Source organism: Lonchura striata, chromosome 30 (assembly GCF_046129695.1).
Source record: "Lonchura striata isolate bLonStr1 chromosome 30, bLonStr1.mat, whole genome shotgun sequence".
NCBI lineage: Eukaryota > Metazoa > Chordata > Aves > Passeriformes > Estrildidae > Lonchura > Lonchura striata.
Genome location: NC_134632.1, coordinates 2,115,963 through 2,245,874, shown reverse-complemented (window position 1 = coordinate 2,245,874; position 129,912 = coordinate 2,115,963). Strand labels below are relative to the sequence as shown.

At 50.9% G+C, this 129,912-nt stretch overlaps 8 protein-coding genes and 1 long non-coding RNA gene across 13 annotated transcripts; 5 read left to right on the top strand and 4 right to left on the bottom strand.

Moving 5' to 3' along the window:
* Positions 1–5,238: 5,238 nt before the first annotated feature.
* IL10 (interleukin 10) lies at positions 5,239–9,476 on the bottom strand. The gene is made up of 5 exons (XM_021535346.1): positions 9,324–9,476; positions 7,656–7,718; positions 6,597–6,749; positions 6,015–6,080; positions 5,239–5,331 (listed from the first exon to the last, which is right to left on the bottom strand). The coding sequence occupies exons 1-5, from the start codon at positions 9,474–9,476 to the stop codon at positions 5,239–5,241; spliced, it is 528 nt and encodes a 175-aa protein (XP_021391021.1).
* Positions 9,477–23,964: 14,488 nt separating this feature from the next.
* LOC110473088 (interleukin-20) lies at positions 23,965–25,485 on the top strand. The gene is made up of 5 exons (XM_077789018.1): positions 23,965–24,123; positions 24,214–24,279; positions 24,689–24,841; positions 25,224–25,298; positions 25,408–25,485. Exons 1-5 carry the CDS (start codon positions 23,965–23,967, stop codon positions 25,483–25,485), a joined length of 531 nt encoding a protein of 176 aa, XP_077645144.1.
* A 4,383-nt stretch (positions 25,486–29,868) lies between these two features.
* Positions 29,869–43,754, bottom strand: LOC110473056 (polymeric immunoglobulin receptor). The gene is made up of 11 exons (XM_021535307.3): positions 43,623–43,754; positions 40,000–40,095; positions 38,326–38,655; positions 36,620–36,934; positions 35,703–36,023; positions 35,054–35,365; positions 33,023–33,143; positions 32,409–32,527; positions 31,462–31,581; positions 31,273–31,331; positions 29,869–30,444 (listed from the first exon to the last, which is right to left on the bottom strand). The coding sequence occupies exons 2-11, from the start codon at positions 40,079–40,081 to the stop codon at positions 30,319–30,321; spliced, it is 1,905 nt and encodes a 634-aa protein (XP_021390982.1). The 5' UTR covers positions 40,082–40,095; positions 43,623–43,754; the 3' UTR covers positions 29,869–30,318.
* Positions 43,755–68,555: 24,801 nt separating this feature from the next.
* C30H1orf116 (chromosome 30 C1orf116 homolog) lies at positions 68,556–77,330 on the bottom strand. The gene is made up of 4 exons (XM_021535331.2): positions 76,977–77,330; positions 73,538–73,667; positions 71,332–71,494; positions 68,556–70,440 (listed from the first exon to the last, which is right to left on the bottom strand). Exons 2-4 carry the CDS (start codon positions 73,622–73,624, stop codon positions 69,305–69,307), a joined length of 1,386 nt encoding a protein of 461 aa, XP_021391006.1. The 5' UTR covers positions 73,625–73,667; positions 76,977–77,330; the 3' UTR covers positions 68,556–69,304.
* A 3,072-nt stretch (positions 77,331–80,402) lies between these two features.
* YOD1 (YOD1 deubiquitinase) lies at positions 80,403–84,764 on the bottom strand. Its single transcript, XM_021535306.3, has 2 exons — positions 84,557–84,764; positions 80,403–84,009 (listed from the first exon to the last, which is right to left on the bottom strand). The coding sequence occupies exons 1-2, from the start codon at positions 84,762–84,764 to the stop codon at positions 83,303–83,305; spliced, it is 915 nt and encodes a 304-aa protein (XP_021390981.1). The 3' UTR covers positions 80,403–83,302.
* A 702-nt stretch (positions 84,765–85,466) lies between these two features.
* Positions 85,467–102,522, top strand: PFKFB2 (6-phosphofructo-2-kinase/fructose-2,6-biphosphatase 2). 5 transcript variants are annotated; one of them, XM_021535304.3, is made up of 16 exons: positions 85,467–85,538; positions 86,123–86,248; positions 86,335–86,431; positions 86,779–86,845; positions 86,985–87,059; positions 87,193–87,249; positions 87,684–87,808; positions 88,265–88,472; positions 92,647–92,793; positions 93,388–93,492; positions 94,143–94,272; positions 95,550–95,612; positions 96,134–96,207; positions 97,461–97,679; positions 98,227–98,290; positions 99,364–102,522. In XM_021535304.3, exons 1-15 carry the CDS (start codon positions 85,475–85,477, stop codon positions 98,251–98,253), a joined length of 1,584 nt encoding a protein of 527 aa, XP_021390979.1. In that variant the 5' UTR covers positions 85,467–85,474; the 3' UTR covers positions 98,254–98,290; positions 99,364–102,522. The 5 variants fall into 5 exon arrangements, 2 of the variants coding, with proteins under 2 accessions (XP_021390979.1, XP_021390980.1); XR_013341266.1 differs by having other exon boundaries at positions 97,461–98,290; XR_013341267.1 differs by lacking the exon at positions 85,467–85,538 and adding an exon at positions 85,773–85,997 and having other exon boundaries at positions 97,461–98,290.
* A 650-nt stretch (positions 102,523–103,172) lies between these two features.
* Positions 103,173–115,956, top strand: LOC110473053 (complement component receptor 1-like protein). Its single transcript, XM_021535302.2, has 14 exons — positions 103,173–103,412; positions 104,127–104,272; positions 106,184–106,375; positions 107,035–107,134; positions 107,646–107,731; positions 108,112–108,324; positions 108,779–108,961; positions 110,113–110,301; positions 111,381–111,581; positions 112,671–112,853; positions 113,279–113,467; positions 114,520–114,699; positions 114,825–114,994; positions 115,134–115,956. Exons 2-14 carry the CDS (start codon positions 104,185–104,187, stop codon positions 115,287–115,289), a joined length of 2,130 nt encoding a protein of 709 aa, XP_021390977.2. The 5' UTR covers positions 103,173–103,412; positions 104,127–104,184; the 3' UTR covers positions 115,290–115,956.
* A 7,040-nt stretch (positions 115,957–122,996) lies between these two features.
* On the top strand, positions 122,997–123,849 carry LOC116184502 (uncharacterized). The gene is made up of 2 exons (XR_004149260.2): positions 122,997–123,085; positions 123,403–123,849. It is a non-coding gene; the product is annotated as an uncharacterized LOC116184502 (long non-coding RNA).
* Positions 123,850–125,774: 1,925 nt separating this feature from the next.
* OLFML3 (olfactomedin like 3) lies at positions 125,775–129,048 on the top strand. Its single transcript, XM_021535330.2, has 3 exons — positions 125,775–125,918; positions 127,346–127,631; positions 128,060–129,048. Exons 1-3 carry the CDS (start codon positions 125,811–125,813, stop codon positions 128,845–128,847), a joined length of 1,182 nt encoding a protein of 393 aa, XP_021391005.2. The 5' UTR covers positions 125,775–125,810; the 3' UTR covers positions 128,848–129,048.
* The last annotated feature ends 864 nt before the right edge of the window (positions 129,049–129,912 follow it).

The following is a 129,912-nucleotide window of genomic DNA, read 5'->3' as shown; positions in this document are numbered from 1 at the left end:
GGTGTGGCAGGCTGGATCCCTTTCCCCCCCGGGATGCTCCTGCTGGGATGAACCCCCACTGCTGCTGGGGGAGCCCGGGGGTTTCGGTGATGGGGAACTGGGGGTGCAGCCCCTGGGCAGCTCTGGGTGCAGTCCTGGGGCTGCTCAGCTCCAGCTGCTCCTCTCCATGGCCCTGGAGCTGCTGGGGGGCTGCAGAGCCCTGCACTGGGATCCTGGCCCCGAGGGCTGCTGGCCCTGGGGTGGAGGTTATGCTGGTCCTGGAGGTGATGCTGGTCCTGGAGGTGATGCTGTCCTGGAGGTGATGCTGGTCCTGGAGGTGATGCGGTCCTGGAGGTGATGTTGGCCCTTGGGGTGATGCTATCCTGGAGGTGATGCTGTCCTGGAGGTGATGCTATCCTGGGGGTGATGCTGGCCCTGGGGGTGATGCTGGCCCTGGGGGTGATGCTGTCCTGGAGGTGATGCTGTCCTGGAGGTGATGCTGTCCTGGGGGTGATGCTGTCCTGGAGGTGATGCTGTCCTGGAGGTGATGCTGGTCCTGGAGGTGATGCTGTCCTGGAGGTGATGCTGTCCTGGAGGTGATGCTGGTCCTGGGGGTGATGCTATCCTGGAGGTGATGCTATCCTGGGGGTGATGCTGGCCCTGGAGGTGATGCTGTCCTGGAGGTGATGCTGTCCTGGAGGTGATGCTATCCTGGAGGTGATGCTGTCCTGGGGGTGATGCTGTCCTGGGGGTGATGCTGGCCCTGGGGGTGATGCTGGCCCTGGGGGTGATGCTGTCCTGGAGGTGATGCTGTCCTGGAGATGATGCTGACCCTGGAGGTGATGCTGTCCTGGAGGTGATGCTGTCCTGGAGGTGATGCTGTCCTGGAGGTGATGCTGTCCTGGAGGTGATGCTGTCCTGGAGATGATGCTGACCCTGGAGGTGATGCTGTCCTGGAGGTGATGCTGTCCTGGAGATGATGCTGACCCTGGAGGTGATGCTGTCCTGGAGGTGATGCTGTCCTGGAGGTGATGCTGGCCCTGGGGGTGATGCTGTCCTGGAGGTGATGCTGTCCTGGAGGTAATGCTGGCCCTGGGGGTGATGCTGTCCTGGAGGTGATGCTGGTCCTGGAGGTGATGCTGTCCTGGAGGTGATGCTGTCCTGGAGGTGAGCATCACTGCAGCTGTGGCATCTTCAGCAATCCCCAACTCTGGTGATTACTCAGCCTCTCACCGCCTGAGCGAAGGATTTGCCAGCTCTGCAAAGTCAGGGCTGTGTCCTCTGTGATCTCGTGCCCAGCTGGGGTTCTCAGCCCTGTTTTTGTTGCTCCCCCTGGCCTCTTTCACGGCAAAAGCCCCAATTTCAGTCATGTGCTGCTGAAATCTAGGACACAGAGAGGCAGGAGCTGCGTGGGCCTGAGTGGTGCAGCCAGTTTGAGTTAAATAACAAGTGTTAACTGCAACCAAAACAAAATGAGGAAAGTTCTGAAAGCTTCTGCATCAAATGAAGTTACAGCAGAGTTGTTTTAATCTTACCCCTTTTGTGCTTAAGGTCCCTCCTATCACCTCAAGGCTTGTCCCTGGTCTTTGTGGCACCCTGGGAGGCTGAAGGGTCACGGAGGAGGTGTGCTCATCTTCCTCGTGACAAGAGACAGATTTTTTTCCTGCCCCAAGAAAGAGGCCGGTGAGGTTTGGTTCCTCTGTCCCAGCACATGACAGGAGGTGTCTGTCTGTCTGTCTGTCTGTCCTACTGTGCTCAGGAGACACTTCCACCCTGGTGTTCAGCTGGGATTTGCCCTCCTCATGTTGGCCAACAGCAGATGATGAAGAAAGTTTGTAAAGAGAGAAAAACAAAAGCGCAGAAGAGTCAGCCCCAGGTGGAGATGCAGAATTTGGGCTGGGGGGAAGCTCAGCCCTGGGGCAGAGCAGGAGCAGCCGAGGTCTGGAGGAGATTTTGGTTCTCAGGACTGGGGCTGCTGAGCAGGCAGCGCTCTCAGGGGGAGGATACCCAGCAAGGAAACCCAACTTCTGTGGGATAACAAAACCAGAAACCACCACCTTTGATCTCGGCCACGGCTTCGTGCTCTTACTGTAACACCCAGACTGCCACTGAGATTGGCAGGAACTACCTCAGCACCGGGAGCTGAGCCCTGCCAGGGCTCGCAGCAGCTTCTGGGGAGGCAGGAGGAGCAAAGGCTGGGGGTTTGAGCAGAGTGAAAATTCAACAGGGTAGGAATCTATTTAGATTTAGGTGAAATGTGCTCCTTTGGGTTTGCTAAATGTGCTGTTTAGTCTGGTGACTGCAGCCCCAGCAAAACTACCCCAGCTAAGAAAAATGAATGCAAATTTTCACACTAAAATATAAGAGATAAGAAAGACTCCTCAGACATTAAAACAGACAGAGCAGAGTAGCCCCAGAGTTCTTTCTTATTTTCTGACAAAAACCGAGTACAAGTGTAACTAGCTGTAAGTGCAATGTAAAATCAACAGAATGAATATGCATTAACCTATTGTGAAATTCGATGCATAAGGAAATTAGTAAGGGTAATAAAAAAGGATCAGGTGTTCTCAGAGGTACACATGCCCATTAAAAGGCAATAAGTCCCTATATGGGTCCACAGTGCTGTGAATAAACACACCCATGCCCTACAAACCTTTATTAGAATTGTAGAGTTTAATTTTTCATCCACGTTTTGGGTTGTGGTGGGTTTTTTCCCCCAAATATTGATATTTTGAGTTTAGTTGATGCTGGGACCTGAGGGACCTGCAGAGGTGCTGCCCACACCCAGCAGGGACACTGGGTGATGCTGGTGCTGGGATTTTGGCTGGAATTGGGTCACCTGGATAACTTGTGATGGTGCCCTGGGTCTGCCAGCTCTCCAGGCTGCCCTTTGGGCTGCTCTCCCTGATATTTTTAAGCAGTGCATCCTGGCCCTGCTGTGGGCAGAGCTCCAGCAATGAGAAAATGCTGCTGGAGCACACGGTGTGCACGGTTCGTGCCTCTGCTCCTTCCTTGCTCTGAGGGATCAACGCCAGGTGCTCCGTGAGAAATTTGCTTTTTGTCAGAATCTGAAGTATTGATGATTCTGAGATTGTAAAAGTCTCTGTCTGTCAGCCCCACTGCCAAAGCAGAAGCCATAATTGGTCTGTGCTGGTTTCCAGGTTGTTTATTCTGTTTATCTCTCACATGTTCTGCTGCCCTGCCCAGCTCTGCCCTCAGTGGGATGTGACAAACATTAAATACCAGAAACTCCCTGGGCTGCATTTACAAGAACGTGCCAATATCTGTCACCTACGTTGGACAGTGTGTCCCCAGCCTGAACCAACAGAAAAATGCCAACACCACAGTGAGACATGGAGGGCATGAAGGAGGAGAAAAAGGACAAGGCACACCCAATTTCCTCCATCTTGTCCCCTTTGGACCCCTCATCTAGAATCCTAAAATTTTACTTTTGCACCCGTGCCACACTTAATTATGGCTTATATCAAACACTCAGAGCTGGTAATTGATCCTGTAAGATTGAAAACTCTTTTCCATGGACAGAGATCACAGCCAGTGTCTCTGGGGGCTCTGTCCAGGGGTTTCCTGACCCCTCCAGGGTCCCAGGGCAGCCAGGGGGAAGCTCTGGATTCTGACAATTTTTAAACGTGATGACCTCAGGTTTTTTCACTTCCCTGGTCGTTAACACAGCGAGGTGTCCCTGGGGGTCCCTCCCAGCTGGCTCGGTGCCCGCTGGGCTCTCTCCCAGCCCGGGGACTCCGGGCACAGCATCCCCGGCTGGAGCTGATTTACAGCCCTGCTGCCAGCCCGCGAGAACACGACAGAGGCTGCATTCATTAGGGACTCTTTATTAGCAAAAATAAAGGATTTTTTGTCATATCATTTCAGATAAATAAGTGAAAGTTCACCCAGTGACAGAAGCTGTGCTGATGTTGTCCTTGCCTCCAGGGCTGTCCTTGTTTCTCCCACAGCATCGAAGGTGTTTGGAGGGGAAAACAAGCTCAGAATTGGCTCAGTGGGAGATTAATGTGCTTTGTAAGAGGCTTAATTTAAGTTTTACAGTCTTTGGCTGCCCTTGAGCCCGAGCTTTCAGCAGGAGGAGCGACCCATGGAGCAGCATTCCTGCCCTGCTCTGGAATATCCAATTCCCGTGTGGGCAGGCTGCCAGCAGGAATCCCCTGCTGCCACCAGAAATGTCCACAAAGAATAAATCCGGCATAAATAACATTTCCTCAGCTGGGACTTGCACAGCAAACACCAAACCGGCAGTGTTTCATCAGCTGGGGGCCCTTAAACTTCTAAATATTAGAAGTAAAAGCCTCTCTTGGGGTTGTGGCATTTTCCTCTGGCTCGGGGTCCACCGGGGTGAGGAGGAAGCTGAGCCCTAAAATCAGCCACTTTTGGAGGCTTTTTGAAGCTGCTCCCACTGCTCGTGGGGATTAAAAATCCAATCCCACCCTTGGCAGTGCTGGGAGCAGCCCCACGGATTTGAATGCAAATTACCCGAGCCACCTTAAAATGGTGGTTAATTAAACATCCTCTAACTTCTAAAAGAAAACGAACAGCAGTAAAACAGTGAGTAAAACCCAACCAGAGACTGGAAAATAGTAAGGTTGACTTTGGAAAGTGCAGGGTGGCCGACCCTGCAGCTCTGGAAGGCAGATACTGAGCGATATTTAAGCCAAGTTCTATTAGAACCAAACATTTTGTTCCTATTATTCATTTTTAAAATTTAATCTACAGGCTGAAGTCTAAAGGGGAGTCAGCCAAGCTGTTACTGTGGTTTTTTCTCCTCCTAGATATAAAACCACCTGATTGCATAAATAAATTTAGATATGAGGAGAGGGTCATTTGCCTAAAATTAAATTTTGTTGAGCTCAGAGCTGGCCTTGCTCCTAAATCACTTGGGATAAACTCAGATTATTGTCTGCCCTCAAGAAAAACACTGCTTTGGACGTTTTGAAGCTATGAATAAAATAGCACTGTGATAAACAATATTAAAATATTAAACAATAAATAGTAATTTACAAGCTCATCACTCCTTCCTTCAAAACATATTGTAAACATCAACACTGAGGTATTAGAAATAATAAATAATAAATTCATCTCTTAAAAAAATCAGCTCTTAAATACAATATTAAGCTGGAAGTTATTGTAACTCTTAACCTGAACCTTGAGATAATGTAATTTGAGCTCTTGCAGCCCAGAGTGATTTTTAACAGAGGATTTGGTGTGGAAAATGCAGACTCAGGGCTGCTCTCAGTTCTTTCTCCTCATTGTTAAATATTTTTCGATGTAGTTGATGAAGATGTCAAACTCTCCCATGGCCTTGTAGATTCCGTTCTTGTCCATCTGCAGGGGAAAGCCAGGTGTGTTTAGTGGCTGTCACATCACTGAATGTGATGCACAGTGCCTGCACAAATCCTCCTCCCATGGACACCTCCAGCTCCTCTGCCCAATCCCCTGGAAATTCCAGAATTCCCACCTTCAACCATCCCTCTCTGGATTCCTCAGCCCAACCCCCTGGGAATTCCAGAATTCCCACCTTCAACCATCCCTCTCTGGATTCCTCAGCCCAATGCCCTGGGAATTCCAGATTTCCCACCTTCAATCATCTCTCTCTGGATTCCTCTGTTCAATCCCTTGGGAATTCCAGAATTCCCACCTTCAATCATCTCTCTCTGGATTCCTCTGCCCAATCCCCTGGGAATTCCGGAATTCCCACCTTCAACCATCCCTCTCTGGATTCCTCAGCCCAATCCCCTGGGAATTCCAGAATTCCCACCTTCAATCATCCCTCTCTGGATTCCTCAGCCCAATCCCCTGGGAATTCCAGAATTCCCACCTTCAACCATCCCTCTCTGGATTCCTCAGCCCAATGCCCTGGGAATTCCAGAATTCCCACCCTTCAATCATCCCTCTCTGTCTTTCTCTGCTGCAAGAATTTGTGTGATTAAGGACATTTTTGTGCTCTGCTGTCCCCTCTGAGCTCCCTGCCCTGCCCAGGTTCCTCCCTGCCCAGCCCTGGTCCTTACCCTGCTGAAGGTCTCCTTGATGTGCTCCATGCTCCTGCTCCTCTCCTCACAGGTGAAGAATCTGTGCTGCAAAGGGACACCAGCACGGCCTCAGCCCCGGGGTCCTCCCCAGGGCTCTGGTGGTGGCTGTCCCCTCCTCCTGTCCCTTGTCACTGCTGCTCCCCACCTTCCCCGTGTGCCCGCAGCAATTCCAGCTGGTTTGCAGAAGGGACCAGAGCTCCCAGCCTGTCCCCAGCCCTGTGTCCCTGCTGCCAGTCCCTGGGGACAGCAGCTCCCTGTGTGGGACAGGGTTTGTCCCCCTGGCCCCACTGATGGGCTCATGGCCACTCCAGGTGTGATTTCAGCAGCTCCAGCATCCAGGTAAGGGACAGATCTCCTCCTGCTCGCCCTTTGTCTGTCCAGCCAGGGCTAGCTGCACCGAGCACTCCTGCACCTCCATCCCTGAGCTGCTGCCAGCACTAACCCCACCCCGGATCCCCGCACCCCAAACCCTGCCTGCCAGGACCCCGCTCCTCCACCCCATCCCACCGCCGGGCCTGCCCTGCTCCGGGGCAGCGTCCCCGTGCTGGGAGCGCCACTCACACAGCGCCTCATCATGGCTCTCAGGCTCAGCAGGAGGTTGCCCAGGTCGCCCATGCTGTGCTGGTGCTCAGTGCTGGTCCTGATGGCGCTGGGCAGCACCTTCTCCATGTAGAACCCCATCATCTCCGACACCGACTGGCAGCCGATCCTGCCCTGGGGGACAGGAGGGGGAGGTGGTGGGGAAGATGAAACAAGAAAGCCTCATATAAATATGATTGCCTGGCAAAAGATTTAGGAAATACAGAGATTGAGGTGGTAAGAAGTTTTGAGATACCAAACCTTAGTTACTGAACAAGTAGAAAACAATAGTACAGCCAGGATGAAGACAATCCCCCCTTCTGGTTGGACAATGCCCTTACCTACAGATATGCCCAAAGGTTAAATGGAATGTTCAATCTCAGCCCCAAAATGTATGGTTCATCCCACATTTGTAACCTCCCCTGAAGCATCAGGAGTCTCTGACCCCACTGGCCCAAGTATCAGTGACCCCATTGGCCTAAATCTTGTTCCAGCCCACCTTGAACCCCCTGATAAGGGGTCCCTGAGGAGCCAGATGCTCTCCTGGAATTTCTGTTCTCTTGGAACTTCCCCCCTCTCCTGGAGCATCCTCTTGGGATCCTCTCTTATCTCCCTCTACCCCTTGCCTCTCCCTTCCCCCACGCCCTAGGGTCTGCCACGGGTCTCATCTGGTGACCCCAAGCAGAGCCTTCCACCTTCTCTAATAATCCATAAATTCTAAGAGCAGCCTTCTGAGATCTCTCATCTCCATCCATCCAAACCATCCCAGAGTCCAGCGTCCCCGCAGGAAAGCCTGCTTGGGGATGGCCACCAGCACGGGGGTGGGACTGGCCAGACCACAGCTGGGCTGGGAGCCACGCTGGCCACGGGGCAACCTCGTGCCAGCCCCGCCACAGCCACACGTGTCCCTGCAGGGTGGCACGGGCAGCCTGGCGTGACAGCAGCACACGCCCCCGTTTCCAGCCGGCTTCCCCCTTCTTATGAAACGCCTGCCCAAGGATGGGGAAGGAGGAGGAGCTCGCAAGAGAATGAGATTTTTACCTTGATTTCCTCCAGGAGGTCAGAGCTGAGCAGCTGGATGCTGAGGTCGTCATCTTTGGATTGCTGGGGGAGGATGGAATTGAAAAATGAGCTTTTGCAGGCACGCAGTCAAGTCTCCCCATTTGCCCTGACAAGTGATCCTTCCCTTTTTGCATTTAGGGTCTCCCTGCAGCAGAGGCAGAGGGCACCCGCTGCACGTGTGAGCAGAGCACGGTGCCACCAGGCAGAGGGGTCACTGCTCCTCAGCCTGGCAGCACAAGGACTGTTCGGTCAGGCCAGCAAGAAAACGAAATCACAGCCTTTGGTGCCATCGAATTTGTCAATGTGAAACTGCTGGGGCTGAGCTGGAGCCGCTCTCTCTGCTCAGCTGCACTGGTGCCTCTGAGGGTGCCTCTGCACACAGCAAAGCTCCCCAGAGAGGTGCCAGAGCCCTGGCAGCCCCTGGGAGCCAGCCCGGGGTCTGCCAGGGCAGGAGGGCTCAGTCCCCCTGCTCTGGTCACCCCTGGGAGCCAGCCCGGGGTCTGCCAGGGCAGGAGAGCTCAGTCCCCCCAGCTCTGGTCACCCCTGGGAGCCAGCCCGGGGTCTGCCAGGGCAGGAGGGCTCAGTCCCCCAGCTCTGGTCACCCCTGGGAGCCAGCCCAGCCTCTGCCAGGGCAGGAGAGCTCAATCCCTCTGCTCTGGTCACCCCTGGGAGCCAGCCCAGCCTCTGCCAGGGCAGAAGAGCTCAGTCCCCCTGCTCTGGTCACCCCTGGGAGCCAGCCCGGGGTCTGCCAGGGCAGGAGAGCTCAATCCCCAGCTCTGGTCACCCCTGGGAGCCTCCTGTTGATGGGGAGAAGGGGTTTGTTCTCCTGGTGCCTCTGTGCCTCCGGCTGCAGTGGGGTGGGCTGACACCACCCAAAGCATTAAAGCCTTAAAAGCTGTCCTGAGAGGTTAAAAATATTCCTCCCCAGCATTATCTGGGAGATTCACAGCCAGCTGAACATCTAAAATCTTGCCTGTGTTTGTTTGATGACAAACACCAGCCATGAGATTTCTCAAGCTAAAGCTTGAGATTTGATCTGGAGAATTATATTGTTTTATTGCTAAAACACATTGCTATGGACTAAAACAGCAACGGGACTGTGACCAAGCACCTCTGTCAGCCACAGCAGATGCTCTGAGGGCATCGTGTGCTGTGTGCTCAGCAGCCCTGAAGCTCCCGAGATGCAGAGCAGGGACCTTGCATGGGCACCAGTGCAGGTGTTGTGCTCCTCCCCTGATAAAACACCTTGTGCAGGTTTTGTGGCTCTTTCAAAGAAAAAAAAAATCTGCAGCAAAAGATTTCCCTTTTCACCTGGCACCGACTTCAGCAGGGTTGGACCTGGTTGCCCAAAGAAAAAAATGATTTCCTTCCTATTAATTCAGTGATTAACTTGGTTTGCAATATTTTGGGGGAAGCTTGACTAGAGAGGTTTGCAGAGGTTCCTTATGAAACCTCGAGTTCATTGTTAATGAAAAAACTAGGAAGAAAAGCCTGGCAGATTTCCTCTCGGCGAGCAACGAAACCGAGCTGCCCTTAATGCAACGCAGCCAAATCATTTCTGCTGGGAGGAAACTCTTCCCCCTCCTCCAGATCCCGGAGCCTCGCCAGAAAGGTAAAAAACCAGAAAGGCAAAATGACCATACTTACAAAATAATCCTTAATTTCCTCAAACTTGAGCCGCAGCTCTTTGAGCTTGGCGGGCAGGAGCTCGGGGAAGTGCAGGCAGGAGGGCTGGGCACGGGCGGGCGCGATGCCCAGCAGCAGCAGCAGGATGGGCACGGCTGTGCCCGTGGTCCTCATGCCTGGGCAGGGCTGCTCCCCTCTGCTGCAGCTCTGGGCTGGATCCCACCGGAGGCCGCCAGGCAGATCTGCAGCTTTCACCTTGATGGAGCCCCTAATTTATACATCACTCCATTTCCTCTCCCCATTTCCTGACGAGCAATATTGGGGTTTTAAGTCAGTATTAAGCCCAAATGTCACTTGGGTTTCCCGTCAACTTGGGTTTCCTGTCCTCTCCTCACACCCCATCAATTTTTTTGTGCTTAGACTCTGCATTTTTTTTTTTTTTTTTTTTTTTACATTGCTTGTTTCTTGTAAATTTAGCTGTGGCTGAGGAGGAAAGCTGCAGAGACACACAAAGAAGCCAAGGTCCTGCATGATGTTAATTTACTCTCACAGTTCCATTTTTTATTTTTGGATCAGTGTTGTATTGTTAGGGGGAAAAAAAAGGTGTTGCTACTTTTAAATCTCAGTATCAAACCTGCAGAGAGCATCACTCAGCAGAATTCCTTTTCATGAACTGTACAAATTCTGTCTCTTCCTTTGGCATTCTAATCTGCAAATACACATCATCACCTGAAATCTTCATTTTTAATTCATTGGGTTTTTTTTTTTTTTTTTTTGTTTTGTTTTTTTTCAGTTAGCACACATGTCAGCTGAAGCCAATGTGAATTTTCACTGCTCAGCAAGCTCAGTTTGTGCTCCCAGATATCAGCTGGATGCCAAGTGGATCCCAGGGGAGGATCCCAGCCCTGCTCTGGTCCCTTGTGGATCCTCCAGGGCACGATCAGGATTTGTGCCACTGCTTTGATGCCTGGTGTTAAAGTGCATGAGCGGGTCATAAAAATTCATTTCCCAGGCTTTTAAATCTTTTTTTGTTTCCTAGAAATGGACAGCAGCCCCATCCAAGCAGCAGAATGTCCTGTCTTAGCTGGGACTTATTGTCCCAGCTGTGATAAAATTGTCCCTTCAGAGCCACAGACAATTCCTGTGACGTGTCCCCATTTTCCGTTTCCCTCTCTTTTCTCCTCTCTTTCTGTATCTATTTTAGCCCACGCCCCCTGCTTCCTTGGGATAAAGATTTCACTTATTTATTCAGGAATTTGGTATCCAAGAAAGTGAGAGCGAAGATAAATTTGGCTTTTCTGAAATCAGGGGATTTTCTTTGAAATCCCTCATGTTATTTCACAAGAGCTCATTCTTCCCAGTAGGAAAGCATTCCTCCATTAGGGAACAAATCCCTTAAATTCTCATCTCCTTCATCACACTGATCTTTGAAGTTGAAATTGTGAACCTCTGAGAGGGGCATTTATTGCTGGAAAAATGCAAAGTATTGTTTGTTCCTGCATACTGTGAGTTCTTCCAGTTTATTTTAGGAGCAGGACAGAGGAATGGTTGGCATGCACGTGTGTAAGAGCAAAGGGAGGAAACATCAGCCACTGGAGAGTCTGAGGCAGGGGAAGTGTGGGATTTTGTGATTTGTTTTCCTTTTTTCTGTTGGGGTTGCCTCTTGCAGAGGTGATGGGGAAGCTGCTCCTGGGGAATCATTGCAGGGACATCAGTGCAGCTGACTCATGGCCTGGGTCATGTTTTTGGTGACCCATTTTTGTTCCTCTGCTATAAATCAGCCATGGGGATTTTCTCCTTGACTGTCAGCAGAATCCATCTGAAAGGAGAAGGGCTGAAAGCTTGGACAAAATTAGTCTTCATCTCAGTTCCCACAGGCAAAAATCCCACCTTTCCCTAGGATCCCACACATATTTTTGCTTCTTTTGCATTAATTTGAACCTGCCAGGGATCAATAAATCTTCAGTGCCAAGACCTGGATGGCTGCTGAGGCTTCACCAGGGCATGGAAGCTGATGTGCGAGGTTGGTTTATGTGCTCCTGGATCCCCAAATCCTGGAGCTAATCCCAATCCCTTTGGGAAGGATGCAGCCCCAGGCTCTGCCCTGCAGTGGAAGGGCTGCTCAGCCTCAGCTGTGGGTTTAGGAGCTGGTGTTTTTATGGGGTACGTGGCAGAGGGGTTTTGAACAGAGAGAAGAGAAGAGAAGAGAAGAGAAGAGAAGAGAAGAGAAGAGAAGAGAAGAGAAGAGAAGAGAAGAGAAGAGAAGAGAAGAGAAGAGAAGAGAAGAGAAGAGAAGAGAAGAGAAGAGAAGAGAAGAGAAGAGAAGAGAAGAGAAGAGAAGAGAATCACCAAGTTGGAAGAAACCTTTAAAATAATTGAGTCCAACCCAGCCCCAACACCTCAACTCAACCCTGGCACCCAGAGCCACATCCAGTTTTTTTAAACACACCCAGGGATGGGGACTCCACCACCCCTCGGGGCAGACCATTCCAGAACTTTATCACTCTTTCTGTAAAAAACTTTCCCCTAACATCCAGCCTAGGCAGCAACAGGAGATGGAGCAGCCCCACGGCGTTGGGAGCCTCCTCCCATCCTGCCCAGCAGCTGAGCGCTCGTTTCCAAACTTCTCTGGTTTCGAGCCACCCTGGCTCTCCATGAAGTCACAGCTGACATGCTGAGCGCGCTCTGGCTCTGGTTCAATTCCCTCCAGCCCGCTGTGGAAGCCTGGGCTGTGTTTTGGGGCTGGCAGCAGCGTCAGGCAGCCGTGCCCGTTCCGCAGAGGAAACTCTGGCGTGCGCAGGGCGATTCTGTGCTGTGTTTACCTGCGTTTCCTCTGGCCCGTCAGAGATCTTGACGGTGCAGTTTCGCTGTGACTCAGCCCTGCTGAGCGCTGTGGAAAGGCGGTGGCTGCACTACTACAGCAAGATTCATGAATGAAGAAAACACCTTTTCCTAAAGAGTGTCCGGGGGCCGTGGGTGTAGCGCTGAACCTTTAGGAAACAGCTTTTGTCTTTGCCAAGAAGATCGCTCCAGGAAGGAGAGCGTGTTCCTCAAAAGCCATTTGTGTGCTTTCAGAAGCCATCCGTGTGCTTTTACCCCACCTCCCCCAAACTTCTGACAGTGGCAGGTCCCCAAGAAACAGCGGGGCAGCAAATGCTGCCCTAAATTCTGCGCTGAAACGGAGGCCCGTGGGCAAACGCGTTCTCCCAAAATGTGACAAGAGAAAAGGCTGGTCCTGGACGTGGTCTGGGCAGGGTTTGGGGTCGGATGTCCTCAGAGTCCACCACTGGAGCAGGGTGGCTCCTCCTCACTCTGATAATTGAAAGGCCTTTTCTTATCTTGGCAAGGTTTGATGAGAAAAAGTTTTACCTTTTTTTGCCCTCTTGGTCTCTGCATTGCTTTTAGAGAGAGGGACATTGTGTGGCACCATCCCTGCAGGGCTTTCACTGTCCCTGGAGGGGCTTCACCATCCCTGGAAGGGTTTCACCATCCCTAGAGGCATCCAAGGAATGCCTGGACGTGGCATTCACTGCTCTGGTCTGGTGACAAGGCAGGGGTCAGTCACAGGTTGGACTCAACGATCTCAGAGCCTCAGTGATGTGTGATTCTGTGATTTTCTGCACTATCTATTCTAGACATAACTTGGAGTATCCCCTCCATTTCAAGGCGGTCACAGTGGTGTTGTTCTTTCTTTCCTTTGCAGAAATTCCTCATTTCTCATCCCTGCAGCTCTGGAAGATCTGCTGCTGGTGACGCTGGTGGGGGAAGCAGGGACAGGGTGGCCTTTCCTTCACCCCGTGCTCGAAGCGATGGCACTGCTCTCTCAGCAGCCCAGTGCTGATGACTAACAGTTCCTGGTGAAGCACCAAGTGCTCTGCTTTGTGTTTTTTTCAATATTTTTTTTCCTGCCGGCAAGGCGTGACGTTGGATATGTCAAATGTGGAAACCTGGTCAGAACTCGTGACTCACGTCGACATCAAAAGGTAAATCCCAAATTGCTCTTTGGAAATTTAACCAATGTCACTGGTTTATCTTGTCCAGAAATGGGTTATTAATCATGAATTGGTGTCACTGGACTTTGACGTGACTTCTAAAGTGACACAGAGCGACCGTTACATAAGAAGTTCTTAGAAGGTCCAGAACATCCATGTGATTTCAATTAAGCTGGAACTCTCTGGAATTGCCACATGAAGGAGTCAAGGGATGGAGACTTTCTCCCCTCTGCAGATGCAGTTTTGGTGATAAACTTAACTGAGAAATATTTGCACTTTTTAATCGCACACATAAACCTCCCAATATTTGCAATTCTGTTGCAGCCTAAGGCAGAGATTGAATAATATCCAAATTTAATATCCCCCCTGGAACTCCAGGGTGCCCTCTGCCAACCTGGAAGAGCGAGTTGTGCTTTATTCCCTCTTTTCCATGGGTTTTGCCACTTTGAGCCCTTCTCTGAGGTGTGTGAGGAGTCGTGGGTGAGGTCAGCGATGCTGCCATCATCCTCCTGGGGCTTTTCCCACTCCACAAAGAAAACAGAGGTGTTGTTCTGGTTTTTTATCTTTTATTTCTCCTGAAATCAGCTGCTGACAGGAATTTCATGATGCTCACAGCACTTAGAGAAACCAACAGGATGTTGGCACTGGAGTCTGAGGAGTGGGGACTGTGTGCTCCAAGTGAGTTTCTTTGCAGATAACTAAAAAGTGTAAAAGTATGCAAAAAAAACCCAAACCTTGAATATATAATCCATTGGCCCAAATATCCCTTGCACTGCCTTTTTTTGGTTTTTTTGATCCTTCCACAGAAGCAATTTTGAGCAACTCCTGCCCTGAGCAGCTCATTGCACAAGTGCTGCTTTGAGGAGTTTCTTTTTTCTAGTTCTGGTATTACTTGGGTGGGGGCGAGGGGAGGAACGTGTGGATCTTCTGGAGAATATTGACTTTGTCATGATTTAGCACCAAAACTCTGACCAATAACACGAGCCCAGCCTATTTATAGTGCTGAGGGGTCATAAGACAGAAACTCCTTATCACGGTTTGAGAAATCAGACCAGCCCAAGCCGCTGCTCGGAAGCTCCAGGGTGAATTTCAGAGCCAGCTTCACTCCCTTTCCACAGCAGCACCAGGCCCTGTGCCAGCACTGCCCTGGCAACCCCCACCGTGGGGTTTTGGGGTGGTTTTTGTGTGGTGAACACGGAGAGGGTTTGGAAATCCTGGGGTTTCTCTGTCACCCCACGAAGTGCAGATCAGCTCCGGCCGGGGTCGGATGGTGGCTCATCCTCGGAGCTCGAGGGATGCTGCAGCATCCCCAGAGCTGCCAGGGGATTTTCCACGTGCTCCCACAGTGTCTTTCTGCTCCAAAAGCGTTGCTGTGGTTTTTTGATTAAAGAATGATCCACCAGATGAGCTTTTCGGGGGTTTCAGAGACTTTTAAAAGTGTTCAAATTCCCCTTCTGCTTTCTCTTTTTTTTTTTTTTATACAGAGGGAACAGGTGATCCAATCTCCTTCTCCTGACAGACATCTTAATATGGAGACCCAAAGAAAATCATGGAATCCTTGAGTGCTGCGAGTTGGAAAGGGCTGTGAAGATCATTTATTTCATGGGGGCAGAAGCTGAGTTATAAAAGAAGTAGAGTTCAATTGAAATCCTGCTGCTCCCCATGGGAGCTCTGGTGTCAGCTCCACTCCTCAGAGCTTCTCTCCTCGAGCTCCTTGAATTTCCCTGGGATTTATCTTTCTGGGGAAGCCTGAGGAAGATTTACTTCATGAACAGCATCAGGGATTTATGCCTCTGTTTGGTTACTGCTCTCCCTGTGGCTTTTGAGGACTGTAACTAGGAAGTGGAAGATGAAGTTGAATGGTGGAAAATCCCCCACACTGTTTAAAAATAAGAAGACCAAAAAAAAAAAAAAAAAAAAAGAAGAAAGAACAAGATCTAAAGCAAAGTTCCTCTGCTGTCGGGAAAGGAGGGAACTTCATCCCCACTGCTGTGTCCAGCAGTGTCTGCTGAAAATACAAAGTCAAATGAAGAGCCAAAATCCCTGCAGTGCCCCTGATTTATATTGATGGCTAAAAGGGGTTTTGCAGGGAGGAAATGCTCTGGATTTTCCAGAGCTTTCAGTGTTCTCCAAGGTCAGGGGACAGAAGGCCAAGCTGGTCTCCCCATGTGTGCCAGGATCAGGCAGAGCTACCCAGCGGAATTGCAGAAGCTTCTGGAAAAATCAACCTTGCACCAGAACATGATTTTCCAGGAATTTACACCTAGAGGCAAACAAACAGCGCCAAATGTTTCTGTTTTTTGGGGTTTTTTTATCAAATTGGGCAGGAATTGGTGGAGCCCAGTGGCTGTGACGTGCCAGCCTTCCCTGCTTGTCCAGTGACTGTGCCCTGGGGCCAGAGCTGGAGCAGAACTCCCCAGGCTCACGTGCATCCATCCCGAAACCAGCCTTGTCTCCTCGGGGTTGTGAAATGGAGAGGAGCAATATTAACACAAAACCGAAACCCGGCGCCGCGACCGGTTGCGTACAGAGCCAACAGCGAATTTACTGAAACACAGCTTTCAGTTTTGGTGAAAGCTGAACCTGGCTGGCTATTGGACTGATTCATTTGCTCCCTGGATTGTTCAAAAACGGAGCTGATAGCAGCCAGCTCTCAGTTTCTCCTTTATTAGGTGTCATTTATTGCCTGCACTGTCAGCACATTTCACCCGCGGGGCAAACCCAGGGGCTGTGTGGGACTGTCCGATCCATTGGCTGCTCCACGCTGCCAAACCTGGTTTTCCATCAAAATTCATTTTTGGGAATATGCTTTAGGGGTGGTTATGGGGGTGCTGATTGTTGGACTAGGTGATCTGGAAAGCCTCCCCCAGCCTGGGTGATTCCACATTTCTGTGAAGTGACCTGTGTGACTTCTGCTGTCACAGCAGCTTTTCGTTCTCCAGGAATAAGGATGGGAGGAATAGGAGAGCTGGGTTGGGGCAATAGGAGAGCTGGTGATGGGTTTGGGGAACAGGAGAGCTGGTGGTGGCTTTGGGAATCCCAGCAGACCCTGGCCCAGAGCCCAGTGCTGGTCCCAGTGGTGTTGGTGCTGCTGGTGGCACCGCTCTTGGAATGTGATGGATGATTCCCTCCCCATTTTTGGGCAACTCCTGAGCTGTTGCAGTTTTGGGATGAGAATTTCCCAAGGGTAATTCGATTCTCCAGTTGGTCCCTGAACTGGGCAGGGGTGAGCTGGGCTCCCATGGGCTGGTCCTTGGCAGCACAGGGAGAATGAACAGCCTGGCTTTGGGCACAGGGGCCCTTTGGGTCCACTGACATCGACACAGAGGTGGCAGCTGAAACCCAAAAAAAGCTTTTTGAGCTGAATTATTTTACCCTAAAAGCCTGAATTATGCATTTCCCTGTGGGGAAGATGCCATTTATGATAACCAAAATATGAGCTCACGTTTTGCCAGAGCAGGGGAAACAATTATCTAACCTTCCACACCCCGCACCCTGGTGACTAAATCAGTTTTCTGCAGAACAGCTGTTGATGCTCGAGATCCTCCACCACGCTTTTCCTCTTCCTCAAAGGTGAATCTTAGAAGAGGAGGGGAAAAATAAAAGAACATTTCCTTTGATTTTTAATTTTTTTTTCAATTTCTTTCCACTTTCAGGGTGAAATCCTCCCTCAGCAGCAGCAGTGCCCTTGGTGAGTCACTGGGTGAGTGTCACATCTATGCTGGGCAGGAGGTGGCACAGGTGGTGGCATTGCTGGGACGTGTCCCTGACCTGGCCAAGGATGACAGGGGGAGCCCAGGGTCACCCCCAGCACTGGGGTGATGTGGGGGACGTGGCACTGTCCCCTTCCTGCTGCACCTGGGGACACCCTGGGCTGGGCTGTTGGTGTCTGATGATGGCAGGAAGAGCCCCAGAGGGACAACCATGGGTGATGCCCTCAATCAGGAGGAATCAGACATTGTCTTGGGGTGAGGGGAATTATCCTGGATGAGGGACATTGTCCTGGGATGAGGGACATTGTTTTGGGATGAGGGACATTGTCCTGGGTGAGGGATATTGTTTTGGGATGAGGGACATTGTTTTGGGGTGAGGGACATTGTCCCAGATGAGGGATATTGTCCTGGATGAGGGATATTGTCCTGGATGAGGGACATTGTTTTTGGGTGAGGGACTTTGTTTTGGGGTGAGGGACACTGCCCCGGATGAGGGACATAGTTTTGGGATGAGGGACTTTGTTTTGGGGTGAGGGACATTGTCCTGGGTGAGGGATATTGTTTTGGGGTGAGGGACATTGTCTTGGATGAGGGATTTTGTTTTGGGATGAGGGACATTGTTTTTGGGTGAGGGACATAGTTTTGGGGTAGGGGACACTGTCCTGGATGAGGGACATTGTTTTTGGGTGAGGGACATTGTTTTGGGGTGGGGGACACTGTCCCAGGCTCTCCAAAGGTCCCCGAGCCCCCAGAGCTGGGACAGGAGCTGCTCTGCCCACCCTAGAGCTGCTGAGAGCCCTGGGCAGTGAGAAGCTCTCGGGAAGAGCCCTGGAAAGCAGCTGAGCCTTGGCTCTGGATGTCTCCCGGAGCTCGGCTGAATAAATCCGCATTTCCCTCGGCCATGCTCCGCCTGTTGCTCCCTACGGGCAGCACCAGCGTTTGATTTTCAGAATTATTCAAGGGGCTGAGGCTCAAAACGTGACTGAGGAGAGGGAACACGATGTACCTCTCCGGCAGAACCTCCTCACTGAGTGTTTTCTGACTCATTTGTCGAGTTTATCGAGAAAAACAATTTTTTTTGGTACTCCTGTCAGCAGCACTGCAGAGCTGGGGCTGGGCGAGGGCAGGGCTGGAGATGGCCCTGGCCAAGCTTTCTGCCCATAACGAGTTGCACTAATTATGAGAGAGAAGAGCAGTCTGATGGTCAGGGCTGGCAGAGGGTGTTTCTATGACAGAGAGTGCCAAGCTCATGGAAAAGGTGACATCAGGGGTGGCACCTGTAGGTGCTGCTGTCCGTGCCTGGTTCAGGAGGACAGTGCCAGATTAGCACCCCTTCAAACCAGGGTTTGGCTTTGGACTGGAGGGATTTCTTGGCAATTAAATATTGATTTTTAAGGAGCTGAGAATTGTGTTTCACCTTTTCATTGACACCCAGCTATGCAGAGGGCAGGGCTGGCTCACAAATTGCATCACTTCAGGTGTCAATGAAATCACTCCAGTGCAGAAAAACCGTTGGACAAACAGCTCACCAAAAAAAACCCCCAAAAACATGTAGAAACATTTTCTTCAGCTGCTGAAAACAGAATTTGACAGGGGTTTTTGTGAGCTACAGCATTATCAGGGCACGTGTAACACCCTACAGTAATTTTTATTTCATGTGGCTGAGTGGGTTTTTGCAGCTCTTTTCCTGAAGGAGACCGGGTATTCCTGAGCCCAGATGTTGTTGCTGGATGCTGTTATTAAGGCTTAATTCTTCCTGATGAAAACTTCTAGGAGCATTTCTCTCACTCACGGTCTCTGGCTCTGGGGACCTGAGAAAAACCATTATCAGGCTCATATCTGAAATGATGGTTTACCTAAAGCTGCTGTGAAATAGGGGCGATGACAAAGAATGTCAAACCAAAGCTGGGCTGTTGAGTATTATCAGAACTTCTTAGAGCACAAGAAGTGCCTTGAAAGGCGCTATTGAAACTGCCTTATCACCCCCAGACACTTTACTGGAAACCTGATGTGAAACGTGAGCTGGGACCAGCCCTTGAGAGCGGATCAGAGCAGCTGGATGACAACTTCTTGAAGGTTTCTTTTTTTAGGATTAAATGAATGATTTGAAATGAATTCTCGGGGTTAATTAAGCTGAGGGCAGGCTCAGCAGCGCAGTAACTCCAGGCAGCACCACAGGGGATGGAGCAGGGCTGAGTTTCCCAACGCAGCCAGCCGGGGCTGAGTCAGTGCCCTGTCCCCTCCGAGTGTCTGGTCCCTGTCACGCTCCAGGGCTCTCCCGAACCGTGTCCCGTGTTAGTCACAGCCCCAGGCCCCGAGTCTGCCGCAGCCCGGTGCTTTCTGTCGCCCTGGAGATGTTTTGTCACCGCAGCAGTGACGGTGACAGCGGGGCCGGGCGGGGCTGAGCATCGTCCCCGCGGCGCTGCGGGGACACAGCGAGCTCCAAAAGCTCCTTCCTCCCAGGGTTATTCTCCATTTAAACTGGGGATATCCCCAGCTCCAAAGGCTCCTTCCTCCCAGGGTTATTCTCCATTTAAACTGGGGATATCCCGAGCTCCAAAGGCTCCTTCCTCCCAGGGTTATTCTCCATTTAAACTGGGGATATCCCCAGCTCCAAAGGCTCCTTCCTCCCAGGGTTATTCTCCATTTAAACTGGGGATATCCCGAGCTCCAAAGGCTCCTTCCTCCCAGGGTTATTCTCCATTTAAACTGGGGATATCCCGAGCTCCAAAGGCTCCTTCCTCCCAGGGTTATTCTCCATTTAAACTGGGGATATCCCGAGCTCCAAAGGCTCCTTCCTCCCAGGGTTATTCTCCATTTAAACTGGGGATATCCCCAGCTCCAAAGGCTCCTTCCTCCCAGGGTTATTCTCCATTTAAACTGGGGATATCCCCAGCTCCAAAGGCTCCTTCCTCCCAGGGTTATTCTCCATTTAAACTGGGGATATCCCCAGCTCCAAAGGCTCCTTCCTCCCAGGGTTATTCTCCATCTTCTCTGGGGATATCCCGAGCTCCAAAAGCTCCTTCCTCACAGGGTTATTCTCCACCTTCTCTGGGGATATCCCGAGCTCCAAAGGCTCCTTCCTCTCAGGGTTATTCTCCACCTTCTCTGGGGATATCCCCAGCTCCAAAGGCTCCTTCCTCTCAGGGTTATTCTCCATTTAAACTGGGGATATCCCGAGCTCCAAAGGCTCCTTCCTCCCAGGGTTATTCTCCATTTAAACTGGGGATATCCCGAGCTCCAAAGGCTCCTTCCTCCCAGGGTTATTCTCCATTTAAACTGGGGATATCCCGAGCTCCAAAGGCTCCTTCCTCCCAGGGTTATTCTCCATCTTCTCTGGGGATATCCCGAGCTCCAAAAGCTCCTTCCTCCCAGGGTTATTCTCCATCTTCTCTGGGGATATCCCCAGCTCCAAAGGCTCCTTCCTCCCAGCGTTTTTCTCCAGCTGCCCCGGGGGTATCCCGAGCTCCAAAGGCTCCTTCCTCCCAGGGTTATTCTCCAATTTCTCTGGGGATATTCTGTCCCTGGTCCTGGCTCAGCCCCTTCTGTGCCTGTGCGATGCGGGATGTGCCGCTTGCCACTTTGCATAGATGATTTCTCAGCCGAGTTAATGACACCCAGGGCTGAGTTTTAATTCCTGAGCACCAGGGCAGCTGGCTCACAACCCTCTCTGCTGCCTTTGCTTGTTAGTTGGGCCATCACTAGCCTTGGAGTGCCCTGTCACAACGTGCCTGCCATAAAACCCGAGGCAGGAGCTGTCCCAGTTAGCTGGAAGAGTTCCTGGGGAGAGGAGCAACTTCCCTGCCCCATTCCCAGCGTTGCAGTGCCCCAAAGGTTTAACTGTGCCCCGAGTGCCTGCGGGAATCACTTCCCATTTTACTGAGCTCATCTGCAGCGTCACAGGGCTGAGTTTCAGAAATCCCTGTTCCTTCTTTCCCTCTTCCTTCCCAGAGCAAAAGAGGGATGATTTGCTGTTTTATTGAGGGTGTTCTCATGCTGCTAGAGCTGGCAGGTTGATGAAAGCCTGGGGAGAGCCACGCTGGGAGAATTTGCTTCCATCTGGGTTTAGTCCAATGTGTGCTGATGGCTTCAAACTGCCAGAGGGCAGGGATGGATGGGATTTTGGGAAGGAATTCTTCCCTGTGAGAGTGGGCAGGCCCTGGCACAGGGTGCCCAGAGCAGCTGTGGCTGCCCCTGGATCCCCTGGAAGTGTCCAAGGCCAGGTTGGACAGGGCTTGGAGCAGCCTGGGACAGTGGGAGGTGTCCCTGCCATGGGACATGAGATGGTCTGTGAGGTCCCTCCCAACCTAAAACATTCTGGGAACCCTGCTGGTTCCACCCCCTCTGCCCTGAAATGAGAAGCCTTTGGACATCCCCCACGTCCAGCACTTGGGGTGCTCCATCACCACCATTTCACACCCAGTAAAACCCCAAAACGAAAATCTCTCCGGGTTGTTCCCCACCCCGATGGGGTTTTCCTCCTCCTTGCTCTTGTGCTGAGGGTCCTGCTGTTTCTTTTGCTTTGCAGAAGGTTAGTGACAGGATAGACAGGCTGAGGGACACATCCAGAGACCTGCAGAAGGCCCTGGACCCCGGTAATCCAACATTTCCCTCCTGCTCCTGTATCATCCCAGCATCTCTCCTCCACCTCCCCCACAGCCACGTCTCCTCCTTGCCTTCTGGCACTTGGCTGACCCATCCTGGGCGTCAGTTCAGTTACCAAAAGGAAAAAAAAAAACCGAAAGAAATCCTTTCAAGTCATCTGCCATTTACATAATGAAGTAAGAACTCACTGTCTCTTCCTCTGTTTCCTCACCCTGCTGGGTGTGCACCGGGCTCCCGGGAATTCTGCCGCTTCCTCTGCTTCCAGCAAAACTTTTGCTGCAATTCCAGGCAGCAGCTGCAGGGATCTGGGGGAGGATTCACAGCCCAGACCCCTCCAACACCTCAGCCAGGGCAAATCCAACCTGCTGCAGCCTGGGTCCTGCCCTCTGGCTGATTCCAGCAAGGTGAGGGAGGCACGCTGGGCTCAGCTGGGGCACTTCCAGCAACCCTGTGTGCAAGAGCCTGACTAGCCTGGGCAGAAAATCCATTTGCCTAGTGACAGATCTCTGCTCAAGACCGAGCTTGGTTATCAATAAATTAATTAGTCACCCAGCAGATACGTGCAGGACAGCCCTGGCCCACAGGCACGAGGTACACCTGCATTGCAACAGGGACACGCTGGGGCTGCTGCTCCAGAGCATCCACCCCTCCTCTGGCATTAGAGGGGTGACTTTGTCCTCCAAGTCCAGCTGGCCATTCCCCCTGGTCCCACAAACTCCAGGGAGTTCATTTAGCTGCACATTTTTGTTTGCAGGCTGAATGAAGCTGTCTCCAAAGGGGCTGCAGGAACATCCAAACCAACCTTGGAGCCAACAGCACAGGGGTTTGCACCAGCACTGCCACATCCGTGTGACAGCGTGCCCCAGCTGACAATCCCTGCTGCCCTGGGGACAGCCTGGCCTGCAGTGCTGGGAGGAGAACATCTCTGCTCCTTGGCTGCAGCAGCTTTGCTCAGCAGGGAAAGCTCGTGGTGTGGTGAGGAGGTCACGGACGTCACCGAGCCACTGGGCTGGGGGCTTGGGAAGGAGTCAGTGGAATTTCTGTCCTTCTGCAGGGTGACAGGTTTGGGCTGATCACCTGAATCCCCTCTGACCCTGGAAATCACTTCTTCTGCCAGCAGGATGGGACCTGTGTCCTCCAAAACCCCTGACCTCGTGTTTCTGTGCGTCTCCAACACCACAGACACAGGATGGAGAAGAGTCCAGGAACTGAGGACATTTGGAACAGCATTCCCTGAACCTGGTAGGAGGATTCCTTGAATTTGGGACCAGAATTCCCTGAAAGTGGCAGAGGAAGGCCACTTTTGCCAGAACAATGATGGAGAAAACCCTGGACTTGAGTTTCACCACTTCCAGCAGGTCCATTGCCAGAAGTCCTGGAGTTCTGGGACCACCGGGGTGATGCCACTGAGCTTCCCACATCCCAACACCTCTGCGAGGAGCTGGGAATGACCCCTCTCCAGCAGGGGATTGCCAGCATTGCTCCATGTTGGGGCGTTTTGGGGATGTGACCGCAAGGACGGTCCCTAATTTTGGGAGTTCACATCCCTCTTCCCAAAAGAAAACCCACGCCCTGATGCCAGAGTTCCCGCCTCCGTAGGTGAGGGAAACACCTGTGGGAGAGAGAGCTGGTCCCTTGCATGAACTCATTAATTCAGCAAATTACAGAGGGAAATATGTGCTGGGAAAAGCAAGAAAAATCCCAAAAGTTAATCCAAGAGGTATTTCCTCCTGGTACCGGGATAAAAACGCCTCCTTCGGTGCTCTCCAGGCCAGATGTTGGTGAGAGAGGTGAGCCCACACCAAAGAGCAAGGTAAGATACTGAATTTATCCCTTTGCTCTGTGTCCTTTTGGGTTTTCCCTTCTATTCCTATATCTGAAATATTTTTTTTTCATTAGTAACCTTAATTTTCAGTGCTTACAAAACTTGTGTTTGGCTTATGCTATTCCAGAAGGAAGCTGGTTTCTTTTGGGATAAGGCTTTGGGATCTGTTACTTTCAGTTACCTCCTGTTGCTTCTGTGTCATTAGACTTAAAAAATTAATTTCACTGTATTTATTTTCTTGATAACATATTTTCAGAAGAACTCTGTTTATTTAGATGCTTTTTTAACTGATTTTTTTTATTTTTCCATTTCTTTTTGATCTCTTCAGTTAAATATTTGATTTTTTTTCTCTTGCTCATGGGGAGCAAAAAGAAGTGGGTAATAGATAGTAATGAGTATGGGGTTTTTAATACAGGTGTACAAGTTTTAAATAAAATATGTGTATTTTAATATGGATCACAGTTGTGTTAATTAGGAAAATAAGGAGGAATATTCTCTTGCTTGGGCAGCTCTCCCAGGCAGCTGACATGAGAGGATCCCCCCTGTTCCTCTGCCTCTTCTCTGTGTCCTGCTGGATGAATTTGATGCCCACATCTGGGGACAAAATCTTCCACTTTGGAGCCTGCAGGGTTTCCATCAGCATGACAGAGATCAGGGCTGGCTTCACAGCAATTAAAGCCAACATTGTGAGTATTTGCCAGGCTCTGGGGGGCTGGGGAGCCCCTGGAGCCCCTCGGGAGCCTGCAGCTCCATGCCCATCTCCGTCCTCTCCGCAGCAATCCAGAGACCCCATCCGGACCCTGAGCATCCTGTCCCACCCTCACTCCCTCCACAAGGTCAAGGTAGGTAGGTGGCCCTGGCTGGGGAGCCCTCCTTGGATCCAAAAGCAGGTGAATGTGACCTTTAGAAGTGCAATCTATCATAAATCAGTAATTTTCAGCTCTCTCACACCCCAAAGCCCTGGGCAGGAGCCACTGTCTGGCTCTCAGCCTCTGATACCCAGCTGCAAAATCAGCTGGTTTTATTTTGTGAGACTTGCTGAGGATGGATCTCCTGGAAAACCAGCCTAAAATGATTTCCCATCTATTTTATCAGCTTCAATCAAGCACCACTGAAGAAGCTTTCTCTGAGTCAAACTGTCCTGCTGTGCTCAGCTACCACCAGTTTCCTGTCAGAGATGCTTTATCCCAGAGAGTAACTGCAGGTTGCACACTTTGGAAGAACTTGTAGTCATTAAATTAATTTTCTAAGTCTTCAGACAGATGCTGCATCACTTATCAGCTCTTCACCTTCTACGTGGACAAGGTTTTCAAGCACTGCAGGACCGAGGACTCGTTTGTGAACAGGAAAATCAGCAGCATTGCCAACTCCTTCCTCAGCACGAGGAGGAAGCTCGGGCAGTGTGTAAGTGCTGGCTTCTGCTCCAGTGTGCATCTCTTAATATTTCATCTATAAACCAACCTGGGAGGTTTATAAAGCTGCAAAGTCTCTATTTCCATAAGTGGTTTTTAATGAGAATACGAAGCAGAGTGGTGTGAAGAGTGTTCTGTCCACTGAGAGATTTTTATAATTGCCCACTCACCAGCAAACTCTCCTGTTGGTCCTAAGGCCCAAAATTTATCCTGTCCTTGTGTCTGTCAAGGGAGCTAAAGCCTGATTTAGGGACCTGCAGCCTTTCCCACAGTTCCATGGTGTCTCAGTCTATGATACCCAGCAAAATCAGAAATTGAAATCTTATTTTTAAAAATGAACTACCCAGACTAATGAATTAATCTTGTTTTTCCAGCGTGAGCAGAATAATTGCCTGTGTGGGGAGGAATCCACGGAGAAATTCAAGCAAATACTTGCAAACTACGAAGGGGTGAGTTGGTGACTGAGCCTGCTAATTAGCACAGATATTTAAATTCTCTTTATGTTGCCTTGTACTGATGGTGTCTGCTTACAGCTCATTCCTTTCTATATAATTTCAGCTGAATGTCACATCTGCAGCCATGAAATCCCTGGGGGAGCTGGACATCCTCCTGGACTGGATGGAGAAATCTCGTTAGCGGGCGGCGTTAATTACCCACGGGCCGGTGCTGAGGAGCTGCAGGGGCTTTGCAGGGATGAGAGGGACAAAAAAAAATCACTGTATCAGTGCAGCTCCCCAGCAGTTCCAGCTGCATTCAGGCAAGCATGGAGAGCTTTGCCAGCCAGGGACATCAGCAGAGTCTTCATTAAGACAGAAATAACGAGTTTGATGAAATCAGCATCGCCCTCGCTGCTACCAAAGGATGCTCCCAGGGAAAGCCCACAAGGGTTTCTCCTGCTGGCACACATAAGCTGTGATCATGGCATAAAATGATTGTCTAAATTACAGATATTTTGTTTAGGGAATGTGGGGAATAAGCTGAGAGCTGGCTGGGAGGACTCTGGTGCATAAACCTGGGCTCGGTCTCAGGGCTGTGCCACTGATGGATCTGGCTGAAATGAGAAGTACAGTGTGGGAAATGCTTCCAAGAACAGGTCCTAGCAGGTATGACAGGCCTCAGAAATCTGTGTTTCCTTTTGAGATGATATTTTCTGCCTTATCAGTAAAAATGTTTCTGTGCAAGATATGTGGTTGCTGAATAGAAAAAGGTTCTTGAGTGTATTGAGCAATTTACTGACACTCAGTAGTGAGTTTTGTGGAAATTGGTTGTGATGACCATAAATAAACCCAACTTGAAACTGTGCTGAGTCTGTTTGTCAAAATTCTGAGGAATTATATGATTCTTGTTGGTGAAACTTTCTGAATTCTCTGTGGTGTCCTCTTACAGCAGATGCTGTCACTCCAGCATGCCAGGGCTGATGCATCCTCCTGGGCACGCCAGAACCACCAAACTCAGACCTCAGTGCTGCTAAATCCCCTCAGTTTGTCCCCCAAACTGTGCATTATTTATAGCTCTGGTCTGTTCTCTCCCATTTTGGGTGTTGCTGGTACCCACTGAGTGCCCTAAATCCCAGCTGGGAGACAGCACCAGCATTTCCCTGTGGCACAGGTGCCAGCCTGAGGTGACATTTGGTGACTCACTTTCAAAGGAAAGGTCTATGACTGCTCACTGTCCTCCCTCAGATATTTGCTGATGCCAAAGGAAAGCTTCTCAGGGCTTTGATTCTGTTAATTCACTTTCCCACGGGTTTCATTTGTCCCGGTGTCAGGGCACGGACAGGTGAGCACATCTCACCATGCTCTGGCAGTGCTCAGGAGAGCTGACGGGTCAGCTCCATCACTCTTTCAGGAATGACAGGTCTGGGCCATTCCACGATTCTCTGTTGAAGAACAACCCCTGAGAATGATTCTGGGATGCAGTGAGGTGCCACAGCTCGTCCCTGGCCACAGAAAATCAGCTGGCACCTGCTGAAGGAGCAGGAGCTGCTTGGTGAGTTCCTCATGGATCTGGATGACAGCTCGAGGGTTTTGTCCCACACCTTCAGCTCACGTCACAATCATCACAGCTCATCCCATGCATCGAGCTCACCCTGTGTGCTGCACCCCTCAGCCCATGCCTGCCTCAGTGCTTTCACCTAAACCAGGCACTTTACACTTCTGTCCCACTGCAGGGCACGGCAGCAGCCCAGGGCCACCACCCACCTAGGATGGGTAAATATCAGATACACAGGGCTCTACTCTTTGCTTCTAACAATTTTCCTCCCCACAAAACCATTTCAATTCCAAAATACTCCACCAAAGCTGAGACTAAACCCCTTGCTGTTGGTGTCAGCCTCTCCTGCTCCTTACTGGCTTCATGTTTATTAAGGTAAGTTCCCTCAGGATCGAGATCTCTGAACTTGATCAGCTTTTCACCTGAAAGGTGCCAGATGTTGCCTAAACTAAATGATGCTACACATTGCAATAGGAACAATTAATTAAGTGGCAGCAGTGGGAAGGAGAGGGGGCACAGCAGGCAGCTGAGGGCTGCAGGATGCTCAGCCCACCCCGTCTCCAGCCCCTGCTCCTCTGCCCTGCCGCAGTCCAGCTCATCCCGGCTGCTCCCCGGAGCTGGGGAAAGGACGCCGTGGGGCAGGCTGAGGAGGAAGAGCATTGACAAAGGGAGAGCGAAAGGGGTTTTCTTCTCTCAGAAATTTCCAAACCCAAGCGTTCTCCTCCCGCTGCTGCCCGCCGGGGATGCTTCCCGGGCTCAGCCTTTCCTGCTGCACCTGAGTCAGGCATTGCCTCCCTTCCAGCGGCTCCGGGCGGGCACGGACCTGTCCCGGGCCCAGCACGGACCTGTCCCGGGCCCAGCATGGACCTGTCCCTATCCCAGCATGGACCTGTCCCGGGCCCAGCACGGACCTGTCCCGGTCCCAGCATGGACCTGTCCCGGTCCCAGCACAGACCTGTCCCGGTCCCAGCATGGACACATCCTGGTCCCAGCACAGACCTGTCCCGGGCCCAGCACGGACCTGTCCCGGTCCCAGCACGGACCTGTCCCGGGCCCAGCACGGACCTGTCCCGGGCCCAGCACGGACCTGTCCCGGGCCCAGCATGGACCTGTCCCTATCCCAGCACGGACCTGTCCCGGTCCCAGCACGGACACATCCCAGTCCCAGCATGGACACATCCCGGTCCCAGCACGGACCTGTCCCGGGCCCAGCACGGACCTGTCCCGGGCCCAGCACGGACACATCCCAGTCCCAGCACGGACACATCCTGGTCCCAGCACGGACCTGTCCCGGTCCCAGCACGGACCTGTCCCGGTCCCAGCACGGACACATCCCAGTCCCAGCATGGACCTGTCCCTATCCCAGCACGGACCTGTCCCGGTCCCAGCACGGACACATCCTGGTCCCAGCACGGACCTGTCCCGGTCCCAGCACGGACCTGTCCCAGTCCCAGCACGGACACATCCCGGTCCCAGCATGGACACATCCCGGTCCCAGCACAGACCTGTCCCAGTCCCAGCATGGACCTGTCCCGGTCCCAGCACGGACCTGTCCCAGTCCCAGCACGGACACATCCCGGTCCCAGCATGGACCTGTCCCGGTCCCAGCACAGACCTGTCCCGGTCCCAGCATGGACACATCCCGGTCCCAGCACGGACACATCCCGGTCCCAGCATGGACCTGTCCCGGTCCCAGCACAGACCTGTCCCGGTCCCAGCATGGACACATCCCGGTCCCAGCACGGACACATCCCGGTCCCAGCACGGACACATCCCAATCCCCTCTGGACCTGCTTCTGCCTCCTCCACACACCTGTCCCAGCACCTTCCACGAACCTGTCCTGTCCCCTCACAGACCTGTCCCAGCCCCTCATGGACCTGTCCCATCCCTTCACGGACCTGTCCCAGCCCCTCATGGACCTGTCCCGGCCCCTCACAGACCCATCCCGGCCCCTCCATTCCTGTCCTGGCCCCTCCAGACCTGTCCCAGCCACTTTCACAGACCTGTCCCGATCCCATAACGGACCTGTCCCAGTCCTTTCACAGACCAGTCCCAGCCCCTCATGGACCTGTCCTTGTCCCTTCACGGACCTGTCCTGGCTCCTCCGGACCTGTCCCAACCCCTCCGGACCTGTCCCGGTCACTTTCACAGACCTGTCCCGGCCCCTTCATTCCTGTGTCGGCCCCTTTCACGGACCTGTCCCAGTCCTTTCACGGAGCTGTCCCAGTCCTTTCACGGACCTGTCCCAGCCCCTCATGGACCTGTCCTTGTCCCTTCACGGACCTGTCCTGGCTCCTCTCACGGACCTGTCCCGACCCCTCCGGACCTGTCCCAGCCACTTTCACAGACCTGTCCCGATCCCATAACGGACCTGTCCCAGTCCTTTCACAGACCAGTCCCAGCCCCTCATGGACCTGTCCCAGCCTCTTTCACGGACCTGTCCTGGCTCCTTTCATGGACCTGTCCTGGCCTCTCATGGACCTGTCCCAGCCACTTTCACAGACTTGTCCTGAACCCTTCATTTCTGTCCCAACCCCTTCATTCCTGTCCCAGCCCCTTACAGACCTGTCCCAATCCCATAACGGACGTGTCCCGACCCCTCTGGACCTGTTCCAGCCCCTCCGGACCTGACCCGAGACCCAAACCCCTTCCCATGGTGCAGCTGAGGGGATGCAGCCCCGGGGATGTGGCAGGTGAGCCCTCCCTCCCTTTGAGCACTGGCAGGAAGGTGCAAGGTGGATGTGAGAGCTGGTGAGGAGCAGGGAGATGCTGCCCTGCTCATCCCAGCACTGAAAGTCCACAAGTTAGGAACAATTTGTGTTTCATCCTCAGGGAAATTCTGGAATGTACAATTCAGGAATAATTTGTGTTCATCCTCAGTGAAATTCAGTCAGCCAGATAACCCAGCCTGCCATTGTCAGCTCTTCCTGCACGCTTTATCTGTAGCATATTCAACTTTTCCCACCCTTCCTGCACCTCTCTGGGTGGGCTCTCCTGTGATAACCCACAAATCCTGAGTTCCCCAGTCTGCTGAAAGCCACTGGATTCTTTATTGCTTGTGCACACAAACACTCCAGACGTGTCTGGCCTGCAGGTGTTGCCCTCAGGTCGGGGAAGCTTAGAGGAAACAAAAGCATCAGACGCTGTTCTAAAGAGTTTTCCAGCTGCCTTTAAAAGAAAATGGGATTTTTTTTCTCCACAATGCTCTTTCTGGCCTCTGAGAGCCCAGCGTAGGAACTAGGGCTGCTGATCAGGTGAGCCACGTGAGTTCCTGCTGTTTCCCAGCACAACCTCCTCACTCAGACCTGCACCTCCAACCCCCTTTGGCATGGAACCACTCCTCCTAAATCACCACTCGAAGCTGAATTTAAGCAAAAAAACAGGTGAAGCTATAGCAAATTGTGGGAGCAATGAGCAGTGTGTGCTGACACTGTGATCCTCAAGGTAGGGCCAGTCCCAGGCGCTGCCACCTCCCCTCAGTCCCGGTGCTGGGGTGGGGACAGGTCCAGGACAGCGCTGTCCCCTCTGGAGATGCCCTGGGCGATGCTGCTGGAGGTGACCAGGAAGGAGGAGTAGGCGAGGTCAGCGTCCTCCTTGGAGCTCTGGGAAGGACAGGAGGACACAGTCAGGGGATGGGCAGCAGGGGAAAGGCAGCACTTTGTGCATATCCCAGGATAAAACAGGGACACTGCAGGGGTGGGACAATCCAGCGGCTCACACTGGTGCTGATGTGAGCATCAGCCTGGGGAGACCCCAAAAGCTTTTAGGTTTGGGATTCCTTGGCAAGCCTGTCCCTGGGTGCTGGCATCCACCTCCCCTGTCCTAAAGCTGCTGGGCTTTACTGGTGTCCTGACAGTTTCCTTGATTGCTCCAGTTCAGCTCCTGGCACTTACAGCACCCACGCCTCTCCTGTTGGTAGGGACTTAGAAAAGCACAGGCTCGAATCTGGCACTGCAGCTACTGCCAAATGGACCTCTGCACCATGATCTTACCCAAGGGCAGGGGAGGGGAGGCAGAAAAAATTAAGGAAAGGCAGAGGTTGCAGCAAATCTCAGCCCTTGCAATGACAGAGCCCTCTGTGCCCCCTGAAATACTGAGAAGTGGGATATGGTGGTTTCCAGCCATCTGCTTATCCCAATGATTCATATTTCTGGTAACAAACCCAATCTTCCTGATGCTGCCTGGGGCTGCCTTGGTTTATTTCTTGAAGCAAAGTGGCTGCTGTTAATGTCTCTGCTAGAACAGGGAGTGAGGACAGTGGTGAGACCCCCCTACTCACGGGGGCTGGTCTGCAGCGGGGGCTGGATCTGGTAAAATGGAGAGCCCCTGTTATAAATAAAGCCCCTGGGAGGAGAGAGCCCCTTCGGGGCAGAGTGCAGGGCTGTGGCCACATCTCCCAGGTCAGTGGCCTCTCTCCTGCCTCCTCTTACCCTTTTTGCCTTCATCGTGTCGGCAGCACTTTCCGGAGTGTCCGTGGTGGTGATGAACTCTGAAAGCAGAGAAAGGAAGGTGCTGGGGAGGGGGCAGTGGCTGGCAGGTGTTTCTGTGGCTTTTGTGGGGTATTTCAGCAAAGAAGGGCTGCCCCCGAGCCTGGGGCTGGGCTGGGGTCAGCCACTCACCGTCCCCTCCCATGGGGGTCTCCTGGCTCTCCTTCACACAGTTGCTGGCACTGAAGTCCCTCACGCTCTCAAAGTCTGACATGCTGATGTTCGTCCTGTAGCTCCCCACGGACACCAGGTCTGGTGAGAGGGAGAAGGAAAATCCCTCAGGCCTCGCTCAGAGTGGGTGAGAGCACATTACAACCCAAACCCTCTGTGCCAGCTGATGCTGTGGCACAATGGGCAAAGCCCACGGAGAGCTGGGCTCTGTCCCAGCCTGGATACCCTGGGAGATGGAACTCTCTGGGTGGGTCAGTGTGAGGAGCAGGGGGTTGGAGCTCTGTGGATTGATCACAGGAGGAGCAGGGGGTTGGAGCTCTCTGGGTGGGTCAGTGTGAGGAGCAGGGGGTTGGAACTCTCTGGATGGGTCACAGAAGGAGCAGGGGGTTGGAACTCTCTGGGTGGATCACAGGAGGAGCAGGGGGTTGGAGCTCTGTGTGTGGGTCAGTGTGAGGAGCAGAGGGTTGGAGCTCTGTGTGTGGGTCACAGAAGGAGCAGGGGGTTGGAGATCTCTGGGTGGGTCACAGGAGGAGCAGGGGGTTGGAGATCTCTGGGTGGGTCAGTGTGAGGAGCAGGGGGTTGGAGATCTCTGGATGGGTCACAGGAGGAGCAGGGGGTTGGAGATCTCTGGATGGGTCAGTGTGAGGAGCAGGGGGTTGGAGATCTCTGGATGGGTCACAGGAGGAGCAGGGGGTTGGAGATCTCTGGATGGGTCAGTGTGAGGAGCAGAGGGTTAGAGCTCTGTGGGTCACAGGAGGAGCAGGGGATTGGAGGTCTCTGGATGGGTCACAGGAGGAACAAAGACCTTCCTGCCCATCCTGGTGTGGTACCAGGAGAGCAGCTCAGCCCAGCACCTTTAACTCAGTGCTGCTGCTGTTCCTTGAGAGCCCAGAGAGGCAGGGACTCACCAGATCTCTTCATCTGTCTGTACTTGACAATGGCAAAAGCTGTCACGACAATCAGGATCAGGCCAGCAAGAGGGCCCAGCACTAAGGCCAGAGTGTTGGAGCCATGGCTTTCATCAGAGCTGGAACACAGGCAGAAAGATCTCACTGAGAATGATGCACATGAAAATCCAGCAGGCTAAATTTGGGTAGGATGGTAATTCTGAGTGAGCATGATGCAATTCAATCAATTAACTGGATTCCAACACACAGAATAGAACAAAACCCAAATAAAACTATAGGCTTGAGGTTGGACTGAAACAGCTACATCAGCAGCTGGGTTATAAATATGTGAAGGAAAATTTTCTGATATTAACAAAAGTGCTTTCAAACAGTTATTTTGTACCTGGAATTTCTAATAATTTCCTTCTGATACTATTTTATTGAATTGGAGATTGGCTGTGACTCATCTTGCCCTTTGCTGTCACTTTTTATCTTCTCTGACATTTAGAGCAAAGTTCTTTGGGGACAAGACTTTTTTTGTGTGTTGCTAAACAACACACACACGGTGTACAAACACAACGAGCTCATATAAACCCCACAAAAATTGGAAAAGGCAGGGGATGGAGAGAACCAACCTTTCTGGGGCAGCTCCTTTTCGCACCTCAGTGTCGCTGCGGGCTCCTCCTGGAGGAGCAGCTCCGGGGTCATGGCTGGAATCAACATCCAGGAACTCTGGGCTGAGCTTGGCATCTTCCCCTGTGGGAAGTGGACACAAAAACTGCTGGGATGTGTGTGCTGGACATGGAGCTGCTGTGGGTTTTGGTTTTCCACGAGAGGCTCTTCCAAAGGGGGGGTTGGAGGCCTGAAATGCTCTCACATCAGATAATTCACTGCGAAAATCTCAAGTAGGATCTCTCTGCCTGTGAACTTCTGAAAAAGTCTTGCATTTCTAAGGTCTGTCTCTAATATTTCCAGATCAAATCTTGCCTCTTTGCTTTGCTTTTTTATTCCTGGCTCTTTGCCCACCAGAAGCAATGAAACGTTTGACCCTGTTTTCACTTTGGCCATCACCCACACTAAGCCCCTTGCTGTTGGTGTCAGCCTCTCCTGTTCCTTACTGGCTTCATTTTATTAAGATAAGAAGTTCCCTCAGGATCAAGATCTCTGAACTTGATTAGTTCTTCACCTGAAAGGTGCCAGATGTTGCCTAAACTAAAGAAATGTATTCTGAAATGAATAAAATATAAAAAATTATTCTAATAGTATAGATTATATTATTATAAAATAATAATAACTATTATTAGTGAATGATAATATAATAATGCTTATGCATAATTAATTACATAATTATAATTATATATTATTTTATTAAAATTAATTATATAATAATTATACATTAAATATTATGTGTTATATATTATGTGTTATGTATATTATATATTATATATTATATATTATATATTATATATTATATATTATATATTATATATTATATATTATATATTATATTGTATATTGTATATTGTATATTGTATATTGTATATATTATATTGTATATATTATATCGTATATAGTATATAATATATAGTATATAGTATATAGTATATAGTATATGGTATATAGTATATGGTATATAGTATATAGTATAGATTATAGATTATAGATTATAGATTATAGATTATAGACTATAGAGTATATATTAGTTATAGATTCTAGAGTATAAATTATATATTAATTATATATATTATATTATATTATATTATATTATATTATATTATATTATATTATATTATATTATATTATATATAGAATATATAATATTATATAATATATAATAATATTCTAAGCATTATATTATATAATGTATAATAATATTCTAAGCATTATTAATTATTAAAAATAAAAATAAAATATTATAAAATAAAATATTACATTGTAACAGGAAAAATTCATCAGCACAGGGTTAGAGGCAAAACTGCCGTGGAAAGCAGTGAGTTTAGACTGAAAGGGGTTTTTTATGGCTGGGAAGTCCAAAGGGAGTGAAGGAGAACGCTGCAGGCAAAGTGCAAGCCAGGGCGGCGCGGCAGCCCGTGGCGGTGGGAGCCCTGCAGCGGGGCGAGAGCCGCCGTGGAGCCCGCCCGGCCTCACCTGCGCCCACCCGCAGCTCCACGGCCTCACCTGAGCCCACCCGCAGCTCCATGGCCTCACCTGCGCCCACCCGCAGCTCCGCCCGGCCTCACCTGCGCCCACCCGCAGCTCCACGGCCTCACCTGAGCCCACCCCCAGCTCCGCCCGGCCTCACCTGCGCCCACCCGCAGCTCCGCCCGGCCTCACCTGCGCCCACCCGCAGCTCCACGGCTTCACCTGCGCCCACCCGCAGCTCCAGGGCTTCACCTGCGCCCACCCGCAGCTCCCCGGCCTCACCTGCGCCCACCCGCAGCTCCCCGGCCTCACCTGCGCCCACCCGCAGCTCCAGGGCTTCACCTGCGCCCACCCGCAGCTCCATGGCCTCACCTGAGCCCACCCGCAGCTCCTCGGCCTCACCTGCGCCCACCCTCAGCTCCACGGCCTCACCTGCGCCCACCCGCAGCTCTACGGCCTCACCTGCGCCCACCCGCAGCTCCACGGCCTCACCTGTGCCCACCCGCAGCTCCACCCGGCCTCACCTGCACCCACCCGCAGCTCCACGGCCATGGTTTCCCCGAAGACCCCGCTGCGCTTCAGCCCGCACCAGTACCAGCCTCCGTCCTGCTCCGCCAGCGGGCCCAGGCTCAGCACCAGCGTCCTGCCGGACGGGTTGCATCCGTCCCCCGGCTCCGGCAGCCCCTGCTGCGCCGGCAGCGTGGCACAGCCGCTGTCCTTCCACCTGCACCAGTACTTCTCGTAGGACGAGTACGTGCAGGGGTAGCAGCAGGTTAAATTCACCCACGAGCCCACTCGTGCCTCCACTTGCTTCTTTCCCGTCAGCGCAGGTTGTCCTGCAAGGGCAAACGGGGCGTCAGGGCTGCTGGGAGAGGTGGCAGGGGTGGCAGTCAGCACCTCACACGGAGCTTGGAGGGAAAGTGCTCCTTGAGTTGTTAAATTAAAATTAAAGGTGCTGTTTATGGTTCTTTTCTTGCGAGGCTTAAGAAATACTTCATGAGAAATTTTTGTGAGCGCATTCCCACAAAAGAGAAACTTTCTGGCTCAGTTTTAAAGCTGCTGGGGTGAGTTCAGGCTCGGAGCTCACATCTCTTCCCCAAAAGCCAGATCGCTCACTTGGGCTGGTTCTGTGCCTCCTGAGCAGGCAGAGAACTGCCAGCGCACGGCTCTTACCTGCTACAACCCTCAGTTCTGCTGATGATTGCTGCTCGCTCAGCTCATTTGACATGCACCAGTAAAAGCCCTCGTCCTTGTACTGCAGCTGGTTCAGGATGATGGTGACAGTTTTGTTTTCGGGGTTCTCGAACGCGGCCACTCTTCCTTTATACTTTTGTGCCACAAAGCCAGTGTTGTCTATGATCCTGTCACATATCCTGCCATGCCGCTTGCACCAGAACCTCGTGGAATTAATTAGAGGCTCATAGGGACACTCGAAGGTTGCTGAACTTCCATTTTTTGCAGTTATGTTGGTCTTCAAGTGAGGGAAGGTTTTGTCTGTTGGTAAGAATGAAATGAGCAGTTATAAGAATCTCACTTGTGTCCATGAGGCTCCCTCCCAAGAAAATCAACGTTATCAGATCAAACAAAGCTGCTACGCCTAAAGGAAGGCCAGGCAAAACTCAGGGTTGCAAACATCAGGAGATTGTCCTGGCACTGGTGGGAATTCATCCTAAAGGGTCAGTCAGGCCTTGCTTTTTTCCCAAATTTGCTGAGTGCTGTTGGCTTTTTGCACAGATATTCCAAAGCTTTTTTCCCTTTGCTAGAGGGACCATCTACGTCTGTCAGTTTGAGATTTAAGGAGCTGGGGGCTTGAAGAGACAGATTGATTCTCTCAGACTGGGGGAGTGGAATTTGTCTCTGTGATTTCTGGGCTGGGGAACAGAGCTATCCACTTCTGGGAAGGTGAAGTCTGGATACAAGCTTTATTCGGTGATGGTTTAGTACATTACAGGTGGTTAAATGAATAAAAAGAAGTCTGTAGATGAGAAAATAGGATAATAGCAAAGAGAAATTCAAATCCTTGCTAAATGAAGTGACAGTGCTGGTGATGCTTCTGAAAAGCAGGAGAGAGGAAGGGGAAAACAGCTCACCTTCATAGATGAACACCTCCAGTTCCTTGCTTGTTTTGTCCTTCCCGTATTCACCAGCCCCGCAGTAGTACACGCCTGCATCTTCCCAGTCCATCTGAGTCATGGTGACACGGAACGAGCCTGGAGGCTCCTCAAAAGTCAGCTGAATGCTGCCCAACTCCTGATAGCTGTTAATAATGTTCCGACAGCCTTCCTTCTCCTTCTTGCACAGGTATTTCTTCATCTCGACAGTGTCCTCCCCAAAGGAGCAGGTCACGGTCCAGGTGCTGCGGAGCTTCACGTAGAAGAGCTCAGGTGTCTCAGGGACAGGTGGGGCTGTGCACAGAGACAGTCAGGGGCTGAAATGAGCCCTCCCTGAAAGCACCTGCAGCTCTCTCTCTTCATAAATAATATATCCACTAGTGCATACAGCTAAAATTTTTGTGTGTGCATGGGTTTAAAGCAAATACGGCAACATATTAAATACAAATTAAATTGATGCCCACTGTACTTGTAACACAGCCAAATTCTTAATATTTTATAGTGCATATTCCATTAAATAAATAACAACTAAATTTATCTATGCTACAACATGTGTATACACACACATTTTATGATGCCTGTTAATAACATTTTAAAGCCTCTTCACACATCAAAAGACAGGTTGTTTATTTCTCTGTTAGAACAATCCAAGGATTTAACTCTTCCTATCTGTCTGGGGTGACAGACGCTTTCAAGGAAGCTTAACTTCAATAAAAATAATAGTTTCCCATTTTAAAATCAATACTAATATACCATAAATCCCCCGATGAACTCTGGCTTCCTTACATGCTCTCACATTTTGTGAGAGGGGCACAGCACTACTCTAGATATCAGAATATAATAATATGGCAATATATATAGATATATATTTAAATGGTAAAACACACCAGACAGGCCAGCGGTGTGTCGGAACTCAAAATGTCTCTCAGACATTTTTAGAGGTTCCAGGCCTTGGTCAGAAGCATTTTAGACCCTGACAGGCAGCTGCAAACAGCTGTGATTTTGAGTTTGAGCCATGGAATGAGTTACCAACTTTGGAGGTGGAACAAGCAGTCACAAAAGGTTAGATAGTATAGTAAAAGTAGTTACAAAACAGAGGGAAAATTTTTTTAGTATTGTACAGGGGGGTTTTAACACCTGTACAGGGCGGTTTTTACTTTGTACATGGGGGTCAGAAGTTCTAAGATGGAGGAAAGTGGGCTGATCCTGTCCTTCCTCTTTCTTCTTCCTTGCCTCCATGTTCTTGGTGATGTTGGCACTCACAGATTGGTTTAGAGTAGAAAAGCACTTTGTAATATGGGTAGTAGGTATTGGGGGAAAACTATAAACATGTTATACATAATATATCATATAAAAGATAGCAGCAGCCCTGGGTGGGGGAGAGAAGAAGAAGACACCAGAGAGGATGTCAGGGTGTGTGTGTGCCTCTGCCCAGGCCGCTGACCAAGCAGCCGCAGCCCGAGAAGAAAATCTTTTAGATAACTCACAATAAACTGCCTTGAGACAGAACAGCAAGAGCCTGTGCAGTTTTTCTTTGGAAGCACGGGTTAGAGGAGAAATTTCACCACCACATGGGACCCCAGAGCAAGGCTGGGGTTCTCACAGTGGTGGAGCTTTGTTTAAGAGGGAGGGGGGGGGAAACGCGAAGAAAATGATAATTTAGGGAGTCCCAAGGCTGTAATTACCTTCAACAACACTGAGGGTGACCCCGTAGGAGAGCCCTCTGCCATTGATCCCCACGCCACACTGGTAGGCGCCGGCATCCCCCAGCTCCAGCGCCGAGATGTTGATCTGGAAGTGCTCTGCCTGCGGGTGGTCGGTGAGGGAGACCCTGCCCTGGTAGCCAGGAGCCACGTACTGGCTGGACACCACGGTGGGGCAGCCGGAGCCCGCCTGCCTGCACCAGTACTTCCTGTCGTGTCTGTTCACCGGCGTGGGCGGGTAGAAGCATTTCACGGTCACCGAGCCGCCCAGCACGCCGTAGACCTGCCGGGGGCCGAACACGGGGCTGGAGACTGCGGGGAGAACAGGCTGGGCTCAGTGCCCACATGAAAGCACGACGCGAGCCACTGCTACTTGCAAGGTAAAGAAGAAGAAGGTTTATTCTCTGACTCCAACTTTTATACTTTTCCAAAGGTGACAGTGGACTGGAGAGTGAATGGGCCACCTCTCCAAAGACACTGGACGAACTACTAGTACATCAAGTTTCTCCACCCCTATGAAGGAATGCAAAACAATATGTTGTTTATAGAAAATTGTGTGAGTGTGGGACTCAGATTCAGTCAAAGAAAGAAACTGAGAGTTTCTAGCCAGGCAGAAGCCTGGGAAAGAGCTGTAGAAGAATGTAAATAATTCTTTCTCTCTCTTGTTTTTCACATTGTTTATAGTTAAATTCTATCACCGTGCATCAAGCACCCTGCACCAATGCTGTGGGTTGTTTTCACTTCAGGACCAATGAATTTGGTCCTCACGAAGCTCTGTATAAAAGAGCAGTGTATTTTGAATAAATCTGAGTTTCACTCTCAGCAACCTTCTGATCTGGGTCTCTTCATTCCTGTCCTGCCTTGACAGCGACATCTGAGAAAGTTTTCTAAAAGAATGTAAACTCAGAAAGCTTTAGAAAATCTTAAGAATCAGGGCGACAGTGCCCTGTGTGCCCCTCAGCTGCCCACGAGGTCCTGTGGCAGCGAGGGGCACCTGTGAGATAAAGGTGCTCCCCGTGATGCCTTCAGAGTTTAGCTTTTCTATTTTTCAGATCCTGTACGGCCCTCCTGTAGAACTCTGAGCTCCGCATGGAGTGTTAGAAGCTCTCTTCACATTGTGGTCAGATAAAACAATCCCTCTGGGCCTGCAGCTCAAGGACACCCTCTGCCTCAGGCCCCAAAAAGTATCAACAAAAGTGAATTTTGGGGGAGCAAACTGGGGGTATCTGCCTTCATTACCTGAAGCTGGAATTGCAGAATTAACCCCTGATGTGCAAATGGACCAAACTTATTTCAGTCTGAGAAACTCCTGACCATTGTCCATTTTGGGTGTAGCCTCATGGGAGGCTTTGTCTCCCCTCAATGTACCTGAAGGCCCTTCATTAAATACATCCACTTTTATATTTTTAACTTTTTTGTCTGGCCTCTATTGCGAGAAACTCGTGGCCATTGTCCATTTTGGGTGTAGCCTCGTGGGAGGCTTCATCCGCCCTTAATGTACCTGAAGGCCCTTCATTAAATACATCCACTTTTATCTTTTTAACTTTATCTTTTTATCTTTTTAAACCTGTTGCAGACCAGACCCAGACCCTCCTCCTCCCTCCCCTCTGGTCCTTGGCCACCCCAAAACCTGTGCCCCAGGAATTTGACACTCACTGGCCGCCTTGGGGGGGTGTCTGCCTCTTGCAGATTCAGCTGGGACCAAGGCGAGCAGGAGAACAAACGCCAGCAAAGTCATTTTTCTTGCATTCCCTGGAAAAGACGTGGGAGACCTTGAATAATCACATTTGCAAAATGTTAATCACCTAATAATCTTAGTGCTTGGAGGATATGAGGGCTGTGGCTATGTGAAGTTTAGAAAAATATGGTTTTTAATTTCTCCTGTCGAGGAATTGAATGGGAAAGAGGGAGTTGGTGTCTCTGTTCTTGCCTGTGCTGCTGCCCAGGAACAGGAAGGACTGCCCGTGGATCCCAGCACCCCAATATTCCCTGTGTCACAGAATTCCTGACTGGAGCCTGTATTTACTGACTCTCTTTGTTTCCCTGGTACACACAAAAGAGAAAAAGGATGCTATTTTCCCTTCTACTTTCTAGTTCTTTCCTCAGCTGCCAAGGAATTGAGTGAGCTGTAGGGATTTACCTCAGCTCTGCTCCTCCAAAAATCAGATTTTATATGCATTTCCTGAACACACCTCTTGATCCACTTGCCTGTTCCAAGCTCATAGAAGACACTCACAGGAGCTGATGAGGGGTGCCAAGGAAAACCCTTATAAACAATCAAGGAATTTGATTTCAGGGCATCAAGTGACAAAGTTTTATTAAGGGTAATTCCCGGCAGAAGAAAAAACTTTTATTTCCCTGTTAAGATGAAAGGTGCTCTGTTGTGCCTCTTCCTTGTGTTGTGATTTCTCCATGCTCAATGGCCACTTGTCCATGGCTAATAATTAACTCACTGAGCATGAAAAATTCCCTTTCAAACACATCCCAGAAGTAGCCAGCAAGGCAAACATAACAAATTCTGCAGAAAGCAAACAACATGGCACAAAGAGGGCCTTGATGTTTGCCCCTGGCTGACAGCAGCTCCTCTGCCTGATGGTCACCTCACTGCCCTCCAGCCTGTGGTGCAAGCAGGACCCAGCTCAGCCTTGCCCATTTTGGCAAAGCTGAAATAATCTTTTATTCTGATTTCTTAAAAAAGTTCAGCTGGTTTTGGGGTACAGCCCACGTTGTTCTGTCAGGTCTGGAAGGGTTACCAAGATCTCTGCCCACCCAAACCAGCAGCTCCTGTGCTCTTGCATCACCAACACCGACAGCTCTGAGTTATCTCCAGCCCTGTTTTCTCAGATGCTGTTAAAATGTAAATGGAAAAATTACAACATAATGACCTTTCCTCTTGCTTTCCAACTCAGAACAGATAATTTTGTTGTTGTTGTTGTTGTTGTCTTTACGTGGTTCTGAGAATCAATAACACTTTCTCTTTTGATTTGGTGCTGGGCTCTAAACCTCACTGCAGCTCCACCCGGTGACAAGGACATTGTGGTGCTGTGTGTAAAGCCCTGGGGAGGGCAGACCCCCCCCTCAGCCAGTCCCTCTTTAGAGATGTGTTTTTAGTGGTTTTACCCTTAAAACTTGCTGATGGTCATTTCCAGGACGCTTCTGTGGACCTGGGCTGGGACCATCACCTTCCTCTCCAGTACGATTTTATGCCTACATTTTAGCATTTTCCAGGTTTCCAGCAGCAGTGCTCTCTGGCCAGGCTGGCTCTCCCAAATCTCATCCACTACAAGACTTTCCCCATGTTTCTGTTGTGCTTTTGGGATCCTGTCAGTCCTAAGGAGAATTATCTTCAGATCTATGATAATTTGGAAGAGTCCAGGGCCTGACCCCCAGGCTGTGCAAACCTGAGCCTGCAGCTGCTTTGTCTGGCTATGGAACACCAGCGTTCAATTCCCAAATTCTGCTGAATTCCTGCTGCAGGGATTGCCAGGGATCAGCCCAGTCCAGCCCATTAGATATTAACTACTGCTCCTGACAGTGACCAGTGTCAAGGCCGTGCCATGGGATGGGCAAAACACGAAGGTTTAATTGTGACATTTGTCACTCCAGCCTGGGATCCCTTCTGGCTTTTTGTGCAATGTTTGCTGCTATTCTTGAGAGATAATAACATAGATGTAATATATTGCATATATTCTATATATATTTTTATATATTGGTAATATTTTCCCCCTTAAATCCTTTTGACCCATTGGGAAACTGTGGAGATGCAAATTGTTGTAGAGAGAGTTGTGCTGTGAGGAGGTGCTGGAGGCTTCTGTGCCCAGAAAAAGGGCACAGCAACAAATTTCATCCTGGGTTATTCACATCTTCAGCTGCCCATCAATGTCACTGCTGATCTTGCCTTGCCATGGGTTTTATTTGCTGCAGTGGGATGGGGAAAAGCCACCAATCCACCCCATTTCCATGGGGTTAAGAATGAGTAATCAACTTCCAGATATAAGATCGAGCTGACCCAAACACGTGCAGAAAACAAACTTTTCCAGTTCCAAGCAGATGTCTCCTTCACAATATTGAGAGAATAAATAAGAGGAGCTCGTTTGGTGATCCAGTGAGCAGAAACACTTAGGTAGAACTTGCTGAAGATTATCAGGATTTACCAAGAAATCAACAGCTTTTAGGAATGCTTGGGACTCTCTGGACTAAGAATGTTTGTGTCAGTTAAACATATGAGCAAGATATTTCAGAAAAGAAATAAGATAGAATCAGCAGGCAGCTCTCTTGGCAGTGACTGAGATCCCAGCTGAGGTTGTGCTGCTCCATTTTATGTTCATTTCAGATGTTGGATCCATTCTACACTAACCTGAGACCTGATTTTATGTTCCTTTCAGATCCTCCATGCACCCACCTGCTGCTTTTCAGATCAGACCTTCACGGTTCATTTGTTTCTTGGGCTGGAAAGTGAAACCAACTTCAGAACTAGTACATTATTTTAGTTTCATTCTCCTCTGCCTGCAAGGGGCAGGAACTTGCCATGGCCCAGGAGCACATGTTCACCTCAGTCTGGAGGGATGGATGGTGCCACTGAGGATTCATTAATAATTGCAATTAGGTGCTGTTTATTTGTACTTCAGAAATGTATTAAATCTATAGGAATGTTCCCTCTGCGGAGTAGGAATTCAGGTGTGTAGGACCCACACCTTCACAGGTCTGAGTGGGACAGGGCTCTGCCAGGCTCCTCTAATTGCAGTTTTAGGACACCACATTCATTGAAGCTTCAGGTTCTATTTATCCTCCTGCAACTGTACAAACTTCTCAGGGAGCTTTTAAAGCAGCTCTTTTAGGACACAACTGCAGCAATTCTCTTCTAAAATTTCAAAATCTGCCTGTTGAGGTTCAAAAGCCAGTAACAACCTCAGGCTGAGTGCAAAATTTAGATTGCTACAGTAATAATTGCTAACTTTTATTTCGTATGTTAAAACTTAATGCAAATATTGTAACAATAATTAATGTTGGGTATTTTTTTTTCAGAAATTAAATATTAAAAATCTGCTGCAGAGAAGAAACCATAACTGCCTCAAGCCTGTTCTCATGGTTCTTTCAGAAGAAATCAGCCTCCCACCAGTAAGCTCTGAACATGAAATGGCTCCAAATCGCTGCTTCCCTCCCATGTGAAGAAGGCTCCTCAAAAGTGGCTCAAGACTCATGTTCTTCTCCTTCCCCATCCCAGCACGGCCCTACAAAAGGTTGTGCATTCCCAAAGATGCCAGAGCAGCTTTACTTACACTCCAGGCTCCTCCTGGCACTTCTCTCTTTCCCTCTCAGGTCAGCCCAGGAGGTGCTGTGAGTGTCCTGTGTCCCCGTGGGGCTGTGGCAGTGCCAGCCTGCTTTAAATACTCCCTGCACCTTCAGCCCTGCGTGTCCACCTGTTGTGCCTTAAAGGAACAACATCCAGCAGCGCTGCCAGGCGAGCTCTGCCCACTCGGGGCTGGGAGCCAAAGCCCGGCCAAAGCTCAGCCCAAGCCCAGCCACTGTCCAGCCAAAGCCCAGCAAATGCCTGGCCAATGCCCAGCCCAAGCCCAGCCCAAGCCCAGCCAAAGATCAGCCACTGTCCAGCCACTGACCAACTATTGCCCGGCCAATGTCCAACCCATGCCCCGGCCCAAGCCCAGCCACTGCCCAGCCCAAGCCTAGTCACTGCCCAGCCCAACCCCAGCCCAAGCCCAGCCCAAGATCAGCCACTGTCCAGCCACTGACCAACCATTGCCCGGCCAATGCCCAACCCATGCCCAGCCCAAGCCCAGCCACTGCCCAGCCCAAGCCCAGTCACTGCCCAGCCACTGACCAACCATTGCCGGGCTAATGCCCAACCGAAGCCCAGACAAAGCCCAACCAGTGCCCAGCCCATGCCCAGACAATGCCTGGCCAAAGCCTGGTCAATGCCTGGCCAATGCCCAGCCACTGACCAACCATTGCCCGGCCAATGCCCAACCCATGTCCAGCCAAAGCCCAGCCACTGCCCAGCCAAAGCCCAGCCCAAGCCCAGCCAAAGCCCAGCCCAAGCCCAGCCACTGTCCAGCCAAAGCCCAGCAAATACCTGGCCAATGCCCAGCCCAAGCTCATCCAATGACCAGCCCAAGCTCAGCCCAAGCCCAGCCCAAGCCCAGCCCAAGCCCAGCCACTGTCCAGCCACTGACCAACCATTGCCCGTCCAATGCCCAGCCCAAGTCCAGCCAAAGCCCAGCCCAACCCATCCACTGCCCAGCCCAAGCCCAGCCAAAGCCCAGCCCAACCCATCCACTGCCCAGCCCAAGCCCAGCCAAAGCCCAGCCCAAGTCCAGCCAAAGCCCAGTCCAGCCCAGCCCATGCCCAGCCCAAGCCCAGCCAAAGCCCCGCCCAAGTCCAGCCCATGCCCAGCCACTGACCAATTACTGCCCAGCCAATGCCTGACCACTGCCCAGTCCAGCTCTGCTGGCCCTCCAGGGTGTCCCCTCCTGATCACAGCCACCCCAAGGCTGGGAGACTCCCAGGAAAGGTCCAGGGCTCCTCCTCCTCCTCTGGGAAGGAGCTTGGTGGCTCCATGGGGTCAAGTCCATGGAGAGTCTTTTGGGTACCTCTGTGCCAGCTTTTGCCTGGACAGGACCCGAGCAGCCAGGGCAGCTGTGATTCCTTGCTTTGCCTCATTTTAATGATGCAAAAGCAGGAATTCCTTCTGACTGGGAGCTTTTCTCATCCACTCAGTGAAAACTGATGTGTTTGAACAGTATGGCAGCTCCTGCAGAGCCTGGGAGCAGCAAGAGCCTGACCCAGAGTTGGGATCTTCAACAGATTTGTCAGATCCTAAAGCCAGCTTTGGAAGTACCTTTCGTTTAGGTGAGGGTGTTGAGCTCCATTTTTAATATGAATGAGCAGCTTTTGGGGTGAGAAAGGAGTTCTTGGGGTGATGAAGGTGCTCTTGTAGAGAGGAAGGAGCTCTTGAGGTGATGAAGAAGCTCTTGGGGTGAGGAAGGAGCTCTTGGGGTGAGGAAGGAGCTTTTGAGGAGATGAAGGAGCTCTTGGGGTGAGAAAGGATCTCTTGGAGTAAGGAATGAGCTTTTAGGGTGATGAAGGAGCTTTTGGGGTGAGGAAGGAGCTTTTGGGGTGATAAGGAGTTCTTGGGGTGAGGAAGGAGCTCTTGGGGTGATGAAGGAACTCTTGGGGTGATGAAGGAGCTCTTGGGGTGATGAAGGAGATTTTGGGGTGATGAAGGAGCAAGATCTTGGCTGTTGCTGTGCTTGGTGGGGATCTTGGCCACCTCTCCTCAACGGAAACAAACCCTGATCCTCTCCAAGCTTCCCGTCAGTGCTGCTGCTTCCCTGGGCATCCCAAACATTCCCCAGGTAGTGCTGGCAGGACTTTCTTTGCCTGGTGGCCACCAGCTGTCCTTGCTCTCCTGGAGCTCCCACTCTCCCAGGCCCGGATTCCTCGGGATCAGCTGCCCTGCTGGATCCTGCAGAGGCACGGAAATGTGTTTTTAGGACCTTGCAGAGGAAGGTGGGATGGCCATGGGCAGAGGAAAACCTGGCAGAAATCTGGGAACCTTTACGTGCTGGAGGATCTCAAGGAGAAAAAATTAATCCAAGGTGAATGAAGAGGTTTTTTTTAACCAAACCTCTCTTTTCACCCTCAAGGTTTCCAGTAAAACCAACCCCTTGCCTCATGCAAATATATTTGAGATGCATTTCCTTGCTTTAGCACACGAGGAAGCATTTCCCTGCCAAGTCACAGGTTCCAAAGCATTTTGGCATCTCCAGAAAACAAACAACCTTCGGATTGCTTTTATTTGGGGAGTGCAGATTGCAGCATGAGCCCCGATCTGAGCGTGAGACCAACGCTGCTGCTCGGGGCTGGGCTGTGCTTGGGCTCGATTTCAGCTGGTTCTGAAGCTGTGGACATCCCTGCAGGAGAGGTGAAGGAAAAATAGCACTTTGGGAATGTGGTGTCTGAGAAACTGAAACGAGATGTGCTTTATGTGTTGGGAAATGACTCCATGTATCAGGATTTTTAAAAAAAAAAACACAGAAAATCCTTATTTTTTGAGCAGCCTGATCCTTTTCAATTCTGTGATTCTCTGATATGAGCAACCCTGAAGACACAAAGGCCCTTCCTTCCCCAGCTTTACCTTTCCCTCAGAGAAACAACCCACAAATAGCTGCTTTCAGGGGTGTTATTTTATTCTCTCTTCTGCAAAACACGGAGCAATTTGGGCAGTGTGGGGGTTCAGCTCTCAGTAAAGGGGATTTGGGTTCTGTGGAGTGCAATGGGAGGTGGTGGGGACTTGGCTTTCCACACAGAAAATTCCCATCTCAGGTACCCAGAGGCTTTCACAGAAGGTTCGGGCTCAACTCTGCAACTTAGGCAACTTAAAAAGTAATTTTTCCCCATAGGCTATCTGTAAAATAATGAAACAGAAGAGAAGCTGTGATCTGGCATTGCCTCTCTATGGTATTTGTAGAAGTAATTTCATAAGTATTTCTGGATTTATTCCAAACTTGGTTTTTAAAGGGATATTTTAAGGAGTTTTGAGAACAGAAAGGTGGAAAAACCCAGGTCAGAGGGGACTTCTGGAGTCAACCTCCTGCTCGGTTTAGAGCCTTTACCCCAGCCCAGACATCTGAGAAGAAAAGGCACAAATAATTTCAGGGTTTCATTCTCTCTTTTAAGAGTTTTTCACAGAATGTTGATAGTTTAGTTGATTTTCAAGGTTTTAGGGGAGGTGTAATTTTTCTTTCTATTTTTTATATTTAGGACCAGAAGACCCGCGTTGGCTTGGAGTGCACTGGAGTGAGAACATGAAATTACCAAATTTCTGAGCCACTATTCCACTAATTTTTTTTCAGTGGAGTCCTTCTCACTGGTACAAATTCCTACAGATTAGATAGCCTTTAAAATACTTGCTCAGATGATTTTTACAGGAGCTTTTCTCTAAAAAGCATCATCAATCTGAGTCTTACATAGAAGCTGGTCATCCTGATATTTCCAAGGATAGCAGAGATTGTCCTGCACAACTGAACAAAAGAGAATGACATGGTTTCAACACAGTGAACAATAATTACTTTTGTGTAATGCTGAGAAAGGCGATAAGAAATCAGAATTTACTGAAAGAGGCAGGAAGTGAGATAACAGCTTTACTGCTTGCAATCAAACATTATGATAGACCCTATAATAAATATATAAACTTGATGTAGGATTTAATCCAAGTCTTATGAAATCCATGGCTTAAGGTTTCTTGGTAAGGAGTAAAGGCAGGAGTTTGGCAGCAGAATGTGATTTTTGGGCTGTGGGCTGTAATTCCTGGACTGCAAACCTGGTGCCTCTCCTGTGGAGGTGTTTTCCTCGCTAAGTCACAAATTCCCTGCTTAAAATGGGAGTTTATTCTCTTTTATCAAGGGAAACAACACTTGCAGTGCCAGTTTCAGCAAGCACACACCTACATTTGCCAGAGCCCATCCTGAATTCCTCCTCCTCTCCTGGGCTCAGGTTCTCCTCCATCCTCTCCTCCTTTCCAGGGCTCAGCCCAACACGGATCAAAGTTGGCTCCAGGCTCCCCGTGGTGCTTCTTTCTCCTCCTTGAAAACAAAACACACGGATGCACTGCAGGGAACACCCCCACTAGCACCTCTTGAAGTATTCCAGCATGTCAGACACCAAATTAGGCCATTATTTCACAGTTTCCTTCCCTCACCGCTGTCATCACTGAAGGTTTTCTGTCCCTAAATTTATTTCTATGGATATAACATGGTCTGGATTAAGGTAGATGCACGTATCTTTGCAAATCAGGTCTTAGACGGGATTTTTTTGGGCCTCTCCTTGTCAGCTTTGCACGGAATGAGCTGGATTTGGCCCCAGAAGCTGCCCAGAGTGAAGCCATTCACACCACGCAGGTCCCTCCCTCCAGGATTTTCTATCACCCACGGAGCCAACAAATCCTCTATACACAAAAAACCCAGCCTTGCTTTCAGCAAGGATTTGCTTTCAGCAGGGCTCCAGGATTTCCATTTCCTTCATCTGCTTTGCGCTTGAGCACGTTTAGAAAAAAACCAAACAAGTTCTCAAGGACTTTGCTTGCAGGTCCAGCCACGTTCTGGGGCTGCAGAACGGACACGTGTCTAGGAGATGGAAATATTCCACGGGTCAGACTCCAGCCCTTGGAAATCACAAGCAAAGCCCTTGCAAAACAACCACTGCAGCCCCAAAAGGTGTTGCCTGGCCAATTTACCTGTCTGCTTTTGAAGCTTGATTTTGGCCAGGGTGAGGATGGTGATGGTGATGCAGATCAGTAAAAGCAGAGCTGGTAACACAACTGGGAGCAGCTGTGGTTCACCTGAGGAGCTGGGAAGATGAAGCACCAGGATTAAATGAGGTTTGGAGTCACCTTTGTGGTTCATGTGGTGGTTGTTTTCACACTGAGGAGTACCAAGGAGCTGTAAACTCTGACTGAATCAAAGCAAAGTCAACAGAGTCAAGGAGAGTTGCAATCATTTGATCTGGAGTTTGGCTTATGAGGAAGTGATTTCTACAGCTGCTGTGTGGGGTTTGTGGGGCCAGCTGAATTAGCCCCTCCAAAGGGAAAATGAGCTGTTTACACAACACAAATCCACAAGCACAATGCCAATTCACAAGCAATACATCCTTTTGGTGAGTTGCTACAACCCTCACATTTTTGGAAGGTGTCTTCCCTCTTTCTGCTGGGATGCTTGGGGGAAGCTTGGGGAGGATGAGGGGGATGAGAATCCGAGGTGCCCAGCTCGGTACTGAACTGGATTTGTGGACTTTGTGCCCAGCTGGGTTCTGGCTGACCCTGCAATTCCTAGTGCACCTGATCCCTCCCAGGGATCTCTGCAATTCCTGGTGCACCTGATCCCTCCCAGGGATCCCTGCAATTCCTGGTGCACCTGATCCCTCCCAGGGATCCCTGCAATTCCTGGTGCACCTCATCCCTCTAGCAGGGCTGGCTGGTGGCCACACCTGGGAGAGAAGTTGGAGCTGCTCACAGGAGGGAAACCCACTGGGAAGCTGCTCGCACTGGGGTGAGACACAGGAACTGGGGTGGAGAGTGACCAGGGAATAATTCCTGGCCAAAACCCTCCCAGCCTTTGGATGAGCTGTGCCCAGAGCTCACTCCTGGTTGAACAGCGAGCTCCCAGCAGTGTCCATGAGCTTGGGAGGGCTGCCCTGGGCTGTGCAGCAGCCACACGTTCACCAGGGCTGTTGCTCAAACCTCAGCAACGTTCCCCAAGGTCCTGGCAGTGTCCTGAGCATAGGGAATAGGGCAGGAGCACGGCTGTTGACTCTGGCAGCTGCTCCACAGGAGCAGCCAGCAGCAGGAGGGTCAGAGCCAAGCTCCAAGAACGCACAGACATGAGGTGATCTCACCACCTTCTCTGCCTCCTCGTGTCTCCTGGAGGTGTTTGCAGCTCTGCACAACTTCCACCGGGCCCTGGGAATGGGGCAGACAGGCTGTGAAACAGCAGGGACGTGGCTGTGGACTCACCTCTCCTGAAAAGTGTCACCTGGGGAGGCCACAGAGGTGCCAGGGGTGGCAGTGAGCAGCAGGGAGCTGGTGCCCTTGGGAGCAGTGCCCATCTTGGTGTCCTTGGGGACAGTGCCCATGGTGGTGCCATGGGTGACAGTGTCCATGGTGGTGTCCTTGGTGACAGTGCCTGTTGTGCTGTCCTTGGTGACAGTGCCCATCCTGCTGTCCTTGGGGACAGTGCCCATGGTGGTGCCATAGGTGACAGTGCCCATGGTGGCATCCTTGGGGACAGTGCCCATCTTGGTGTCCTTGGGGACAGTGCCCATGGTGGCATCCCTGGGGACAGTGCCCATCTTGGTGTCCTTGGGGACAGTGCCCATGGTGGTGCCATAGGTGACAGCGCCCATGGTGGCATCCTTGGGGACAGTGCCCATCTTGGTGTCCTTGGGGACAGTGCCCATGGTGGTGCCATAGGTGACAGCGCCCATGGTGGCATCCTTGGGGACAGTGCCCATCTTGGTGTCCTTGGGGACAGTGCCCATGGTGGTGTCATAGGTGACAGTGCCCATGGTGGTGTCATAGGTGACAGTGCCCATGGTGGCATCCTTGGGGACAGTGCCCATCACGTGTGCCATGCTGCTGTGCCTGGCTGTGCCGTGGGCAGCAGGACGTGGCGCCGTGGCTCTCCCAGGAGTGGGTGCTCCTGGGTCCCGTGAGGAGCAGGTTTCTGCAGAGAACATTAACTTGAGGCTTTAGTACCCAGCCTTTGGCAAGGGCAAGATGTTTGTTAGATTTACCACAGATTTACACATTTCACCTGGCATCTCGTGTGAAAAAACACCAGTCAGGCATTCCTGCTCTCCCAGGAGAGCTGTAAAAGCACTAATGAAAACCTGGCAGACATTCCTGTTTTAACCCCACTTGCTCTGCCTTTGCCAGAGGAGCAGTTCCATGGATCTGTCTATTTACACTCTGCAATTTTTCAAACTGCAAGATAACCTTCAGCTTCTCTTCAGAGCCAAACGCCTCCCTGTGCTGCACTTGGCAGGACCAGGATGTCACATCCTGGGGGGTTGCATCATAATTAATCAATAATATCACCTAAACCTATCACATTTCTTTGGAAAGCTCAGCTCTCTCACCCCTGAAAGCCTTCACCATCACCCCAGCTGCTTGCTAATAATGAAAGGAAAATGCAGAACAGTTTGGGCAAGATGAATTCCATTTCCCATCTGCATGGCAGTTGTCTTCTGTTAATTGGGCAGTTTTCCTTATCTCTTCTACAGCCAATCCTCTCTCGGAGGAGACATCTGCTGATAAGGGCTATTGAATATAAGACCTGGAACATCCCACTGGGAGATGCTCTGCCCAGAGGGAGGAGCCAAGCATTCCTACCTGGATATAATCTGGGCTTTGGGACACCACACAGCTTTTCCTGCACTGCATTTCCCAGAGGAACAGCTGCCCCTTCCACTGCAGGGCACCCTTTTCTACAGGAACTGCACCCTGTTCTACAGGAACTGCACCCTGTTCTCCAGGAACGGCACCTTTTGTACAGGAACTACACCTTTTCCTACAGGAACTGCACCTTTTCTACAGGAACTACACCTTTTTCTCCAGGAACTGCACCTTTTGTACAGGAACTACACCCTTTCCTACAGGAATTACACCTTTTGTACAGGAACTACACCTTTTCCTACAGGAACTGCACCTTTTCTACAGGAACTACACCTTTTTCTCCAGGAACTGCACCTTTTGTACAGGAACTACACCCTTTCCTACAGGAATTACACCTTTTGTACAGGAACTGCACCTTTTCCTACAGGAACTACACCCTTTTGTACAGGAACTACACCCTTTCCTACAGGAGCTACACCCTTTTGTACAGGAACTGCACCCTGTTCTACAGGAACTGCACCTTTTCTACAGGAACTATACCTTTTGCACAGGAACTACACCCTTCTAGAGGAACTACACCCTTTTGTACAAGAATATACCCTTTTCTCCAGGAATTACACTCTTTCCTACAGGAACTACACTTTTTTTTCCACAGGAACTACACCCTTTTGTACAGGAACGACACAATTTTCAACAGGAACCACACTCTTTTCAACAGGAACTACACCCTTTCTACAGGCTCTACACCCTTTTCTGCAGGATCTACACCCTTTTTTACAGGAACTAGACCCTTTCCTACAGGATCACTGCTCCAACAGAACCACACCTGCTGCTCCATGAGGACTGCAGCCATAATTCCCAATGGGACTGCAGCCCAACAGGGTGTCAGGTTGTGTTCTGACTCTGCCAGGGTTGTTTTGGTTCACTGCATTGTTTATTTTATCTCTTTATTTCCTCCCCTAATAAAGAACTGTTATTCCTGCTCCCATATTTTTGCTGGAGAGCTCCCCTTAATTTCAAATTTATAACAATTCAGAGGGAGGGGGGTCTAATTTTTTGGTTTGTTTGTTTTTTTTTTCCATTTCAGGGGAGGCTCCCGCCTTCCTTAGCAGACACCTGTCGGTTCAAACCAAGACCCCACCACCTACCCTTGTGGATGAGCAGCTTCAGGGAGGCCGTGAGCTCCGTGTGCCCGCTGCTGGCCCCACACCAGTACCAGCCTGCATCCTCCTCCCTCAGCTGCCCCAGCACCACCGTGGAGCTGCCGAGCCCGGGCTGGCTGCTGGACATCCGTGCCCGCCCTCGGTGAGACTCCAGCACGAAGCCCTTGTCGTCCAGCAGCACCAGGCAGCTCCCGCTCCTCCACCTGCACAGGTATTTCCTCTCGTAGGTCCCCTTGGGGTCGTGGTGGCACTGGAAGGACAGCGAGCCCCCGACTGTGCTGCTGAGGAGTTTGGGTCTCCTGGGAATTGCGGAGGCTGTGGGAGAGAGCACAGAGTAATTTTTATAAATTTATATATATATATTTATATTTCATGCCCTTCACCGAGCACTGAGCCCCCCCATGCCCTGTCCTACCTGTGGCCACGTGCAGAACCACCTCCTGTGGGTTCTCCTGACCCCTCAATCCTTGTGTCCCACACAGATACAGCCCCGAATCTTCCTCCTTTAAGTCATTTATCAGGACTTTGAAAGCTCCGGAGCTCTCCGGAGGGGTGATCACGATCCGTCCTTGGTAACTCCTGCCCACAAAACCATCAGAGCTGGCGATGAGAGCGCAGCTGCTTCTGCCCACTTTGCACCAGAACCTCTTCTGGTCGCTCTGGGTGTTCCCAGAGGGGCACAGGACTGTGACAGAGCCGTGGAGATCCCCTCGGATGAGCTGGGCTGGCCTCGGCACTGTGGCATCTGTAGGGAGAGAGCAGGACAGGGACTGTCAGCACACAGAGCCCCCCAAAACCTGCCCCATCCTTTTGGCTCTACAAGTTATCTCAGGCCGTGCTCCTCAGCTCTGCTCTAGGGTAAGAAATATTAATGTTTTTAGCTTAAAATATCTCAAAAATATCCACACATATAGTTCACACTCTGCAACTCCATCAGTTATTTCCTTTACTTCACTCACTCATTTCCCCTGTGCCCTTCCCCAGAACCTCCAAAACCTGTGTTTCCAACAGGCAGGAGAAGGAGAATCCTTTCTGTGAAAAATGCCAATCACTTGGTTTTTAAAATTTTAAAAAGTTTAATAGTAATAAAATGGTTATAAAAATAGTAATACAATTAGAGTAATAAAAAATTTAGAGTTAGGACAATTACAAGACAATAAAAAGTAAAGAATTATGGACGTCCGGATGCTCTTGGGCACTTAAGCCATGACCAGCATGCCTTGTGAACAAAAGAATCACCCTTAAAACAATACACTGTTGAATATTCATATATCCTTCATGGTTATGCATACATTCTATTCTAAACAAGAAACTCTGTTGTATGTCAACTGTTTCCTTTAATCCCCACGGCGTCTTTGAGCAAGGCCTGAAGAAATTAGTTTCTTCTGATAAGAAAACCATAAATTCCTCTTATCTGGAAGATTTAGGTGTTCTGTGAGGTTACCTCGAAAGGAGTATCTAATTCCTTAAAAAAAAACCAAAAAAACACATACATAGTTTCTATTTTAACTACTAAAGCTTCATTTTAACTACATGAATGTAGTAAAATATACTACATTAATGTAGTACATTTTAATAGTTGTGCTGTATTAACATTTTAATACATTTACCATACTATTAAAACGTTGCTTTACTACACTATTAAAATGTTAATACAGTACAACTAATCAATATAACATAATACTATCTGCATAGAGCCATATAATATGCATTTTTCACACTTTCACATTTCTGAACAGCTGATTTGGCGAAACCTGCGTGCTTTTACACCCCAAAATTATAAATATCTGGCTAACAGGAAAAAAAGCTGAGGCACCTGATCCCAAAACCTCTCCCAGGAGCCAAGACAAAATCCTGTCACTACAGGACACGTGAAAACATGACACAAAGGTGAAAAAAAGAGAGTTTATTGTCTGGCTCCAGCATTTATACTTTTCCAAAGGTGACAGCGGATTGGAGGGTGAACGTGCCACCTCTCCAGTGACACTGGACAACCTACCAGTACATCAAATTTCTCCACCTCTATGGAGGAATGCAAAACAATAGATTGCTTACAGAAAGTTGTGTGAGAAAGTTCTCCACAAGGATGTCAACTCAGAAGGCTTCAGAAAATCTTCACAATTTGGACAACAAAACCCTACCTGCCAGAACAGTCAGGTTGAGGCTGGCGTAGGGCCCTTTGTTGGTGCTGCCGATGCCGCACCTGTAGGCGCCCGCGTCGCTGCTCCTCAGCGCTGTCATTGTCACCGTGAAGGTGCCGTTCTTGGGGACATCCCCCAGGGCCACCCTGCCCCGGTACTCGCTGGCGGTGAAGCTGCTGGAGATGATGGTGTAGCAGAGCCCGTCCGCTGCGAGTTTGCACCAATATTTCCTCCCGTGGCTGTTGGCCGGCGTGGTGGGGTAGAAGCACTGGTGGGTGATGGAGCCTCCGAGGTTTCCTGCCACGAAGCTGGAGCTGTGCAGGTGGCTGGCAGCGGGCGCTGAGGGATGGGCACAGAAGGGTTTGGTCAGTGCCAGCCTGCCAGCAGAACCCAGCAGGGCTCCTTCGGGGCACCAGGGCACCCAGGGCTCAGAAATCTGCTTTGGGTGGGGTGTTTCCTCTCCCTCAGTGCCCCTGGTGCCACAGAAAATCTACCTGGGATGTGGTGTTTCCAACACCCTTAAACATCTACTACCACCCCCTGTCATCTCCATTTAAAAAAAAAAAAAAAAATTAAAATTTTTATTCCCTGCACAGATTATTGCTGCCCTTTTCCATATCTGACCTGAGGGCCCCTGGTGTCACAGAAAATCTGTTTTGGATGTGGTTTTTCCAATACCCTTAAACATCTACCACTCCAAATAATCTCCATTTTAATTTTTTTTTTTAAATTTTTAAAAAAATTTATTCCCTGCCATTCATCTTTGCACTGATTCTTGCTGCCCTTTTCCAGATCTGACCTGAGAGCCCCTGGTGCCACAGAAAATCTACTTTGGATGTGGTGTTTCCAACACCCTTAAACATCTCCTACCACCCCCAATCACCTCCATTTTTAAATTTTTGTTTAATTTTTTAAAATTTTTATTCCCTGCCATTCATCTTTGCGCTGATCGTTGCTGGCCTTTTCCAGATCTGACCTGAGGGCCCCTGGTGCCACAGAAAATCTACTTTGGATGTGGTGTTTCCAACACGCTTAAACATCTCCTACCACCCCCAATCACCTCCATTTTTAAATTTTTGTTTAATTTTTTTAAATTTTTATTCCCTGCCATTCATCTTTGCGCTGATTGTTGCTGCCCCTTTCCAGATCTGACCTGAGTGCCCCTGATGCCACAGAAAATCGATTTTGGATGCAGTGTTTTCCCCACTCGAGTGCCCCTGGTGCCACAGAGCCACTGGCACAGATTGGGGGGACCCCTGAATGCCCCTTACAGGACCCCCCAGCCTGGAGTTCAAGGTCAAGGGCAGAAATCAATGGAAAATCCCTTTGGCATTTGCAAATTCTGCCTGACCTGGCAGCATCCTTCTCCCTGGGGATGCTGCTGGGGCTCTGCTCCCAGATCCCCCAGACCGTGCTGGAGCTGTTGGGGTCCCACTCTGCGGGAGGAGATGTTGGGGTCCCACACTGCAGATGGAGTTGTTGGGGTCCCACACTGAAGGTGGAAATGTTGGGGTCCCACACTGCAGCTGGAAATGTTGGGGGAGTCCCACACTGCAGCTGGAGGTTTTGGGGTCCCACACTGCACTTGGAGGTGTTGGGGGGTCCCACACTGCAGCTGGAGATGTTGGGGTCCCACACTGCAGCTGGAGGTTTTGGGGGTCCCACACTAAACCTGGAGCTGTTGGGGTGGTCCCACACTGGAGGTGGAAATGTTGGGGGTCCCACACTGCAGCTGGAGGTTTTGGGGTCCCACACTGCAGCTGGAGGTTTTGGGGGTCCCACACTGCAGGTGGAAATGTTGGGGTCCCACACTGCAGCTGGAGGTTTTGGGGTCCCACACTGGAGCTGGAGGTGTTGAGGTCCCACACTGCAGCTGGAGATGTTGGGGTCCCACACTGCAGCTGGAGGTTTTGGGGGTCCCACACTAAACCTGGAGCTGTTGGGGTGGTCCCACACTGGAGGTGGAAATGTTGGGGGTCCCACACTGCAGCTGGAGGTTTTGGGGGTCCCACACTGCAGGTGGAAATGTTGGGGTCCCACACTGCAGCTGGAGGTTTTGGGGTCCCACACTGCAGGTGGAAATGTTGGTGTCCCACACTGCAGCTGGAGGTTTTGGGGTCCCACACTGCAGGTGGAAATGTTGGGGTCCCACACTGCAGGTGGAAATGTTGGGGTCCCATACTGAAGGTCGAAATGTTTGGGTCCCACACTGCAGCTGGAGCTGTTGGGGGAGTCCCACACTGCAGCTGGAGCTGTTGGGGGAGTCCCACACTGCAGCTGGAGGTTTTGGGGTCCCACACTGGAGCTGGAGGTGTTGAGGTCCCACACTGCAGCTGGAGGTTTTGGGGTCCCACACTGCAGCTGGAGGTGTTGGGGGTCCAGGGGAGGGTTCCGCCGTGTCCCCAGTTCCAGCTCTCTGCTCCTCGCAGGGGCCGGGGCTCACCTGGCAGCAGAGCTGCTGAAGGGAGCAGCGGGAGCAGCAGCAGCAGCAGCAGCATGTCCGGCCCTCCCTTCTCTCGGCGATCCTCGCAATTCCCACGCCGGGGAGCGGATTTTGCTGATTTCTGTGTTGAAGCAAAAGAGAGAACTTGTGGCAGCCGCTGGAACGCTCCGCTGGCCGCTCGGGGCAGGGCGATCCTCCCTGCCGGCCCCAGGTTCTGACCTGTCCTGGGCCCAGAAAAGGGAATTTTAAAAGGATGAAAAGGTGCTGCTGGTGCTCTGCAGATCCCACTCCTGCCCCGGAGCCGGTGCTGTGGGGTCGGGGCTGCTGAAGGCAGCGCTGGCAATGAGGGGTCAGCGACAGCCGAAAGGTGTGAGGGACCTGCTGTGGCATCAGACATCCCCTTCTCCTTCTCCTTCTCCTTCTCCTTCTCCTTCTCCTTCTCCTTCTTTCTCCTTCTCCTTCTCCTTCTTTCTTTTCCCCTTTCTCTTCTCTCTCTCCCTTCTCCCTTTTTCCTTCCCCTTCTCCCTTTTCCCCTTTCCCTTCTCCCTTTCCCCTTCTCTTTTCTTCCTTCTCCCTTTCCCTTCTCTTCTCTTTTTTTCATCTCAATAAACTACAGGAGAAGCTGCAGATCTCAGGGGTGCCAACACCCTTAAACATCTGCCACCCTCCAATCATCTTTATTTTATTTTTATTTTTAGTTTTAGTTTTAGTTTAAATTTATTTTTATTTTTTAGTTTATTTTTATTTTTATTTTTATTTCCCAGGAGTCTATAGTGCAAGGGAGACTTCTCTCTCCCCCAGTAAACTCAATATTAATTATATTAAAGGATAAATACTTAATTAAGGGTCCAAATGCGTCTCACTGTAGTTTGTTAGAGTTAGATGGTGAGAGGAGGAATGTTTTTAAAGGTTTTCATTTTAAATTTTGTATATATTTTTTCTTTATTTATTCTTTTATAATACTAAAGTAGTAATAATATAATAAAGTTTTTCCCATGTTATTAAGCTTAGCCTGCTTTGCTCTATTCTTAATCACATTTCACAACATTCAATTAACAGATTACATTTTCATAAAGGCTCTGTCATTGTGCCAGTGTCAAACCATAACACTCTGTGACCAATTATTTGAAGTCCACATTGTGGGCTTTTCTGTCTAATTATAAAATATTATTCAAACTTACAAAGAAGGAGGAAGAAGGTGAAGAAGAAGGTAAAGAAGAATAACTTGCTTCTGCCTTAAAATTTTTATCTTGTAATATTTTAAAACTCTAAATTTGACGTTTTCTACTTTGTGATATTACACACTTCTAATTAACTGCACACTTATCATCTCAGTGCTGTTAATCAATTTTGGAAGTTTGTTCTGTGGTCTCAGGTCGATGCAATGTTCTCTTGGGAGTTAGAGTGTGTTAGTACAGAAAGTTTAAAATTCGTAGGGGCTGCAGCTGGCCCAGGACCCCTCTGGGCACTTCCCCCAGTTTGGGCTGGTTAGGGGCACTGGGCAGAACTCCAGTGTCCCAAATTTTTACTGGTTTTGGGGCAGATCGTGTCCCCAGTTTGGGCTGGTTTGGGGTAGAGGGCACAGCTCCAGTATCCCAAATTTTTACTGGTTTTGGGGCAGATCGTGTCCCCAGTTTGGGCTGGTTTGGGGTAGAGGGCACAGCTCCAGTATCCCAAATTTTTACTGGGTTTGGGCAGTGGGCACAGCTCGAGTCTTCCCAGTTTGGGCCTGTTAGGGGCACTGGGCAGAACTCCAGTGTCCCAAATTTTTACTGGTTTTGGGCTGTGGGCACAGCTCCAGTATCCCAAATTTTTACTGGTTTTGGGCAGAGGGCACAGCTCCAGTATCCCAAATTTTTACTGGTTTTGGGCAGAGGGCACAGCTCCAGTATCCCCAATTTTTACTGGTTTTGGGCAGAGGGCACAGCTCCAGTATCCCAAATTTTTACTGGTTTTGGGCAGAGGGCACAGCTCCAGTGTCCCAAATTTTTACTGGTTTTGGGCTGTGGGCACAGCTCCAGTTCCCCCAGTTTGGGCTGGTTTTGGGGAAGATCCAGTGTCCCCAGTTTGGGCTGGTTTGGGGCAGTGGGCACAGCTCCAATGTCCCAAATTTTTACTGGTTTTGGGCAGTGGGCACAGCTCCAATGTCCCAAATTTTTACTGGTTTTGGGCAGAGGGCACAGCTCCAGTTCCCCCAGTTTGGGCTGGTTTTGGGGAAGATCCAGTGTCCCCAGTTTGGGCTGGTTTGGGGCAGTGGGCACAGCTCCAATGTCCCAAATTTTTACTGGTTTTGGGCAGTGGGCACAGCTCCACTATCCCAAATTTTTACTGGTTTTGGGCAGAGGGCACAGCTCCAGTCCCCCCAGCTCTGTTCACTCAGGGCAGAACCTCAGCAGTTCCCTCACTGCAGCCAACAGAGACAGAATGGTTAAAAATGAGGATTTTCACTCAAAGTCACAATTCCCACCTGACTGGAGGACTTGGAGCAATGAGCAGCCAACAAAAATGCCCTGTAAAGAGCTGAATAGTTGGTTTTGTTTTTTTTTTTTTTTTCATCAAAAAAATTGGTAATAACATCATTTCTATGCTTATTTAATCTTTCCTGATGTCCAGCAGTGCAAGCCCTCTTTTCCTTATTTCTGCTCTGCAGGACAGAACTCTCAGCTCCATTTTAATCTCATTTAATGTTGGTTTTTAGGCAAGGAGTTGTTTTTTAATGCTGACCCACAAATAGGCATTCAATAAAAAACAGAAAGAGACAGAAAGGGACAGAGAAATCCCAGGATTAAGCCCTGTATGTTTGGGCTTTTTTCTGTCTTTATTTCAGTCTTATTTTGTGAAAATGTTTTAGGATCCCTTTTTGGCACCTGATTAAACCATTATCCTGCCACCATCCAGAACTGGGGTAAATTTTACCTCATCCATATCATTTTTTTTCGTTGTTCTTGGCCAAAAAGGGCAGTAATTCAATTTATATCTTTAAAAGGAAAAATAAAAAATAAGGGCACAGTAGGGAGAAAAATCATCATAAGTCACTACCTTTATTTTTATAGAAATAATTATGTTGAATTTCAGAACTGTTCCATCATGTAGGTGAAATCTCACTCCTATAATCACTCTAACAACAGCACTGTTCTCAAAAAGCAGCATTTTAAAGGCAAATTGAGACTCACATACCTTCGATTGTGATGCTTCTGCTGCTGGAAATTTGCTCTTCCTCCACCTCCAGCTCGGATTTTGTTTAATAAAGTTGTTTTTGCAGCCTGCAGCTCAGTTAATCTTTGCTTTTCTCTCGATGTCTAATTCTTTTTTTCATGTATTGATGTGTAGAACTTAAAATGGGTGCACTAAAAATCTTCTGAGGTCTTGATGTGCATTGCTGAGCAAAGTGGATATGGTCAAAATGCTCAGAGGTGTAGCAGAGATGTCATCAAAAAGACCCCAAAATGGTATTTTTTAGCTATCTAGGGATGTGATGACCTCATGGAAGGGGGAAAAAAAGGGGTGAAGAGACCAAGAGCAGAAATTGCAGAGTTTGAGAGGAATTCCCCTGCTCTACAGACAAAATGCTTTAATATAAAACACGTAGCGTGCCATGAGGTGGTGTTTGCTGTGAGCCACTTCAGGCAGAACTTCACATCAAGAACTTTGTGAAAGGTTCCTCAGACACCTGTGCTTTGCCTGGCCCTTCGCTGAGCTCATGTCTGCGTTTTGATCCTCTTTTGGGGTCAAAAAGATGATTTCTGCTTCCATTCTGGCCCTGAAATGTGAACATGGTGGGTTCAGACCACGGGGTGTGAAGGCCCGAAGAACAAACAGGGTCTGAAGAGCAGACTCGGGGCAGTTTGTTCCACAAAACTAATTCCTCTTTTGCACAAACCAGAGAATTTAGAGGATTTTGGAAGTGCTGATAGCTCCAAAGCTATCAGAAATTTCAGCTGCTGCCGGGGACTTGGGGCTGCTTTGCCTTCCCATAAAAATGATGGATGAAAATCCCACCTGTGGCACCTCGGAGAGGCCCTGGGCTGGCTCCAGCCCCCTGAGTGTCCCCAGGATCTGCAGGACAACATTCCCTGGGTGAGCAGTGCCAAGGCTTCAGAGGGAAATTTAGGGAATTCTTTCCTTCTCACTCCTGTGGGGTCCAGGGCCTCGATCTCCCGCTCTGGGGTCAGCCAGGGTGTGAGCAGCAGATTGGTTTGGGTGTAAAACAATCCCTGAGGCACTTTGGAATTTCCCTGGCTGGGGATAAATCTCCTGGGAGCAGATTTGTGCCGTTCATGGTGAGATGATTCATCCTGGATTGCAGTAATTGTTGTGTTTTGTACCAAACCCGTGCCATAAATCCCCCAGTGTTGGCTGGGCTCCAGCACAACTGAGGGCATTTGTTGCCCTGAGAGCAGCAAAGTACCAGGATTGGTTTGGTGTGAGCAATAAAATGGGATACAAGTGCTGGTGGGAACCCCCTGGGAATACTCAGGGTTATTTCAGAGAATCATTAAAAAATGGAATTACAGGAGCTCCTCCTGGGCAGTACCACTGCCTTGCACCTTCCACTGCGAGAGTTACATTTAATTAAAGTTTCAAATGTTTAAAAGTTATATTTAATTTTAAACTTAATTTTAAGTTTAGAGTTAAATGTAATGCAGTTAATTAAAGGAGAGTTAAATTCTCCTGGGCTGTGCTTGTAAAGGAAACTCCTGTTCCTTCCTCAAAGGTGCTGGAGGGGGAATCTCCTCCCTGGGAGCAGCACCAGGACAGGCAGAGGCTCCATCCCTGTGCAGATGTGCAGTTTGCTGCCAGCACCTCAGCCCAGCCTGGCTGTGCTCAGAGCTGTAATTAATTAATGAGAACAACCCCCGGCTCCCCCTCAGTGCCAAGGTGAATGATTGAACTCCTGCTCGGAGCCAGCCACTGATGGTTCTGCTGCACACAAAGCCTCTGCAAGGAGCAACACTGCCCCGGTGTGGGAACGCAGAGCATCCCCCGGCTGCCCTGGACCCTGGAGGGGTCAGAACCCCCCTGGACAGAGCCCCCAGAGACACTGGCTGTGATCTCTGCCCATGGAAAAGAGTTTTCAATCTTACAGGATCAATTACCAGCTCTGAGGGTTTGATATAAGCAATAATTAAGTGTGGCACGGGTGCAAAAGTAAAATTTTAGGATTCTAGATGAGGGGTCCAAAGGGGACAAGCTGGAGGAAATTGGGTGTGCCTTGTCCTTTTTCTCCTTCTTCATGCCCTCCATGTCTCACTGTGGTGTTGGCATTTATCTGTTGGTTCAGGCTGGGGACACACTGTCCAACGTAGGTGACAGATATTGGCACATTATTGTAAATGCAGCCCAGGGAGTTTCTGGTATTTAATGTTTGTCACATCCCACTGAGGGCAGAGCCCCACACGCTGCCCTGCAGGACAGAGCTGGGCAGGGCAGCAGAACATGTGAGAGATCAACAGAATAAACAACCTGGAAACCAGCACAGACCAATGATGGCTTCTGCTTTGGCAGCGGGGCTGACAGACAGTGACTTTCTGCATTTTGGAATAATCAATATCTCAGATTCTGACAGCCCTGTCTGTCTCTTCCTGGACTTCCAAATCCAAGGGTGTTTGGAAGAAAGGAGCTGAGATCTCAGGGAGGTGGAGACCCTCACCCTGCCCTGCAGGGGGATCCCAAACCCACTGGGATTTAAGAGCAGGAGCACCAGGTCTAGCTCTGGTTTAAGATATTATCAGGTAAATTGGCATCATTGGCTGTAACAAATGAAAAAGGTCTTTTTTCATCAAAATGAGCATTGAAGGAGATAAGAATTTGAACTGAGTAGAGAATTTCAAGATGTGGGAAAAGAAGGAGGGGCGGGAGAGGGGGCCCGGGTAAACAGCATGGATTCTGTTTAAGAATTGTGCGGGTGCAACTAACATAGAAAACTGTGTAACTAACTATATGCAAGTTAACTTTTAGGCCAAGGAGAATCTGCAAAGAAGATAAAAAGCCTTCATTCCTATAACCACCAAGGGCAGAGAGAAAAAAAAAAAAGAAGATCCCATAACAACCAATTGCGTCGGCACAGAGTGCATCGAGAGAAAATAAAAAAAAAGGGACTATAAAAAAAAGGTCAAAGGGGAAGGTGCCCCGTGGCAGAGCAGAGGCTCCCCAGCCACCCAGCGCTGTTCTTTTGCTTAATACCGCTTGCTTAATAAATTCTTGTTAATTGATTTATCTATATTTAGCCTCCCCAGCTGAATTTGTCCATAACCCTGGCAAATGGAGGAAATCAAAACCCAAAGCGATGAAGCCTGGTGGCTTTAACTCAGCAGCAAAAGGCTGCAAGGCCCCTGCTGGGGCTCCTCTTTTTGCAGCTTGTTGGTTCCTGGGGCCAAGCACAGCACGGGTGGGAGCTGCAGTGATGAGCTTCGGCCTTTTTTCATCTGCAGTTCCATTAGAAACAAAGAACAGGGGCAAAAAAAGTAAAAAATGATAATGTAGAGAAGCATGGTGGGCTTGGAGAGGGCCCTTGTCTCCTTGTGAGCAGGGAAAGGGCAGAGCCTCAGCTCCAAGCCCTGCTGGAACGGGGTTAAAAAGCCTCAGGCATCTCCAGCATCTCCCACAGAGCTGCACTGAGCCCAGCTCCATCCTGGAGTGACCTGGAGTGAGTCCAGCTCCATCCTGAACTGAGCTCAGCTCCATCCTGCACTGAGCCCAGCTCCATCCCAGAGTGAGCCCAGCTCCATCCTGCACTGAGCCCAGCTCCATCCTGGAATGAGCCCAGCTCCATCCTGGAGCCCAGGTTTGAGGTTTCCCAGCTGGGTTCAGCAGCATCCAATCCTCCTTCCCCACTCTCAGCCCCAAGGCTCCCCTGACACCAACCCAGAGGCACAGGAGGTGTTATTAACACAAATTATTTCTCTTTTCTGCTGTGGCCTGGTGCAGCTGCAGCTCCCTGACACTGCCAGAATGCCAGCAGCCACTGCTCCTGAATTTGATGTTTGTAATGAAAGATGTGCACAGGGATGTTTTTAATTGAGACAGGAGGTCTTGACGGGCTCATGTAGACATGGAAATGACAGGTTTGAGCCAGGGTGGGACTGATGGTTAGGAATTAGATGAATATTCTGTGCAAAATGCAAAGCTGGGGGTTTTCTTTGTTGTTTTTAACATTGTTAGAACACAAACTCAGTCTGGATAATCTGCATGAAGACACTGAGGGTACATTTACCAACCCTTCTGAGACTTGTTGCTTCTGCAAGGCTGTGATCTCTCTTCGTGGCTGTTCTGTGTCTGGGCTCTGCTGGGTTTTTGCCTTCCAGGCACAAATCAAGTTAAATATGCCCAGAATTAGATTCACAGCATCACAGAATGGTTTGTGTTGGAAGGGACATTAAAGCTCCTCTCATTCCAGCCCCTGCCAGGGTATCAAGCCTGATTTTGATTTCAGGAGTGCCCAGACAAGAACCCAAGAGCTCTGCTGGGCTCGGCCTGAACCTGGGGGTGGATTTTGTTTGTCTTGCTCCCACCCAGCCTTGGAGCAAGCTGGGATAGTGAAAGGGGGATGAAACTGGAGGAGCTTTAAGGTCCCTTCCAACCCAAACCATTCCCATGATGAGGACAAAGCAAGATTCTTTGTTCCTTACAGGCAATTTAATTTCCAAACGAATGCAGCCTTTCTTTAGAGAGAGGGGCTGACCCGTGGAGGCAACTGCACGGAACAATTTACTGATGTTAATTAACTGCTTGCAGCACTAAGCTGCATCAATCCTTCCCATCCCTGACCTTGCAGCAGCAGCACCTTTCCAGGACAGTCTGTGAATACCAAGCAGGCATGGAGAGAAGGGCAGGGCATCCTCCCCAAGAGCTGCAGCACAGGAAAGGTGTGCACAGGATGCTGACCCTCAGGAGGAATCCAAGGAATGCAACAGGGAAAGAAGCTTTTTGAGCAATTCCTCAAATGGTCCCGGGGCTGGGCAGCAAAGCTGAGCAGCAGGAGCAGAGAACTCTGCAGCAGCAGGAGCAGAGGGGCAGCAGGAGCAGAGGGGCAGCAGGAGGCACCTGCAGGTGCTCCAGCTGGGGCTGAGGTGGCCTCGCTCCCTGCAGGAGCAGGGATATGTATGAGTAGGGCAGGAGTAGGAGCAGGGCAGGAGCAGGACTAAGAGTAGGAGTAGGAGCAGGACAGGAGTAGGGCAGGAGCAGGAATAGGAGCAGGGACGGGAGCAGGAGTAGGAGTAGGGCAGGAGCAGGGCAGGAGCAGGGCAGGAGCAGGGCAGGAGTAGGGCAGGAGTAGGAGTAGGAGCAGCAGCAGGAGCAGGAGTAGGAGTAGGAGTGGGAGTAGGAGCAGGGCAGGAGTAGGAGCAGGAGTAGAGCAAAAGTAGGAGCAGGGCAGGAGCAGGAGTAGGAGCAGGAGCAGGAGCAGGAGCAGGGCAGGAGTAGGAGCAGGAGTAAAATCCCTCTGCCAGGAGCAGGAGCCAGAGCAAGAGAAGGAGCAGGAGCAGGATCTCTCTCCCAGGAGCAGGATCAGGAGCAGGATCAGGATCTCTCTCAGGAGCAGATCCCTCTCTCAGGAGCAGATCCCGCTCTCAGGAGCAGATCCCTCTCTCAGGAGCAGGAACAGGAGCAGGATCAGGATCTCTCTCAGGAGCAGATCCCTCTCTCAGGAGCAGGAACAGGAGCAGGATCAGGATCTCTCTCAGGAGCAGATCTCTCTGCCAGCAGCAGGGCTCAGCTCTGGGTGGCACCAGGGCCTGCTCTTGCATAAGGCCCCAGCCCTGGGGCATAAACAGCTCCGTTTCTAAGGGCTACAAACAGATCCAGCAGGTAAAATTCCATATTCCCCTGGCAGGATGAAACAGCAATGCCTGCCCGTGGTGAGTGATGCTCTGGGCTGGCAGATGCTTTCCTGGCAGCTCCAGGAAAGGCACAGAAATGTGGGTTTCATTCCCAGAGGAATGACCCTGCTGCTCTCTGGCTGTTGTTTTAATTTGTTCTCTTTTGTACCCATTTCATACCAGCTCCTGTTTGTGAGCATCACCACGTCACAGATTGATAAGGATCTTTGGGAGTGAGATTTCTCCTTGGAAATCTGAACAAAACTCAGCTTTCATGACACCAGCACACAATGGTTCTGACTAAAGCCAAGGATTGGAAGAGAAGCCTTTTGTTTCCAAAACAATCTGGTTTTAAGAAATGTCTAGGTTCTGTTTCAGGGCAGAAATGCTTTGAGAGAGTCCTTAATGCTCTCCTCCTTTCTCATGAGATGAACAAGGTGAGATTTCCCTTGGCACTTGCACCATGCAGGTGCTGAGCAGTCAGAGCAGTGAAGAGCTGGGATCAGCCCTGGCTGGGACAGAGCAGCCAGAGGAGAGGAGCACAGGGATGAACACGCAGCTTTAACCCAGGCAGGAGCTTGGCTGACCCTTTTATCTCCCCTGTTGGAACTCAAAATGTCCCTCAGACATTTTTGGATGTTCCAGGCCCAGGTCAGAAGCATTTGAGACCCTGGCACAGCTGGAAACAGCTGTGATTTTGGGTTTGAGCCATGGAATCATTTACCAACCTTGCAGGAAGAACAAGGAGTCACAAAAGTTTAGATATTAGAGTAGAAGTAGTCACAAAGTAGAGGGAAGAATTTTTGAGTGCTGTACAGGGGGGATTTGGTTTTGTACATGGGGGTCAGAAGTTTAAGATTGAGGGATCTGGGCCTGCCCTGTCCTCCCTCTTTCTTTTTCCTTACTGTGAGAGCCCTGGGCTTGGTCTGGGGTCTTGTGTGCTGGAAAAGTCTCTCCTCCAGCCCGAGCTTCCCAAGAAAGGCTCAGCAGTCTCTGTTGTTAAGTCTCAAGGCAGTTTATTGCAAGTTATCTAAAAGATTTTCTCCTTGGGCTGCTGTGGTTTGCTCACAGCTCAGGCAGAGGCACACACACACCCTGACATCCTCTCTGACCCCGACTGCTTCTTCTCTCCCACCCAGGGCTGCTGCTGTCTTTTATATGGTACATTACGAGTTACATGGTTACAGTTTTTCCCAATGACTATTACCTATATTAAATGGTGCTTTTCTACTCTAAACCAATCTGTGAGTGCCAACATCACCAAGAACATGGAGGCAAGGAAGAAGAAGGAGGAAGAACAGGATCAGCCCACTTTCCTCCATCTTAGAACTTCTGACCCCCATGTACAAAGTAAAAACTCCCCTGGACAGGTGCTAAAACCCCCCTGTACATTACTAAAAAAATTTTCCCCTCTGTTTTGTAACTACTTTTACTATACTATCTAACCCTTTGTGACTGCTTGTTCCACCTCCAAAGTTGGTAACTCATTCCATGGCTCAAACCCAAAATCACAGCTGTTTGCAGCTGCCTGCCAGGGTCTAAAATGCTTCTGACCTGGGCCTGGAACCTCTAAAAATGTCTGAGAGACATTTTCCGTTCCAACACTTTACCTCCATGTTCTTGGTGATGTTGGCACTCACAGATTGGTTTAGAGTAGAAAAGCACCATTTAATATAGGTAATAGGCATTGGGAAAAACTGTAACCATGTAACACGTAATGTACCATATAAAAGATAGAAAATCACCATTTAATATAGGTAATAGGCATTGGGGAAAACTGTAACCATGTAACACGTAATGTACCATATAAAAGATAGAAAATCACCATTTAATACAGGTAATAGGCATTGGGGTAAAACTGTAACCATGTAACACGTAATGTACCATATAAAAGATAGAAAATCACCATTTAATACAGGTAATAGGCATTGGGGTAAAACTGTAACCATGTAACACGTAATGTACCATATAAAAGATAGAAAATCACCATTTAATATAGGTAATAGGCATTGGGGAAAACTGTAACCATGTCACACGTAATGTACCATATAAAAGACAGCAGCAGCCCTGGGTGGGAGAGAAGAAGCAGTCGGGGTCAGAGAGGATGTCAGGGTGTGTGTGTGCCTCTGCCTGAGCTGTGAGCAAACCACAGCAGCCCAAGGAGAAAATCTTTTAGAAAACTTGCAATAAACTGCCTTGAGAGCCAACAACAGAGACTGCTGAGCCTTTCTTGGGAAGCTCGGGTTGGATGAGAAATTTTTCCACCACATGAAACCACCCCTGACCTAGGCTGGTCTGGCACTCCCCCTCCTCTCCTCATGGTGCTCTTGCTGCCTTTAAAGTCAAACATTTGCAGGTGGAAGTCCCCAGGCTGAGCAGTGGGGCTGGGTGGAACCTCTGCTGCTGCCTGGCTGCCCAGCAAACACAGGAGCACCAGGAATTCCATATTCCCTCTTTGTGCCTGCAGGGAGAACCAGGAATTACAGAACCACAGAACACTTTGAGTTGGAAGTGACCTTAAAGCTCTCCTTGTTCCTCCCCTTGTCACAGGCAGGGCCACCTTCCACCATCCCAGGTTACTTCATGGGAGACTTTGCCTGTGCTGATCAAATATTCCATTTTCTAGGTGGGACAGACCTGGCCTAGCTCATCCTTTCTCTCAGAACTCTTTGTTTTAAACCCCCCTATTTAGGGGTATTTATTATTTACCCATCTGCCATGTAAATCTGTACCACACGGCACTTTCTGATCACACACAGGTTTATTAGGGACACCAACCACCTCTGTTCCCCAAGGTGAGCAGCAAGGTGTTGGCATCATTAGCTGGGCCTGAGAGGTGCCAGGATGAGCTGGAGCTGTCCCAGCCTTGCATCTGCCCCATTTTTGGGCAGCACTGACACCAGCACAGCCTCTGGCCTCCTCAGCTGTCAGTTCCTGCAGTTCAAGCCTCTCCCAGGTGCTCTTCCAGGTCAGGGCTGGGTGGGGAGCAGAATGTGGCAGGGGAGGCACTGGGATGTCTGTGCAGCCCTCCAGCCCACCCAGCAGGCAGTGGTGGCTTTGTTGAGGCACTTCCACGTGGCAGATGAGTGTTCAAGCCTCAGAGACTGTGATAAAATTAACAAAAAAAAACAAACCCAAAAAAGTCCTAAAGGAGCAGCAAAGTCCAGCAGTTCTTCCCAGAGACACTTTATCCACAGGCAACCCCTTTGAAAACAAGCCAAACCCCTAATTCCATGGCTTCCCTGTTTTGATGAATCCCCAGATGCATGAAAGCCCTTGCAGGAGAGCACACCCCGTCCGTGCTGAGAGATGCTTTGTATAAATAGCTCATGTACATCTGCTACACAAAATATTCTGTCCACGCGGCGTTCCTCCGTTTGCTGAGGAGCTCCCAGGGCAGGAGCTGGCAGCAGCTGCTCGTGCCCAAGGCCCCAGGCAGTGCTGGCCGCTGGGTTTGGGGTGAAAACCCCCTTTTCCAGCAGCCCCAGGAGCTATTCCTTCAGCAGCCCCAACTTCTTGAGCGCCTCGCGCCGGTTCTCGTCGGCCGCGCCCTTCGGGGAGATCTTCACGCTCACGGCGGAGCGCGGTGGCCTGGGGAAGCTGGGCAGAGGGTGGGACCTCCTCTTGCTGCTCTTGTCCTTCTCCTCCTGCTCCTTCAGGCCACCAAAGTCCTTCCCTGCCCCGAGGGAGGCGGGCCGGGGGCGGCTGCGGAGGAAGCTGGGGGCCAGGCGCTCGATGAAGGACATCTTGCCCAGGGAGCTGCTGCTGCTCCGGGTGTTCTGCTCCTTGGCGCTGCCCATGGAGCTGCCCAGCCCCACCCCGGAGCGCTCCAGGGTGTTGGATTTGAAGGTGATCTGCCGGATCCCTGTCACGGAGCCCTCCCCGGGCTGCCCAGCGCTGGGGAGCGGCGGCTCCCTGGCGTGGGGATGGAGGTGGGCGCTGGGCTCCCTCCTGTCCTGGGGCAGTCCCAGCTTCTCCAGGGCTTCCCGCCGGGCTTTCTCCTTCTCCTTGGGGTCGAGGTGGCCTGAATTCCCCTTTTCAGCAGTGCTGTCGCTGGCAGGGCTGGGGTGGGAGGTGGCTGAGGCTGGAGGTGCTGCTTTTGCCTTCTGGTTGTGCTCCAGCACGGGGCTGTTCCTGCTGGTCTTCAGGATGATGTTTGGGGGCAATTTCCGCGGTTTGGGGGCGGTTGGAGGCCCACGCTTGGCATCGGGCTCCTGAGGGGCCTCTTCCAGTGTGGATTTCTCCGGGTGGCCCCATGCAGTCCGAATCTTGGTCTCTTTGGCCTCCTCCCCCTTGGCATCTGAGCTGCGCGACCACTCCAGGTCATCCTGGAAGGGGTCTGGAGGTTGGATAATCACGGATTTGGTGTGGCTTCCTGCGCTGGCTTGGTCCAGCCGTCCCTCCTTGGGCACCTCCTGGGCAGGTTGTCCTGCTGGCACGGTGTGGACACCTCCTTGGCTGCCAGAAGCTCCGTTTGCTGCAGGGATGTTCCTCGGAAGGCTGGAACAACCTGGGCCTGGAGCAGCCGCTGGGGCCGAGCTGGACAGGGCAGAGATGCTTCCACCACTCCTCTGTTCAGCCCCACGCTGCTGATCTCTGCTTGGAGGGGGAGTCCTGTTCCCCAAAGCTGGGAAGAGAGGGGTTAAAGTCATGCTCTGGCCATAGAACACTGCTCAGAATCACAGAATCCCAGAATAATGAGGTTAGAAGAGACCTCTAAGATCATCAAATCCAACCTATGCCCTGACACCTCAACTAGACTACAGCACCAAGTGCCACGTCTATTTTTTTTTAAACACATCCAGAGATGGTGATTCCACCACCTCCCTGGGAAGACAATTCCAGTACTTTATTATTCTTTTGGTGAATATTTTTTTCCTAATATCCAACCTAAACCTTCCCTGATGTAGCTGAGGCTGTGTCCTCCTGTTCTGTCAGTGCTGCCTGGTGGGAGAGACCGACCCCACCTGTCTGCAGCCTCCCTTCAGGAGCTGTGGAGAGCAATGAGGTCACCTCTGAGCCTCCTCTTCTCCAGGCTAAACAACCCCAGATCCTCCAAACGTTCCTCACAGGGTTTGTGTGCCCCTCTCCAGCCTCGCTGCCTCCTCTGGACGTGCTCAAGCATCTCAACGTCCTTCCCAAACTGAGGAGCCAGAGCTGGACACAGCACTGAGGTGCTCCCCCCTTCTGGGCCAGCACAGAACTCCCCCAGCCCCTCTGATCCATCCCTGCTGGGAAATGGGATCCTTTGGGCCTGGAAAAAAACTCGTTAATCCCTATTAATCCTCATTACTGACACTAAGCACGAGCCACGCAAGGTATTCAGATATTGTGGAATTTTGAGGCCATTGAGTTGTGGTATCAGAAAATTCTGTAAAATATTCATGCCAAGATAGGACATGGATTGTGCATATCTGTACTTGAGAACATGGCCTGTATGGAACTATTTTGGGAAAGAAATCAATAGATTTTTATATTTGATGTTAAAATCTTCTCTGCAGAAGGGTTTCCAGCTCACCCCGGGGCACAGGGCCTTTCCTGGCCTTGGAGGGCTCCCCGTAGTCGGTGTCATCCGTGGACACCCCACTGTCCCCCTCTGCATCCAGGGAGCCAATGGTCTCCTCTAGGAACATCAAACACTCTTTCTCTTCCACAGATAAATAGTCATAGCTGTTGTCACTCTGGAAAAGAGAAGATAAAGATAAAACAAGTTACATACTACATATATATTCTTATATGTAAATATATTTTATATATATATAAAAATCTAATATATATATATAAATATATATGTTGTATATATAAATATATATGTAATATATAATATATAAATATGCACATATATGTATATATATTAGATATGTATATATTAGATATGTATATATAGATAAATATATGCATATATTTTAATATAAAATATATCTTTAAAATACATGAAAAAATATGTCGTATATATAAAAATATAGATGTAGTATATCTTATATAAAAATTATAAATATATCTATTTACTAATTATATAAAAATATATTTATATATAAATATAGAAATATATAAACATATACATATATACATATATACATATATGAATAATATAAAAATATATATGAGAGGTTTACCTTATACTGCATATATATAATATATACATCGATAAATATATACGTAGTATATATACAGCATATATAAATATGTATAAATATATATGTATATATTTATAATAAATATATATATAAATATATAAGAAAGAGAGGTTTACTTTATACTATATATATGAGAGGTTTACATTATACTACACATATCTATAACTTTATATATATTTTAATGCATATTATTGTAATATTTTATATATTTATATTTAATGTCCAGGTAGTTTAGAGAGCCTGTGACGGCTGCTTGGCCAATGGCTGTTCAATAATGAGCATTTACAGCTTCAGAAAACTAGACCATCTCCTCTAAAAATAAGAAAAATATATATACTTAGAGCCTTTTCTCTATTACCCTGCTCTGTGGGTCAGCAGGTGGATTATTCTGAACTTGGGACCTTGGCCTCTAACTTTCAGTTCTTTAAACTGAAATGTGAGAGCTGGGTAACAAATCTGCAGGTACAGACACCTGCACTGCTCAGCAATGCTGAATCTTAGAAAACTCCACAAACACTGAGGTTCCTGTGCAGGTGATGAACTCTCCTTGTTCTCCATTCCTGAGCCAGAGTTGTTTAATTTTTGTTGTATTTTGAGCAGCAGGAGGTGTGTTATTGCAATATCAGATATCAAGGTGATTCCTGCAATCTGTCATGAAAAAAATGAAGCTCAGGACAGGATGGAATGTGCATCAGATCAACAAGCACGGGGCAGGAATTATCCCAGGTGGAGTTGTTTTGCAGAGACACCTTATCCAAATCTTTTACTGTGCAGTATCACAACCTGTTCTTCCATCCCCATTAAACTCCGAGGGTTTGGTTCTGGTTTGCAAGACATTAACTGGAAAAGCTGCCAGGACTGAGCTGCTCTCACACATATCAATTATGCTCCGAGTCAGGCAGGATGTAATTAGCCCATCAATCTTGGGATCGGTGTCAGGAGACAAACAACTTTAATGGACAGATAGTGAAAAATTACACATCTACACCCATGGTCCAAACTCATCCCTGCCTTAACTGGGGAGTTCATCTGGTGCCGGGCAGGAGGAGCTCAGCTCGCTGTCTCCTCCAGGTGTTGTCACCCTGCTTGGAGCCAGTGGGACCCAGTCACCCAACTGGTCTGACCCCTGCAGGCCTGGGAGCACAGGAGCCTCTGCGGGGGGAGGGTCCTCTCTCCAGGGATCCTCTTTCCAGGGACAGGACCCCCTCTCCATGGATCTCCTCTCCTTGTATCCTCTCTCCAGGGACAGGATCCCCTCTCCATGATCCCCTTTCCAGGGACAGGATGCCCTCTCCATGATCCTTTCTCCAAGGACAGGATCCACTCTCCATGGATCTCCTCTCCAGGGATCTGTCCTAGCCCAGAGCAGCCCCTGCAGCCCCAAGGGCTCCCCACACACGTGGCAGGACGGGAAGGCTGGGAGTACTCTGGGGCAGGAATTCAGGAATTCACCTGCTCCTGCTGCTGTCTCAGGGCCTCCAGCTGCCTCCAAAGCAGGGCCAGAGAGCAGATTTGGGCTGACACCTGCCCAAAATCCTTCTCCAGCTCAGAGGGGCGAGCTGGGCTGGGCACCCCGGGGTTACTCACCCGCTGCGAGTGGTTGGAGGCCGTGCTGACCATGCTGTCACAGCTGCCAGAGTTGCAGCCAGCCATCCCCAGCTCCTTCCTAGGCATAGCACGGGCTGCCCTGGAGGTGGGCACAGCAGGAATATCCTGGCTGGAGCAGGAGAGAGGAGAAGCATTAAGCTGTGAGGATCCCACTGGGGTGACTCAAGCACGCTGGGAGGGAGGACAGGCAGGCTCTGAAGCTGCTGGATGAAGGAGTTGTGCTCCACATTCAGCTGCTGTCTCCAGGAGAAGGCATAGCTGGGCTTTTAGAAATAATTCTTGAAGTTTTCCTCAAAATAATTGGGAATGGGGTGTGGCAAGGACATTTCTCTCCTTCTCAGGATTTTTTATAGAGGTACACAGAGAGAAATGAAAGAGAAAACAATTTCTATTTCTGCTCCTTGTTTTTCCCATGTGGAATGTGTTCGGAGAATTGTTTCCCTGGGGAGATTGCTTGGTTGGATTCTGGTAAGGATTGTTTGAGCCTGGTGGCCAATCCAATCCAATCCAATCCAATCCAATCCAATCCAATCCAATCCAATCCAATCCAACCCAATCCAATCCAACCCAATCCAATCCATCCAATCCAATCCAATCCAATCCAATCCAATCCAATCCAATCCAATCCAACCCAATCCAATCCAACCCAATCCAATCCATCCAATCCAATCCAATCCAATCCAATCCAATCCAACCCAATCCACCTGGGGCTGGGCTCTCAGAGAAGGTCACGAGTTGTGTTAGAGATAGGGTCAGAGAAAGTAGTATGTAGTTTTAATATCCTCCTTTTGTACAGCATATTGATGTATTTTAGCATAGTTATAATAAAGAAATCATTCAGCCTTCTGAATTGAGTCAGACATCAGCATTTCTGCCCATTGGCTTCGCCTGCATTTCCAATAATGGGGTAATCTCTGCACAGCCAGCTCGTGCTGGTGGCTCCCTGCTCACCTCAGAGGGGTGGATGAGCACAAGGAAAGCTGCAAGCCCGGCTCAGAAACCCCAGCCCCGACTCATGGCACCTCTTTCCTCTGCCACACCCCGTGCCAGCCCTGCAGCTTGAAACTTGTGAACGTGCTGGCCCAAAGTGCTGCTGGTTACTCACATCCTTGCTCTGTCAGGAGCTTCCTCCTGGCAAGGAGCTGCCTGTGCCACCCTTCCCGGGGAGGTGTCCCCAAGGAGGTGCCCCCAGGGAGGTGCCCCCAGGCCTTTGGGGCACGCCTGGGTGTGTTTGGGCACAGCCTGTGGGGAGCAGGGCAGGCTGGGGCTGTGCCCAGGGGGGTTCAAGCAGCACCCCAATGTCCCCTCTGCTCACAGCAGTGATGCAGCCCAGACCTCCCATCGCCAGTGGGACCCCAGTGTGGCGGCAGCTGCCCGACAAGCAGCCTGGATTTGGGTTTCCCCCACTGCCAGGTGGCAGAGGGGACAGTTGTCCCTGCCCAGAGCTCTGCTGAGCACCCACAGAAGGTGGCATTACTGATGGATGCAAAGCAGCGAGCTTCCAAAATTCCTGGCACCACCAACTAAGTCTCCTCCACGTGCACCACCCTGTTCTTGGGAAGGGAACTGGGCTGTGGGGGCGAGAGGGAGCAGCACAACAAACACCAACAGCCCCTGCAAGACACACGCGAGAGGATTTGCTCCTCGAGAGACAGAGGAGCCCTTTGTGCTGTAACCTGCAGGCAGGAACACACTGCTGCTTTTTTTTTTTTTTTTTCCTTGTAGCAGGATCAGGGAATTAGATCCAGCGATAAGTGAGCAGAACTGGCTGCTTGTTCAGAGCGTTAGACCCTGAAAGAATTCCTTTGTAATTGGAATACGCCGCAAAAATCAGATTGCAACACCCACGCCCTGACAGGTCTAATCCCTCCACGCAGGAGGAGTTTAATACTTCAGTTTCAGCTTTGCATTATTTACTACTTAAGTGACGTTGAAGTAAGTGGTGGCTTTGGAACAGCAGTTCCCTGGATTCTTTGAATTCAGATCTCTCCACAGACAGGGATTTGAGCTGTCAGAGCAGAGCTGAGCTTGGGGGACTTCAGGCCTCTGCAGGGTTTTGCTGTGCACTGGAGCATCCACAGTGTGAAATTTAGATTTCTATCAAAATTCGGATATAGATTTCTAGATTTACACCAACTCCTCAGTAACAGGAGGCTTGGCCATGGTTGTTGTGCTGCTCCTGGCTGCCTCCCTCCCAAATTTCAGACAGCAGAACCCTCCTGGAGAAGTGAAAGCCTTGCTGGAACTTGAGTGTGCGGCTGGTTGGGGCCAGCAGGGAAGCATTTTCTCCATGAGGATCCCCCCCACCACCAGTCCACTAAAGAAATCACTTTCTATCATTGAAACAGCATTTGCAGGGACCTCAAGCAGCTGCCAAAGTTTTGGCACCCACTGAGCCCCAGCTCATGGGAGGCAAAGTCCAGCCCGAGCCTGCGGGCTGCAGAGGATCTGCACCGAAACAAGAAGTTCCTTTTCCTGCCCATTAGTTCTCCGATGTGATACAGCTCCAGCACACTCATCCAGCTCGGAAAAGGGGAAAAATCAGTGTTGAAACCCCCAGTTTTAATGACTCAGAAGGATTTTAGTTCCTTCTTTGAGGTGAGTAACAGCCACAAACTAAAAACGCAACTGAGCATTTGGTTTAAAAGACACGGTACTCCAAAAGCTGTTTTATAGCTGGGATTCAGTGGTGCAGCTCTCTTCCCCAACTAAAAACATATCTGGAAGAAGGTCTTTTTCACCCAAATCCAAAGGCCAGGTCCCTCAGCTCTTGTGGCCGTTGCCATAACTGTCCTTTAAAAGCCATCAAAGAGGTGCCGGGTAGCAATTAATGCTAATTGCTTTAGAGAAGAGGCTACTTTCTTTCAGCCAGCAGCACTCTAAGCTCTTCATCCCCGGTTGGAACACCTCGGTTTTGCTGTCTGGGGGGCAGAGCAGCCAGACCCCTTCAGCCTGAGAAAGGCTCTGTCCTGGCCAGCCCCAAACACAACCCAAAGCAAACCCCCCTCTGCAGGCACCGTCCCAGCTCTGAGCAGCCCTTGGGGGATGGATCCCAGCTCAGGGGCAAATCTGAATTTCCTAAGCAAACCCCCCTCTGCAGGCACCGTCCCAGCTCTGAGCAGCCCAGGGGGATGGATCCCAGCTCAGGGGCAAATCTGAATTTCCTCCTATCTCAACACGTAAACGAAGCACCCCAGCAGCTGCCTGAGCAGTTTGCTGTCCCGAGCACAGGTTTCCCCAACTTTCCCCCCACCACCACATTTTGAATCCCCCACCACGTTTCACCCTTGCAAAGCAGAGCCCCGCAGGTACCCAGAGCCCCCCACCCCTCACCCGCAGCCCATCCAGCAGGAAAAGCACAGCGAGCAAAGGACAAGCAGGACCAGAAATGATTATTAATCCGTTTTTGTAGTTTTACCAGGCTGTCTGTCGTTCCGTGCTGCCTTGTCCCGGCCGTGCCTATCCCAGGACTTCTTTGCTTTTCTGGGCTAACCAAACACAGCCGGGTTACACATTAACTCCGCTCCCGCTGCAGATAAGGCTGCGCTGGCCCGGCGGCTGCTCGCAGTTCGTCCTGCAGCGGATCCGGCCCCTCACCTGCAGCCAGGCCGAGTGGAATCCATCCTGCAGCCTGCCGGCCGCCTTCCCTGCTGCTTCAGCCCGGACCTGAGCCGCCAGAGCCCGTCCGTGCCGTGCCGCGGAGCGCTGGCTGTGAGCTGGCAGTGCCCGGGAGCTGCGGGCAGCTCCGCTCGCTGCCACCCGGCTCGCTCACTTCCCTGCTGTCCCCTGCTGTCCTGGGCACGGCTTTGGCCGGAGACTCCTTAATCCGGCAGCCTGTTCTGCCGCATAGCTGCTCGCTGACAGCCCCGAGCCCAGCCTTGCACGCAATAATTATTATTCCGTCCCGGGCTGGGCGTTCGCAGCCTCGCCCGCTGCGGGTTCCTTCCCTCGGCTGCTTTTAGCGGGGATGCCGCAGCTGGGCTCGGAAAACAGCCCGGGCTGGGACAGGCTGCTGCTCGCGTTTCACCACAGCTTCCCAGAGGCCAAAAGTTTGCTGCCGTGCAAAGGAAGGTGGTTGTAAGGACAGGCAGAAAGTGTTTAGGGAGGGAAGCTTCGGCACTGATTTATTTAGGTGGTGCAGGAAGGGGTGCCCAGGTCTGCGCAGCTCCGAGGCTCCTTCTGCCTGTCCCGACCTGCAGCTGCTTTTGCCCCAGTTGGCACCGTTCCCTGTGGGCACCAAAACCCTCTGCGAGTTCCTTCCCCGTGCTGGGGACTCCTTCCCCAGGCAGCCTGAGGTCAGTGCCTGGAGCTCTGGTGAAAGCTAAAGCCCCTCAAGATGCCCACCAGGCTCATCCTCATGCCCACACCTTCTCAGAGCCTCTGCTGGGGCATTGCTCCAGCAGCATCTCCTGCTCTGCCCCTGGTACCCTCTGCTGCCTCCTCCAGAGGGGCCCAGATGTCCCCACCCTGTGGAGGGTGACACCGACCCCCGGTCCGGGTGGAGCTGCAGGGGCAGGCAGAGAACAGCAGAGCCTCCTTCTTACCCGGACTTTGGGCTCTGTTATAAAAATTGGAGCTTTTCCTGCTGATGAACAATGTTTTGGCCATTCCCCACATGCAGCATGGACTTGTACCTGCTTGACAAGGTGCTGCTCACTGCAAATTTACAAACACCCTGCAGGTAATTTCCAGGGCTGACACAGCTGCCGGATTCATTCACATTTCCACGCTCCAATGATTTTTTTTTTTCCTTTAATTTGTATTTTTAGCAAAAGTCTGTGTTGCCACACATGTTCCCTGCTCCACAGAACGGGGAAGTGGAAACATCAGCTAATTAAAGCCAGGGGAAGATGAAGGGAGAGGAGATGAGCCAGAGGCTCCCACTGGCAGTGCTGAGCCCAGCCAGGTGCTGTTCCAGAAGGGAATGTGCTGGAGAGCAAATCCACAAAGCAGAGGCTGCTGAGAGCCCCAGCCAGCCCCAGCCCCTCCTGCTGCCCCACGCTGGCCTGCAGCAGGTGAGGGATGGGGATGCAGCCAGAGCTGCTGGAGTGTTGTTACAGCCAGGGATTGAGGGCAGGATTGGTGCCAGTGCTTCAGGAGCTGTGCTGGGTGGCACGGCATCGACAGAGTTTAAATGTGGTATTCATTAATGAAATGGGTTTGATTGTAAATGAATGCATTCATTTTAATTTGAAGTGGAAGCTTTCGAGCTGAGTGGGTTTTGTCGAGTTGTGCTGGGTGCTGAGGCTGCTCTGAGAGAGGGAGGAAAGCAAAGCTGGGGTAATTTTGTTATTGCCCTGCCAGCAGGGTGTGAGTGAGCAGCAGCACGGGGCAGGGGTGTCCCGACAGCAGCAGGACTCCAGCCTGGGCAGTCCAACAGGCAGAGCTGGCTGCCAGCAGCCCTGTGTGGTCAGGAAAGTGTCAGGATCCATCAGGAGAAATCTCGAGCTCCTCTGAATCAGGAACCCAGAAAGAACTTGTTCTTTTTCCACATTCCTCTTCCTCCAACAAATATAAATAGCTCCAACCCAAAACAAGGTGTGATTTCACATAGATGGCATGAAGGATATGCGAGGAGTCAAATGATGCAGAGACGACTTCCCTGTGCCCTGGAAGGACTTTGGCAGCTTCACAGCCCTGCTGAGCCTCACCCTGTTCCTAAACACGAGGGCACAAGTGACTCAGGCCTGGCCCTAAAGGAAAAGCACCCACACGGCGTCACTGATAAGATTCCTGTCGAGGTAATGAGGTTTATTTGACTCTGTGGGACTCTTGGGCACTTTCCTTCACCCAAATTGCAGGCACAGCCTGTGTGCTGACAGCTCAGTTATGGAAAATAGCATGTAGTTAATGCCTCCTGTTGCACAGCACTCATTAAACCTTCCCATGGCCAAGGAGCTCTATTTATTATCTCTGTTTCACAGAAAGGAGCTAGAGGAGGGAGCTGAGGTGTTCCCATAGCTTACCATTACCACCAGAAGTGAGAAAGCAGCTCTCAAGCTTTAACAGTTCCCCAATATTTTCCTCAAGAGTTTAATTAAAAATAATAGACCAGGGCTCTGTGATCTTGGACAAGCTGACTTTGTTAACTCCTCTGTTGCATCCCTGTTTCAGGGGGGAGTTGGTGCTCAGACAGCCAAAACAGAAGGAGTGATTTCGCCCAAATTGAGGGAATTTTATTTGGAGCAAACCTGACAGCAGCTTTAGAGATGGATGTAAAGGTTGTAGATGTAAAGGTTGATTTAAAATGCAGGCAGACATTTAATTGCATGGCAGCTGCAATTTTCCAAACAGCAAGCTGACAACTTTTAGTTCCTCTTCTGGAGAGTTTCCTTGGCAGGGAGAGGTTCCCAGGGCTGGCCCATGGGTGGGTTCTGCAGTGAAATCAGCCACACACAGATGATTCAGCACCCGTGTGTCAGTCTGATTTCTCAGAACCTCCCCCAGCTCGAGGCTCTCTGTGCTCCAGGCAGCAGCAGAGAATTTCTGCTCTCTCCTCACTCAGCCCCAGAGGAGAAGGGCAAACCCAACGCTGCAGGGTCACAGAGGTTTCACCTCACTGCGTGGCTGCCCCAGAACAATCCCAGTTCCAGAGCTGGGATATTCTCCAGCAGAGCAGGATGGGTACAGGACACTGTCCCCAAACTGCCACCACAGCACCCTGTGACTGTGCTCAGGGAAAGGTGCTGATCTGAGCTGTGCCAGGGAACAGGATGTTCCTTTTCTCAGTGCTCTCCCCAGAAACTGCTCTTGGGATAGGAGTTTGCTCAGAACTTCGGAATTAGGTTTGTCCTTCCGAAATTCCAGTTATTACTGATTTTCTCCCCAGCCTGCTCTTTCAGTCTACTGCACCCATGGAGTAGAGCTGTGTAATGCTGGACACAAATATTTTTAAGTCAGCTTAATCATTTGTGCATTTCAATGCATAAAAGACTCTGGAGGGATGCAGAACTCTCTTTACAGCTGAGTCCTGAGATCTCAGGTACCATGTTTCATAGAATCCCAGAGCGGTTTGGCTTGGAAAAGATCTTGAAGCTCATCTCAGCCCATTCGGGTATTCAGAGCTCATCCTACCACTAGAAGGATGCAATTCTTGGGATAATTCCCTAACTGTGTCATTAAGGGCAGGAAAATCCTAGTTTAAAAGTACTAAAAAACACTCCAATAAGAATTTTTAAAAAGAAAAAGAGTTGTACTTTAAAACTATCCAGACTTTACCTTTTAAATAATTGAGATACTTTTTGTTTGGGAAAGTTTAGAAGTAAGGAGAAATTTTTCTTGCAGTCAAGGACTTGTTCTTTGTCAGCCTGTCACAATACCAACTTTTACAACCAAGAATTACAGGTATATCTTTTTTATCCAAAGAGATTTTATTTTCTAGGCAACAAAAGAGAACATCCAAGCTGTGATAGTGACACATCTCCCTCCAAGGGAACTGATTCTCTGTTAGCAGATTCCCAATGCAAACATGATCTAGCAAAGCTCAACACTCTGGATTAAATAAAGGTCATTTTTCAAATACTGCAACTGAGAAATAGCAGGGAAAAAAAAAAAAAAAAAAAAAAAAAGGTATTACACACTTTGAGAAATCCATCCAGGACACAAAGCTAAAATCTAAGGGTTGCTCCCCAAAGTCAAGGCAGACAATAAATATGGATCTTCCACTTGTGTTTCCAAGACACCTCGTGCACCTCTCTGAGGTAGGTATTGTGTCCATGTGGCAGATGGCAAAGGGGAGGATCAGCTCCTTGTCCCAGGCACGTCCCTGCTTCCCTGGGACAGCTGAGAGCACACCTGGGGCTTGCCAGTCTCTTGGTCTCCTTCCTAGCCAGTATTTCAGCTCAAGTAGTTATAACACAGTGTAATCTTCAAGTTCCTTTGAACTGTCAGGTATTTCTGGAGGTTTTTAAGCATCAGCTTCTACAGGGTTGGGTTTAATGTTGGGTTTTGGGGGGTTTTTATCTTCTTTTCCTAATGACAGGCTAAAAGCAGAGTGGGGTTTAACACTGGAAGCTAAGTGGCTTTCTGTAGGGAACTCCCAACAGTGCTAATGTGTTTTTTAATACTGAATTAAAAACAAACCCAGTCCATAGTGCTCTGGGTGATCCTAGGCTGTTTAATTATTCATGCCTTAATTCAGCAAAGCACTTAAGTAATTACCTTCTTTCTTCAATAAAACCCTCCTGTATTTCAAGATCCAACTGGAGCCTCTGCTGAGAACTAGAAATATGATTTTTGCAGAAAAGGTGGTGTTGCTGCACCAGTTTGGTCAGTGCCCGAGGGAACAGAGCCCTTTCAAACTGGGTTTTAGGTTCCACGTGGAAAGTGGATTTATATTTCTGCCTCAGTCCAAGGACACCCCTTCTTGTTCCCCAGTCTAAAAGTGCAAAGAAGGTCACTCAAAACAGTAAAAGAAGAATGGCAGGCAAAGGATATTTTAAAATTTAAGAAATAAGGACGTGTTGCAGGCATTTCAAAGAAAAAAAAACCAACATAAATCCCCTTCAGTAATATGCACCTTTACAGCACCTTTTGAAAGCCCTCGCTGTTCAGCTTCACGACCCCACCGTGAGGTAAGATATTCCAATTAAACCAATTTCACCTTCCCTGATTCTGAACAGTCCAAGGAGTGGGGCACTTTTCCCAGCTTATTTTCATCTGAATATTCAGCTGCACCTTTCATTATCACAATGAAAGTCTTGCTACTCCGCAGTCAGCGGTGGCAAATCAAACACATTAAGGCAGAAAGCAGATGGAATTTCAAGCCTCCCTTCTGGCTCTGGCCTCCAGAGGGCAAAACTTTTTACCAGCAAAGAGTGAGAACTCAACCTTAAAGTGCTCATTCACAGTATTTGGAAACTGGAACAGCTTAGTAACACCATGGCCGTGATTGGCTCTGCTCAAGTAAAATACTCAATGTATTTAACAGATGCAAATTAAGTCACTTCCCTAACTACTCACTTCCCTCTTGCAGGAATTTCCAATGCAATTATGAAGAATCCCAAGTATTCCAGGAAACATGCTTATGCTCTGATGCAGTGTAAACACCAGGGGATTAAGAGTTATTTTTCAAGCAACTAAAAACTACCTACGGAGGATTAGTAAGTTTTATTCAACACTTATTCATCTACTCATTAATTTAAAGGCTACCTTAAAGCTTAGAGGCCATTGCTTTCCCTAAAGTTCTCTGCACACAAACTACACAGTCTATTCCTGACGGTACAGGGCAGCTCAGAGATCCTCTTTCCACTACAACTTATATTTTGTTATTGTACTTGATATTTCCATTACAAATCACGCACCACACGAGCATTCTCCCCTCTGAGAGCTGCTCAGCCTAATTCTCAGCGTGAGTGCAAAGCCTAATTCTCAGTGTAAGTGATGCTGACATGAGTGTTTCCCAAAGCCTCAGATTAATTGAATTACCCTGAAAATGTACATTCAGCACCTCAGAGGTGGATTTTACACCAGTGTTGGACAAGCCTGTGTCTGTGTGCTCAGATCACACACACACACAGAAAAGGTGATGAAATCAAGGTGTGGCTGCCACTGTCCACCACCTGCCCAAGTGCCATCCCTATTCCCAATCCCCTATTCCCAAACCTGCGCCTCGGCCACCGTGAAGTTAATTCGCTTTTCAAGCTCTGTGAACGGAATTTTATGATTACAAACAGCTTATCTGGGGACTCCAGAATTGGATTCCGGAGCGCTGAGGTAGTCGATGGCACCCTCCTCCCGCCGAGCTCACACCTCCCCGAAGTTGGTGTGTCCAGTCTCCCTGGCGTGCTCCCTGGCCTCCAGCTGCCCCGTCAGTCCCTTCTGGCACACCATGCAGCGCAGGGCGAAGCGATTCACGTCCGTGAACTGCCTCTTCCTGCGCGCCTCATCCGCCAGCTCCAGCGCCTGCGCCAGCACCACGTCGTCGCTGCTGGGGAAGATGGTCTGGGGAGGAAGGTCCGAGCCGGGCAGGCGCCGCTCCAGCGGGTCGTAGTGGATGCCGTCGTAGATCAGCAGCACGCGCTTGCTGTAGCCGGCGTCCTCGCCGAAGCGGTCGATGCGCACGGTCTGCGTGTCCACCACGCAGATCTCGCACTGGTAGAACTTGGAGAGGATGGACACCTCGATGGCTCCTCCCCAGGTCTCCTCCCTGCGGATCCAGTCACAGTATTCCCTGTTGGTTTTACCCAGCACGGCCTCGCTGTAGGACTCGGGGTCGCTGGCCACGATCTGGGCGATGAGGTTGCGCATCTCCGGGGCGCAGCCGGGGTCGTACACGCCGCCCTCCACCACGTAGGACACGCTGGTGAACAGGCAGGAATTGTCTGCTGGCACCACCCTCCTGGCCAGCACAGGCACGGCTTCCCTGACAGGCTGGGACATTGCTTTTTTGGCCACCACCGGCGAGTCAGGCTCGGGTTTGGATGTGTCCTCTTCCACTATGAGAGTGTCACCTGCCAGAAAGAAGCGGGGATGGGTGAGAGAGGCGCAAAGGGGAGACTTAAAGCGGCTGCTGCTCCTCAAACACAACAACACGGCCGTGCTGTCCCTGCTGAGGATCCCGGAGGAGAACCATGGACTGGTCTGGGGTCCCAAACACCACCCATCCCCACCCCTGCCATGGCAGGGACACCTTCCACCAGCCCGGGCTGCTCCGAGCCCCGTCCGACCTGGCCTCGCACACCTGGGCCCGTTTCCCCCGGCTCGGCGTCCCGCCGGGAACAGCCTCGGCCAACAGCCGGTGGCAGCACAACGGTCCCCGCGGGACTCACCTGGCGCGGCCGGGCCCCGTCCCCTCCAGCCCCGCGCTGCTCCCCGCGGAGCCCCGGCAGCGGCCAAAGCACCGGCGGCGAGCAGGAAGCGCCGCCGCCTCCCCCGGCAGCAGGAACCGGCCCGACCGCCGGCTGACGCGGGGCGTGCGTGCCACGGCCTCTTTAATTAACGCAATTACAGCCGGCGGGGCGGCAGAGCCCGCAAAGCGCCGCCCCCCGCGGCCCTCACCCGAGTGGATGCCGAGCTCGCCCAGCCGCCGCTCGCCGTCGCTGAGGTCGAGGCTGCGCGGCGGGAAGCCGTGCAGGAGGCGCTGCGCGGGCGCGGGCACCCCGGTGAGCGCGGCCAGCGCGGCCTGCATGTCGCGGAGGCGGGAGTGCGGCCACAGCCCCGGCAGCGCGTGCGAGCCGCTCCGGGCCTTGCAGCGCAGCCGCAGCATCCTCGGGGCCGCCGCCGCCGGCCCGGCCCGCCCCGCTCTCGCGAGAGCACGCCGCGCCCCGCCCCCGGCGCGCGTTTGCATACAGCCGGGCCGCGCGCCCGCCCTCCTATTTGCATAGAGGAGGTGGCACCGCCCATTCAGTCTGCATGCAGCCGGACGCCGCCTGCCAGCTCATTTGCATAACGCCAGGCGTTGCCGTGAGTCGCGGTCCCCGCCCTTCCCCGATGATTACCGCCCATGTGATTTGCATAGCCCGCCTGAATTTGCATAGAGGCGCGAGCTCCGCTCCCCTTTCATCGCCGCCCATCTCATTTGCGTGGCGCGCGCGCTCCCGTTCCCCTCTCGCCCCGCCCACCGAAATTTCGGTCTCATTTACATACAGCGCGCGGCTCTCCCTCCAGGCCTCATTTGCATACAGCGAGCGGCTGCCCCGCCCTCAAGGCCTTATTTGCATGCAGCAGCGGCTGCCCCGCCCTCCAGGCCTAATTTGCATACAGCAAGCGGCTGCCCCGCCCACACGATCTCATTTGCGTACAGCGCGCGCCCCCGCGCGCGTGACGCGGGCCCGTTTTCCCGCCCCGCCGCGCCCCTTTTCCCGCGTGTGCGGTCCCCGGGACCCGGTTTCCGTCGCCGCTCCGCCGTGTGCGAGCTCCGCCGCTGATTTGCATGCGATTTGCATACGGCGGGGCGCGGAGCGGCGGCGCGGAGCCATGTCGGCGGCGCCGCGGGGCTGCGCCGGGGCCCCGCGGGGCCGGGCCGGCGAGAAGCAGTGCTGTGAGTAGCCCCGGCCCGGCGGTGCGGGGCAGGGTGCGCGCTCCGAGCCCTACGGAACCGCGATCCGCGGCGGGAGGGGGGAAGGCTGCGCGCGTCTGCCCCGAGCCTCGCGTCCCTCCCGCGGGTCCCCGTCCTGCCCCTGCCCCGCTCTCCCCTCCCGCCGTTTCCCCGCGCCCATCCCCATCCCGTGCTTTTCGCCCCAAATCCGCCTCTCCGCGGGCCTTTTCGGAGCTTGCTCGGGCTGCTTTGCTGAGAGAACGTGACCGTTTTGTTAAAAACATCTTTCGTTCGCCCTTGACGGCGCCTGCCCGGGCGGCAAATGCTTTTAACACTAAAAGCCCCATTAGGCAGCGGTGCTGCCGGTGCGCCTCATTAGCAAACACCTGGGAGACCCAGAGTGATCACAGCAGCTCATTAACGACAAGGACACACCGCGAGCCCGTCCTGGGATGCGCGGAGGTGCTTTATCCACCGGGACACGGGGTGACGCTGCGCTGGGTCTCACTTTATGCTCTGCAGCGCCCCTGATGCTGTTTTGGGGTGGTTTGGGGGCTTTTTTTATTTTCTTTTTTTTTTTTTTGCAGCATGGGCTTCCTACATGACCAACTCCCCTACGCTGATCGTGATGATCGGGCTGCCCGCGAGGGGCAAGACCTACATGTCCAAAAAGCTCACCCGCTACCTCAACTGGATCGGGGTGCCCACCAAAGGTGGGTGTGCGTGTTTGGGGACATCCCTGCCCGGGCTGTGACGCCTGCCAGCGGAATGCCCTCACCCTCTCCTCTCCTCTGTGAAGTGTTTAATTTAGGGGTGTATCGGCGCGAGGCGGTGAAGTCCTACAAGTCCTACGACTTCTTCAGGCACGACAACAAAGAGGCCATGGAAATCCGCAAGTGAGTCCCTGTCAGGGGCTGGGTGGCTCCGGGGAGGGCTGGGGATGCTGGAGTCTTGGCAGGCTGTGTGCACGAGGAGCAGAAAATAACCACGAGCGCCTGGGGAAGGAAGAAGGAACAGCACAGCCTGTGCAGGGATCCTGCCAGGGATGGGATGGGTGTGGGAGTTTGGGGCTGCCACAAAGCTCAGGGTCAGGCCACACAGTGGAGGTGCCCCAAGATCTCTGGGGCTCTTAGAACGGTGCAGGGGTGCGAGGGAGGTGTTTGAATCCCTCCCTGCTGGCTCAGAAGCTTTGCTGTGGGAATGCTTTCCATCAGCTGTGACCATCCCTATTTCTGTCCTGCAGACGCTGTGCCCTGGTGGCTCTGGAAGATGTGAAGTCTTATCTCTTGGAGGAGTGTGGGCAAATAGCTGTAAGATCCTCTGCACTAAAAATAATTTTACACCAGGGCAGTTCAAAGCTGCCTGGAGTGTTCGGGGACCTGATTTGGAGCTGGAGTTTAAAAGTCTTAAGATGAACTTGCTCAGTACTCCTTCCTCATTTTTTGCCAGGTGTTTGATGCAACCAACACGACTCGGGAGCGCCGAGACCTGATCTTAAATTTTGCTAAGGAAAATGCTTTCAAGGTAATGCTTTAATTGTGTGTGTGATTAATTGTGCGTGTGATTTGCAGTCGCTGTGCTGAGGGATGCTGTGGCTCCCTGGCACAGCAGCTCTGCAGTTTTGACTCTGAAATGTGCTTCCTTGCCTCCTGCCCAGGTGTTTTTTGTGGAGTCTGTCTGTGATGATCCGGAGGTCATCGCTGCCAATATCCTGGTGCGTGCTGCCCTTCCCAGGCTCGGCTGCTGTTCAGGCTCCCAGTGCAAGGTCACGGGCTCGGGGAGCTCGTGGGGATCTCTGTGAAATCCTCCCTCTCTCCTTTCACCTGCGGGACAGGAGCTGGGATTTGCAGGTTTATTAAAAGCCAGAGATGCCGTTATGTGAGAATGTGGAAATCCAGAGGAGCCGGGAATGGGTGACCTTGGAGCGCTGTCCTGGCGAGGGAGGGAGGGCAGAGCTCTGAGCCAGCGGTGTCTGTCAGGGCCAACCCCTTCAGTGCCTTAAGAGTCGCCCTTTGTTTTCTCTCCAGGAGCAGGTTTTTCCTCAGGGCAGCGTCAAACAATGTGGATTTGTTTCAAAAGAGGGGAATTTTATTCATCGTGGCTTTTCTTCCCTCTTGAGTTTGCTTAACTCGGCTGTCTGTTGGGCAGGAGGTGAAAGTTTCCAGCCCTGACTACCCAGAGAGGCACCGGGAGAATGTGATGGACGATTTCCTGAAGAGGATCGAGTGCTACAAGGTCACTTACCAGCCTCTGGACCCGGATGCTAATGACAAGTGAGCAAATCCCTTGGCACATCCCTCTGTCCTTGGGCACAGGAGCTGCTTTGCTGTCAGGATGCTCCAACACCTCTGCTCTCCCCAGGTGTGACTGTGTGCAGGTGAATCACACGTCCCAAGTGAGATCTGAAGGGATTTTTCTGTGTGTGCTGCAGAACCACAGGATGGTTTAGGTTGGAAGGGATCTCAAAGAGCCATGGGCAGGGACACCTTCCACTATGCCAGGCTGCTCCAAACCCTGTCCAGCCTGGCTTTGGTCACTTCCAGGGATGCAGGAGCAGCCACTCTGTGCCAGGGCCTCCCCACCCTCCCAGGGAAGGATTTTTAAGGCCAGCAGTTCTGAGCCTGTCCTGCCTTTCCTAGAGGAGCAGTAGCTGGGTGACCCTTGCAGGTGCTTGTGCCTGGTTTTTCAAACCACCCATGTGGGTTGTTCTTCCTTTATGTCCACTCTAGAGATCTTTCCTTCATTAAAGTGATCAACGTGGGCCAGCGGTTCCTGGTTAACCGAGTGCAGGACTACATCCAGAGTAAAATTGTCTATTACCTGATGAACATCCACGTCCAGCCACGCACCATCTACCTCTGCCGGCACGGCGAGAGCGAGTACAACCTCCTGGGCAGGATTGGAGGGGACTCGGGGCTGTCGGCCCGGGGCAAGCAGGTAGGTGCCCAGCTGTGCCCTGGTGATTTATTAAAAAAATGCGGATATTTGCTGGAACCCCTGGCCTGGTTCAGGGGCTCCGTGTGGTGGAAAAATCTCTCCTCCAACCCGTGCTTCCAGAGAAAGGCTCAGCAGTCTCTGTTGTTGGGTCTCAAGGCAGTTTATTGCAAGTTATCTAAAAGATTTACTTCTGGAGCTGCTGTGGTTTGCTCACAGCTCAGGCAGAGGCACACACACACCCTGACATCCTCTCTGACCCCGACTGCTTCTTCTCTCCCTGCCAGGGCTGCTGCTGTCTTTTATATGGTACATTACGTGTGACATGGTTACAGTTTTTCCCCAATGCCTATTACCTATATTAAATGGTGCTTTTCTATCTTTTATATGGTACATTACGTGTGACATGGTTACAGTTTTCCCCAATGCCTATTACCTATATTAAATGGTGATTTTCTATCTTTTATATGGTACATTACATGTTACATGTTTACAGTTTTTCCCCAATGCCTATTACCTATATTAAATGGTGCTTTTCTACTCTAAACCAATCTGTGAGTGCCAACATCACCAAGAACATGGAGGTAAGGAAGGAGAAAGAGGAGGAACAGGATCAGCCCAGATCCCAAATCCATCTTAAAACTTCTGACCCCCGTGTACAAAACCAAAACCCCCCTGTACAGGTGTTAAAACCCCCTTGTACAATACTAAAAAATTTTCCCCTCTACTTTGTGACTACTGCTACTATAATATCTAAACTTTTGTGACTCCTTGTTCCACCTTCAAGGTTGGTAAATCACTCCATGGTTCAAGCCCAAAATCACAGCTGTTTCCAGCTGCCTGCCAGGGTCTCAAATGCTTCTGACCTGGGCCCGGAACCTCCAAAAATGTCTGAGGGACATTTTGAGTTCCAACAGATATTGATCTAGTACCGATATCCAGATGTGAGGGACAAAAACTCTCTAACAGTTTAAAGTTAGAAAGTGTGTGTTTATTGTGTGTGGGATCGCTCCTAAATCCACACTGCAGCTTCCAGGTGATTACAGAGCCCTTTTATCCATACAAGTATTGAATACCCAAAATAAAAATGCATATTCATGATTTTGGTACGTCCCATTCCTCATTTCAAAAGCATGCGTGGTTTGTCCCTTGAAATGGGTCGGTGTCCCTTTCATGGGGAGGGGTCCCAAAATGAGGAAGTCAATGAAGTCTTCCTCATTCTGACCTTTCTACCTTTTCAATGCAAATATGACAAATGAACTCTTGGTAGAGCTCCCATTCCTTGTCTTCAGTTGGTTTCAGAACAGAGCAGGCCCACAATTGTCTTATGTTCCTAAAAGCAATTTGTCAGTTTGTGTATTCTTCATTATAAACCCAGCTAACTCAACATTGTGCTGACAAGCAATCAATTATCAGTTAACTACTAACTCTTAACTTCATCAAAGCCTACTCATTTATTTTAATTAACTCTAGTAAGGCTTATTTCTAACTAAAATCTTAGCTCCTCTAAAATCTCTAAATTCCTTAAAATTTACATTTCATTTTGCTGGTGCCTTGCAGTGGCTGCCTAGTGCAGATGTGCCTTAAGTTTTAGCTTTCGTGTTTCTCAGGTTCTGTGCTGACTTGGTGTGGGACTCTGAACTTTGCACTAAGTGTTGTAAATTCTCATCACAGAATCACCAGGTTGGAAGAAATCTTTAAGATCATTGAGTCTAACCCAGTCCCTATACCTCAACTCCACCCTGGCACCCAGAGCCACAGCCAGGCTTTGTTAAACACACCCAGGGATGGGGACTGCACCACCTCCCCGGGCAGAACATTCCAGAACTTTATCACTCTTTCTGTGAAAAACTTTTCCCTAATATCCAACCTAAATTTCCCTTGGTGCAGTTTAAGACTGTGTCTTCTGCTTCTGTCAGTTGCTGCCTGGCACATTCAATTCCTTTAGAATTCCTGACCTTTTCTCAACACTTTTGTCAGCTATCCTTTTGTCTCTAAACCAGCATCTCCTTCATATTCTGTCCTAATCACTGCAGAATTGGCTGCATTGGCTTTCATTACATGTGCATCACCTTTTCAGTCTATACAAATTATTGCAGCAAATTCCTCTTCCTTGGCCAGGCTGATCCCCCAGTGTTCCTTTCTGAAGCCTCACATAGTTTCACAATAAGACTCAACTGAAAAATACAGTCCAATAGAATCAGAAAATGCTCCAAAGTACAGCTGAAAAAGCAAAATAGAAATACTGGAAATAATAACACTAGAACATAACTATTACCTTATTGAAAATATATTTTGATATAAACTGTATCTAGTTTTCAAACAGACAAAAGAGTCCTTTTGCAGCTTGAGAATCAAGCACAACTGTTCCCCAAAAAGCATAAACAACAGTGAATTGAGGGGAGCAGACCAGGAGCATGGAACTTCATCACCTGAAGCTTTAATTGGACAATTAACCCCAATATGAAAATGGACCAAATCTTACAGAAGTGTAAAAACTCCAGAATCTATCTTGGATCCATCCTGGGTGTAGCCCTGGTGCTGCCCAAGATGTATCCTTTAAAGGCCTCTCAATAAATACCTGCTTTATTCTTTTCGCTCTCTCTAATCTCTGTTCCAGATCAGCCTCTTGAAGCATCACAGAGGCTGGACAGGACTAAGAGAATAAGACAGGTATTTATTAAAGGCCTTCAAAGCTCCCAGAAGCTGCACCCAAGATGAATGATGGTCACGAGTTTCTCAGACTGAAATAAGTTTGGTCCATTTGCACATCAGGGGTTAATTCTCCAGTTCCAACTTCAGGTCATGAAGGTACCCCCAGTTCACTTTTGTTTACACTTTTCTCCTTGAGTTCCAAGCCCAGAGGATTGTTTTGCCTGACCAAAATGTGAGGACAGTAGTTAACACTTTATATGGACTTCAGAGTTAGGCACTAATGCAGGACAGGATTTAGAAATTATGAAGGCTGAAATCTGAAGGCATCAGGGCCCCACATCCCCCAGGGATGCTCTGAGCAGCTGCAGCTCCCCCTGCTCCCTCCATGCCTTAGGATTGTAGCTGTTCTATTTTTCATGTATTTATGAAATACATATCATGTATGTAATTCTGCAGTTCTTTAGTGTGTAACTCTAAACTCCATACCCAGTGTCAGCTGCTGCTTTCCCATTTTGACAAAATTCCTCTCCAGGCCTGGCAATCAAGGACACCTCACTGCCTCAGGCCCTGAGAGATGGAAACAAAAGTGAGTTGGGGGGAGCAAACTTCATTACCTGAAGCTGTAATTAGAACATTAACCCCCAAAATGCAAATGGCCCAAACTTAAAAAAGTATGAAAGCTGTGGTCTGTCAGAATCTGAGGTATTGATGATTCCGAGATTGTAAAAAGTCTCTGTCTGTCAGCCCCCTGCCAAAGCAGAAGCCATCATTGGTCTGTGCTGGTTTCCAGGTTGTTTATTCTGTTGATCTCTCACACGTTCTGCTGCCCTGCCCAGCTCTGTCCTGCAGGGCAGCGTGTGGGGCTCTGCCCTCAGTGGGATGTGACAAACATTAAATACCAGAAACTCCCTGGGCTGCATTTACAAGAACGTGCCAATATCTGTCACCTACGTTGGACAGTGTGTCCCCAGCCTGAACCAACAGAAAAATGCCAACACCACAGTGAGACATGGAGGGCATGAAGAAGGAGAAAAAGGACAAGGCACACCCAATTTCCTCCAGCTTGTCCCCTTTGGACCCCTCATCTAGAATCCTAAAATTTTACTTTTGCACCTGTGCCACACTTAATTATTACTGATATCAAACACTCAGAGCTGGTAATTCATGCTGTAAGATTGAAAACTCTTTTCCATGGGCAGAGATCACAGCCAGTGTCTCTGGGGGCTCTGTCCAGGGGCTTCCTGACCCCTCCAGGGTCCCAGAAGCTCTGGATTCTGACAGTGGTCTATTTTTGGGTGTAGCCCATGGGGAACTTTGTCTGCCCTAAATGTACCTGAATATTTATATTCAATAAATATACCTGCTTTTTATTCCTTTAGTTCTGTCCTGAATTAATTATTAAAATTTTAATTATTTATAATTAAAATTATATATTTATAATTAAAATTTTTACAGTCTGTGTTTTTAGGGATCCCAAAAAGGCATTACCCTGCTCCTGACCTCCTGGAACTTTTTTCCCCAGTTTTCCCAGGCTCTGAAGAAGTTCATTGAGGAGCAGGAGATCGTGGACCTGAAGGTGTGGACGAGCCAGCTGAAGAGGACAATCCAGACAGCCGAGTCCCTGGGGGTGCTCTACGAGCAGTGGAAAATCCTCAATGAGATCGATGCTGTGAGTGAGAGGCTGCCTAAAAACCTCAGCTTTTCTAGGTGGGAAATAATCCTTAAAGCCAAATTCATCACCATGAACCTGGCTGTTTTCTCTTGATTTACAACTGTGTTTTTGTATCACGGACCTCAGCCTTCCAGGAGGAGGTTTGGGGTGCCTGGGGACAGGGCTGAGAGTGTTAAGAGCTGCCAGGTCTTGCTGGGGACGTTCCAGGTGGTGTGGAGGTGGAAAAGAACACTGAGCATCCCAGACATCTGTCACACCCTCCTGGCTGGGCAAAGGTTGCTGCTCCCACTCTGATTCTCTCAGGAAATTGCAGGGTGGTTGCTGGGGAAGTTGCTGAGGGCTCATTTTGCATCCCTGGCCAACACCAGGGATGTCATCCTTTCTGGTTTTGAGATAAAACCAAAGCCCAGCCTCTTCAAACCACCCTGGAACCCGCACTGAGGGCAGGGCTGGGTCAGATGCAACACCTAAAATTTCCATGCCATAAAAGGAGCCCTGATCTCAGCCTCTGCTTTTCCTTCCCTCCCTGCTGCGTCCCTCTTGGCCCTCTGATGAAATGAGGTTTGTGGTTTGAGTTTTTCCTTCCCTCAGGGGGTCTGTGAAGAAATGACCTATGCAGAAATTGAAGCCAAGTATCCAGATGAGTTTGCCATGAGGGATCAGGAGAAATATCTTTATCGTTACCCTGGAGGGGAGGTGAGGACCTAAAGAAACAACAACTATACACAGTGCAGTGAAACAAACATTTCTGTGTGGGGTTGGGGTTAAAACTGACTCTGTTTGAAGTTATTCTGCCGATATTTGTATGCAAAATTGCAGATTTGCATCCTAATGAAAACATCAGGATCTCCAGTTCTCTTCTGGGGGAAATATTTCTTGATTTCCCTCATGGGGTGTGCAGATGATGATTTTCAATCCATTAATTTGGCCACGTGCTGGATGCTGCCCTCAGAGACTGAGGGGGCTCTGCATCCCAGGCCTGAATTGTCCCTGAGAGCCATCTGGGAAACAAAATTATCGTGGGTGTGGCCTGGAGTCATTTCTGGCTTAACTTCACAACCTGTTCAAATGAATCATTTACTATTTTATTGGGTTTTTTTCCTGCACTCACTGAGTTACCAGTAATCTGAGCCCTCCCACGGTCTGAGGGTTCTGACACTGAAATTCACTTTCTGCTGTTGCCTTTTTTGGGTCTTTTTTTACTATTTTTACCACCTCACCCATACCCTCCTTTAACTTTATGCTGCTTTAACTGATATTTCCCTGAATGTGACGCTGTTAATTGCCACCTGTGTTTAACCCTGTGTTTACACAACCCCTTGACCAATTCCTGTTTGGTTTTCCAGTCCTACCAGGACTTGGTGCAGCGCCTGGAGCCAGTAATTATGGAGCTGGAAAGGCAAGGCAATGTCCTGGTAATCTCCCACCAGGCAGTTATGAGGTGCCTCCTGGCTTATTTTCTTGACAAGAGTGCAGGTACAAAAATAAAGGGATGATGCTCCTCTCCCTGCTTCCCCTCATGGGGTTTTTGGGAGGGTGGTTTGGAATGACTGGGTGGATTTTTATTTTTTTTTTTTAACAAGGTGAGGTTTTTTAACAAGATGTTTAAAAAAGGAGGAAAGGAAATGTTTCAGCAGTGCTTTAACCCTTGCACTGCAGCAGTGCAAGGATCTCCCTGGGGATGTGCTGCTCTTTTGCTGCCCCATGTTGTTTCTGGAGCTGTTTTCAGCAGCAGAATGTGTAGGGGACTGGTTTTTAATGTACAGGAAAAAAAAAATTCATCATTTTCTGATGCATTAAAGAGCCTCAGTGGCCTGGAAGGGTTGGCAGGAGTGCTCCATCCCAGGGAAATGCTGATTTCTTGCACAGCACACATACCTGGAAGGCTCCAGTCTGCTGCAAGCTCCAGGGAGTGGCACTAGAGCTTCATAAAACTTTTAATGATGTTTTATAAACTTCTAACCGACTTGATAAACTTTTAAACACAGCTCTGAATGAATCTCCTGTGGGCCCATGGCAGCTGTTGCTTGTTGTTACAGGATATGTGAAAGCACAACCTGAGCTGTTGCCATTGTAAGGTGAAAAAGAGGAAGTTTCTTTTTTGATTTTAGCATTTATATTTTTCTAAAGGTGACATGGATTGGAGAGTGAATGTGCCACCTCTCCAGTGACATTGGACAAATTATTAGTATAATAAGCTTTTTTGCTTCTATGGAGGAATGCAAAACAATAGATTGTTTATAGAAAGTTGTGTGAGAAAGTTCTCCACAAGAATGTAAACTCAGAAGGCTTTAGAAAATTTTAAGAATCAGGGCAACAGTTGCTGAGGTGCTTTCCCAGCCCTGTGCCCCTGGAGAGGTTTCCTCTGGCTGGCCCTGTGCACTGGACATGGAATGATGGAATTTTTTGGACAGGAAAAGCCCTTTTAGAGGGTGGAGTCCAACCCCTCACCCAGCACTGCCCGTGCTGGGAGCCCTGGGCCAGCCTGGGCCCCACTCTCATTCCCAGCTGCTGTATTTTGATTTTCTGTGTCTCACTGCTGTCATCACTGAATGCCTGGGTGCCATCCATGGGCTCTGATTCCCAGGGGAATTTCCATTCAACCCTAGAGTGGTTTGAGTTGAAAGGACCTTTAAAAGGGTTTAGTCCAAGCCCTCTGGGATGGGCAGGGACATCCCTGCTGCTGTGGGGCTGGGGGGGACAGGGGGGCTGTGGCATGCCAGGTGACCCCATAACCCCTTCCTCTGCCCTAGATGAGCTGCCCTACCTGCGCTGCCCCCTCCACACCATTCTCAAGCTCACACCTGTTGCCTATGGTAAATAACTGCTTTGTTTTCATTTGTAATTTTAATTCCTGCCCTGGGTTGTGTGTGGGGATGCTATGGGCAGGTTTGTGTCCGTGTGTGGCAGCACTTGGCCATGCTCTAGAAGCTTCTGGTAATACATAAAGAGGTTATTTCCTGGTTAACATGCAAAAAGTTAACGTGGAAAAGGCTTTGGAGGGGTGGGGGTGTTGGGGGAGCAGATGTGGAGGTGCAGGGTCTTCTCCCCTGGCCTCTCTTTTAAACAACTGGATTTTTCCTGTGGATTTTCCCTTCCCTGAGGAAGGCTGTGCCTCCAAACTTGGGGTGCAGTCAGTTAAAATTGGCTTTTCTCTGCAGCCCAAATAACTCAGGGCTGTGCTCTCACACTTAAAAACCACCAAGTGTAAAGTTCTGTTTGTGGGGTGATTTAGGAGCTCTGTTATTTTTATAAATAAGAGATTTATTCTTGTTCATTTTCCCTGCTGTTTTTTGAATAAATTACTCATATAAACTTCTCTTTCTCGTGGGTGAAGGCTGCAAGGTGGAGACAATTACCCTGGATGTGGAAGCAGTGAACACCCACCGGGACAAGCCCTCCCTGAACTCAGTAAGTTTTGCTGCACCCCTCTTCTCCACCTTTTCCAAAATAAGTCACAAACCCTCTTAAACACTTGCCAGAACAGCCTGATGGCTTTTAGTGAGCAGAAGAATTCTCTCCAGAAATAACCCCCAAAAGCAGAATTAATTTTAAGGTGCATTAGTTCTTCCCAGGCCAGGGGGGATATTTTTCAGAGCTGTTGCAGGGAGCAGAATGAGCAAATTTAGGGCATAGATTTTAAACTCCAGGTCTTGTTCTCAGCTTTCAGTGCAGTGTTTGTTGCTGATGCTTATTGGTGATTTCAGAAACACTTGGCAAAAGGGTTAAAGTGGGATTTTCTTCTTGTCTTGATGAGTTTTCTCTTTCTGAAATCCTCTCTCTGCCGTTGTTTAATTACTGTTGACCATCCTCCTTGCAAGCACCTCCTAAATCTGGGGGAGCTGCTGATCTCTGAGGGCCTTGATTTTACAAACCCTGTTTTCCTGTCAGGGAAAGCCTCAGTGATTGCCTCTAATTAATTCCCCCATTAGAGAGCACAAACCAGCTCTAGTCTGAATGCATCTGATTTTAGGTTTTGTACATTGAGGCTTTTTGTTGTATTTCATGAAGATCCCTTGGGCTGGGATCTGATGATTCTTTTGTGTCGAGGGACTGGGGGAACTGGGAGCCTGCAGCAGTGGCTGGAGGCTTTGTGGAGCTGTCAAATGCCAAACTGAGGATATTGGGCACGTTCTGTGTGGATCCTCGTGGTTTCCAGCTTGTCCCTGCTCATGGCAGGGGGTTGCATTAGGTGATGTTTAAAGGTTCTTCCAACCCAAACCACTCTGGGATTTCTCACTTCTCCAACTTCTCTGTGATCCCTGCATGGAAATCATTGCTGCCCACTTGGAGGCTGCCTCTGTTCTTTGCTTTGCTTGGGTAACACAGCTGCTGTGGGGCAGAAGAAAGCAAGAAGGGAGAGTTTTCTATTTGCTTATTTCTTTTTCCCCCCAAATTGATCGTGCAGAGAGGAAAAAAAACATTAAAAAACCCAAACAGAGCCATCTAAGCAAAACAAAAGACCCAAAGGGGAGTAAAACTGCTGAAAAATCACTTTCCACTTGTCTCCAAGATGGATTAAGTTGTTTCCCAAGCTGGCGCAGAGCTGGGGAAGGCACAGCCCAACGTGGGGTCGCTGGGACGCTCAGGGTGGGGTTGCTGGAGGTGTGTGACGTGCCTTTAAACTGCTTTCATTCCTGATAATTCCCTCTGTGTGGGATCAGCACGAGCTGCCCAGCAGGCAGAGCCCTGTGAGGATGAGGAGGAACAGCTTTACCCCGCGGGCCAGCGCCGACACCGTAAAGCGCCCGCGGCACCACAGCCTGGGCAGCAAACCCCTCCATCTGCTGGGGCCTCTCCCATCCCTGGAAGCTCGAGGGCCTTTCCCATCCCTGGAAGCTCGAGAAGGGGCTGAGCAGCCACAGCTGGAAGTCACTGCCCAGGTGGTACCTTCCCTCTGCTCCCCCTCCCCAGCATCGCCCGTGGTCCTCTCCGAAATCCAGACCCTGCCCAGCATCCTGAGCAGGGTCTCTGTTTCTGCATGGAAATCATCCAGCCTGGATGGGATTAAGGAAAAAAACAAAACAAAAAACAGTTGGAAAACCCCCTCAAAACCAACCCCAAAACGTAAAAATCTTCCCCATCCAACTGGAATTGTGGTGCCAGTGTTTCGGAGTCAGGCTCCACACGGGCAGGTTTCCATCAGAGCCATGGGGTTTTGGCAGAGGGATTAATTCTGGGTAGGATTTTGCTTCTGGGCTAAAATCAGATTGGAAAAGTTACAAATACCCTCTTTGTCCCAGTTTTTTACTGCAGCCAAATGCTGTCCCTGCCTTCTACCACCTCCTGCTGCAACACAAACCTGCCCTGGGCTAACAGGGAATTTTGGGGCTGCTTCACTCCTCCCTCATTTGCTTTGCTGCTTTTCCTATTTCAGTCTCCTTTAAGATGCACTATGAGCCCTGCTGTGCTTCTCTGTTTCCTTTGCAGCCTCCAGAGGGAAATGCTTGCCTCTGAGCACCACTGCAAGCAGCTTGGGTGTGCTCTCTTTGGGGTTAGTAAGTCAGATTTCTCTTGATTCGTGTTGCATGGAAACCACTCTGGGCAAAGACAAACCCACAGAGCAGAAGGAATCTTGTGCTGGATAAAACCTGAGATTCTGGGGGACCTCAGTGGGGCTGAGCCTGCTGATCCAGGGGCTCCAGCTGGGCTTGTGCTTGTGCTGGCTGCTGCAGATGGTGGTTTTAGCCCAGCTTGCTCCATCCCTGGATCATGGGATGGCTCATGGTGCTGAGCAGGGCAGAGTCCCAGGTTTCCCAGGACAACGTGTGGTGACGTTGCTGCTCTCAGAGATTTTGCAGGAGTCACTGGATCGTGGATTTATCTTTGATTTTCACTGTCTGTGTGTGTTCCTGGTGTCTGTTGGGCCCTGAGTGAGGCAGAGGAAGGATTTTTATCAAAGCTCTAAGTATTCATTGTGGTCAGTTTGCAACATGTGATGCTTCTTGGGTGGTTCTGGCAGTGTGATTCCCCATGGAGAAGGGAAATAAAAGTGAGCAACCCTGGGTAACCTGCCTCCTTACTCCTGAGCTTTTCCACCTCTCTGAACTTGTGTGGGCTCAGGCTGAGATGGGAAAACCCTTCAGGGGGGCTTGGCAGGAGGCTGCAGGGTGATGTAAGGAGTAAAACAGATCTTTGTGTGTCAGACAACAATACCCTTTTCTGACCCAGAGATGGGGCAGCTGAGAGGTGTTCTAAAAACTTTTATTCCACTTTCAGTCTCATGTGAAGGGTGAGACAATACAGATGTTATAATTCACGCCATCACATCACAAAATCCTAATTACAATACATTGTAAGTGCTTCTTGGCCTATCAGCTTTTTGCCACACTGTGCTGTAAATGCCTTAAAGCCAACCATCTAAAATTACCCCTCATGGGTCCACTACACACATTTCCCACATTTGTGTGCTGGGATGGAGGGGATGAAGCAAATCCTCAGGTGGTTCCTGCCGTGGGCAGCAGTTCCATGGAGCTGGATTCACCTCTCCATGAGCTGGGCTGCCTCCAGCTTTGCCCTCTGCTGCCTTCCTTGCTGTGACCTCTCCTGTTTCTCTTTTCCCTGCAGAGAATGGCCACTTTAGCAGTGTAGGGGCTCCTGCTTTCACCCTGCATCCAGCTGGGAATTCCAGGGCCAGGAGGAGCCGGGACTGGAGCATCCCTGGGGCACCGTGTGCCACCCTGGCCAGTACTCACCTTGAACTGGATTTTAGAGCCTGTCTGTGTCTTTTCTTTCCAAATGCTGCAGCATTTGTCCACGGAGCTGGAGAAGATTTCTTCTGGAGATTTTTCCAAGCTGCTTTTAACGCTCGTAAGCCAGCGCATCCCCGGGTGTTGAAAGTGTTCCACGTCTTTCCTTCTGGCCAGGTGCCAAAATTAACCACAGTGGGAGGACAAAATAATCATGTTTCTACTCGCTGAGGAAGCTTTTCTCTTGAAGAGGCACTTCCAGGCCAAATCCCCACGGTTTTATTTCTCCATTTCCAAGTTGTTCCCAAGTTCAAACTCAGTTTTTTCTGCTGTTCAGCCATTCAGGGAGCTCCAGGCAGGGTTTGGTTTTCCCTCCTTGAGTGCTGGTGGGAATCCCCCAGTCTGAGCCAGTTCCTTTGCCCTGGGAAGGCTTTGCTTGGATGTGACACTCAAGTCAGCACATCCATCCCACGGGCTGCCTCCTGTGAGGGACAGATGGGAACAAACCCTCCTGCCCCTCTCTGGAAGCAGCACAGCTCCCAGTGCTTTAAATCCCACCTCAAGCCCTATTTTAGCTTCTCCTCCCTACCTAAACTCCATCCTTTCACTCATTTTTCCTGCATTTTGGGGGTGTTTTATCCATTTACCCCAGGAAATGGGAACATGGCTGGGTCCAGCAGAGCTCCTGGGCAGGGTTTGCAGGAAGCACAAAGTTTTTACTAGTTTTCTTTATTTTACACCAAATTTTAGACCCACAACAAGCTTTTAACTTGCCTATGAATAAGCTGTGAATGTTCCCAATGCTGCCTTTCATAGTTTTAAGCTGTTGTAGAGTTTGGAGCACAGGTGGTGCAGCTCTGTGTGGCCGTGTTTTAACTTAAATCCTTTCCTTAAATCCCCACCAAACCCCAAATTTTCAGTTCTCTCCCACCAGTCTTGAATTGCATTTTGCCAAACTCCATTTTACCCCACTCCAGCTGTTCTTGCAATAAGGGCAGGACCCTCAGGTTGGGTGAAAAAAGGAACATTTGGGTACAGGGCAGGAGGCTGTTCTGGACCTGCCGTTCCCGGGTGACTCCAGGATTTATCTGAGCATTTCTGGCCCCAGAAGTTGCTTATTTTAAATGTATAAATAAATGTTGTATATACCCACAGCAGGGAAAATGTGCCCTGGCTGTGCAGGAGCTCAGCAACCCCAGAGCCTGAGGCTTAACCTGGGCATTTTGAGCTCAAACTTGGTTATTTTAAACACTCCCAGAGCTGTAATTTGATAAAACTGGGATAGAGAGGACCAAGGCACCAATCTGGACCCCTCAGGATTTCTGAGGAGCAGAAAAATGTGTTGATCTAAAGAGATTTTGCCACAGAGGGGTGAAGTTTGGTGGTGAGAAATTGAGTTTTTATTAGTTTTTCTCCTCAGGGTTCCCCCCCCCCCCCCCCCACCAATCTGGTTTTGGGTTTTAAGTGTTGTGCTTAGAAATAAACCAGAAAAAAATAAAAAAAAAGATGAAATGTTGAAGGAAGAGATTAAGAGGCTGTCCATGGCAGTGCTTACTGTCACACTCCAAATGCTCTGAACGCACAAACCCGTCCTTGTCAGGCCAGCTCTGACCAAACCCCTCCTGCTCTGTGGAACAAGGAGTGGAAAATGTACTGTAGGATGTTTACGCACAAAAATGCTGGGAAAACTTGCTGAAGAGTTCATTATGTTCATGTCACTGAGCAGTAAATGATTGTAAGGAGACAGAAATCTATATTTTTACCTGCTGGGATTTGTGAATGGCGCTGTTGACGTGTTGGTGGTCGTGACTTTTTTTTTTAATCCCTGCTGAAAATCAGGTGTTTTGCAGTTTGGGTCAGTGGCTGGGAGTCCCTTTTTGGGGCTGTGGGATGGAATTTCATCCTTCTCTGCAGCGTTTGTGCCTCAGTGCTTTAATTCAAGCTTTTTCCTCCTGCATTTTAGCCTTGAAAAGGTTGAAAGCAAACACGTCTGGAGCAGAGCAGCAGCAGATTTGGGAGCAGATCGTTGCCCCCGAGGGTCCTGCTGAGCCCTCGGGGCTGCAGGGCTGGGGTGATGCCAGTGGGCATCTCCTGGCAGCTCCCTGTGCCAGGGATTTCCTTGAAACCACCTGATTTCCTTGGCACTGGGCGTGCAAACACCCCAGAACAAACAAAGGTTGCACAACGGGGTTTTGAGATGTTTCTGGTGGAGCAGCTCAGCAGCAGCTCGTGCTGGCAGTGGGATCAGCGCCGTGGGCTGGGCAGGTGGAGGTGGGTTTGGAGGTGGGTTTGGAGGTGTGGATGTGAGCCTGGCACCTTCCTGAGCATTTCCTCAGGACTGGGGGGTTCTGTGACCCCCTGACTTTCTGTGCCTCTGTTTCAAGCAGCACGGGTGGTGCTGGCTGCTGTCACCTTCAGTGGCACCTGCCTGCCCCTCTGCCTGCCCCTGCCCAGTTTTTGGGCTAAAAGCTGCTTCATCTCTGGGAAAAACTGAAAAAATGGGGGGAAAAGAGTTAAACCCAGCCTGGCTGGCTGCTCTGTGTACACTGGCTGTGACTCAGAGCTGTCACCTCTGCTAGTTGTCCCCTTCCTGGCAGCTGGGCTGGGTGCCAGTTAAACCCAACCCAGCCTGGCCTGGCTGCCAAGGGGCCAAGGAGCAGCTGAGCAGGGAGAGGCACCAGCACCAGCCTGGCCAGAGCCACCAGCACCAGCCTGGCCAGGGCCACCAGCCCTGGGGTGTCCCCAGCCTCACCCCGTGCCCCTCCGAGGGGCTCTGGGTGAGCAGTGCCAGTGCCACCCCTGCTGTCCCCACACTGTCCCCCTGCTCTGTTGGCACTGCAGCTCTGTCCGGAGTGTTTGCTGAGAGGGATCTTGCCCAGCTGCTTGTAAACTTTCCTGCTCTGCTGCCTTCTAAGTGTTTTTTTTTTTTAGGTTTATAATGCTGCAGTGTCAGCTCGTGCTGTGTGTTGTGTGCTCTGTGCGCTTGGGCATAAATATCTGTCAGTGTTTATTTACAATAAAGAGACTTTAAAAACCACAGATGATTCCCTCTGTTCTTTTCCATTGTTTGCTCTGACTCTCCCCTGTGTGCTGTTTTTCTGAGGAGCTCAGGGAGTCTCTGGGATGTGTTTAGAGGAATAGGGGCTGCAGGGGTGGGCATGTGTCCTGTGGTTTGGGAATCTGAGTTGAAAATGGGGGCTCTTAAACCCTACTGTTCCTCTTCTCAGTTTTAAGGGTGTTTTTACTGGAGGTCAGAATCTCAGGGTTTCTGTGGAATTGACCTTTAAGGTCCTTTCCAACCAAACCATTCTGGAATTCTCTGTGTGTGCAGCTCCGAGCGATGCTCCTGTGCTGCTCCCATGGAACTGGGTGGGGCTGGCTTGGAATAAACCCTTTTGGGAATGCTGGCCATGGCTTTCTGAGGTCAGAGGGGATGAACTCAGGGTGGCCTTGCCCTGGGGTGAAGCAGCTCTCCTGAGGACACCCCTCAGTGTGCCCGAGCTCCCAATGGAGCAGCTCAGCAAGGATTATTTCAAAGACTTGGCACCTCCACACATAAAAACCAAACAAATTTCAACATCTGCTTGGGTTGCATTCAGCTTTGTAGTGTTTTGCTCAGGGGGTGGAATAAACTTCCTCCTTGCTCGGGAGGAGTTAATGATTTATGGGTCAACGGGCCAGCTCTGGTTTCTGCAGAATTGAATTTTCTCTTCTTGGGGCCAGATCTGACCATGTGGGTGCTATAAAACTCCTCCTTTGCCAGCTCTGGTTTCTGCAGAATTGAAGCTTCTCTTGTTGGGGCCAGACCTGAGCATGTGGGTGCTATAAAACTCCTCCTTTGCCTGGACTGCAGGAGAGCAGTCCCTGCTCCATCCTGCAAGTGCTGAACACGCCAGGACTCTCCATCTGCCACCTCCACAGCTCCAGGTAGGACAATTCCCAGCCTGGCAGCTGCAGGTGCTGCTCCTGGGAGCTGGGCTGGAGCTCCTGTGCAGCTCCAGCAGGCGCCCAGGTCAGGAAATTAAATCAGAGGAATCCAGGATGTGTGACAAGGGTGGAAAGAAAGGCAGAGGAGTGGCACAGGCGTGGGAGGTGTTGGGTTCAGGGCAGTGGGCAGGGAGGGGACCCTCATTTCCAGGAGGCGAGCAGGCACTGGGAGATTCTGGAGCTTTGGGAGGGTTCAGGCTCCTGAATGACCCTGGGTAGCACAGGGAGGGCTCTTCCAGCTCCCTAGGGGTGCCAGGTGAGTGCAAATTGCATTTAAATTCCATTTTGTAAAGCAGTTTGGTTTGATTGACCTGTGAGCTGTACAGCTTGAAATATTCCCTTTACTCAGGGAGTATTTGCACAGACTGATGGAACTTTTTGCTTAGATACTTCTCTCTCTGCCTGAGGGTGATTAATTGTTGGTGAGCTCTTCTGGTGACCCCAGCAGGATTTCTTCTGACTAGGAATTTGCTTCCAAGAGATTTATTTCTACAAATAAAGTGGTTTAATTGTAAATTTCCAGAACAGAAATTCAGCTCCTGCTCCTTCTGGTCCTCTCCTATGACTGTAGGAACTGCTCAGGGGTGGAGAAATCAGACCTGTGAATATAGCTGAGTATAAATACCCCCAAATACCCCTTTGCTGTCATCACAGGTACTGGCCCAGGAAGGGAATGTGGTGACATCTGTGGGACCTCCAGGCAGGAATAAACATGTCAGCTTTGGAGCTGGGGAGGCCGAGGAGTTGTGCAGCTGTCCTTGGGTCACTCCTCACTGCTGCTCTCGTTGTGGCTGTCCACAGTAAGTGAACGAGTCCACCAGGATGAACTAAGAGCCCCTGGAGGAAAACCTTCTCCTGAGCTTTACAAGACTTGGATTCCTTCTGTTTTCCTCACTGCCTGTGCATTTCAAGGGCTCTGTAAATCTTTGTGATCAGAATCTGTCTTACTTTACCCTTTTTTTTTTTTTCCTGTCTGTAGGAAGCAGGTACAAAAGTATTTTAGCTGGAAAAGTGCAATAATTTATACTAAGTGGGGAGAAGAAATGCTTCATCTGGACTTTGTGTCCAGCCTTTGAATCTGCTGGGTGAGGGGTGAGGAGTGGGACTGGAGGGGCCAGAGCCCTGCCAGCCACGGGCTGCTGCTTTGAGGGGTCTTTGGGGCACTGAGGGGTCCTCCCCTGGAGCTCTGGGGTGAATCAGGCCTGAACCCCCCTGCCTTTGCTGGCAGCTTGTTTCTGATGGGCTGTGAAAAACACGTTCACTCTGCTGTGAAAATATCAAAAGTTTAATAAAAGACAATGGGAGACGAGGACCACAGAGCAAAGGTTGTTAGGGTTGGCACTCAGCCAAGAGCACCCTGTTATCTTCGGGGACACCCCTTAAATACCTTTTAATTACATCAGCCTGCTGCATATTCATAGACCCTCATGCATAGTAAACTTTTCCCCAAACTACTTCACATGTCCCAAGGATTGTTTAGCCTGGCTCCTCCTTGGATCCACCTTTTCAGAGCGTGTGTATTTTTTGGTTGTGATTTTAGTCCATTCTTATCCCCACCAGTTTTTGGGCTTTGGTCCACTCTGCCTTCAGACAGCGAGTGCTGATGGTCGGCAGATCTGTGCAGGTGTCCTCATCCTGTGTTCAGTGGATGTTATCCCATCCCAGCAGGCATTTTAACACAAACATACTGATACCAGCTACTTGTAGTGAATTATACCGTAGTATATCTGCTGCTATGCAGTGAAGTGTAAGAACTAAGCTTATACCTGAGACAGAGAAAAAATTTAACAGGGTAGAAATCTATTTGGATTTAGGTGAAACGTGCAGCTTTGAACTTGCTAACATAAGTAAAATATCCTGTTTAGTCTGGTAACTGCAGCACTGTAAAACTGCCCCAGCTGAGGAGAAAGAATGCAAATTTCCAAGCTAAAGAGATAAGAGATAAGAAAGACTCCTGGACCTTAAAACAGCGCAGAGTGACTCAGGAGTTCTTTCTGTGCTTTCTGACAAAAACTGAGTACAAGTGTAACTTGCTGTAAGTGTAATGTGAAATCAGCAGAATGAATATACATGAACCTATTGTGAAATGCCATAAATATGTAAATTAGTAAGAATAATAAAAAAGGATCTGGAGTTCTCAGGGGCATACATGTCTCTTGAAGGGAAAGACCCCTCACATGCGTCCAGCACTACAATAAACATACCAGCCCTACAAATCTTCATAGGAATTGTGGGGTTTTGATTTTTTCCTCTACGTTTCATGCCTCAGCTTAATTAACAACTGTCGCTGTCGAGGCAGGACAGGAATGAAGAGACTCTGATCAGAAGGCACCTGGGAGTAAAACTCTGGTTTATTCAAAATACACCACTCTTTTATACAGAGCTTTGTGAGGACTAAATCTATTGGTTCTGAAAACAATTTACGGCATTGGTGTACAGTGCTTGATGCACAGTGATAGAACTTAACTATAAACAATGTGAACAACAAGAGAGATAAAGAATTATTTACATTCGCCTCCAACTCTTTCCCAGGCTTCTGCCTGGCTAGAAACTCTCAGTTTCTTTCTTTGACTGAATCTGAGACCCACAAACAGCAGAAACAAAAACTCTATGACAGAGTTACTCTGCCATCACACATATAAAACCCATTTTGGCGTTGTGAGGAGCCAGTGCCAGGCTGTGTGGCTGTGACACGGGCTCGGTGTCCCCAGGTCAGTGCGCGGCTCCGCCGCGGTCGCCGTCGGCTGAGCCCAAGGAGCGGCTGGAGGGCCACCAGCTCTTCCCCTCTGGCTACAGGATGGCGTTCGTGTGCCGGCCGGGCTTTGGGAGAAACCCTCGCACCTCCAATGTCCTCGTCTGTGGAGTGAACGGGGTGTGGCATGGATCCAGTGAAATCTGCATACGTGAGTGTGTTTTGGGTGTCCCTGCCCTTGGTCTCTAGGGTTCCTCCCAACCCAAGGCGTTCTGTGGCTTTTTGGTTTTGGTTGCTGGTGCAGTCAGCTCTTTCTGGTGGAGCAGAGTCCAAAGTGAGGCCTGGGGATGGTTGTTATATTGTGCTCATGGGCACTCTGTTCCCCCTTCCCCGGGACCCCGTGACTCTGATCAGAGAACCCTGGACCCTCCTTCCTGCCCCAACGGAGTTGGTGGAGAGCCAAGGAGCCCTCCCTGCCCAAAGTCTGTACAGACCCCTGACATTTCCTGTTCGTCCTCTTTTGCCCCGTTCTCCCCATGGACATCACAGAATAAAGAGAACTGAACCAACATATCTGGGGTAAGAGCCTCTTTTGGAAATCTTTGCCATCTCCTGATATTCCTTCCCTCACAGCCTAGGACCTTTGAGCTAGCCTAGGATATTCAGGGGGCTGTGTGAGGGGGGGACATCAACTGCAGACCCCAGAGGCAGCAGCTCACTGGGCAGGTCTGGCCAGCACCGTGAATCACCTTGGGTTGGAGGGGACATCTGGAGGTCTCTGCTCCATCCCCTGGCTCAGAGCTGGGGGACTCTTTGGCTCTCGTGCCAAGAAGCTGAGCTGGGAGCTGACTGGAGCCCTGTTGTCCCCAGCCAAGGCGTGCAGCTACCCCGGGGAGCCGGCCAATGGCAGACTGCTCTTGCCTGGAGCGTTCACTTTTGGTTCCAAAGTGAACTTCACCTGCAACACCGGGTAAGCCAGCAGCACCTGGGCCACAGGGCTTCTTCCTCTCCAGCCACTTTTCCAAAGTTTTTTTCCCCCTTTGCTGCCAGAGCCTCCTCCATGTAGGTAATTGCAGACCCTGACTGAAATACCTTCTAAGCTTTCCTTTGGGAGCTTTAAGACTGACTGTGAGTGTCTTAATCTGCTTTGAGGCAGTTCTTCCCAAGCTCAGGTTCACCCTCCTGGCTCTTTTCAAGCCATTCCCAATGTTTCAGCACCCTTTTGAAGGAAAGATGTGAATACTGAGCTCAGAGCTGTAACTAGTTGATAAAGTATATGCATTTCATGAGAAACATCTCATTTTTTAAATTAAAAAGATGTTTTTATCAAAAGTCAGCATGTCCTTGAGAAAGTGACACTGATGACCAATTTCTGGTCTGCTGGAATTCTGATAAAGGAGCCCAAACCTTGCTGGTGGTGGTGTGGGTAACACATCAGGACTGAGTCTGTGGAGCAATTCCCTCTCCCCTGTCTCACACAGGTACAGACTGATTGGACGCTCTGAGATTGAATGTGTGCTCAGAAATGAGGTTCTTACATGGAGCAGTGATGTTCCCATCTGTCAGGGTAAGCAGAGTTCCTTAATTATCTATTTAATTATCTGGGATGTGGCTGGGGCTGGATAAAGAGCCTGTTGTGTTGCTCTGCTGAGGATTTTGGCATCTCAGTGCATGGTGGAGCCTAGAAAGACATTTTTAATCTGTGTTTCTCTTCTGCAGAAATATTCATTCACTCTCTGGGAGTGATGCAGCTGCATTTGAGCCTGGGATATTCTAAACCCTCTCAGTGCCAACCAGAACTCGGGGCTGGTGCAGCTCCTCAAGAGCTGCCTTTGATTTCTGACCCTTCTGCTACCTCCTGTTTCCACCTTTTTCTGGCCATATCTTTGCTTTAAAATGAATTAATTTTTTTTCTCTTCTCCTCATTCCCATGATGATCTTCCACAGCAATTCCCTGTGCACCCCCTCCAGAAATAGCAAATGGGCAGCACAGTGGGATGGACAAGGAGCATTTTGAGTATGGAGACTCTGTCACCTATCAGTGCCACAGGTCCAGGAGAGGAGAGAGACCTTTCTCCCTGGTGGGAGAGGCTTCCATTTTCTGCACAAGCTTGGACAACTTGAATGGTGTGTGGAGCAGCCCAGCTCCAGAATGCAAAGGTGAGCTTCTCCCACATCCCAGCAGCAGCCCCTGCAGCTGCCTGCTCCTGCTCTGCTGTTTCCTCCCTTGGAACCCCCTCTCCTCTTCATCCTGCTGGAATGGAATCACCTCTTGCAGATGGCACCCGCTGAGTGTGGCAGCTGTGACAGGAATTGGGGTATCCCCTCACGGTCACGGTGTCAGCAGGGACGTGGGAGTGGGATTTTCCTGTGCTCACAGGGCAGGTGATCCCTCTCCCTTGCTGTGAAATCGAGCACCTGCAAAGAATTCCCAAACCTGCTCCCCTGGCTTCTCTTTATGCTTTGCCTTAAAACCCCTGCTGCAAGAGCTACAAAACCACCACGTCACCCTGCTGCTGTTCCAGGAGGCAAAAGGCGAGGGGGGCTTTTCCAAAACCCTCCCCTCCCCTCTGGAGCCTAACTGCTGCTCCCCTGTGTGCTTCCCCTGGCACAGTGGTGACCTGCAAGCAGCCAAGAGTGGAGAATGGGAATCTGCTGAGCGGGTACCGGCCCGAGTACAGCTTTGGGGACACGGTGGTGTTCGACTGTGACTTCCGCCACAGCCTCAGCGGCAGCAGCGCCTCCAGCTGCAGGGACAGCGGCCACTGGGAGCCCCCCCTGCCCCTCTGCCAGCGCAGTGAGTGTGCAGGACAGCAGCCCCGGGACCCCCCATAGGGATCGTGTCTGCTCCTGGATGGTGTTGATGAATGGAGATGAGATCTCTGCAGGCTGCTCTTGGGGTACAAGGTTTATTGGGGATGGAGGAAGGTCCCCTGTGGGGATCGCTGTCTGCTCCAGGATGGTGTTGATGAATGGAGATGAGATCTCTGCAGGCTGCTCTTGGGGTACAAGGTTTATTGGGGATGGAGGAAGGTCCTGCCTCGAGCTGCCAGATGCAGCACATGGTGAGGCTTGAGAGGGTGGGGAAGGGGAGAGACAAGAGGATGCTCCAGGAGAGGGGGAGTTCCAAGGGGAGGGGAAGTTCCAAGAGTGTGGCCCCTCGGAGACCCCTTTGCAGGGGGCTTCAAGGTGGGCTGGAACAAGGCTCAGGCCAATGGGGTTACAGGCACTTGATGTTTTAGGGGAGGGATACAGGTGTGGGGTGAGCCGTACATTTTGGGGGGTGGGATGGAACAGTCCACTTGACCCCTGGACCCGTCCGTAGGCATGGGCATTGTCCGGCTAGCAGAGAGGACTGTTCTCATCCTGGCTGTATTATTTATGAATAATTATATTTATCTATCCTCTCCAACACCCCCCATGCTCAGGGAGTATCAGCTTGGTTGGAAATGACAGCTTGTTGTAACGGTGAAAGTCACCGTGCAGTCCAAAATCATAGTCCTGGCATGGTTTGGGGTAGGAGAGACCTTAAAGCCCATCCCACCCACCTCCTGCCATGGCCAGGGACACCTTTCACTGGCCCAGGTTGCTCCAAGAGCTGTTCAGCTTCTTCTTGGACACTTCTAGGCTTGGGGCAGCTTCTCTGGGCATCACCCTCATAAGGAAGAATTTCTTCCCAATATGTGACCTAAACTCAATCTCTTTCACCTTAAAATCCTTCCCCCTTGTCCTGTCACCCCAGGCCCTTGTGAAAGTCTCTCTCCAGGGGAAAAAAAAATATTTGTATACCTTCATTTGTCTCTTGTGTGTTCCCTCTTTACCCTTCCGAACCTGGATGATTCAACGCATCTCAGAATGAACACTGTGAGCCCGTGGTTTTAACCCAAATTCCCTCCATGCCAGTCCCTGTGATGCAGCACTGTCCCTAAAGTGCTGTCTCACCCCCAGGCAGCTGCGATGACCCCCCAGATGTGAGGAATGCCATGAAAACCAGGCTGGCTGGCAATCTGTTCCCTGTGGACACCGTGGTCACCTACGAGTGCCAGCAGGGCCACCAGTTCAGAGCGGGGGAAACCACCTGGAACATCAGCTGCCTGCAGGATTTTGTGTGGAGTGAAACCCCAACTCCGTGTGAAAGTGAGTGCCTGGGGCTCGCTTGTGACTGCCAGAGTGGGCTGGGGACAGCCTGGGGGACAGGGGTGTGAGAACCCCGGGCTTGCTCTGGGGTCCCATATGGTGGTGAAATTTCTCCTCCAACCCGTGATTCCAAAGAAAAACTGTGCAGGCTCTTGCTGTTCTGTCTCAAGGCAGTTTATTCCAAGTTATCTAAAAGATTTTCTTCACTGGCTGTGGCTGCTTGGTCAGTGGCCCGGGCAGAGGCACACACACACCCTGACATCCTCTCTGTCTGCTGTCTTCTTCTCTCTCCCCCACCCAGGTCTGCTGCTATCTTTTATATGATATATTACATGTTACGTGTTTATAGTTTTCCCCCAATACCTACTATCTATATTACAAAGTGCTTTTCTACTCTAAACCAATCTGTGAGTGCCAGCATCACCAAGAACATGGAGGCAAGGAAGAAGAAGGAGGAAGAACAGGATCAGCCCACTTTCCTCCATCTTAGAACTTCTGACCCCCATGTACAAAGTAAAAAACCCCCTGTACAAGTGTTAAAACCCCCCTGTACAATACTAAAAAAATTTCCCCTCTGTTTTGTAACTACTTTTCCTATACTATTTACCCTTTGTGACTGCTTGTTCCACCTCCAAAGTTGGTAACTCATTCCATGCCTCAAACCCAAAATCACAGCTGTTTCCAGCTGTCTGCAGGGTCTAAAATGCTTCTGACCAAGGCCTGGAACCTCCAAAAATGTCTGAGAGACATTTTGAGTTCCGACACAGGGGGATGCTCCACGGCCCAGCTTGGTCTTTGCTGACCCTGGAATTCCTTTGATTTATTCCCCAGCTGCAGAGTTTGCTTTGCTTTCTTTGCCAGCTCTGCTTTCCAACCCCTTGAACCTCTGGGAAACATCCATTGTGGTCTTGAGGGTGCACCACAAACATTCCACCCCCCAGGAAAGCTTCTGGGGCAGATTCCATGTCACGACGTGTCTGTGTCCTACAAAACATCCATCCTTGTCTTCACAACAAATTTCCTGTCACCCGCTTGGCTTTGCTGTGGTTTCACCCTCGCTGATGTTTGGCATTTTCCAGGAATTCCTTGCCCAGATCCAGACTTCCCAAATGGGAAGCCCTTGCACCCATGGCAAGTGAAGGAGGTTTATGAGAGTGGGGACAGGCTGGAGGTGGAGTGCAGTGAAGGATTTGCTTTCAAAGGCCACGGCAGCAGCAGCATCACCCTCCGCTGTGGCAACGATGGTGGATGGGATCCAGCAGTGCCAGAGTGCATCCCAGGTGGGACAGAGTGGAGGCATGATCATGGCTTGGTGTTCTGATTTTTAAAAGTGTTGTTTTCTTTTATAGTTTTTTGGGTTTTGTTTGGGGGTTTTTGGGCTTTTTGGTTTTTTTGGTTGTTTTTGTTTTGTTTTGCTTTGGGTTTTGTGTTTGTTTGTTTGTTTTTGTTTTGTTTTTTGTTTTTTGTTTTTTGTGTGTTTCTAAAGTTCAAAATAGAAAAAAAAAAGAGAGTTTTATTCAAACATCTAGTATATAAAATTGCAAAAGTGACTGTGGATTGGAGGATGGAATTACCACTTCTCCAACCACACTGGTTCAAGGATCAATCAATCATTTCTCTCCACCCACAGAGAAATAGGTAAACTATTCTATTTATACATGAAATTGTGTAAGAACTCTTAACTCTCAAATATGTAAGCATTATTAGAAAGCTAAAGAAGTTTTATGACAACTTTAACACTTTCAAAAAAACTATAAAACACTTCTAAAAATCAAGGCAACAGTGGCAGAAGCCATGGAGAACTTTCCCCCACTCCAGGTGGCCCCAGATCTACTTCTCCTGGGTTAATGTGGCAGCAAAAGGTCCAGATGTTTTGGCAGGGCTGAGCTGGTGTCTGGAGGGGTGCAAGGGGGTGTTGGAAGCTTCTGGAGGCTGAGAGGTTCCTGAGGAACCCTGGGAGACATTTACCCAGCTGGAAGGGGATGTGGTTTGTGTTTGGGGCTGCTTTGCTGACATGAGGCAGGGGAGCAGAGGATGTTCCCAAGGCATTTCCCCTGTCAGGAGAAAACGAGTAAATAACTGACACTGCTCCAACTCCTGACCCACCACCACAGCAATATCCACAAAAACTCAGGAAAACCTTGCCAGGAGGGACAAAGCTGCTGCACCTCCCAGGGCAGGCAGCATTAGAGCATGGACAGTTCCCTGTGCTGACCCCTCAGGGTTACAGAGGCAGCCTGAGACCTGCACCTGGGGCATGGTCACTTTTCTGCCACGGTGCAGATTTGTTGGTAGCTCTTCTCCATGGAAAACATGACTGGAGTTCTTTTTGGAAACACACAACGTCCTTTATTTCCCATTATTTCTAGAACCACATTGCCCAAAGCCAAGCATCCTTCATGGAAAAGAGGTTTATAAAAGCAGGAGTGACTACACAGTGGGGACCCGGGTGAGGCTGGCCTGTGAGGAAGGCTTTGCCCTCAGGGGCTTAGAGACCATCACCTGTGGGGCTGATCTGAGCTGGGAGCCCGTGATGCCCTTCTGTGACAAAGGTACGTGTGACACACAGGGGACAAGACATCTCCTGCCACCACTGGGTGATCTGCCTGCAGCATCTGCTCCTGAGCTGAGCCAGGTGTCCCCTCCCCAGAGCTGGAACTAGAATCATAAAGGTTGGGAAATACCTCCAGCATCACCAGGTCCAGGCTTTGACTGAATCCCACCGTGTTCCCCAGTGCCACATCCAGTGTCTCTTGGACACTTTCAGGAGTGGGGAGGCCACCACTGGAAATATCCTGGTATTTCTGGAGGCCTGAGCTGCTGTGAGAGGCCAGAATCCAGGCAGCAGCTTCTTGTGAATTTGCCTCACACCAGCCATGAAATGAGCTTTGTTCTGATTTCACAGAAGTGCTTTTGATTCTCACCTGAAGATGCTAACTGCACGTGTCTTTCTTTCTCAATTCCCTTTATTCCACAGTCTGTGGGCCCCCTCCCCAGATCCCCTTTGGGCAGCACTCTGGCAGAGGTGCCACAGGGTTCCCTTATGGCACCAAGGTGACCTACAGCTGTGCAGAGGGGCTGTCCCTCATCGGGGACGAGTCCCTGCACTGCACCTCCGAGGATGGGGAGAACATGACCTGGAGCGGGCCTGCCCCGGAGTGCAGGGGTGAGTGTTTGGGGTCAGACATGGGGTCAGACAATGGGGTCAGACATGGGGTCAGACAATGGGGTCAGGCTGAGCCGGCCCTGGGGGCAGTGCCAGCACTCAGAACAGAGGGGTTAAAGCCAGCAGAGCTGCCTGCAGATGCTGCTTCCTCCACACAAGGGGGGATTTTGGGAACCCAGGGTTTTCCTCTGGTTGCCCTGGCAGGTCTGGGACCCTGGCAGGGGTCAGGAAGCCCCTGGACAGAGCCCCCAGAGACACTGGCTGTGATCTCTGGCCATGGAAAAGAGTTTTCAATCTTACAGCATGAATTACCAGCTCTGAGTGTTTGATATCAGTAATAATTAAGCATGGCACGGGTGCAAAAGTAAAATTTTAGGATTCTAGATGAGGGGTCCAAAGGGCACAAGATGGAGGAAATTGGGTGTGCCTTGTCCTTTTTCTCCTTCTTCATGCCCTTCATGTTTCACTGTGGTGTTGGCATTTTTCTGTTGGTTCAGGCTGGGGACACACTGTCCAACATAGGTGACAGATATTGGCACGTTCTTGTAAATCCAGCCCAGGGAGTTTCTGGTATTTAATGTTTGTAACATCCCACTGAGGGCAGAGCCCCACACGCTGCCCTGCAGGACAGAGCTGGGCAGGGCAGCAGAACATGTGAGAGATCAACAGAATAAACAACCTGGAAACCAGCACAGACTAATGATGGCTTCTGCTTTGGCAGCGGGGCTGACAGACAGAGACTTTTACAATCTCAGAATCATCAACACCTCAGATTCTGACAGGGGATGATCCATCTGGGAGTGACAGAATCCCAGAATAATGAGGTTGAAGAGACCTCTAAGATCATCAAGTCCAACCTATGCCCTAACACCTCAACTAGACTACAGCACCAAGTGCCATGTCCAGTCTTTTTTTAAACACATCCAGAGATGGTGATTCCACCATGGGAGGACCCTGGTTCTCCTGGCTGGGGTTGTCAGGGGTGGGGAGGAGCAGCCCTGCCCGGGTTCTGCTGCCCCCAGACCCAGTGCCAGCTCTGCTCTGTCCCGCAGTGGTTCGGTGCCCCAGGCCCGTGGTGGAGAGGGGAAGGATGACCCCACAGACCTTCACCTTTCCCTACGGGCTGCTCCTGCACTTCTCCTGTGACCAAGGCTTCAGGCTGCATGGCGCTGCCCAGAGCCAGTGCCTGGCTGATGGCACCTGGCACCCACCCCTGCCCACCTGCCAGCCAGGTGAGTGCCAGCCCTGCCCCGCACGGCCCAGGGGCTGCTCTGCTGAGCCCCAGGGGGAGTTTGCAGGGTGTTTTCTCCTGCATCTCCTTCCATTATGGGATGTTTTGTGTGTGTTTTCCCCTCAGTTCAGTGCCCCAGGCTCCCGAGGCAGGATGATGTTCTGGTTCACTTCAACCAGATGTGGTACGAGGTGAATGCCACGGTGCCTTTCTACTGCAAACGTGATGGGCGCTTTGGGGCACCTTCCAAAACCACCTGCTCAGCTGATGGCACCTGGTCACCACCCCCCACGTGTGTAAGTACCACCAGCTGCCCCGTTTTTTCTCTTTCTTTCCCCATTTATAGCCTGGAATAAAGGTCCAGCTTCACAAGGGTGGTGGCTTTGTCTCCCTACACTGAAGTCTCACTCTGCCTTTGTTTTGGTTCTTTTAAAGAGGAAGAGTGATGTGTGTGAGAGGGTTCTTCGAAACAAAGCAGCTTTCCAGTGCGGAATTCCTCTGTCAGATCTGAAAACCCACCTGGAAGTCCAGAAGCTCTTCCTGGAGATCCAGAAACTTGAAAAGGAGCTAAAAATCACCACCTACAGCTGACTGGTGACACTGGGATTGCAGGAACCATCCTCTGTGTGTTGGATCATGACAGTGACTGAGGATTTTTATGACTCTGTAGTTTGTGCTAATGCTGAGGTAGCCAGGACAAAATTTAACCATCGACCACAGATTTGGTCGTGTGAGGAGTCAGTGACTTGTGAGCCAATGACTCGTGGGTCAGGTTTTAGAGCTCACCAGGTTCAGTTTGTACATCACTTTACACCTTTTAAAGCTTCACATTTAGATCTGTTTGCTACACTGGCAGTGCACAGTTAGGAAGGAAATGAGTGGAAAGTGAATTTTGGTGGTAGAAACAGGCATGAACTTGGTGACAGCTGCTGCACCTCTCCAGTCCATCCCAGTGCTGCCCAGTTCACCCACGCTGCACTCATTAGTGGGAACAACCTCTTCACTGCCTAATTACTTTTCTCATGACCAAGAAAACCTCCAAGCCTCTTTCCTAGCAAAGCAAAAATGCCAGGTATTCTTCCCAAGCAGGATGGAAGTGCCACACTCTGTGTGTGCCCCAAGGACAAATAATAGTGTACAGAAACAAATGAATGGTTTGGAAACTTTTTTTCTGCAACATCCAGTGAAGGGGAAGCACTGTGAGGGCCACTTGTCTTGTGGTGGGACCAGAAATTAAAATAAACCTGAAATACTGACAGCTCTGTCTGGGTTTTAATAATTTGTCCTATCTCTGGTAAAGAGAAGTATTTTTGTAATACAAATGGTGTACAGATAATATAAAAGTGTATATAATAAATAGGTTTATTTATAGTGTATGTAAACAAACAGCTCAGTTAGGTGCTGTTCCATGAGTGCAGGGATGTGGGGGGTGTTTTCCCCACCCCACCTGCCCTGGGTGTAAACCTGCTTCAGACACGAGGCCAGGCTGCTGCAGAGAAGTTTCAGCTGTAAAACACCTTCATTCCCTGTCGGAACTCAAAATGTCCCTCAGACATTTTTGGATGTTCCAGGCCCAGGTCAGAAGCATTTGAGACCCTGGCACAGCTGGAAACAGCTGTGATTTTGGGTTTGAGCCATGGAATGATTTACCAACCTTGCAGGAAGAACAAGGAGGCACAAAAGTTTAGATATTAGAGTAGAAGTAGTCACAAAGTAAAGGGAAGAATTTTTGAGTGCTGTACAGGGGGTTTTGGTTTTGTACAGGGGGGTCAGAGGGTTTAAGATGGATTTGGGATCTGGGCCTGCCCTGTCCTCCCTCTTTCTCCTTCCTCACCTCCATGTTCTTGGTGATGTTGGCACTCACAGGTTGGTTTAGAGTAGAAAAGCACCATTTAATATAGGTAATAGGCATTGGGGAAAACTGTAAACATGTAACATGTAGTGTACCATATAAAAGATAGAAAATCACCATTTAATATAGGTAATAGGCATTGGGGAAAACTGTAACCATGTCACACGTAATGTCCCATATCAAAGACAGCAGCAGCCCTGGGTGGGGAGAAGAAGCAGTTGGGGTCAGAGAGGATGTCAGGGTGTGTGTGTGCCTCTGCCTGAGCTGTGAGCAAACCACAGCAGCTAAAGAAGAAAATCTTTTAGATAACTTGCAATAAACTGCCTTGAGACCAGACAACAGAGGCTGCTGAGCCTTTCTTTGGGAGCTCGGGTTGGAGGAGAAGATTTTCCACCACACAGAGCCACCCCTGACCTAGGGTGGGCTTTGGCAATTCCCTCTGTGCCCAGAGCAGCCTCCCCTGCCTTGCACATCCCAGGGCTGGGGGTGGTGTCAGTGGCGTGTTTGGCCTGTCCCCAACTTCCCACTGCTGCTTCCCCTTCCCTGCTGGGCTCTCGGGGCAGAGGATCTCGGATCTCTCCTTCCCAGGGCAGCTCCCATCCCACACCATGCCCGGGCTCCTCGGGCCAGGCCAGCTCCTGGCACTGATGGTTCTGGTCCTGCAGCCCACGGGGACTCAGGGTGAGTGTCCTCCCCTCCCTGCTCGGGCTCTTGGCTTCTGGGGCTCTGCTTTCCTCTCACAGGGGCTTGGGGAAGAGCTGATAGAGCCTTGCAGTGCCTGAAGGGGCTCCAGGAAGGCTGGAGAGGGGCTTTTCACCAGGAATGGCCTGACAGGGAAAGGGGAATGGGTTTAGGGTGAATAAAGGCAGGGTAAGATTGTGTGTGAGGAAGGAATTGTTCCCTGGGAGGGTGGGGAGGTGCTGGCACAGGGTGCCCAGAGCAGCTGTGGCTGCCCCTGGATCCCTGGAAGTGTCCAAAGCCAGGCTGGATTGGGTTTGGAGCAACCTAGGATCATGGAAGGTGTCCCAGCCCAGGATGGGGTTTAATGACCTTTCCATTCCAGCTTTTATGTCCCTTCCATTCCAGCTTTTATGTCCCTTCCATAATGTCCCTTCCCTGATTCTCTGGCTGATCCTGCAATGTCTCAGCCCTGGGCAGCCTCCAGAGCTGCCCAAGGCAGCTGGGACATGGCCAGGCATCCCCCAGGCTGACCTCAGAACTGGAGAAGTGCAAATCTGCTGAGCTCTGAATGTCTCTGGGAAGGAGAATAAGCAGCAGTTTCTGTCTGGAAGTTGGGGGTTCGGTTAAACCCAAACCTTTCCAGAAAACTTCTCCAGGGTGCACAGCCCTGCACCAGCACTGCCTGTGCACACTGCTTTTACTCTTAATATTTATTGCTTTTACTTCCTGATGCTTCTCAGCCCATTTCCCAAAGCCAAATATTGCTAATGAGGTGCCAATAATTAATGTGGAGGAGGCACAAACAAGATATTTTCCGTGGGAATGGCACCAAAGGCAGCATGGGTGGCACTGCCCTGGCACGGTGCAGGTGTGGGATGCTGCAACACCTGGAAGTGGATCAGGATATTCTGACATGTTTTTAATTCTGTCTTGGTGACCTGGCAGCACTGCCAGGCATGAAGAAACCACAGTTAGAGCTGCTGGAGTTTTGTTTTCTCTGTTATTTGTGATAAGCCCCCAGATACTTCCCATGGGAGACACAGAAAGAGCCGTTTTTGTTGGGACATCAGTGATGTGACAGAGGTCATGCAGTTGTTGTAGAGGCTCCTTTTTTTGTCAGGCTGGAGGGGGCTGCTGCACCTGGAGTCACCCACCTGAGCTGAGTCACCTGTGCCCTGCAAGAGCTCCAAGGGAAGGTGTTTGACTGTGCAGGAAGGGAATCCTACACGTTTGGGGTCCTACTGATGGCTGCTCAGGATGTTTATCAACCCCCAAACCTCTGCCTCAGTCGCTGCAGCCATTACACAGCTTTGTCTCTGACAAACTTTCCCAGGAGTTGTTCTGGGGAACTTTGAGAAGGCTGAGAGGAAGAATTAAAACAATCTTGCAGCTGGAGTTTTGAACAGTTTTCTCAGAAGATGTTTACCAGAGAGTGTCTTGTTCCAGAATTTCTGAGAGAGAGGGGGCATGATTTATGTCTGGAGAATTGAGCTGCCCCTCAGACTAGGCCTGATGAGCGGCCTTGGTGGGGCCTAGGAGCCTTTGGTGCAGTGAGAATTCAGTTGTGGCGCAGTTAGAAATTATGTTAAGGTAATTACAAAGTAATGAGCTATACGAGTGTAAATTAGAGTAGAGCTGCAGTGTGAAAGGCCTGACCCCTTAAGGCAAAGGTAAATGATGTTGGCTTGCCAATCAGAGTGCCTTTGTAAACTGTAAACTATATAGAAGTGTATAAAAACTGCCATTCTCACTAATAAATGGGAAAATGTTGCATTACTCATATTGGTTGGATGTGCGTTCTGTCCTGTCCAGCTTTCCCGATTTATGAGGTCCCTGGCTTTAGTGACTTCTTAATTATCCATTGGTGATGGTGCGTTGATTAAATGACCAATCAGGTCCACCTTTATCAGAGCAGTGTATAAAAAGGAATGTGTTTCTAATAAACTTGTTATTAGGCTGCTGAAGAGAGTTTTGGAGTTTGTGTCGCCTTCACTTCTGCTCCTGCCTCAGCGGTGACGTCTCCTCTCACCCCCAGACAGAGCTGCCGTGCCCCTTGGTTACAGCGGTGGCATTGTGCAAGAACACCCCTGAAAATCCCCTTTTTTTATTGTTGTTTTTTGGTGATCCACAGAGGCTCAGTGTCCCATCCCTTCCATTGCAAACGGGCAGCTGAGCTCTGCAGAGAACTTCACCCACGGCAGCACCGCCACGCTGCAGTGCGACCCCGGCTTCGTGCCCACCGCCAGCACGGCGCGCTGCACGCCCAGCGGCCGGTGGTACCCACGGGTGCCCTCCTGCGTCCCAGGTGAGCCCACACCCCCTCCGGGCCTCTGCCAGCTGAAATTGTCTGCTCCCTTTTCCCCAAAAGCACTTGGAGGGCGGTTGGAGGGCGGGCATCACCAGGAGCGTTGCTGCATTCCCTCTGGGATCACCAGGGGAGGGTGGCAGGGCTGTCCCTTCCCGCAGGGGACACCCACGAGGTACCAAAGCGCACAAGAATGAAGATTCTCACTCAGCTCACATTCTCTGGTGAATTTTCCCCACTGTTTTCCCCTTTCTCTTCATCCCACAGCCAAGCTCAGGGGTGCTGAGGGGTGCTGCTGTCCTTTGCTTATTTTTGGGGGCTTTCCACCAAGGCAAAGCTCCCAGTGCTGAGGCTCTGTGCTGTCCCTGATCTGTGTCCCCTGCTGTCCCCAGGGCAGTGCTGAGGCTCTGTGCTTTCCCTGCTCTGTGCTGTCCCTGGTCTGTCCCCAGGGAAGTGCTGAGGCTCTGTGCTGTCCCTGATCTGTGTCCCTGCTGTCCCCAGGGCAGTGCTGAGGTTGTCCCCTGCTCTGTGCTGTCTCTGCTGTCCCCAGGGCAGTGCTGAGGTTGTCCCCTGGTCTGTGCTGTCTCTGCTGTCCCCAGGGCAGTCCTGAGGCTCTGTCCTGTCCCTGCTGTCCCCAGGGCAGTGTCGCCACCCTCCCTCTGTGGAGTTCGCCGACTTCCAGCACCGGCGCGAGTTCCTGGTTGGGAGCACGCTGTCCTACTCCTGCAGAGCCGGCTTCTCCCTGATCCCCGGAGTGTCCCCAACCACCACCTGCCTCCAGAACTTCACGTGGTCCCCGGTGCCGAGGCTGTGCCAGAGTGAGTGCATCCCTGCAGGGCAGCGATGGAGCGGCGCCGCTCCGCAGCCCGTCCCCGGCGGGGCTCCCTGCACCAGCTCCGGCTCTCCCGGCAATAATTCCGCCGCTCAGAAGGCGGCGTGCCTGGATAGGAAAAGCTGCAGCTCCCCCTGGTTATTCCAGCAAGGATTAGGGATGCAGCCGGTGACGAGCCATCCCCCCAGCGCGATTTCCAGCTGGGCACAGGGCTCTCGCATCCTTCTGCCTTCCAAAAGGAGCGGTTGTTATGCTGTAATTGGCATCCCTGAGCCTGCCAGCTCTGCTTGGAGGTGTCTGGCAGCGCTGCCTGGCAGCTGGGCTGGGTCAGGACAGCAGCGCTGCTGGGAATCCCCCCGTGCAAACCTCTCCTCTCTGCTGCTGCTGTCCCGCAGAGGTGCAGTGCTCCAGCCCGGTCATCCTCCACGGGACAGAGGCCAGCCCCAGGAGAGCCGAGTACACCTTTGGGCAGCAGGTGGAGTTCCAGTGTGAGCACGGCTACATGCTCCGGGGCAGCGACAGGGTCCAGTGCTCCTCTGATGGGATGTGGAGACCCCCCGTGCCCTACTGTGACAGGGGTGAGTGGGGACAGCAGCAGCAGGGCTGGGAATTCCATCCGTGGGGAGACAGCAGGGAAAAACCGTGTGAGGTGTGAGGAGAAAGTGCTCAAGCCACAGCAGTGAAGGGATTTCCATCTTCTGCCAAAACTGAGACTGGTGGAATGTGTTGGTTACTGGGACATGCAGCCACTTCTGCAAGGATTCTTCAAGGGGTTTATGATATTCACCATTCCCTGGCCTTGCTTAGGAGCAGGATCATTCCTCGTGGAAAAGAGGAGGGGGTAAGGAAGGGGAAGGGGCTGAAGGGGAGGGGGCAGGCGCTGCAGTGCTGGGGCTGTGCTGAGAGTGGGTTCATCAGCTGGGTCAGTCTGGGAGCACTGGTACAGCCACGGCCAAAGCTGGCCAGAGGCAGAGGAGTGTGAGGAGAGCAACACTTGGCATGAACAGGGAGAACCTCTCCTGTTACCTCCCTGCCTGCTGCCTCCCTAATGGAATTAGGAAAACCTGACTTTTCCCTTTACTCTCACACAGTCTGTGGCCCCCCTCCCAAAATCACCAACGGGCAGCACTCTGGCATGGGGCTTACAAAGTTCCCTTACGGCTCTGAAGTGAAGTACAGCTGTGCAGAGGGGCTGTCCCTCATCGGGGACGAGTCCCTGCACTGCACCTCCGAGGATGGGGAGAACATGACCTGGAGCGGGCCTGCCCCGGAGTGCAGGGGTGAGTGTTTGGGGTCAGACATGGGGTCAGACATGGGGTCAGACAATGGGGTCAGACATGGGGTCAGACAATGGGGTCAGGCTGAGCCGGCCCTGGGGGCAGTGCCAGCACTCAGAACAGAGGGGTTAAAGCCAGCAGAGCTGCCTGCAGATGCTGCTTCCTCCACACGAGGGGGGATGATCCATCTGGGAGTGACAGAATCCCAGAATAATGAGGTTGGAAGAGACCTCTAAGATCATCAAGTCCAACCTATGCCCTAACACCTCAACTAGACTACAGCACCAAGTGCCACGTCCAGTCTTTTTTTAAACACATCCAGAGATGGTGATTCCACCATGGGAGGACCCTGGTTCTCCTGGCTGAGGTTGTCAGGGGTGGGGAGGAGCAGCCCTGCCCGGGTTCTGCTGCCCCCAGACCCAGTGCCAGCTCTGCTCTGTCCTGCAGTGGTTCGGTGCCCCAGGCCCGTGGTGGAGAGGGGAAGGATGACCCCACAGACCTTCACCTTTCCCTACGGGCTGCTCCTGCACTTCTCCTGTGACCAAGGCTTCAGGCTGCATGGCGCTGCCCAGAGCCAGTGCCTGGCTGATGGCACCTGGCACCCACCCCTGCCCACCTGCCAGCCAGGTGAGTGAGCATTTTCTCCTCCACCTCCCATTCCTTGATTTTTAATGTGCATTTTCCTTTCAGTTCATTGTCCCAAACCCCTGTAGCAGGAGGATGTAGGGATTCACTAACAAGCTGTGGTATGAGGTGAATAAACTTTGCCCTTCTACTGCAAATGGATGAGGGGTGGTTCCAAAATCTCCCTGCTCAGCTCATGGCCCCCGGGGCAGAGCAGAGGGCTTGGGGTGCAGCATTGCCTGGCTCTATCTGTCCCTGGGGTTCCTGAGTCCTTCCCCTCTTTGCAGAAGAAACAACCTTCCCAAAGCTGGTGTTTTTCAGGTAATAGTTTTTATTGATAGCTGTGTGTAAAGGAGGTCTAAGAGAGGTCAGGAGTTCACTGACTTTTCCTCCCCTCATTGCCAAATGTCCACCCCCACTGTGGGCAGACACTGCCAGAAACAGCAAATCCATAAGGAACTCACAGCACCTCGCAGGGGCTGCTCTGACCCTCACCCTCTTCTTGAAGAGAAGTATTTTTGATTTCACAGCTCCACAATTTTAAGCTCCTCTGCACTGGCTCAGCCATCCCAAACTCCTTTCTGACCTCTGGCTGAGCCCTGGGCTTTCCTTTCAGTCCTGTGTCCACAGCCACGAGTGCCCTTTGGGAGGCTGAAAAGCCCTTTGGGTGGCAGAGGGTGGTACCAGGCCAACGAGACTGTCACCCTGGAGTGCCTTCCTGGCTACCAGCTTCCAGACAATGAAGCGATGGAAATGGAAAATTCTTGGACAGCCACGTGCTTGCCTGATGGCAGCTGGACACCACTGCCCAAGTGTGTGAGTACCACAAAAATTCAGAATGGTTTGGGCTGTGGGGAGCCCTAAAAACCATCCAGTTCCACCCTGCCATGGTTCAACCTTCCCAGGTGCTCAGTGCCTCAGGTTGCTGAGCCTGGCTGAGTCCCTGGGTGGGTGCTGCCTGATTTCTAACATGAAAACTGCTTAAACTTCTCAAAAGCTTTTCATTTCTGGTTCTGAGGAGGATGCTGCCCCTGCTGGGACAGGGCCCCCTCGCAGCTGAGCAGTGGGTGGCTCTGCCTGTGCTGCAGTCCATCCTTACAGGCTTTTCTGGGTTTTGTTTTCCTGTTTAACAGATGAAAGAAGGTGATGCTGATGTGTGTCAAGAGGTTCATTACATTAAATCGACCTTTGAATGTGGTGTGCCTATAGAAGAAGTGAAAAGTCTCCTGGAAATACAGAAATTGCTCCTGGAGATTAACAAACTAGAGATGGAGCTAGAAAACTAAAACAGAACTGGGTCCCTGTAATAGCTCAACTTTCCTTTGGTGAACTCACAGTTTGTGCAGTCACAGCATCTCTGAGAAGGTTCTGTGTGATTTTATGAGGGTTTTTTTTTGCATGCCTATAGCCAGAAAAATAATCACCAGTGCATGGGAGGCTGCTTTTGCTGTGCTGGATGCCAGAGCAGGGAGCGGGTTTTGCTCTAACCTACAAGCTTGATTTGCTCTTTTACTAATAAGTTGTTTCATGTTTCATATTAGTAAGAATAAAAATAGATTAAATTTAGCTTTTTAAAATCACTGGCTTAACTGTGGTAAGTTGAGGAAAAAGGGAGTGAAGTCCAGAAAAGCTGAGATGAGTCCAGAGTTGGCTCTGAAGTTGATTCTACTGCCAGTCCAGCTGAGGCCTGGGTACATTTGCACCCTGCTGCAAACAGTGGTGGCAAAAAGTGTTAAACCGGATTTCTGTTCATCCAGCTCCTGATTTCTGTTTGTCTGGGTAAGGGCAGCTCACATTAAGTGTCTTGTAAAGGCTGCCTCACCTCACCCTGGGTTCAAACAGGTTCCTGGCCATGCCATATATCTGAACTGATGTCATTTCCACACCCCAATTTTTGGTGGGCAAATGCTAAGAATAATCGTTGATCGGTCCTCACTGCCAGCCTCAGCACAAAATAAGAACAAAGCAACACAAATAAGGAGCTTGGGGCAGGAAGACCAGGAGGCTCTCCCCAAGCCTGTGAGTGACAGTTGTCCCTACCCTGGCTGCTCCCCATGTTCCTGACGGAGATCTCAGCTCCGTGGGTGTCCCGGGACGGTTTCCACAGCTCCAGAGGCTTGGAGGAGCCTGCAGTGCATCCCCTCCCAGCCCTGGAGGGGCACAGCACCGCTGCAATGAAGTTGGAGCACCAGGATGGGGGGGAACGTTGGCCCCCCGTGCTGCTCCTGGCCGTGCTGGGGCTCCTCAGCATTCCTGAGGCTCGCGGTGAGGACGGGGTGTGGGAAGGACCAGGGACACCTGGGGATGCCACCCCCGAGCCTGGGGTCAGTGCTGTCACAGATCCAGCCCTGGCTGGTGCCTTTCCTGGCTGGGCCATCCCAGCCACGCTCCTGGGGCAGGGAAGGGGCTGGAGAAGAGGTTCCTCACCTGAGGAGATGTTTTCCTGCCGCAGGTGACTGTGGGCCCCCTCCTGCCATGACCCACTCCAGGCCCTGCAGCAGCTCCAGCAGCTTCCCGGTGGGATCCAGGGTGGTGTTCACCTGTGCCGAGGGTGCCCGCAGGATCCCGGGGCTGCCGGGCACCGTGGAGTGCCTGCCTGGCGACATCTGGTCCTGGCTGCCCGATCCCTGCGGCCGTAAATACCCTCCTTTGTACCCGAAACACGGCCCGGGGTGGCATCCCTGTCCCTCCTGCTGGCTGCCCTGCGCTGGCACTGTCCCTGTCCTTGCCCAGGGGACAAACTTGCTGGGGTGGAACTGTCCCTGTCCAGGGGATGAACCCGCTGTGCTGGAACTGTCCCTGTCCCTGTCCCAGGGGACAAACCCACTGGGCTGTCCCTGTCCCTGCCCAGGGGATAAACCTGCTGTGCTGGCACTGTCCCTGTCTCTGCCCAGGGGACAAACCCACTGTGTTGGCACTGTCCTTGTCCCTGTCCAGGGGATGAACCCGCTGTGCTGGAACTGTCCCTGTCCAGGGGACAAACCCACTGTGTTGGCACTGTCCCTGTCCCTGCCCAGGGGACAAACCCGCTGGGCTGTCCCTGTCCCTGTCCAGGACACAAACCCGCTGTGCTGGCACTGTCCCTGTCCAGGGGATGAACCCGCTCTGCTGGCACTGTCCCTGTCCAGGGGACAAACCCGCTCTGTTGGCACTGTCCCTGTCCCAGGGACATCCCTGTCCGCAGACCTGCACATGGCCGAGGCTCAGGTTGGCCGCTGGCTTTGGCCACCTCTACGGACATAAGCCAGGGCTGTCCCCCCACTGTCCCCACACTACGTCTCATGAGGATGGGTCCTCTCGCTCGGGGCTCCTGCGGCGCTCCCTGCACCCCAAACTCCTGCCAGCAGCCCGTCCCCATCTCCCTCCCCATCCCCGCGGCTCGGGGGCAGCGCGCTGGGTGGGGCACGAAGGGGTTAAAGCGCCCGGGGCTGGTCTGCGGGGAAGGAGCAGCCTCCCCTCGCCGTGCACATCTGGATGCAATAAGGCTGGGGAGGCCGGAGCATTCCTGAGCACTGAGCTGGAGGCTGCTCTGCTGCCGGCCATGGGGCCCTGGTGCTGCCTGCTGCTGCTGCCGCTGCTCGCCCCGGCCCTGCGCGCCCAGCAGCAGCAGTTCATGGAGTACGTGGAGCGCCGCATCACCCTCCTGGAGGTACAGCCCCGAGCGGGGCCCCACAGCCGCCCCGCACCCCGAATCGCCCCGTCACGGGGCTCCCAAACCTTCCCCATGGGGCCGGGAGTGGGGCTGGGTGAGGAGGAGCTGGGATGGGGATGGAGGAACGGAGCAGGGTGTGGGGTGTCCCATAAGGAGGAACCGGGATGGGGATTGAGCAGGGTGTGGGGTGTCCCGTAAGGAGGAACTGGGATGGGGATGGAGCAGGGTGTGGGGTGCTCTGTGAAAAGGAGCTGGGATGGGGACGGAGCAGGGTGTGGGGTGTCCCGTAAAGAGGAACTGGGATGGGGATGGAGCAGGGTGTGGGGTGCTCTGTGAGGAGGAGCTGGGATGGGGATGGAGGAACGGAGCAGGATGTGGGGTGTCCCATAAGGAGGAGCTGGGATGGGGACGGAGCAGGGTGTGGGGTGTGCTGTGAGGAGGAGCTGGGATGGGGATTGAGCAGGGTGTGGGGTGTCCTGTGAGGAGATGGGATGGGTACAGAGCAGGGTGTGAGGTGCTCTGTGAGGAGGAGCTGGGATGGGGACGGAGCAGGATATGGGGTGTCCCATAAGGAGGAACTGGGATGGGGATGGAGCAGGGTGTGGGGTGTCCTGTGAGGAGGAGCTGGGATGGGGATGGAGGAACGGAGCAGGGTGTGGGGTGCTCTGGCAGCCCCTGCCAGGGTCCTGCACAGCCCAGCAGGAGGATACACCGGAGCAAGATGTGTGTGGGAGCACCGGGGGACAGGAGCAGGGGCACTGTCGGTCTGGGAGAACCATGGGAGCATCACAGGAATGGCAACATCACAGGAATGGGAACGTCAGAACCACAGGGACATCACAGGAATGGGAACATCACAGGAATGGGAACGTCAGAACCACAGGGACATCACAGGAATGGGAACATCACGGGTCTGGGAACATCATGGGAAAGCAGGGGCATTGCAGGTCTGGGAGAAGCATGGGGACATCACAGGAATGAGAACATCATGGGAAAGCAGGGGCATTGTGGGTTTGGGAACTTCACAGGGTCATCACAGCAATGAGGACATCAAGGATCTAGGAGCAGTGTGGGAGACTGGGGTACACTGTGAGTTCAGGAAGATCATGGGGGTATCCTGGGAGTGTCACAGGAGAGCAGGGCCTTGCGGGTCTGGGGACAGCACGGGAATGGGGGCATTGTGGGTCTGGGAACATCATGGGAGCATTGCAGGAATGGGCATCACAGGTCTGGGAACATTGTGGAAGCAGCACGGGAGCATCGTGAGTTTGGGAGCACCACAGGAATGGGAACAGGGTGGGATGGGACCCAGAGCCACGAGCCACGTGTGGCTCTGGGGTCTCCCCCAGCCTGGGCAGGCTGGGACAGCTGCCAGTGGTGGGCTGTGAGGTTTGGAGACCTCAGTGTCCCCTTGGCCACCCCAGGAGAGGATCTCACAGTGGCATGACCAGAGCAGCCGCTACTCCACGGAGCTGCGGGACTTCAAGAACCAGGTGCTGGGGATGCTGGAGGCGGCCGAGAAGGAGCGGGAGGCGATGCGGGCGGAGGCCGAGAGCGCGGCCGTGCGCGTGGAGCGGCTGGAGCGGGAGGTGGACTACCTGGAGACACAGAACCCCGCCCCACCCTGCGTGGAGGTGGATGAGACGCTGATGGACAAGCAGGTGGCCACAGCCAAGCAGAGGAAGAACGAGAAGTACACCAAGCTCACAGGCGAGGCACTGCCGTGGCTCCCTGGGGGGATGGTCCTGTCTGAGGGTTACTCCAACCCTTCCTAGCCCATCTCAGTCCAGGTGTCCCCCAGCCATGAGCTGGGGCGTTGTGTCCCATCTCAGATGTCTCTGGCACAAGCTCCTGCATCCCCCTGGTTTGGGAGCTGCAGCCAAGCCCCAGGCTGGAGCCCTGTGCGTCCCCAAAGCCTCTGGGGCAGGGCTGGGGTGAGGGTGGCTCCCCTGCCCGTGGCATGGGTGCGCTAGGGGACTTCTCAATGCCACCAGGGATGCAATTAAACCCCTTCAGTGAATTTCCAAGGCAGTTGCCTGATGACCAGGGTGGGACAGGATGAGAACCCAGCACGGGGCAGTGCAGCCCCGCTGCAGGGCCGGGCTGTTGCCAGGCTCACAGCCGCCCCTCTCTCACAGATTGCAGTGACACCATCGCCAGTGTCAGGGCCATGAAGATCCTGAAGCGTTTCGGCAGCGCCTCGGGGCTCTGGACCAAGGACGCCGCGGGGAGCTCGGAGAAGATCTACGTGTTCGACGGCACCGCCAACGACACGGTTTACGTCTTCCCCCGCATGCGGGAGTTCACGCTCTTCTCTGCCACCCGCAAGGCCGCCCGCATCAAGCTGCCCTACCCCTGGGTGGGCACCGGGCACCTCGTCTATGATGGGCACCTCTACTACATCCGCCAGCAGGGCCTGTCCTTCCAGGTGATCAAGTTCAACCTGGCCAACAAGACAGTGGTGGACAGCTCGGTGTTCCCGGCCGAGGAGCAGATCCCTGTCTTCGGCCTCTCCCCCTCCACCTACATCGAGGTGTCGGCGGACGAGGAGGGGCTCTGGGCCATCTACGCCACCAAGGAGGACGAGAAGAACATGTGCCTGGCCAAGCTGGACCCCGCCTCGCTGGACATCGAGCAGATGTGGGACACGCCGTGCCCGCGGGAGAACGCCGAGGGCGCCTTCGTGGTGTGCGGGGCGCTGCACGTGGTGTACAACACGCGCCTGCCCAGCCGCGCCCGCGTCCAGTGCGTCTTCGACGTCAGCGGCACCCTGGCCCCCGAGGACGCCTCCCTGGTCTACTTCCCCAAGCGCTACGGCTCCCACGCCAGCCTCAAGTACAGCCCCCGCGAGAGGCAGATCTACGCCTGGGATGATGGCTACCAGATCATTTACCGCATGGAGATGAAGAAGAAGCTGGAGGTCTGAGGGGCGCTGCCCGGCCCGGCCCGGCCCGCAGGACGGCGTCGCTGCCCCTTCTCCCATCACTGTGAAATGAGGAAATGCTGGATCCCCACCCCAGCCACCCCCCAGCACCGGGTGTCCCCGCCTGGGAGCACCCAGCAGAGTCCTGGACTAATTTAATGAGGTTTTCATTTCTGATTTAATGAATAAATACTACGCAGCCAAGTGCAGCCGCCTGCCTGGGGGAGCGTGGGGTGCTGGGCAGGGTTGTCAGAGCCCTGAGCTCCACCTTGCCCCTGAGACACCCCAAAAAACACTTCCCAAGGGTGGGGTATCCCTGCAGGCTCAGAGCAGCGAGCACAGACCTTGGGTGGGTGCCTGGGCAGGGGGGCTGGGGCTTCGGGCAGGGGTTTGTGTTGGGGGCTTTGGGTGAGGGTTTTGGAAGGGCTCAGGGCAGAGATGGAACACGAGGCTTTGGGCAGGCTGCTGGTCAGGGCCAGCTCATTTTACATGTACAAAACTGTGAGCAAACAGCAAAATCCTTTAATCTGGGAGGACAGCAGGAGATTTCCCTCCCCTGCCGGGGCGGTGCTCCAGCCAGCAGGCCCCAGATGTTGCTGATTTTCTGAATTTGTTCCTAATGAAGCACAGACCACTTCCCCTGCAGCCACAGAATCTCCAGCTTATGTAAGGCCCCAGGTTGCCCCAGCCCCTTCCCTCTTCCTCTGGCACGGAGTTCCTGCACAGAGCAGCCCCAGAGGGGATGGGGCAGGACAGGGCAGGTGCTGGGAGCCCCTCAGGGGTTGGGGACAGCCCCAGTTGTCCCCTGCTGTGTCCTTCCTGCCCCAGCAGAGTCTGTCCCTCGTATTCTCCCTCACCCCACAACCTGCAGGGTGCAGGATTTGCCCCATTTCTGTCCCTGGGTTTGTTCCCATCACAGCATGCTGAGAGCACAGAGGATGGATTAGGAGGTGTTTCGGTGCCATGAACATCCCTTTTTCCCATCAGAGGTCAGTTCTGGGGACAAGCAGTGAATCCATGGGCCAGGCTGGCTGGGTGAGGGTTGCACCCTGCTGGTGCCAGTGCCAG

Excerpts from the sequence above, each read along its gene's own strand:
- OLFML3 (XM_021535330.2), top strand. The coding sequence starts at position 125,811 with ATGGGGCCCTGGTGCTGCCTGCTGCTGCTGCCGCTGCTCGCCCCGGCC. Across the intron at positions 125,919-127,345 it reads GCCGCATCACCCTCCTGGAG|GAGAGGATCTCACAGTGGCA; the intron begins GTACAGCCCCGA and ends TGGCCACCCCAG. Across the intron at positions 127,632-128,059 it reads GAAGTACACCAAGCTCACAG|ATTGCAGTGACACCATCGCC; the intron begins GCGAGGCACTGC and ends CCTCTCTCACAG.
- YOD1 (XM_021535306.3), bottom strand. The coding sequence starts at position 84,764 with ATGCTGCGGCTGCGCTGCAAGGCCCGGAGCGGCTCGCACGCGCTGCCG. Across the intron at positions 84,010-84,556 it reads CGAGCTCGGCATCCACTCGG|GTGACACTCTCATAGTGGAA; the intron begins GTGAGGGCCGCG and ends TCTTTCTGGCAG.
- PFKFB2 (XM_021535304.3), top strand. The coding sequence starts at position 85,475 with ATGTCGGCGGCGCCGCGGGGCTGCGCCGGGGCCCCGCGGGGCCGGGCC. Across the intron at positions 93,493-94,142 it reads ATCGTTACCCTGGAGGGGAG|TCCTACCAGGACTTGGTGCA; the intron begins GTGAGGACCTAA and ends TTGGTTTTCCAG. Across the intron at positions 94,273-95,549 it reads TTTTCTTGACAAGAGTGCAG|ATGAGCTGCCCTACCTGCGC; the intron begins GTACAAAAATAA and ends CCTCTGCCCTAG.
- LOC110473056 (XM_021535307.3), bottom strand. The coding sequence starts at position 40,081 with ATGACTTTGCTGGCGTTTGTTCTCCTGCTCGCCTTGGTCCCAGCTGAA. Across the intron at positions 33,144-35,053 it reads GGAGCTGCGGGTGGGTGCAG|GGGAAGATGCCAAGCTCAGC; the intron begins GTGAGGCCGGGT and ends CACTTCCCACAG. Across the intron at positions 32,528-33,022 it reads AAAGGAGCTGCCCCAGAAAG|CTCTGATGAAAGCCATGGCT; the intron begins GTTGGTTCTCTC and ends CCTGTGTTCCAG.
- C30H1orf116 (XM_021535331.2), bottom strand. The coding sequence starts at position 73,624 with ATGCCTAGGAAGGAGCTGGGGATGGCTGGCTGCAACTCTGGCAGCTGT. Across the intron at positions 71,495-73,537 it reads CCTCCAACCACTCGCAGCGG|AGTGACAACAGCTATGACTA; the intron begins GTGAGTAACCCC and ends TCTCTTTTCCAG. Across the intron at positions 70,441-71,331 it reads GAAAGGCCCTGTGCCCCGGG|CTTTGGGGAACAGGACTCCC; the intron begins GTGAGCTGGAAA and ends CTCTCTTCCCAG.
- LOC110473088 (XM_077789018.1), top strand. The coding sequence starts at position 23,965 with ATGAGAGGATCCCCCCTGTTCCTCTGCCTCTTCTCTGTGTCCTGCTGG. Across the intron at positions 24,124-24,213 it reads CAGCAATTAAAGCCAACATT|CAATCCAGAGACCCCATCCG; the intron begins GTGAGTATTTGC and ends TCCTCTCCGCAG. Across the intron at positions 25,299-25,407 it reads TACTTGCAAACTACGAAGGG|CTGAATGTCACATCTGCAGC; the intron begins GTGAGTTGGTGA and ends ATATAATTTCAG.
- LOC110473053 (XM_021535302.2), top strand. The coding sequence starts at position 104,185 with ATGTCAGCTTTGGAGCTGGGGAGGCCGAGGAGTTGTGCAGCTGTCCTT. Across the intron at positions 107,135-107,645 it reads AACTTCACCTGCAACACCGG|GTACAGACTGATTGGACGCT; the intron begins GTAAGCCAGCAG and ends TGTCTCACACAG. Across the intron at positions 107,732-108,111 it reads TGATGTTCCCATCTGTCAGG|CAATTCCCTGTGCACCCCCT; the intron begins GTAAGCAGAGTT and ends GATCTTCCACAG.
- IL10 (XM_021535346.1), bottom strand. The coding sequence starts at position 9,476 with ATGAGGACCACGGGCACAGCCGTGCCCATCCTGCTGCTGCTGCTGGGC. Across the intron at positions 6,750-7,655 it reads ACCTCCTGGAGGAAATCAAG|GGCAGGATCGGCTGCCAGTC; the intron begins GTAAAAATCTCA and ends CCTGTCCCCCAG. Across the intron at positions 6,081-6,596 it reads GAGCCATGATGAGGCGCTGT|CACAGATTCTTCACCTGTGA; the intron begins GTGAGTGGCGCT and ends GTCCCTTTGCAG.